Source organism: Ambystoma mexicanum, chromosome 8, assembly GCF_040938575.1.
Source record: "Ambystoma mexicanum isolate Mex_15411 chromosome 8, UKY_AmexF1_1, whole genome shotgun sequence".
NCBI classification, from domain to species: Eukaryota; Metazoa; Chordata; class Amphibia; order Caudata; family Ambystomatidae; genus Ambystoma; species Ambystoma mexicanum.
In genome coordinates, this window is record NC_090929.1 from 434100378 (window position 1) to 434244556 (window position 144179).

The following is a 144179-nucleotide window of genomic DNA, read 5'->3' on the forward strand; positions in this document are numbered from 1 at the left end:
ATCAAGCCAACTACCACAGGTGCACACAATCACCACAGGTGGACTCAATGGAGTCTGGACCAGTATAAAAGGAGTACACCCACACACCACACCCCTTCCTACACCAAAATGCTCCCACTAGCTGTTGCAATCATGGCGCTGGAGGACATGCCTATACTGCTACAACTACAGCAACAACAGCAACTAGAACTACAGCAGCAACAACAGGCAGCACAGAGGAGACGCAGGAGGAGAAGGAGGATGATACAGGCCCAGCAATTACCACCAGTGCAGCCAGTAGTACCTCGTAGGCAGCCACCAATCCCTGGCATCAGACCCAGCCCATTCAATCTAACCCCTGACCAGATCCACACCCTGTACCGGTTGGACCGGGACACCATCACCACCATAGTGAACATGATAGGCAACGACATTGCCAGCCTCATAGAAACACGCACTGCCATCCCCCACTACTAAAGGTGGTGTCTGTGCTCCACTTCCTGGCCACAGGCACCTACCAGCACACAGTGGGCCAGCTGCATGGCATTTCACAACCACTATTTTCACGCATGCTGACCCAAGTGCTGGATGCCCTCCTGAAGCACGCTAGCACCCACATATCCCTACCATGGACTGCCCAGGAGATAGCCGACACCAAAGTAGGCTTCCATGACCAAATTGTGTTGGTGCCTTCGACTGCACCCATGTTGAATTGGTAGTCCCCCATGCCATAGAGGCGGTGTACCGCAATCGAAAGCAATACCACTAAATCAATGTGCAGATGGTATGTGACTCCAGCAAGATCATCACACATTGCTGCGCCCGATTTCCCAAATCAACACATGATGCCATGGTGCTGCGTAACTCCACGCTACTCAGTCACATGGAGCGACATGCTGGACCACGTGCCTGGCTGCTTGGTGAATTGCCTGACTGGCCATGGCAGTGCATCGGGGTAGTGATGTGTTGGGATGCATACTCCACCTGGGTGGGAATGGGGAGGCGATGCATACTCCACCTGGCTGGGAATGGGGGGGGATGCATACTCCACATGGGTGGGAATGGGGGGGGTGAATACTCCACCTGGGTGGGAATGGGGGGGGAATGCATACACCACCTGGGTGGGAATGGACGGTGAGTGGAGAATGCACGCAGAGCTAATGACTCCTGACCTGAACCCCCCCCAACCCCAACATGACACATCATCGGCACACATCTGACCATGAACATATATAAATGACCACATGTAAGACGCACAACCTGGCCACCATGTGTATGTCAAGCAATGCATGACTAAACAGGATCGCAACTGTGCCAATGTAGCTAGTGTGACCATGCACAGTGTAGTATACACAGCAAAAATGGGAGGTGAAACATTGCCGTACAACCACAGTACATCCGCCTCAGCATGCATTATTTCACCCTGCATCATCTATTCAACGCCATGCAGACTACCACACCACATAGCAGTATAGAATGCATCTAGATAACATTTGTGCCTACGTACAGGGACATGTGCATGTCCACACCAAATAGCTGCGGGCAGGACTGTGAATCCTGAAGGTGGCAGCTCAGAGTGACACACACCTATTTGTATTTGCCTGCAGGTGATGGAGGATATCCCTTGAAGCCGTGGCTACTTACCCCTGTGCGGAACCTGCGGTACAGCCATGAAGAGGAGTACAATCGGGTTCACACCTGTACCCGTGTTGTGATTGAGCAGACCTTTGGCCTGTTGAAGGCACGGTTCCGCTGCCTAAGCAGGTCTGGTGGAGCACTCCTTTATAGGCCTGAGAAGGTGGCAAAGACCACCACGGCCTGTATCATGCTGCACAACATGTGCGTCCGGAGAAATGTACCACTGCCATCTGACATCGACATGAACTGGGTGAGGCTGATGAGGATGGAGACTGAGGTGAAGCAGCACCCCTGCCAGTACGTGATGCACAGGATGGCCATGCAGTACGCCAATCACTGATTCACGAATACTTCTGAACCACAGGGACTTTGATAGATATGTGTCAGTGACACAGTGGGTCCATGTGGACAGGCACACAAGGAATGTTGGGATTTGGGCACTGAACACAGTCATACATTAAATGGATAGACACGAAATGAACAATGTCCAGGCATTGAATGTTTTTTCACAGAACGGGTGTATTGAATCAAACTGCAAAAATGTGACAACCCCCCCAAAGCCCCAGTGAACTCCCAAACCCCCTCAGTGAACTCCCAAACCCCCCCCAATGAATTCACCCTAATGCTCCCATTCACCCCCAACACCATCTGAGCCAGTCCCATTGTTCTCCCACACTATTTGCGGGACTTCTTGCTGTCCGGGGCCGCATTTCAGCGTGCCCCACACTCCTTCTCGTAGGACACACAGGGCTGGGGGGTCCAGAGGAAGTGGGGACAGAGGAAGCAGGTGTGGTGGCTGGTGAGGAGTCGGTGAGGATTTCCACGCCTGCTGCAAGTCGTGGCCGCTGCATGTGCAGCAGGATGGATGTCAGGACCTGTGTGATGGCCCCCAGACAGTCTCTCATCAGCACTGCTGAGGCATTGACTGTGGCTGTGTTGGCCGTTATGGCGGCTGTGGTCCCCGCTATGGCTGTGGCTATCTCCCGCCTGGTGTCCTCGCCATCCGCGATGTATTGGCGCAGCAGGTCCAACATTGACTCCTGCCTGGCCTCCACCCTCGCCAGCCGTACCTCAAGGCTGTTGGTGGGTTCAGCGGTGGTCGAGAGCGCCGTCACTGGGCCTGCATTATCAGTGCTGTCCTCGGGGATGGGGCTCAGGTTGGAATTATGCAAACAGGGATCGGCACTGCTATAGGGGGGGCGAGGGCTGAATTTGGGGGCGGGGGGTGGGAACGGGGCTTGGGGTGTGTGGACATCCCACATGCGTGACTCCTTCCAGGTCCACATACTCCTCTACGTCATCTTCGGTGATGGCCAGTGGTTGTTGGGCCTCGCCTTCCACCGGTGTAGGTGTGGGCAGGTGGGTGTCCACAGTGTCAGGCGCACTGGGTGTAGGGGTGGGCTGCAAGGCTGCCCTGGAGGTGGTGTGTCGGTTTGTTAAAGACTCCAATCAAGCAGTCCCACTAAGTCAGTGCCTTGTCTGGGATTGCTCAAGGGAAGCCCTTATTTATATATTTTTATGTCCAGTTCGTGTACTCTGGATGACAACCCTTATATAACACCCCTCTCTTAGAATCCCCCTGACCCCACTGAGCCAAGAAGTTTGTTTTGCAAATTTAAAAGGTTTGAGAATTAAACAATATATATATATATATATCACACTTTTATAATAAATTAATAATTGATATCACACTTGTGAATATGAGCAGTAATCAGCGGTAATCCTACAATAGCACAGTTCGGGTGACTTATGACTAGGAACAGGGGAATAAGGTATCAGAGAATGCTTTATGGTTTCAAGGAGATGCAAAGATGAATAAAAGCAACACAGGAATAAACTTGATATGATTTCAGCAACACATAATATAATCACTTTTCCCCTTTTGGCAATTCACCCCCCCTCTATGCAATGTAAGGAGGTGGAAGTGACACACACAGTTCTTCAGGAATACAATCACAGTACAATCCCAATTCAGTATCCCCCTAGCAAGCTTAGATCAACAGGGATGATTTTAAACACAGGCAAAGTACTTTAATGGTGGTATGCAAAGAAGTGAAAAATATGCTAAAATGATTTTAATTCCCTCTAGAGGTTCAGGGTGGGTGACAGCTACTTTGTATTAGTTCAGGATCACTTTAGCAATGCTCTATGAATGATCGTCAGGTGGCAAGCGAATTTCAGCAAAGGTGGTGTCTGTGCTCCACTTCCTGGCCACAGGCACCTACCAGCACACAGTGGGCCAGCTGCATGGCATTTCACAACCACTATTTTCACGCATGCTGACCCAAGTGCTGGATGCCCTCCTGAAGCACGCTAGCACCCACATATCCCTACCATGGACTGCCCAGGAGATAGCCGACACCAAAGTAGGCTTCCATGACCAATTTGTGTTGGTGCCTTCGACTGCACCCATGTTGAATTGGTAGTCCCCCATGCCATAGAGGCGGTGTACCGCAATCGAAAGCAATACCACTAAATCAATGTGCAGATGGTATGTGACTCCAGCAAGATCATCACACATTGCTGCGCCCGATTTCCCAAATCAACACATGATGCCATGGTGCTGCGTAACTCCACGCTACTCAGTCACATGGAGCGACATGCTGGACCACGTGCCTGGCTGCTTGGTGAATTGCCTGACTGGCCATGGCAGTGCATCGGGGTAGTGATGTGTTGGGATGCATACTCCACCTGGGTGGGAATGGGGAGGCGATGCATACTCCACCTGGCTGGGAATGGGGGGGGATGCATACTCCACATGGGTGGGAATGGGGGGGGTGAATACTCCACCTGGGTGGGAATGGGGGGGGGAATGCATACACCACCTGGGTGGGAATGGACGGTGAGTGGAGAATGCACGCAGAGCTAATGACTCCTGACCTGAACCCCCCCCAACCCCAACATGACACATCATCGGCACACATCTGACCATGAACATATATAAATGACCACATGTAAGACGCACAACCTGGCCACCATGTGTATGTCAAGCAATGCATGACTAAACAGGATCGCAACTGTGCCAATGTAGCTAGTGTGACCATGCACAGTGTAGTATACACAGCAAAAATGGGAGGTGAAACATTGCCGTACAACCACAGTACATCCGCCTCAGCATGCATTATTTCACCCTGCATCATCTATTCAACGCCATGCAGACTACCACACCACATAGCAGTATAGAATGCATCTAGATAACATTTGTGCCTACGTACAGGGACATGTGCATGTCCACACCAAATAGCTGCGGGCAGGACTGTGAATCCTGAAGGTGGCAGCTCAGAGTGACACACACCTATTTGTATTTGCCTGCAGGTGATGGAGGATATCCCTTGAAGCCGTGGCTACTTACCCCTGTGCGGAACCTGCGGTACAGCCATGAAGAGGAGTACAATCGGGTTCACACCTGTACCCGTGTTGTGATTGAGCAGACCTTTGGCCTGTTGAAGGCACGGTTCCGCTGCCTAAGCAGGTCTGGTGGAGCACTCCTTTATAGGCCTGAGAAGGTGGCAAAGACCACCACGGCCTGTGTCATGCTGCACAACATGTGCGTCCGGAGAAATGTACCACTGCCATCTGACATCGACATGAACTGGGTGAGGCTGATGAGGATGGAGACCGAGGTGAAGCAGCACCCCTGCCAGTACGTGATGCACAGGATGGCCATGCAGTACGCCAATCACTGATTCACGAATACTTCTGAACCACAGGGACTTTGATAGATATGTGTCAGTGACACAGTGGGTCCATGTGGACAGGCACACAAGGAATGTTGGGATTTGGGCACTGAACACAGTCATACATTAAATGGATAGACACGAAATGAACAATGTCCAGGCATTGAATGTTTTTTCACAGAACGGGTGTATTGAATCAAACTGCAAAAATGTGACAACCCCCCCAAAGCCCCAGTGAACTCCCAAACCCCCTCAGTGAACTCCCAAACCCCCCCCAATGAATTCACCCTAATGCTCCCATTCACCCCCAACACCATCTGAGCCAGTCCCATTGTTCTCCCACACTATTTGCGGGACTTCTTGCTGTCCGGGGCCGCATTTCAGCGTGCCCCGCACTCCTTCTCGTAGGACACACAGGGCTGGGGGGTCCAGAGGAAGTGGGGACAGAGGAAGCAGGTGTGGTGGCTGGTGAGGAGTCGGTGAGGATTTCCACGCCTGCTGCAAGTCGTGGCCGCTGCATGTGCAGCAGGATGGATGTCAGGACCTGTGTGATGGCCCCCAGACAGTCTCTCATCAGCACTGCTGAGGCATTGACTGTGGCTGTGTTGGCCGTTATGGCGGCTGTGGTCCCCGCTATGGCTGTGGCTATCTCCCGCCTGGTGTCCTCGCCATCCGCGATGTATTGGCGCAGCAGGTCCAACATTGACTCCTGCCTGGCCTCCACCCTCGCCAGCCGTACCTCAAGGCTGTTGGTGGGTTCAGCGGTGGTCGAGAGCGCCGTCACTGGGCCTGCATTATCAGTGCTGTCCTCGGGGATGGGGCTCAGGTTGGAATCATGCAAACAGGGATCGGCACTGCTATAGGGGGGGCGAGGGCTGAATTTGGGGCCGGGGGGGTGGGAACGGGGCTTGGGGTGTGTGGACATCCCACATGCGTGACTCCTTCCAGGTCCACATACTCCTCTACGTCATCTTCGGTGATGGCCAGTGGTTGTTGGGCCTCGCCTTCCACCGGTGTAGGTGTGGGCAGGTGGGTGTCCACAGTGTCAGGCGCACTGGGTGTAGGGGTGGGCTGCAAGGCTGCCCTGGAGGTGGTGTGTCGGTTTGTTAAAGACTCCAATCAAGCAGTCCCACTAAGTCAGTGCCTTGTCTGGGATTGCTCAAGGGAAGCCCTTATTTATATATTTTTATGTCCAGTTCGTGTACTCTGGATGACAACCCTTATATAACACCCCTCTCTTAGAATCCCCCTGACCCCACTGAGCCAAGAAGTTTGTTTTGCAAATTTAAAAGGTTTGAGAATTAAACAATATATATATATATATATATATATATCACACTTTTATAATAAATTAATAATTGATATCACACTTGTGAATATGAGCAGTAATCAGCAATAGGTAATCCTACAATAGCACAGTTCGGGTGACTTATGACTAGGAACAGGGGAATAAGGTATCAGAGAATGCTTTATGGTTTCAAGGAGATGCAAAGATGAATAAAAGCAACACAGGAATAAACTTGATATGATTTCAGCAACACATAATATAATCACTTTTCCCCTTTTGGCAATTCACCCCCCCTCTATGCAATGTAAGGAGGTGGAAGTGACACACACAGTTCTTCAGGAATACAATCACAGTACAATCCCAATTCAGTATCCCCCTAGCAAGCTTAGATCAACAGGGATGATTTTAAACACAGGCAAAGTACTTTAATGGTGGTATGCAAAGAAGTGAAAAATATGCTAAAATGATTTTAATTCCCTCTAGAGGTTCAGGGTGGGTGACAGCTACTTTGTATTAGTTCAGGATCACTTTAGCAATGCTCTATGAATGATCGTCAGGTGGCAAACGAATTTCAGCAAAGGAAAGCAAGGACAAATATTTTTACACGTGGCTGAAATGAAGCAAAATGTCAAATCGCGGCAATTTAGTCGTGTGCGTTGAGCGCAATTACGGAGGCACTATAAGGGGTAGCAAGTCGGTTCTGGGTTCATTGGAAAGGCCAGAATCTTAGCTAAATTTCGTTCCTAGGACAAACGGTTCTGGAGATACAGACGGTTTCGTGAAGGTAGATTCTCAAAAGAAAAGTCAAGCTCAGAATGACAGATGACAGTTTTCAGGTTTGAGATCACAGAAGGAACACAAGATTTCTAGGTTGCAGTTCTCAATAGGTTAAAATAGTTTGAATTAGATTATTTTAAACTAAGAGATTGGGTTTTGCACAGTTCTGGCAGTACTCACACTATATTTTGGACAGGAATGTGACTTCGCCACAGATCAGGTCAGGATTGGACTGCGGTTCCCTCGCCATGGACGGTCTCTGCCTGGTTCTGCTCACTAGATAATTCTGCCTTCTGGGTCTGCCAGGCACCGGTTCTGCTCACAGCAGTCTGGTCTGGGTACAGCTCTGCTTTCTGGTCTAGTCTGTGGTTCTGGATTCAACACTGCTTTCTGGGTACTGGCACAGGGTACTAGCCAGAATCAGACAGCTCAGCCCGGCTGTCTGAATAGTTTGGTTTGGTTGCTAGGTTTTGAAGGCCTGCTGATGGGAGTTCAGCTGTTGGGTTCTAGAGTTCTTGGAGTTTTGTTCTGGAGTCAGGAATCTCTGGATGTGGAGTTGTCTGTCAAAATGCTCCGCAGAAAGTGAAAAAGAAAGTCCCTATCTGGCTTCCAGTGGCTCTTTTTATGCGTTTAGAAAGTGGGTGGGTCGGCTAATTCTGCATGCCCAACCCTCTCAAGATTTGATAGGTCAAAGGATTCTTTGGTCCCTGATTTGAGAAAGGATAGTGTGTCAGAGTGATGTCAGCCATTTACGATCTATTGAAGAAACGCCCCTTTGCTTTTACCTTAGAAATCATTTTTCATAACTACACATATTTCCCAGATACACAGTTGTTTGACATTACATGTACATATTACAGATTACTTAAGGTACATTCTGGCCCAACTCTGATCTTCATGGGGGCTTGCATTAAAAAATGACAACTTATTTTCGTTTTTAGTTGATTTACCAATATCAGACGTTTACCAAAAATGGCACACATGTACACCGCCTTTCTACCCATATTCCATTAATTTACTAGGTCTCTAGCATAAACACAGTGTCTGTAGTATTAATAATTAGCGGGGTTTTGGCTCAGAACATCACAGAGCGACCAGCCTAGTTTTGAACTGGGAGTGAATGTGTCAATTTAAAGATCCCAAAGTTGTACTGGTTACAATTAGTTATCAGTGTTTTTATAAAACATATATTTGCCTTCATTTCAACTCACAAAAAGTGTCTGGGTCCGCCCCCAGAAACTTGGGAGTCAGGAATCACATGTGTCTTCTGCCAGGCAGAGCTCTGTTTACAGTCCACGGCCAAATTAACATACCCCATTCAATGGCAAGAGTCTATTGTGTCGGCTGAGGTTAGCAGGCCAGGGGGCCACTCTGCATTTGGTTAGCATGTCCATGTGTTCTCCTGGCTTCTTGTGTGTAGTTCTGAGGTGAGAAGGTTTCCCAATCTCTTGCAATGTTAATTGAATCAGCCTGTCTTCAGGGAACAGCAGGTGTTTAAAACATTTTTAATTAACCAAAAAGGCTTTGAAGCTTCCAGCTGTCTTAGGAGGATGATTAGCTTCTAAAGTAGCAGTTCTCCTATCAGAGTTTAGACCGCTAGCGCCGGTTTGTGGACAAAGCTGGTACTGCACCCCCATGATTTTAGCAACTTTTTGACATCAAGAAAATAAATTCCCAACAGCTCTGGGTTGCTTTTGACAATCAGCCTTGCCATTCCCAATGGTTTCAGGCTACTGTGTGTGTAGCCCAATGGTGGTTTTAGGCAGTGCCCTCCTGTGCTCACAACATAGGCAAAAATGGGTGGCAGCCTATTCTTCATGTTTTCCCTGTGCATTTTCTGGGGAGTTCTAGCCATCATGATGTTTTCAATGCCAGTAATGTGCAGTTTTTGTGGTAGGGTTCGGTTGCATGGGTAAAACATCCCACAAGCCCCCCCTCTTGCGATGGCCATTCTGATCTTTCACTGATGGAACTCGCAAGATCTGGGATGTTTGCCTCATCTTCTTCCGGTAGATGGCACAGTTATGTATCTTTTCCTCCATCAGGTGGATCGATCGGTTCTCCTCGCCGGTCCTGATGGGAATATTGGGCAGTACCCCGGGCCCCTCGGATCTTTGCTCCCGGTCCCTGGGTCGTTCTCCTTGGTCAGTCTCCATGGTTTCATCTCTCCTAGGATGATAAAGCAAAAAGCGGCAATACCTATTCGTAGACATTTCTCCCCCACTATTGATCTAGTGGGGCGGCCTGTACATTTTATAAATCAAGAGACAGCATTCTTATTTTGAAAAACAAGATATAATTCAAAGACAGTTGCATACAAGACTCATAATATTTTAGAGACTATATGTGGGATATTTTAGGGTTGGAACTGAATTATTCTGGAGCGGTCCTCTCTGGTATTGCAGAGGACTCCTCCAGTTGCTGCAGAGTGTGCCTGGGATGGCAACACTTTAGCTGATTTATATGGACCCACTTGTCTTCCACTTCCGCCAGACTACCTTTGGGGATGCGGATCTTATAAGCTACTGGGGAGATCTTGTCTATAATTTCAAACGGTTCCTTCCATGTAGGCAAAAATTTTCGCTGTTTGGCCTGGTTTCTTTGGAAATTGTATAGATAAACCCGGTCTCTCACATTATATTCCTTCCTGGTGGTCTTCAGGTCATAGTGGGTCTTCATGCTATCAGCTGATCTTTCAAGATTCCGCTGAGCATAGGCAAAAGCATGTTGGAGGTGTTTCCTTAAATTCTCCACATACTCATGAGTTGTGGAGGCGTTTATCAACGTCTGCTCTTGGGTCCTGTAGAGCAAATGCTGGGGAAGCACCATCTTGCATCCAGTCATCAGCTCAAACGGTGACATTTTAGTTGCAGATGAAGGGGTAGATCTGATGGCCATTAGGACCAGAGGTAATCGGATATCCCAACTTGGCCCAGAATCTGCCACAAACTTTTTTAATATGCTCACAATGGTTCGGTTGTATCTCTCTACTGCTCCAGAAGAAGCTGGCCGGTAAGCAATATGTAGCTTCCTTTTGACCCCCAGTATCTCCCACATCTTGGTCATTACCTCGCTGGTGAAATGGCTACCTCTGTCCTACTCAATCCTTTGAGGTAGACCAAAACGGGAAAAGATGTGGTTAATCATCAGGGCAGCTGCTGTTTCTGCCTTGCAGTTTGGGGCCGGGAGACATTGCACCCACTTGGTAAACAAGCATGTAACCGTCAACATGTACTTGTTTCCTCTAGACGAGCGAATCACAGGGCCTACAAAGTCGATTTGCAAATCTGACCATGGTAGTGTCATCCCCCTCTTTTGGAGAGGCGCCCGGTGTGTGAGGGATGTTGGCTGAAATTGTGCACACACAAGACACCCCTTCAAGTATTGGTTGAGGTCCTGCCCCATGTGTGGCCAGTATGCAACCTCTCTTAAGATTTCCAGTGTTGTGTGAAACCCCCTATGACTGGCGGTGGCCGCATCATGGGCGTGACTTAACATCAGGCTTTGGAATGAGGTAAGGACCACCCACTGATCATGGCCAGCTTGGGATTTCCTTACCAACAAACCGTCTTGGATTCGGAACATCTTTGGACATTTCATCAACACTCTAAGGTGTCCTCCTTCAAAATGTAATCGGTATCCGTCAGGGGAAAGTTCTCAGGGTCCTCAATGTGTTGGTAAAACTTACCAATTATTGGATCCCCCTTTTGAGCCGTAATTAAATCAGCATCAGGGGTCTCCTTACTCCATTGTGCAGTTGAAAGATCATTGTGAGCATTTGTCTGGGACCTAGTGATAGCAATGACCTGGATTTCCCCCCCAACAGGGACTCTATTTCTATTAGATCCCCTTGGATGGCCCCGGTTTTGGCCAGCTGATCAGCTAAGTCATTTCCAGTTTTGTCTGGTCCCTCTACTTTGGAATGACCCTTGATCTTTTTCCAGTAGATGGTCATCCCATTCGATGTGACCAGATCATCAATGTTTTGGATTAACTTCCCATGTTTCAAGGGTTTGTTGTTAGCACATAGCATGCCTCTGGTTTTCCAATTGACCAGGTGCTCCACGAACCCGTTCCGTACATAATCCGAATCTGTGATTATGACCAGTTCGTGGAGTTGATGTTGGACAGCAGTGAGGATGGCTTGATGCACAGCCATCAACTCTGCTACCTGACTACTTCGGGACCAATTTTGTACCCAGCGGAGGGTTCTGGGGACTCATTCACCCATGCATTCCCTACGTCGGCCACCAGTTCTTTTTCCCCGTTGTTGTCAACATGGTAAGAGCATCCATCCACATAGACAGTGGGCATTCCCTCACACTTGTCTTCTTCAAGGACTTTGTGTGGGGAATTAAGGTATGCCTCTATGTTGTCCTTGATTTTTAGACTTTCGTCCTCGAGACAGTTTTCTCTGGCACAATCATGCAAGTCAGCCAGACCTTGCGCGAGGGGGGACTCTTCTTGTTTTGGCCATATCTGACCTCCACAGGAAAGCCTTGCATTGACAGAATCCAGGAAGTAATTCGGGAATTACTCCCATTTCCGGCCCGGATTCTGTCCCTTTGGAGATATTGTTCCCCCTGGATGAACGGGCGGTAATTCTTCAATGCCCACACCGTTGCCAGGAGTGCCTTCTCACAATCGTTGAATTTTTCCTCCACAGAGGATAAAGTTTTGCTCGCATAGGAGATTACTTTATTGACCTTGTCATGCTTTTGGTATGATACTGCCGTCAAGCACGTATTAGAGAACCCTGTCTCCAGGAAGAACTCCTTGTTTCTGACAGGGTAAGCTAGACAAGGCGCTTGTGAGAGGCTTCTTTTGAGTTGTCTTACTGCCTCGGATTGTTCTGGACCCCATTCCCACTTGACCCCCCCTTCAAAAGATGAATCAGGGGTCTGGTGATCTCTGCGTAGCCCTCAATGAACTTTCTGCTGTAATTAGTCAGTCCAAGGAGGCTCCTTAGTTCCCGCAGAGTTGTGGGGTCTTTTAGTTTCTGAAGTGCTTCCACTTTCTTTTCCTGGGGACAGAGACCCTGAGGAGTAATCTCATGCCCCAAGAAATTAACACGTGTTCTACACCACTGAGATTTCTGAAAGGAAAGTTTTGCTCCGGCGGCCCTCAACTGTGTCAGAACATAACAGATCTCCGCTATGTGTTCCTCCACAGATGAACTTTTGATGAGGACATCATCTACATAAGCCAGGTTACCCCTCGCACCCAGGTCGGGCATGGCCTTGTGTAGGAAAATGTTGAATTCATTGCTGGAGTTGAGGTATCCGAAGGGAGTCCGGGTCCATGTGTACTGCTGGCCCCCAAAAGGTAAAAGCCAGTTTGTATTGGTCCTCCCTACTGACAGGCACGGCCCAGTATCCATTGGTCAGGTCTATTGCAATGAATACCTGTGACCCCTGAATCTGGGCCAGCCCTTGGTCAATGTAGGGCAGAGGCCATCGGGAAGTATGGACCAGTTTGTTGAGCTCCCCAAGGTCAGCGCAGAGTCTCCACTGGCCGTTTGGCTTCAATATTCCCAGCACCGGATTATTGAAGGTGCTGTGTACTGGACGGATTATTCCCCGGGACTTAAGGTTCTTAATTATTTCAGTAAGGGACTCCATGGATGCGAGAGGCAAACGATATTGCTTCACAAACACTGGAGTCATGCCAGGGTCCGTGGGAATTGTTGTGTGGATGTCGGTGCGACCACAGTCATATGAGTCTACTGCAAAGAGATCTTGGAAATCCAAGAAAACTTGTTTCAACTTTTGCTTCTGTTCCAGAGTCACGCAGGCATCAGCTAGGTTGACTCTCTCTTCCACCATCTGCCTGAAGCCTGGAAAGACTTCTGGTTTTGCTATCTCAGCGGCCTCCTCCAGCTGGGTGGAGAAGTCCCTGGTCAGAGTGCTGATTTGGACTGGAGGCTTCAGGTGGGAAAGGTAGCCCTCATGGACCTGGAAAATCACCTCATGCCTTCTGAAGTCACAGGTCACGTCTTCCTTACCATAAGGGCAAGAAGTGTACACCAGGAAGTTCCCTCCATGCCGGGTAAAGATCCTGTCTGGTGTTGTATTGTCATCACTGTCACTGTCAAAACAGTCCTTGGGGATTGGTCCTAACAGTTCATTTCCTAAATCAATGGAGAAATGTCGGTCATCAACCGCCATTCCAATAATGGTGCCTGCGGCTAGAGTAATACTCTTTAAGTCGCTGTTATCCACCTCTATTGGAATGGTGTCATGTTCTATGTTGACTAATGGTGTTGGGTTTACCCCCAACCCTTGCTGCTGGAGGGAAGCATTTAGATGAATATAAGCATCAGGGTTTTTCAATTTTTGTCCCCTTTTAAACTTTCACTTCCAGGGAGAATTGTCGGGTCCTTTCTGGGATGGTGACTTCCTCTTTAACCTGAATTTCAACTGCATAAGGTAGCAATTGAGCTGACCTAAATGCTTTTTCTTGATCATCAAAGCCCATGGGATTATCCGCTAATCGGGACCAAGCTTTGAAGTTTATTAGGTCCAAACTAATGGCAAAGCGATTGAGAATGTCACTGCCTAAGTGAAAGGCGGCAGTGACGTCTCGCACGACCCAACAATTATGGACTATGCTCTTGTTGCCAATGGAGATTTTGAGCATACACCTGCTTGGCAGGAGATGTTTGGAATTGGGCGTTTCCAGATCCATTTCCCATTTGTCTATCAGTTTGAATGTGGGAATGGCTGGATCTTTTGGGAGTTGGCGGAACATGGCTTCGCTGATGAAGCTCTTACCGTTGTTCACACACACTCGAGCGAGAACAGAGTCCTTACCATCATTTAACTGAACAGGGATGAACAACTGCTCTCCAATTTGCTGAATATCAGCCAGGCTCTGAGCCGATTTCACATCTTTCTGGACTATAGGAGTGGGAGTGTCCGATTCAGGATTAGTAAAGAATTTCAGAGTATTTCCTTCCAGTGTGGAATACCACCTTAAACTGGAAGCAAGGTTGATTTTCAGAAATAGGGAGGACCCCCCATCACCAGTCTGTTGCCCTACTGCTATTACTGTCACGTCTGGAATTTGGTTGTTCTGGAAATGAAATTCTACTTGGTCAGATTTTTGTTCAACCATGTGGCAGGTGCCATTTAAACTAACATGGTTGACACTCTGTTTTAATTTTATTGGTCGGCAAGTCTGGGTCCAGAGGACCTTGTTTACGCAATCTATTAGTGGTGACAGCCTTCTCAGGAGGTCATAAGCCAGATAGGGACTTTCTTTTTCACTTTCTGCGGAGCATTTTGACAGACAACTCCACATCCAGAGACTCCTGACTCCAGAACAAAACTCCAAGAACTCTAGAACCCAACAGCTGAACTCCCATCAGCAGGCCTTCAAAACCTAGCAACCAAACCAAACTATTCAGACAGCCGGGCTGAGCTGTCTGATTCTGGCTAGTACCCTGTGTTACATGCCAGATGCATTCTATGGTACTGTGGAGCATTTCATTAATCATGCATTCATGTCTTACAGGTGTGTCACACAGGGTAGTATGAGGGTGCATTTTGGCATTTGCTGCATGGCAGGTGGCATGCTGTTGTATTGGGGTTCCTGTGATGTCTTACATGGGCAAGGTCCGTGTGTGTTGGTAATGGGATTGGCACTCAGCATGCACTTCAGTATGGCAGAGTTTGGCCCTCCATCTGGACAAGAATATGTTCAGGTGTTTGTTGGGACATGCATTGCCTTGCTTAGACTCTCTTCCACATCACTTGTGCTACGTCATGGTTTCCTCTACAGGGATCTGCAGGGTCATTCACCTCCATCTGCTGATGTTGCCGCACCCGTCTCCATCTCCCCAAATCCCTCGATGGACTCCAGATTGATGAAGGTGCTTGCCGTCTCCTCCTAGGTGGTCAGTTTGGCAGGAAAGTGGGGACCCCCGCCTGTAGCCATGGCCTCCCTCCTGTTGCTTGCAAGGATATTGCGGACTCTGAGGCGGAGGTCATCCCACCTCTTCCTGCAATCCCGCACTGTCCGTGGGGTGGTTCCAACAGCGGAGACCTTGCGGGCTACCTCCTGCCAGATGTCCTTCTTGCGCTGTTGCACCTCACGCTTAAGGTTCTGATCTTTAATCACATTGGCATGTGCGGCAAGGTTGTCCGCAAGCATGTTTAATTCTGCATCAGAAAAAAGTTTTTTCCGCCGGCAGGGGGTGGTCTTCTGGGTTGCCTTGGACATGGTGTATGTATTGGCAGTGGTCTCTCCTATAGTCAACTGTTGGTTTGGGAGGATTGCAATGGATTGTGTTTTTAAAGATGGCCGCCGTCACATTTCCAGTTCTGAGACAATGATGTTACTTCCGGGTCCGAGAAGCAGGACTCTAATTTACCCAAAAGGGTCACCCAAGAATGACTAGCAAGTTGCTGCCAAATGCTGTTTGCACCGTCTGTCAACATGCACACAGAGGTCAGTATAACATTTTAATGCATGTTCTTCTCACCATAGCTAGACTATTATGCAACATATTTCCTGTAATATCCAATCACTAAATTATATTTATAAGTCTTGAAGAATGCATGTAACACATTGAAATATTGTTATCATAATTTTAAACTGTGCTTATACATCGGTTTAGATCTGAGAGTTGGATTGATCCAATGTATGGTTACGGATGTCATGCTATCAGTTATTAATTTGTGTATTTCTCTTGTCCCTGTTCATCACAAAGACAAAGCAATGGCAGTGCATTCAAGTAATTTAGCAGAAACGACCCACCAGCAAGCCTGCATGTCTTACATAGTGACGGGTGTTTTGAAATGTCTGTCTCTTAACACATTCATTTTCAACAGAGCCAATCTTTAACTTGTACAAGTTTACGCCAAACCCCTTCGTGTTCATGTAAGCTTTTTTGAGTTTTAAATTTGTCTGCATGCCAACAGTTGATGAATGCTGTATTTCTACCCATATCTCTTAGTGTCCATGGCAAATGCTATATTTGAAGCTATTATGTTTATTTTGGCAAAAATACATCTTTAAAAAAGTGATGTGTGATTTGCTTGGTGTTTTAAAAAAAAATAATCAGCAGTACATTGAACTTATTTTTTATTAAATATACCCATAAGTAACTGTTGATGGTAGATGTTTACTGTAAAAAGATCATATGGCAGCCTGGCTCCACGCTTAGAAGATAGCTGGTCCATTTGCGTTTAGTGTGGCCTGCCTATAGTGCCTTGAATTAGCATATGAGGGTAGCTTGTCTTCACACAGACGACCGGATCATACAGCGAGATCAAAGATGAGCTCCACCTGACCTTAAGGTATGTATAAATGCACCACTTCGGTGGACATATGCCGCAGGAAAGGCTATCCATTCACACACTTCACAATGCAGCTACAACTACAACACATTCAGTCTAGCTGGACATGTAACAGCTTTGCCCTAAAACCAGAATGGCCTTAAAACCTCTACCATCAGAATACCTGAACAACCTACGAAAATGTTCGTTCTAGCTGGGCACACATCGATTCTTTTGCATTGGCGCTCTGTTGTGACCTCCCTCAGAACTCGTCCACATGCCTGACCTCTTGGGTAGCGAAGAATCCTGAGGATCCCTCACTGGAACCCTGCCTAAAGTCGCCTCACATGTGGCCTGGGGAGGGCAGATGCTTCCTGATCCGAACCATGGGGGTGGTGTACTGCGGGAGGATCACCTGGGTGGAGATCAGGCCCAGAGTAGTGAGGAGATTCTGTGCGGTGGGACATAGTATTTTTCCTCTAAAGGGGATATTCTTACCACTGTGCCAGAAGAGGTTGTGGCATATTGGCATTTTAATATCTCTCAACCTCCTGTAAAATCTAAGGTTGTAAAACCTAAGGTTATATCACCTAAACCCATTATACTCAAAGAAAAAATTGTTTTGGTCCCTAAAAGTAAAATGTTTTCCTCAATACCAAGGGTGCACTATAAGGAATAGCGAAAGTGTGGCCTTCTAGGAAAATTACTAAGGGAATTCAATCTACCCTTAAAAATACACAAGTAGAAAAATCTAACTTGAAAAAAGTAAACTACATATCCCAGAATCCCATAGGGAGTGTGACGATGAAGAGGGTTGAAGAAGCATGTAGAAGTGGAGGACAGGCAATTAGGCCTAACAGCCTTTGCAAGGGGCAAGCTATTGACATGAATGGCCTGCACCTGAAACTAATTGCCCCACCTCAGAAGCATAAAAGGCTGAAGCAGGAGAGGAAAGGAAGGAAGGAGCTGGAAGGCTGGCAGTAGTAGCAGAAGAGCACAAGGCTGGCAGTTCTTGAGAAAGTGTTATCACTCAAAGGACACCGGGAGTAGGAGACAGCAGATTTCACCTGCAAGTTCTGAGAGGGTCCTGTGTTCACAAATCCTGCTGTGCCGTGGCTGCATTGGGACAGATGTGCTGAGTGAATGTTTTTCAGGTGCAACTAGTGGCTGTAATTGCAGAGCCGTGATCACGCTGGAGCAACCTTAGGCCCGTAGCTGGAAGCAAACCGAGGGACAATGGAGTAAAAAAAAAAAAAGAATTAAAAAAAAAAATAAAAAAAATAATGACTCCCTGTTGGTGTGTCCGGACCAGAGACACCCATGCTGCAAAGGGTTGTGAGTCCCAAGTGTGCCCAAGGCCATAGTAGAAGAAGTTAGGAAGGTGAAGCAGCCCGCAACCGTAGTGTTCCTGAAGCCAGTGAGTGAAGCTTGGCATTTAGGTTCACCCCTAAAACCTTGCCGGTAGCTGTTCCCAGCTCTGAAGCAACTCTCATAAGAGAGTAAGCGAGTATTAACTGTGTGTCATTGTGAAAATTATTACCAACAATAGACATGTATCACGTACACTTCTAGTAAAATTCTAAGTGCTCGCATATATAGAAAAGCATTTCCTTTCGCATTGTTGAACTTGTTGCCGGAATGGTCGTGTGTCCCTAATTAAAGAGGGATCACTTTTTTAAAATATTCAAAAACCATAATCTTGACTTTCAGAATTGTTACATCAAAGGAAGGTCACGTGTGGCCACTTGTGATTCCCAAAAGGAGGTAGAAAGCATCTCTGTGGGAATACAAGCACTTACATTTATTTAAGGTAAAAAAAAAAAACGACTTTAAAGAGTGGTCGCGTATGCCTGAATCTGTTTTTCCTTTCAAGACTGAACCTTGTAACATCAAGAACAGGTATTTTTTAAACCTGGAAGTTGTACTAAAAAGAACACGCATTACCCGAGCAAAGAGGCAAACCCTTTCTATAGTGAAGCAAGCCCTGTTTAAATCTATCCACCTGATTTATGAAGTTGTTAAAAGTCCAGGGGCTTCGCCAAATGGCTGGAGGGCGGCCTTCATAGAATCTCAGACTTTTTAAAAGAGGGCCAGCCGCTCTCCTTTGAGGACTGCAAGGCGAAGTTCAACATCACCGAGGAGGAGCGATTCCGCTGTACACAGATCCGACACTGGATCTCGCAACGCACCGTCAGAGAGCGTGGCTCCAGGGACCCCAACACCCCTCGAACTCTCACTGGCATCATCCCCTCCGAGGGGCAAGATCGTCACCCTCTGCAAACTCTTGGAGAAATCCAGCCCAGAATTGAAAGACAGATACATGCTGAATTGGGAAAGGGACCTGGGGCGTTCCCTGGAGCCAGATGCTTGGGACAAAATTTGGACAAGACTCCACAGGAGCACTCAATGTGTATAAAGTATGCTTCAGGTACTATATTACTCCAGTCCAGCTGCACAAAGCAGGCGTGAGGCCCTCACCGAACTGTTGGAGGGGCTGCTCGCAAAAGGGATCGCTTTTCCACCTCCTATGGGACTGCCCCAAGGCGGTGCACTATTGGAAGGGGGTCCCGACGCATGTCCGAGCAATCACAGGCCTCAATATCCCGTGGGACCCTGGAATCATTCTGTTGGGAGACTTAGGGGAAGGGGACCTGCCACTATCGGGGAACGCAGCCCGCCTGTGCACACACCTACTATTAGCGGCCAAGATAGCCCTTGCCCGTCTCTGGAAGAACGACGAGGGTCCCTCTATTCCACTATGGTGGGCTAAGTGTTGGGACATTGTCATAGCAGAAAGAATCACTGCACTCTGTCTGGGCAACCTTAATCCCTTCCAAAACACCTGGGCCCCATTCATGGACTATGCAGACCGCTATCCGGCCCTCACACGAAAGCCGCCTAGCGTCCGCTGGCTGAGCTGACTTGCACATGGATGCACCCCGCTCTAGCTAGGAGATATCCCCCACCGATTTTTCAGTCAAGCATTGCTGCGAATGAGTTCCGTGCTAATTTTCTTGCTTATTTTTTCTTATTTTCTCATAACCATTTTATCACTATAATGAACTCTGCCTCATAAGCTTATGTCAATTCTGATGTCTGTGTGTTCAATTGTTATTCTTTTCTTTGTTATTGATTAATAATAAATAAAATGTCTATTTTGGAGAAGAAAAAAAAGTCCCGGGTCCCCAGGGTCCTCCGATACAAGAGCGACATTGTTACCTGAAGTTGTAAGTGTGGCAATGCAGCTTCAAGGAGCCAATTGAACCAAGGTGGTGTGAAAAAAGCAGGGGCAGGGAGTTGGGTGCTTGTAAGAAGATTGAACAAATGATCTTTAATGCTGAGACTGAAGTTGAGAGAAAGTCTTGAAGCATAGGCAGGTTATACTTGTGGCAGTAAGGCAGACAGAAGAGGCAAACAAGCTACCCTTTTCTTTGAGTATAGGAGTGTGCCTTACCTCCCTTTAGAGGTAAAAGTGTTTCATAATTAAATATGCTTAAACCTTTTGAAGTATAAACAAGTCATCCAAGAACTGTGGTAGAGTAGAATACGTTCAGTGGATGTTACATTGAAGTTGGTTTAAGTAGAGGCATACTATGGAACCAATGAGTCTGTTCTCATGGTAAACAGTAGTAGAAGTATGGTTGTCAAGAGAAAAGCAACAACCCAAGAAGAAGCATCCTGATAATTGTACCAAATACACTGCAGAGGTCAAACACTTGTGAAGTTGGAGAAGTTGTTAATCTATTCTTTGAACTGTGGCAAAACAATCATGGAAAGAGGACATCCAGGATTATCATTGGTGCTGTTTTCTTGGCTGAAAGTAAAAAGAGGGGGGGGGGGGATCTTTTCAACTGAAAGCTGAAGAACTGTTACCCGTGGATCTTTGTTTGATCAACTTTTGTTTTACTTGGAACTTACAAGAAATGGTTACAGACTTTCCTTTTGAACAATTGCGGAAGTTGACTCTGACCAATCCTGGGGAAGGGATTAACCCAGGACAGGTGAAGGTCACCCAAAATACTGGTTATTTGCGATTCACTTTTTTAGGTTGGTTGTTTCACTTTAAGGTTTTGTCGTTTAGTGTGAGGGTGTTTGGTAGGAGTTATTCTCTTAGCCTTTAGAATAGGTAGGGAATTCACGGATAGAGTAGGATTAGCGAGGATGTATTTGAAATCTTTTTCTTTAAATAAATGTTTAATTGTGAGAAACACAAGCAGTTGTCCGCCTTCGAATACTGACCTCTCACAGGTTGCTTACTGGAGCCTACCCAGCCCACCTAATTCCTAATCTTGGCCAAATGCACACACGCACTTGGTCTTTTACTGGGAATTTTCCCCATACCTGGATGTCTGGCCGCGAGGGTGCCCCTCCAACAAAGCGCGTTGAGGCCATACAAATGGGAAAAGGTGCTTTATAAATGATAACACTATACAATACTTACGAAAGTGGCCAAAATGTGTAATGCTTTAAAGTGCAATGCCACATTATCAAAGTCAACTGGAACCAGGGATGTGTTACTATCTACAAGTGAATTGTAATTAAAAAAAAAAACATCCAATAATTGATATATGATCTCCCCAGAGTTCAGTTCACCTCAATGGTGCAAGTATTTCAACCCGACTTGGGGATTGAATCCACCACCCGGAAATTGGGAGACCAATGCTCTACACCCTCAAGTGACCTGTAATAAAAATAAAATTTTCTGTAGCAGTAACATCATTTAGAACCAATAATTAGAACCAGTCTACCCAGAGTGCAGCTCAACAGCATGGTGCAAGTTTTTTGTTTGATTGGGGATTCCATCTGCAACCCGGATGTGGGGACAATGCTCTTCCAACTGAGCGACCGGGTCTCCTTGCATAACACCCAACCTTTCCCCTTAAGATATGGCTGTTTCACACCTGAAGCTCAAACTCCAAACTATCCATGCAAATGGCGACTACATTTTCCTCCGACTTGCAATAAAAATAAAAATTTGATTTCTATTAAAAAACACAAAAAGTGTAAATCATTTGAATCAGAGTGCAGCTCATCACCACAATACATTGTTTGCGGTCTGTCTTTGGGATTGACCCCACCACCCACAGTTTGGCAACCCGATGTTCGATCAACTGAGCTATCCCATTAAAAATAAAATCTTTATTTTCCTTAAGACGCGATGATCAAATGTGACCCATGTGAAGCTCCAAATACAAACTATCAAGACCAACTGGCACCAGGATTTCCTCTACTACATTTAAGTGATAGGCATTACAAATGAACAATGAAATTCCTTTGAACAGTAAAAAGCATTTAGCATTAGAACAAAACATTTTAACTTTTTGTCCCAGAGTGCAGCTCAGCTCCAAGTCGCAGGTTTAACTTCCTGGCTTGGGGATTAACTTCACAGTTCAATGTAACTCTGGAGATCTCACCAACCTCAAATCTGTGCCCACCGTAGGATTCCGATTTTGGAGGCCAAAGGCGCGTAGTATTCCAACACCAGTGCGTCAGCCTCCAACAGGAGCAAAGCCCTCTTTGGTACAATGCTTTACTACGTCAAAGAGGGCAAGCACTCTCCCTTCCCCGAGGTGCAAGCAACTCAGCAAAAATGCAGCAGCACCAACCACTATTTTATTGAAGAAAATACAAAATTCAATAGATCGTCAACTCCACAGCATTAGCCCCCCCCCTGCACTCCAGCACGCACACTGCCCAACTGGACTGGATTCTCTCCCCCAGAGACCTCCCAAAACCAATCGCCTCTCTCAAACCTACTTTCTACTCTATCATCCTGGCCGCCATCATTGAACGAATCATGGGCCCAGCGCTCCATGCGCTACTCCGCATCATTAATGCATTCCTCACAGAAGGATCATTCCCAGACACCCTCAAGAAAGGTTTCATACAACCTCTTGAATAAAAACAACCCTAAACCCAGATGACCTGGCCAACTACTGGCCCATTACAAACCTCCAGTTTATTGGTGAAAACTTGGAAAAAGTAGTTCCCATAGAACTACCCACCAGAATCAATCAACTTCACCTCGTAAACGAGTATCAGTTGGGGTTCCGTCACAAAGTGTAGCATCGAGATGGCCACCATCCAGGTGGAGGATGATGCCCTCCAAATCATGGATAAGGGTGACTTGTGCCTCCCAGTCCTCCGTGACCGCTCAGCTGCATTTGACACAGTCAACAACCGTAGCCTCCTCTCTCCCTCTCTCCTCGCCCACAGGAAGGGATTCTCTGGCACTGTCTTGAAATGAGCCTTTGTAATCTTTACAAGAAGCTTCTGCATACATTCCTCAAAACACCAATATAGCCATCCACCAATGCTCTGGTTGATACTCAGGTGTGCATGAGAATAAAAAGTGCACATGACATCAGTCGCCTCTGCAATTACCTAGCCATCATCCAGTCCTGGAGGTCGTCTCCTGCCTACCTCAAACTTAAGCCAGCCAAGACCGAATTCATCCTCATCGGTCTCACTGCTAAAGTACTTGTCCAACAATTGATCAGCGATACGTGCCTAAAAGGATTCAATCTGCAACTCTCCATGTCAGCAATATCCTTAGGCTTCACCATTGATAGCAGCCAGTCTTTCTAGAAACACATAGCTAAGAAGGCCCAAACAGCCTAGCTCCAAATCTCCACCCTTTGCAAAATCAACAAACTCAGTGCCAATTGGGCTTTGGGTTTCCGATTATCTCTCCCCAGTTCAGTTCAACTCCATGCCCACTACACATCACTCAATGTGAGAACTTCCTGCACCAAGACATGATTCTTTTTTTGTTGAAAATGTTGGCATTGGTTGTTGAAAGAGGACTTTTTTGAAGGAAATGACATTTGGAAGCAGCAAGATTAAAATTCTAAATTACATACTTGGTTTGGATCTCAAAAAGGTTTTACTAAATGCAATTTTTACATTTTAACAGCACACTGGACAAGTCTCGGTCATTAGTCAACACTAGACAGCATTTAACAGACCACTATATAGGACCGTCACCCTCCAGCTGCTCTTCCCTTGGCCCCTCAACACGCCCTCTGCCCCTCCATCTTTCCCTTTTCAATGGCCTAGATGGTACTGATGTGTGGCAAAAAAGTGCTTAATGTAGCCGCCTTAGGGGAGTGAGTGGAAGGGGTTTGTTAACCGTGGATTCCCCCAATATACATTGACCACCGGTGGGGAGACACTTGTGGCAAAGCTAGCATTTAAGACAATTCTGCGGACAGCAAAGCACTCATGACTCTGGGCTTTTTCTGGTGAGATTCTGCAAAACTCCAAGGATACATTTGCCCTCACTGATGGTTGTCTTTGGGGGATGGGGATGTCGTAAGGACAGGGGTGGGGCGGAGGGGAGGAATGGAACTCCTGGAAGCAGAAGACCTGAAATAAAGTACTTTGCTTTTCTTTGACCTCTGCTGTGTTGCCTCATTGCTTGGAGAGAAACAGAGCACAGTCGGCAGGGATGCGGCATCCCTGGTATGTGGCTAGGCAAGAGAATACTACAGGAGGAACCCGCCATGGGCTCTCCAATTTGGATTCTCAAACAGGAAACACCCCCATCCCCCAACTCAAAGTTGCAAAACCAGGCTCAGGTGCCAAACAGAGTGTGCTGCTGGTGGCAAGTGTGCAAACCCAGAAGCAGTTGACCAGCTGCACATGGCTAGTGTACAACTCTAGAGGAAACAGACCAGCTGTATTGTATGTGGCACCATGACCCAAAAGACAGGCAAATGATGTTGTGGCCCAAATCACGAATCCTGGCAGAGAAACTTGCCATTTCCCCTGGTAGAGTAGAAACAAGTACCTATTAGCACATGGTTCTAGTATCCCTTACCATGATGTGAAGGCAAACTGTCTTGAAATAATCATTTGCCTAATGAGGGTGCTTCTGAAAAAACAAAAAAAAGGTAAACTCAATAGTCTCTGGTTCCCTTTTCTACTTCGAGATGACAAACTCACAAAGACTTAATGGGTCAAAGGATGGAAGAGCAATAGAAAAGAATGCCATCCATAAGCCATACAAATCATACTAACCTACTGGCTGGCCTCTCAGCACTGTAGAGAAAACGAGTGCACACTAGTTCATAATTGCCAACAGCACAAGCTAAATGGCTAAAGCAGCATCACTTGAAGTGTTAAACGCTTGAGCTGACAATAGGAGCTGCACAAGTCAACAATCCACAAAAGAGATGGATGACCGATCATTTTTTATACAATTTTTGAATTTTTTAAAAAAATGTTTAATAAACACCAACAGGTGCAGAAAATCCACAACGTCTTGCCACAGGTTGAGGGAGAAAGAAGGAAAACAAAAAAGAGAAAGAAGAATACTGCAATGTGCAGTGTCCACGTGGACAGAGGGCAGAAGCTCGCTGCAAGACATCACACCAGCCTCCCAATACAAATGCATCATCTTTGATCTGCAAATAAATTCTTGCCCCTTGGCCTGCCCCTAGTACAACACCTGCAATCTGCAGGAAAGTGAGCTCGATGTGCCAATACTCCTTAAACTCAACAATAACAAGGCTAAAAGAACCAATACCTTGTTTAACACCAACCATGTACTCACTTTATTACAAATTATGCAATGATCTCGCAGATCACTTAAAGAATAAAATTACCAACATACATCGGATCATACAAAGTAGACCGATCAAACAGACCGTTCACCACTTCTGACAAACCCCAGGACCACAGAACAGACTGACAGTTTCGACCAAATGCCAAGAGAAAAACTCAACTTGGTGAACAAAAGCAACAAGGCAGGCTCTTCAATGGACCCCGGTCAACCAGACATCAACAAATTGATCAGGGTACACCATCAGAATGCTACCTAAACCTCTTCAATCCGTCACTTTCCACTGGGAGAGTACCATGGGCCTTCAAATCTGCCTACATCAATGTTGAAGACCTCTCAAACTACAGACCAATCTCCAACATTCCTTACTCAGCAAAACTATTAGAGACCTATGTCTACGAACAAATACTGAAGACGTCAAAAATAACCAACTATTGGACCAGGCACAAGTAGGCTTCAGACCCACTTCAGACCCATGAGAGGAACGGAGACGGCACTACTCTCTATATGGGACGACTTCAAGACTCCAACATGAATTCAGCACTGATACTTCTTGACCTCTCTGCAGGATTCAACCATAACACCCTCATCAAGCGACTGAAAAAAATAGGGATTGGCGACACGGCACTGCTTTGGATTAAATCTTTGTCTGAATGACCAAACAGTATGGATAAAACCATTCAAATCCGCACCGCAGGACACCACCTGTAGAGTTTCACAAGTCTCCTCATTATCCCTGCTACTTTTCAACATCCATACGATGCCACTAATCAACCTCATCAAAAGACACTGCTTCACCTGCTACAACTACGCAGTCGATACCCACATCATCTACAAAATCAGCGATAAACAAGAGGAGAACACAACACTAATGGACTATCAAAGAACTCTACCAATGGATGAAGACGAAGAACCTCAAAATTAACCTGGACAAAAATAAAATCATGTTTACACAACAACCAGGGAAACAAACAGTATATCTCATGGCCCACAGAACTGGGAATGCCACCCACACCATCCAAAGTAGTCAAAAACTCTGGAATCCAAATGGACAACGAGTAAACTCTACAACCTCAAGTAAATGCGATAAGAAATGCTTCTTCCATCTTCACATCATCAAAAAGATTCTACCCTTCCTCTCCACGCACAAAACACAGCCCATCATCTCCCTCATCATGTCCAGAATAGACTACATCACCACCGTATACCTAGGAATGCCAGACTCCTTACTGAGGAAGCTGCAACGAATACAGAATGCAGTTGCCAGACTTCTCCAACCCTCACAAATAGACCACATCACACCAGCACTAAGGGTGCTACATTGGCTCCAAGTCAAAAAACGAATCACTGTTAATACAATGTGCTGAACACAGAGAGCAATCCACGGCCAAGGAAAAGAAATCATCATCTGCAAGCCAACAAGAACACCTTGGCACTAACTTGGTGGATCCGCATTATCTTGCATAGCCATACAACTTAGGAACTATGGCCACAGAGAAATACAAACTATGAAGGACCATCTGAAATTCAAAAAACTTCTAAAAACTAAGCTCTTCAGCTCTGAATGGGATGAAAATGACTGAACAACATCCGCACACCCTTAAATGCGGAGCAGGACGATTTAGCCGCGACCGATTCGGCGCAGGAGACAATTGGGCGTGGGGATGTTTTGGCGCGGGGCGTGGGGGGGGGGGGGTGGGAATGGTCATTGTTTTGCATCGTTCAGTATTTTTTATTGTGAATTGCCCAAAAAAAATAATACAGCATTTGATATGATATGATAGTTTATTTATATAGCGCCATGAAACACATTGTGTATAGGCGCTATATAAATAAACTATCATATCATATCAAATGCTTTATTATTATTTTTTTTCTTAGACTGTTCAATCATGGGAGTTAAATATGTAACTTTTGCTGCCCCAGGCACAAGGCCAGTTTGGTCTTGTGGTTAAGTTCCAAGCCTCACAATCTTGCAGGCCATGGTTCGTGGCTGGGCTAAAGCTTTTAATTTTATTCTATTTGCAAAATATCACATTATTTTTTTTTCCAAATAGTATAACATTAAAAGCTTTATCCCAGCCACGAACCATGGCCTGCAAGATTGTGAGGCTTGGAACTTAACCACAAGACCGAACTGGCCTTGTGCCCGAGGCAGCAAAAGTTGCATATTTAACTCACATAATTGAACAGTCAAATAAAAAAAATAGTAATAAAGCATTTGGGAAAATCACAATAAAAAATACTACACTTCACGCCAGTCACTTGACCCCAACTTATTTTCAAATGCAACAAGTTGTCAGGCACAGTTCCTGTCAACGTGCTGCATTTGAAAATAATTATGCTTTTAAATTTGGCGTGAGGGAGTTTAGATGTGGCTGCAATGTCAGCCACGTCCAAACGTCCCTCGCGCCAAATCGGCAGCGCCAGAAAGGCTCCCGCGCCGAAATGGGCACGGCGAACTGGCCGCTGCGGCCAACTGGCCGCGCCGAACCGGCCCGCGGCGAAACGGCTGCGCCAAAAGGGGGTGTACCCCTTAAATGAACACAACAGAAAGGGAGTAGGTTGCACCGTAGTGGAGGGCAGGGGAGAAGAGACGTGTGCGACTGGGAAGGGTGGTTGGAGATCTGAAGTGTATTTCACCCCGATAGAGGACCAAAAGATGGAAACCAGAGAGGGGGATGCCTCGCAATCGGACCACTGAGGGTGTGAAACTCATCACACAAAGGAATGTGGCTGCACTCTGAAACCGTGCAGCCCACGGACTGACCGGAGGGCACAGTGAACACACTTCCGGAGGAACTGGTGGGGGTGGTAATTGCCACACACTAGAATGATCGACAGGGGAAGGGATATGGGTCGCATTCAGTCGCAACAGCAGGGGTAGGAAATATACTGCCACTAACTGTACTAAAAACGCACTCTTCTGCACACACCTTCTCAAACTCTGAACTAAACACAACCATACTTCTACAGCACCACAAACAACACGCACGTCTCACCAAAATAACAAAACAAACCACACATAATCTCGCCCAACACCAAATTGCGACTACCAATAGAAAGCCCAGTGACCGGTTTCTCCGAACTGAAGCTGCCAACACATCACAGCTCTCTGGCTCTTTTTCCAGCCCAGTCCTACTAACATACCCCACCACCCTCCTTGCATTACAGATCCGCCAGAGCACAAGAGACCACGCAGGTGGCAACAATACACTCCAAGAACCTTTAACATTACATAACCTGAGTCTACCTTAAAAATTCACCTGGATGCCCTCAACCCTTTGCATTTCTGTGGTGCACATACATCTATGGAATAAAAACCCGTAGGTAAGTTAAATATTCATGTTTATTCAGAGCATCAAACAGCAGTTTATTTTGTGGTCATTGAGATAAACTCTCCGCAATAGCAACGACAGGAGGAGAGTGTACACATACTTCTTAACAGTACACATTAAAAGCAACGGTAACATTGGCTGTGCTAATATTTTTAGACTAGTGTCTCGAGGCCATATGATCGAGATCAGAAGAGAGAAAGAAAAAAAAAAAAACACATGTAGTCGCCACTCGGCGCACACTTATTTTCGATTCAGACCTTTTTGCCATTTCCACATTGTGCGCATTGAAAAGCAAATAGACACAAACTACTTGACAGACACGTCCATTTTCTTTTCTTGGAAGAGAGTCTTGCTTTGTTGAGCACAGCATCACTCGGGACCATGCTCCGTGGCCTACAGCCTTGCCTGTGAATTACATTTTTTATGACAGCCTTGCCTTTCAGTGCAACACAATCAAACTGGCCTGGAGAGGCTGGAGTTTTAAGACATGGTAACCGTATGATGGTTTCTTTTGTACTTCAACCCGTTTACAATCTTCGCATATGTGCAAACTCATTGCTCTCGCGCGCGACAGATTGCGTGATGTGCGTGAAAGATGTTGGCAAACCTCCCCCAGCACCCCCCTAGTGAATCGTTCTCCTTGCCGACAGGTAAGGTATTTGAAAAGCACCCGGCTAACAAAGCGTAAATCCTTCCAAGAAGGGCCAATTACAGCAATGCATGCATGCCAACATTTGTGATGAACTGCTTTGGGGTGAAAGATATTTCAAGAAGACATTTATTTAAAATATCTGAAAAACAAACTGACAAAAAAAAAAAAAAAAAAAGTACCTCCTCACTAGGGAAGGTTGACTTGTGTGTGCTGTGCGTCACTGCCCTGCAAGCAGTTAGTGGACATACCTCATTCCCAGCCTGCGTGCATCGTGCCTTCCAGCGATCCTGCGACTAAAAACTGGACATTCATAATTAAGTTCTTGTGATCAAGCGAAGGGCTCACAAACTTAATTGAGCGACTTGTGGTTATTTTCTGCGAGTTGGCAACACCGTCCAGAAGCCCATTCCTAGACTAGCGTTGCCACCTCATGCACTGGCGACAACAGAGGATCCCTCATCTCTCCTCCCCCCACCCCCCCACCACAGCCCCAAGTGAAGAATCAAACACCTCAGTGCAGCACTGAGAGCACCTCACCCTTAACCATGCCAAGCACTGGACACTGCTCCACCAACCACCACGCCACGCTTAAAATGCCTCACCTCCTGCTAAGCACCGTATGCTTCCCTCCCAATCTATTAACAATTAATTTAGCATAAGGTCAGCACAGACCACCACACACCCACCCCATCATAGGCCCTAGGCTAGAGACCAAGGTAGACCACCACACCTTCCTCCATCTCCCCTGCCCCCAGGGGAGTTGCTAGGTCTGGAAAAGACCCGGGGCTAAGCTGATGTCGGAACTGTTGGGACTGGGGGCTAGCTAGTATTTTGGCTGTAGCTCCTGAGATTCTATCCGGGGCTACAGCCAAAAGATCACCACCCTCGTCTTCTCTTATGCAGAACAGTGCAACAAAAAAACAAAAAGCTAAATTAGGAACGACACAAATGCCAAGACATGTCAAAAAGTTGGTTTATTGTGTTCTCAAACTTGGATGGAAGTAGTCAAAAGTGCTAATGGGTGCGGAGCTCGGAGGGAGTGCGCCGTCTGGAGGAATGGCAGGAATTCGTGCTAGGATGCTCAGGTTAGGCGTTGTAGGAGGACGACGAGACTTTCCCGCCATGGCCGGTCCAGTTGGTGTGGATAAACTGCCCTGGTTTGGCGAGTAGTTCATACGTGTGAGCACCGAAATAATCCCGCTGAGCCTAAGAAACAACAAAAACATACATGAAGTGTGGGAGGCCGAGACCAGCACCGCTGGATTCTACTCTCTACATCACCCATCAGCGCGAAGCCTCCGGATACCGCCCCACTGTATGCGGAGGCTGCCTGACTTACTTGCTTCAGGGTCCCAGATTGTGCGGACGTTGCTACTCTCAATGCCCACAACCCCCCAGCACCCGGGTCTCTAGTCTAGATACTCCACCCCCACAGGTCTCACCTGGATCAGGTTGGCAGGGAGCATCTCGTGCCTGTAACCGTCGTAGAAGGAGAGGGCTGTGGTGAAACAGGGCATAGGGATACCGATTTGTACCCCAGTGCTGACCACACGGCGCCAGGAGTCCTGCAAATGCAAAAGATACAGAAAAAAACAGTTCCGGCTTTACTTTGGCACAAAAAGGGGACCACCAATGGCACAGCATTCATAAATGCATAAAAGACTTGGGCCTCGCAAGGTTCGGTTTTGCTTTGCTCGGCGTTTATATAGTGCCCCGAGGCAGTGTAAAAGGAGAATGGGAAAAGGGGAGCTGGGGGGCGGGAGAGGGTCAGAAAAGAAATAAGGAGGAACTAGTAAAAGGAAGCACACAATTCCAAGAGCCGAGAAGCAAAAGAAGGGAGGGAAGGAAGAAAAGAGTAGTATAGAGGGGGAAAGTATCCAGGCTGTGTTGGCGACAACAGTAGGGCAATTGTTCGTGTAAGGAGGTGCGTGCATGAAGCAGTATGGAGATGGGAATGTTACCTGGCCCACTACCAATATAAGCTCCTTGTCTTTGAACAAGTCCCGGCCCTGTAGCCTGCTATAATACTAGCACGCCGGCAGTGCCCGCCCAGCAATTTCCTGTTTTGTTAAAGCCAGAAGAGTGCACACATGGAGTCGGATACGGTGGAGAGGGCGATGCGCAGGGTCGCCTGTAGCCGGTCCGGGGGACCCACTCATGTGGATTGATATTTGAGTGAGCAGGGCATGTACCCAGGACTGCCATCTGCAACTTCTATCTTTCCATGCACGTGGTGGCGTAGCAGCGCACATAGCAACTGGAGAACACCTCTCCAGAGCCATGAGCCAAAGCAGCCCAGCACAGACATGGTCTACCATAGTCTAAATTCTATACCCTTTATGTCAAAATGCCACAACTATGTCCAATCACTGAAAGTGAAACACACATACTAAAAAAAAAGTGTGTTTTGAAATGAGAAGGTTACTAGCATTTCATCCAACCTACTAGAACGTCCATTACTTAATGATGAAATGCAACTGATACGATAAAAAAAATGCTGTCATGTATAACAAATATGACGTGTTCCCTCGAGTAGAGGCATAGCTAGATCGAGGTTTGAGGGAAGCGGAGGGGCAGTAATGGGGGCTTCAGGTATATATTATAGTCTGTTGTATAAGGAGATAAATACAGGTTGTCTTGTTATGCCACAAAAAGTCCACTAGATGGCACAACATACCACAGAATCAATTTGTGAGGCGAGGCTTTGCCGGAGCAGGACGATTTAGCGCGGGCCGATTCGCCGCGACCACTTCGGTTTGGGCACTCCCAGTTCGGCGCTGGGACGTTTCGCCACGCGATCTTTTGGTGCCAGGAATGGCAAATTATTATTTTTTGACGCCTCTCCTTGTCTGAATGTTCACCCGGACTGCATGTCAGTGTTGGTTTACTTATGTGGCCCATATATTTACAATGAGTTGGTGGTTCCTCACTAAGTGCTCTTGAATGTAGCAAAGGCCCGCCTACTGGAGGATACGTGGGGATCAGTGGCGATGGCCCCGATGGTCTTTTGTGCACTAGCGGGCGTGTACACAGCGTGTGCCATTCCAGTACTGGATCCACCTTTGCGTCACATTAACATGCCACTCGAAGCTGGTTCTTCTCACACACGTGAGCATCGACGTCCTTCGGGGAACTTCACATGCAAGCAAACCGGAAATGTCTCTGGCCTTTCGTCCGCGGGCTATTGCGTTAAAGTTCCTTCTTCCTGGATTTTCACCAAAACCTCAGGCCTGCCTCACACCTCACACAATAACAGAGTCAAGCAGACTCACAAAAAACGCATTCCCAAATCCACACAGACATATATACCAAACATTGTTAAAGCATCACAATCACACGCAAAGACAAAGCACACACACGCAAAATAAACATACATCGCACGCCCCCTATAGACACACCAACACGTGGTCACATCTACAGATTTACTCAAAGATACAAGGCACAGACTGAGACACAAAAACATACACAAACTCACAACCTGCAACAATCAGGTACTTAGACCTGTACACAAAAAGCTACCCACACACGCAAAAACATAGTAACATGGCCATACAGAAAAATGCAGGAAACCCACGCGCGCGCGCACACCCACACACCCACCCACACCCACAAAATCGCAATGCAATATTCACAATAAAGTAAAGGAACACAGAGGGGCACACAGTGGCAATGATAAACGTGCACACACAGTAGCATGTCCCTACCGACACACACGCGCGTACAAACAAAAAAAAGCTACACAGATATAAAAGAAAACACAATCAGGCACACATTTAAAACGCACACACCCGCACACGCGGGGACACGGATAGAATTACAGTCGCAACGACAGACAATACACAGTAACACTGGCACGCACACACACGGTGGGAGACAGACGCACATTGGCACAAAGACGGCGTTTATCCTCATTGGCAATAAAACTAAACTCAGTAACCTCCCTCAGACTTACAAATCGTTCAACATCGACGGCAACGCTATTACAGTTGCCAACGAAATCAAAACCTTGGGGGTGTATATAGACTCCTCTCTGACGTTAAATAGTGCGGTTGTCTCATCAGCTGCCTAAACCTCTAAATTGATAAGAGCCAGTAGACCATTCCTTTCGGCTGACAACTCTATCACCTTGGCCAGAGACTTAATACTATCTAGGATAGACTACTGCAACTCTATTCGCAGGAACGAGCTTGAGAAACAAAAAAAACTACAGGTTGTCAAAAATAACACCATTCGAGCCGCTTTAAACATCCCCAAACACGAACACATTTCCATCATCAGTAGAAAAATTCACTGGCTCCCGGTCCAGAACAGATTTAATTTCAAAATTCTGACGCTCACCCACAAATGTATTACGAATAAGGCACCCCCATACCTTAGCAATCTCATAGACCAACAGATCCCAGTACACCAATCTTCTCATCACCCCCAAATACAAAAGACAAGGCAGGAGGAGCAAGCTTGGCCAGCCTAGCTCCCAAATTGTGGAATGCCCTCCCCATTCATCTCAGAAATGACACCTCCTTCTGGTCCTTTAGAAAAACATTACTCTTCAGTACTGATCCCCCGCAATAGCTGCTTAGGTATTTGCCTAATACCTACACGACCTTCGTATACAAATGTATATAACTGCATTACTGTACTCTGTAAATATGTACTTCTGCAACCAAGCCTTGTACCCATCTACATGTAACCACCTTCTTAAGTATGTAACGGCGCCTATTCTGGGCTTTGTGCGCGATATGAATGAATGAATAAATGCTGCCTATGGAATTTAAAAGGCATGCCCCTTCCTCCTCGATAAGTCACGAGATGACCTGCATTGTACCGCAGATCTGGTGGTTTCCATTAGGATCCCCAGTGCCAGAGTGATGTGTATGGTCGCCAAAGGAGACTGGAGGAGGTGAGCGGTTCTCCAGGAAGACTTTACAGCACACCTTTGGATACCAGGGAATTGCCCAGGGGATTTGGATGGCTTGAAACCAGCTTCTGGAGGTACCTGGTCAAAGTCTGCACTGTAGTAAAAAACGTACTTCACCAGGCAGAGGACGTAACTAGATGCTCCATTCAGGCAGGCTGCCAAGCACAGAAATCATAAAGCACCAATTTCAAAATAAACTGAAGTTTTACAATCCTCAACTCAAACACATTGCAAAGATGATCCCTGCTAACAGCGGCTGCGCCATCATTATAATGTTATGGTTTAAAGCACAGACCTAGCTCAACAGCAGCAAAGCACTGTACAGAGTGTGGATAGCCAGTGTTTGGGCTGGCATCTTTTGATCGTGGCGCCGTACTGCAAGTTACCGTCTGTATTTCTATTGGGATTAGTCCTTGGTCAAGTGTTGAAAAGGTATTGCCCAATTTGATTTGATTGAATACTATTGATCAAAGTACATTTGACCGAATTCAGCCAGTACCATTCAATTGATTTGATCAAGTTGGGTAAAAAATACCAACATGGGGAGCAGGGTTTGCGGGGGTATCCTCGATCTCCAGGTTTGGTATTTTTGGCCTCTGAGGGGGTAGGTGGGGGTGTTGTGGAGGTATTCCCCGCTTCCTGAAGATTAGAGGAGGGGGGTGGAAAAAAAGAAAAGGGGACCCTGCAGTGTCAGATCCGATTCGTGTTAGAGTGACGGAACTGATGCCGCAGGGTCAAGAGAGGCAGCGGACGGAGAAAAGGTAAGTGGTGGGGAGGGGAGGATCTATTGGGGAGTGGAGGGTGGGGCATGGATTTGGTGAGTTTGGCAGCAGTAAAATTATATTTGCAGTCAATTCCATTGCAAACAATTCTGCCACGGTCAAACAACCCAGATCTGCTGAAAAAGCCACTTTGAGAGATTTCCAAAAATGGAAAATTGTGGGGGCATTCCGAGCAGATACAGGGATTGCGTACCAGAGGGTGGGTGCGTGGCAAGAGGAGGATTGCTTGCGGGTCCTCTCTCTGCAGACTTGTCTGCCACTTGTGACTTTTGTAAATGATGAATGCAGCCTTGAACAGTATCCTGGCCTGGATAGGAAGTCAATGTAGTTCACATAGGATGGGGATGATTTGGTAATATTTCTGCACACCCGCAATAAGGCGTGCTGCAGCATGGTGGACTGCTTTTAGGGGAGTCAAGAGAGCAGATGTGAGCCATCTGAGGAGGGCATACCCCCTCAGGCCCACAATCAATATGCAAGATCATAAGCGCATGCACTACTGTTGTCCGGAAGTCCTGTGACAGGTTGAAGGGTTTGATTTAGCTATGGGTGGAGATTTGGAGCCAGGCCATTTGGACTTTGTATGTGTTTCCAGAAGGAAAGGCTGCGGTCAGTGGTGAAGCCTAAGGATTTTGCTGAATCTGAGAGTTGCAGATCAAATCCTTCTAGGTGCATATCATTGAGCCAATGTTGGATACATTGTTTAGCAGGGGAACCGATGAGGACAAATTCAGTCTGGCATGGGTAAAGTTTGAGGCAGGCAGTCGACATCCAGGACTGGATGATGTCTAGGTAGTTGTGAAGACTGTCTTGTAGGCATTTTACTAATGTAAAACAGAATATCGTCCACATATTGATGGATGGCTACATCGGGATCTTTGAGGGGTATGCACAGAGGCTCCATGTAAAGGTTAAAAATAATTGGTACGGGGGACTGGAGCCTTGTGTGACTCTACAGGAGCCTGTAGTCATAATGCAATGTGTTCCTTCTGGACAGCCTGATGTCTGCCGACAGGTAGGAGCTAACCCAATTCAGGACAGTGCCAGAGAATCTCATCTTGTCGGTGAGGAGGGAAACGAAAATGTGGTGGATGACTGCGTCGAATGCAGCAGAGAGGTTAAAGGACAAGGCCGCATGAGTCTCCCTTATCCATATGCTTGGGACAGCATCATCCACCAGCTGGATAGTGGCTATCTCAATGTTACACTTTGGATGGAAAACTAGACTGATAGTTGGGTGCAGTTCGGTTTGATTCTGGCAACTAGTTGTGCAGGGACTACTTTTTGCAAGATTTTGCCAATAAACAGGAGTTCATGTCCGTCCCTGGACCGATCATTAATTGCACTTCCTTATACCTTCTAGAATTAGAGTCAAACATAGCCCATCTGTGCCCGCTGCTATGGCTAGGTAAAAAAAAAACTACTCACCAAAGACAGAATTCTCCCCTTCCTTGAAGCCTCAGCTCTAACATACCCACTCTCAAATAACCCTACAGAACTAGTAGACCTCTTTAACACCACTCTTAAAGAAGCAGTAGACGCTGCGGCCCCACTGGAGAAAAAAAAAAAAGAGCCAAGCATATCAAACATGCTAATTCATGGTTCACCCAAGAACTTCTGGACATAAGAGCCTCCAAACGGGCAGCAATGACCGAATGGCAATCATGTCCCTCCGTTTCCTCACGAGATACCTACATGACAGTTGCCAAACAATAAAAAAAGGCTATCTCTACAGCCAAAGCATCCGCATACAACCTTAGAGTTGAGAAAGCTAATTCTCAGTCCAAATAGTTGTTTGCTATCTTTAATGAACTGGTTGTTCCCCCCCCCTCACCACAACACAACACACAGTGAAAGATAAAACATGGTGTAATAACATTCAACATGCCATGCTACACATAATCAAATCACTTCAGGAAAAAATTAAGACTCAATTCAACAACCTGCCTAAGGTTGCGCGCCCCCCCCTTTCCCCCTCCCCCCATTCAAAGCCCACTGCAACTGGGGCAGCTTCAGGTGGCTCACATGGCACACACACACACACAAAAAAACCCCTTTGCCTTTAAGGAAGTAACCATACCAGAAGTCCTACGGATTATGAAGCATATCAAACCATCGCTCTGTAAGGGCGATATCTGCCCAGCCAGCTTAGTTAAAGACTATGCGGTAGAACTGGCTCCTTTGTCACAGCCTTTATTAATGCTTCAGGTATCATCCCGCCTTCCCAAGGAAGCCTGGGTTCGCCGCTGCAACAAAAACATTAAATAAATAAATGAATAAATAAATAACCTACCCTTGATCCAGACTCTCCCAACAACTACAGACCAATCATTACCGTTCCGTTCTTGTTGAAAACTCTGGAAATGGCTGCGTATTTGCAGATCCAGTCCTACCTGGAAGCGCACAATACCTTCGGGAAAAGTCAATCTGGCTTTCATCCTCGTCACGGCATAGAGTCAGCTCTGCTAGACCTTAAAAATCAGCTACTTGAAACCGTGGACAAGGGCAAGTCCTCGCTTCGCCTACTCCACGATCCGTCAGCCGTCTTCGACCTGGTCGACCACATGATCCTGTGCAAACACTTTACAGATGCTACTCACTCCCCCCCCCTCCCCCACCCCAAGAAGCCACTACCTGGATAACGTCCCTCTTGGAGGGTCAAGCCATGAGGGTCTTCTCTGACCAGGCATCAGCCACTCCATTCCCCCATTGGTTGTGGAGTCCCACCAGGGTCTTGCACATCCCCTACTCTCTATAATCTCTTCACTCTACCCCGGTTTAATGACTTAGAATAGTTTGGCATAGCATTTACCAACTATGCTAACGATGCACAAATTCTGCTCCCGCTATCTGGTGACTATGAGCTAGATCTCAACACTCTCCAGAAGACACATGCACTCATCCAGGCTTGGATGGCGGCTAATGGCCTGTGTCTCAATGGGGAAAAAAACAGAAATGCTATTGGTAGGCCCTAAAGAGACCCTGGATAAACTAGACAACAAATACAGCTCCTTTAGCATTGAGAATACTGTAATCACAGTCTCTGCTGCAGTCAAAACCCTGGGTGTGTACCTGGATTCCACCTCGTCAATGTAAAGACAAGTCAGCGCCATTTCATCATCAGCAGCTCTCACGACGAAAATTATGAATGCCGTAAAACCTAATCTGTCACCTCAAAACTGCCTCAACATTGCAAGAGCCAACATTGGCGCGAAGTTGGATTACTGCAATATCCTTCTCCTAGGTACATCATCCAATAACCTTAAATTGCAAATCACGCCAAATAATGCTCTCAGAGCGGCTCTATGTATCCCTAGGAGAAAGCATATCTCTCAGGCTAGACGAGACGCCCACTGGCTCTCGATCAAAGAGCACATACTGTTCAAGGCCCTCACCATCACACACAGATGCCTTTCTCGGTCTGCCCCTTCTTACCTAGTTGAACAAATACATCAGATGCCTTCTCACAGACCAAAACTCACACACACCAACTCTCAGTCCCTGTTTTCAATAGAGCCAAAGCCGGCAGTACTAGCTTTGCAGTGTTAGCACCAAAATCCTGGAAAGCCCTACCACTCAAACTCAGAAAGGAAAACTCTCATGGCGAAAGGCGCTAAAAACCAAGTTATTCAACTAGACTGTACCTGAATGTGTTCCCCTGTAACCATGGAACATGCATTATTGTTGTTAACCTCCTTAACGCTTTCTGATGAGTCGGTTTATAACTTGTATCCAAGTGAATATCCTGTAACAGCGCCACAATGCCCCAGGGCCGCTGTGCGCTTTAAAAATCTAAATAAATAAGTATATAAATAATGGGACAGTAGTTCGCCAGGTCAACTGGGCCTAGAATCGTTTTTTCCAAAAGAGGCGATATGACACTAGTCTTAAGGGTGTCCGGGAATTACCCTTCTGTGAGAGAGGCATTCATTATACTGAGGAGTATGTTGAACACTGCCATCAATTGTGTAATGATGGAGGCTGGAATAATATCGTCAGAGTAGGAGGTAGGTTGGAGAGGTGATTGTTTTTAGAAGAGGCGAGGATTCGGTCCAAAGGAGCAGTTTACATGCTAGGGTGCATGAGGTGCTAATGCTGTGGGAGATATGATCTGTAGGACTATGTCAATTTATTCAATTAAAAAAGTTGTTGATTTCCATCTATTTTTCTTCAGTTGCTGGCATCTCGGGTGTCGAGTGAGGGTTTGGTACAATGCTTTCAACTTCAAAGAGGGCTTCGCTCCTATTAGATGCTGCCGAGATGGTGTAAGCAGCTTTGGCCCCCAATAATCGGCATCCTACGGTTGCCACAGAGATTTGATCTTGGAATGAGCTCCAGGCTTACGGCTTTTGCACCATCGTTTCTCTAGGGCTCCAAGCGTTTGTTGGAGGCAAGCTCAGGTTGGAACCAAGGAGCGTAAGGTTTGGACTTAGCGTGCCTGGTATTTAGGGGTGCATGAGAGTGCACCAGTTTCATAGCGGCGTTGTTGAAGAATTGTAGGAGGAGAGAGGCATTCCCTGTGGTGGGGGAAGTTGTAGTTCACGGATTGGGATGATTTTGAATGAGCAGCACTTAGTGAGGGGCCATTTAGCCTGACCTTTGGGCTTTGTGGGCAGTGGTAGAGTGGGTGATAGACAGCAGGATGGTCAGACCAGTCGAGTGAGATTGGGTCTGTGCAGGTGATTGGGGAGTGGGTGATGTGAAGACTAAGTGTTGCCTTTGCTATGCATGGGGGAAAGAACAATTTGATTAAGGTCCCTGGATCCAGTCAGTGTGAAAAAGCATGCATCAAGTGCAGTTGTCAGCAACGAAAGAGTCACTCCTGAGGGCTGGTCTGTAGAGGTGGAAGGTAATGTATTCCTTTTGTGATAAAGGGAGCCAGCAAGTGAGTGATTAAAATGAGCTTGTTCTGGGAGAGGGGATGGAGCATGGCCAATCACTCCTGTGTTACTGCCACTCCACCTGCTGCCCGGTCTGCATGTTGGATGCAGTAATCTGGAGGTAGGAAGATGTCGAATACATGGGGAGATGGGAGGGTTCAGAGGGATGGTATGGTAAACTAAGTTTCAGTGATTAAGTTGGTGTCAAGGATGTTGTACGAGAGGAGGGGTCTACGGTTTGAGCGACTGCAGAGTGAGCAGTAATCAACGTAAGGGAGCGTGTGTGTGTGGTCTGTGGGTGTTGGATGGGGGCAAGGACGATAGTGATGAGTATCGCTAGGGTAACTTTACTGAGGCTGCCCAGGGCGCTTCGCCATTCGAACTCCAGCAAGGGTGGGGAATAGGCTGTGGAGGGAGGAGACACATGTTGATCTCTTTTGGCAAGCAGTCGTAGCAGCTACTTTTTAGGTGGAGTGCAAGGTAGTGAGTATGGCCCTTGTTCCCATCAAGCCCAAACAGCCTGAAACAGATGAGGTTCTCGTCTTCACCTGTCCTCTGCAGAGAACACTGGTGATGAGCAGGAATGGGGAAATTGGTGGTGGGCAGAGCAACCCCATGGTAGGACATGGCCACATAACCAGCAGCCTCCTCTATGCAGTCTGCTGGCCCAGAGTCCTAAAGTAGCTGCCTGGGAGGCTCTCTTTAGCTGGACTGAAAAGAACGTACTCTGGACTTAACGAAGCAGAACCCTGCCTCCTCGCAGGGATTACTAAAGTGAGCAGCCCAGCTCAGGAGAGTGCTACGTAGCCATGCAACAGAAGACTGACTCCCCCACTCCACCCCTACCCAGCACAGATATAGTTAGAAGGACCACAGATTTGAGAGGGGCAAAGTAGATCGATGATACAATCAAAGGTCATGTACAATGGGCAAATTATTATATTCCCTACAGGAGCAGACCAGGTAGACCGATAGTCTAGTTGCATGGGAGGGAAGTAGGTTCCGGTTTATCGGTTGTACATGATGAAATACAAGACGAAGGTGTGTTGAGGGGGGGGGGGGGGCTGGAGGGGGAGCTAAATAGGCTGAAGAAGAGGACGAGTGTTTTGTAAAGAGTTCAACTAAGAAGGAACAAAAGCTGTAATAGCCTAATCCGTGGACTGTAGCTCGTTTTTTTAGCGTTCTGAACTTTTCAGAGGTGAATATTCATTTGTTGGCCCTCCTGTAGAACAGGTGATTTGGCCATTTTAATTCTCAGTAGAGGGGTTCTCACAAGTTCGGCAAAAAATGCGGGAGTAATAGGTCACAAACAGTTGAAGGATGCTTGGGTCATACGTCATAGGAGGAGAGAAAGTGGGTCGTGGCTGTAGGGCCGAACATAAGTAGATACGGTTAGTTGGAGTCTCAGGCCTAGAGAAAGTGGGCAGGTGGTTACAAGCAAGACAAGAGAAGGGAAGACTGCAAAGGTTCCACACAAAGGGGAAAAGGAAGTAACGTTCACCTGCCACACTGCAGAAGAAATACAAGTTGTGTTAAGCGGTTACTTGTGATATTAACAAATCCCAAAACAAATACATTTTTAACGAACCAAAAATGTCTTAAAAAAAATCTTTTCTGTTGTTTTTGGAGGTTCCACCCCAGCCGCCCTTTTTTTTTAAATTAATACTTTTCCCCCACACCCCAAAACTACTATTCCCAACTGCATATGTATATATAAAAGGTTATTTATTTTTTAGAAGTTTTGGGTTCGTTAAAAATTCAGTTCGTTGTTTTGTATTGGTTAAAATTACTGCATACCGTGTTCAGCTCCTTCTGAGCAATTACCTGTATTCACTGTTAATAAATACATAATATTTTTTTTTTAAAAGTAGAGCACCCCATCGTGTCTCACCTGGCAGTTATCAATTTCCTTCTTAAAGAAGTCATCCAGCAGCAAGTTCTGGAGGTTTGGATTTCCCTCAAAGGCCTCTTTGATCTTGCCAAGGAAAACACTGAAACGAAAGAACAGTCTAGTAACCACGTGCAATGCAAACTTAACTATGCTCAACCATGCTGGGGCTTTTATTCATAAGTGCCAAGAGGCCTGTGTCTCTACCAGAGGATGGGATAGCTCCGGATGAAAGATACATACATGTGCAGCACCAATGGATTATTGTGAGGTTTTCACACATTTCAGTGTGTTCACAAACACATCCTAACATGTGAAAAAAATACTGCGTTCCCTTGTAGGGGTTCCCGGATAGTATTGATGGAGCAATGTATTAGAAAGGGTTGTCATTCGTGGAGAACTAACCAGCAAATTCTGGCTCTGGAGAAGGCTGCGATTAATCTAAGCAGGAAAGTGAACCCGACTCTCACCGCCTCCTGGCTTCAGGGCAATGGCATTGACAAAAATGACAGGATTTGGTTTGAGTTGGTAATAGTTGCGTTTTTCACGTTTTTTGCTATATAATGTTTAATAACAAACACCCTTTTGGTTTTACAGGTGCAAGTCCTTAATGTACATCCAGTACTCAGAATGAACTGGACATTAGTAGACATGTCTAATAGAATGCGATCATTCTGGGTTTCTGAACAGTGCGTTTTGTAGACATGGGGCTTAAGGGATGTGGGTAAAATGAGCGCCTTCTCCATCAATATCAGAACATGGGGGAAGAATGTAGGACAAACAGGCAGGACAGGAGCTCTACTTTCTGCCCAATAAACATGTTCTTCCCCCAACATTCTCCATCATAGAAGCTACCTTTTTGAAAAGTAGGTCAAAATAAAATTGTCCACCTCCCAAGTGTTGCCTTCAGATAGTCAACAGTGCAGATTATTTTAGCAGATTATCTTAATCAGTGGTGGTCGAAGTGTACAAAAAGAAGTAGTGGAACTATGTTGCCTGCCCCCACTTCCCACAAACCCCATTGACATGCCCCCTCCGAACCCCCAAACAAATACACATGCCGTTTAAAGAAACGTTTAGTTCAGTGTACTGAAGTGCAAGTTTCAACTTCTTCCAACACTAATTTTAAAACTAAACAATTCCGGACCGGTTTCTTTTTCAAATAAACGTAAGCAGTAAAACTAAAAAAAAAACAGATACAAAATAGAAGAGGAAAAGGAGCACTGTGCTGGCCCCCTACGACCACCGGGGTAATGCAATGAACCCAGCACACGATAGACAGTGACGGTGGCCCCCACCTCACCTATGAATTGCCCCCCCTACACCATCCATCCACCTTACCTCCTGATGATGCACCCTCCCCGCCACATCATGGCAATGCCACCATAGTTCAGAGTCCAGCCATATTCCTGGGCCGCCTGCCGAAAAAGGATGAACCCTTGTGCATACGAGATGATCTTGGAGGCGTAGAGAGCCTGGGAGGGGCGGGAGGGAGAAGACTCATTAATGGGCTTTCTATGTTAGAGCTTCACAAAACGGTTAAATTGGTCACCATGTGCATTGGCTCCTCATGGTTCAAGTTCATCAATACATCTTTTTTGGGTAAAAAGTCGAGAATTCCCCGACGACTACAAAGCTGCTAAGTGATTAAAAACTACAGCTGCTCCAGATTCCTGGCATCTTCCTCGCAAAAATACATTAAAGGCTGTACGACAGCTCCACTACAATACTACATCTAAAGGACTCTTTTGGAGACCGGCCAATAAGTTTCCACCCGGGCTGCAATACTAAAATGTCAAACCTTCTAAGTGTATGGAGCACGCGCCAGCGGGCCAGAGGTGATGCTGGTCGTCTTATCCTATTAGACCTGCCAAAAGCATTGAATACATGTAATCTCTCCTCTCCAGTGTTTCTGTAATGTGGGAAGGAAGTGGGACTCTGTGCGTCCATTAACTGCATGTACAAGGCCTGGGGTTCCAGCAGCCACTCTGGTTGTCGAATTGGGGAGGGGTGGGTGTCTCCCCAAGACTGTCCTCTTTTGGGGGTGTAAAATACTTATGCGCGTTACCCTGGTCTTGCCCATTATCAGAGTCCAAATCTGAAAACATGTTTTGCTAGTCTGCTCTGGGTTTTCCTCTGATGGGAACAAGGCATTATGGGAAATGTAATCCCTTTTGTGTTGGTTTGTTAACATAGATTGGGTCATTTGGTCCATGGGTGCGTTTTTCCATCCTTCTTCTGGGTCTTAATGGCCAGAATGGATGTTCTGTATTGTTTAGCCCTTCCCAACCCAAAATTCCACTCCCTGGATATAGTCCCAGTTTTGGTTTTGTTCAAGAGCAATTATGGGACATAACATGGATTGTTTTTCCCCAAATGGATTGTCTGTGCCTAGGAATATGTTTTCTCTACCCACAGCTGCTCTTGTGGAGCGTGGAGTTACCATACCCAAGTCGATTTGGCAAAGTCAATGTGGTCACTTGCCACACATGTCTGATAAGTGTTCGGGTGCATTTTAGGCCTGATCAGTACTATGGAAACCTCCAAACAGATCTAAAAATTAAGCGGATTCATAAAAGAAGCAGCTGTTTAATAAACCGGACTGTCACAGTACACGAGGAGCTAAAAATGGAAAAATGTGTTCATTTCTTTGTCAATCTCTGGGTTAGATGGCCATAAATGAGTGCATTATTGTTAGGGAGAAATCTCATTTATGGCTAATTTCCCTCACCTAGTGAGTCCCTCAGCAGCTTTGCTGGATTTCTGGAGTTTATTTTTTCCACCTGGTAAGTGTGTGAGCCTTTTTCCCACTCTTCCATGTGTTGTGCCATGTGTAGGTTTACTTTGTGTGATCTTGGGCCCTGGAGCCACACCACTCCATGAGCCCCACTTTTTGTGTGTGTTACACAGCACCTTCAGTGCAGCGACACAGGGTTGTCTTTGAGACTTCCCACTGACTCCATTTTTCTGGGGCTGACTACTGTCCCCCAGCAACCTGTAAAGTTGCCATTAACTTTATATAGTCACTTTAAACTACAGACCCAGTACCCCCCCCCATCTTACATGGAGTATTGGAAAGGGTTAATTCCTACCCCTTTTTGTCTGTGCCTCTTGGAGCTTTGTTTTGCTCTCTTAACATTTAGACTTGGCTGGTGGCAGTGGTATCTACCCTAACTTTTCTACCGCGATTATACTATATAACCGTTTTAGGCTATTGTATTAGCCTCAAACATAAACCCGCTTGACCAAATACTTTTTATTTTGGCTCCGGTCGGGTTTAGTCGCCATTTCTTTTTGTTAAAGTCCTTCTTGTGTTTTACTTTTCACGTCAAACCAGGTTTGCCTTTTGTTCGCCGACCTTTGGCGGGCTTCTGTCCAGAAGCTCTCCTTTGGCGTCTGGGTGTCTAGGTGGGCTGAATGTGAGTGAGGGGTTTAGTCACCCCCTGCACAGGGTCTCCTTGGAGACCCAAGTCACACTTTGTGTCGATTGGCTGAGGTGGTTGTCCGGGCCGGACAACCCCCCTGCTGAGTGATTGACAGCCAGGCTGTGTGAATGGGGGATTTTGGCATAAAAGGCAGGACTCTTGGGCTAGAAGTCAGAGTCACTACTGGAACTGCAAGAACCGAAGAGATGCGGAGAAGACGACAGCTGCTGCAACTCCTGAGTCCCGGTGAAGCCCTGCTGCAGTCCTGAACTATCTACCCTTCAACAACAGAGAAGATTCAGTCCAGAGTCTTTTTCCCTTGAGCCTGGTGGGATCAACCAGCTCACCCTCAACGGCCAGAGAATCCTCTTCTAGGTCGAAATCGCTGCACACCGCTGTAGTGGTTCGGATAGCCATCTGAAGAGCCTCTCCTGTTTTAAAGGAGCGCACCTTTTATTCACTGTTGCTTTGCTGCTGCTGGCCTCATCCCTGGGTAGTGCAGATCGTTCCAGACGTCCTTGTCCCCACGACTGAAGCTCCAGGAACCGTGAGTCTGCAGGAACTACCAGGAACAACTGCTGTGGCACTAGCTTTCTTCAACAAATAAGGTACTGTGTCCGACTTCGAGGAATTGGGGTGAACCCTTCTTCCTCACCAAAGGCTTGTCCTTTCTTCCTTCCCTCTTATAACTTTTGCTTCCCTTTGTGACAATATCCAAGTACTCCTGGCAATCTCGAATCGAGCACTGTTCCAACTGTGTGATCCTCGGCAACGGGACTCCCATTACATTTGACACTGGCACAGGCCTATTGACTTTTATCTACTTGTTAGAGGTGCCCTCTGATTCTATCTGCCTTGACAAAAGTATTGCCTATCATTTTTATCCCCAATTCTTTTGTGTTAATTCATGTGCTAAGTGTGTTTTGACTTCAGTTACATTTCTTCCCGCGGGTACGCTTATCCTTTGTAAGACCGAACTGTCATTACTGTCCAAAAGTGATTGCGTAGGTACTCCCGGTAACGTCTTGGTTTGACTTCACTGGTCTGTCAAATCCCAATGTACTTACCTTGAATTATTCTGCACAAGGGGAATTGGTTGTGTGAAGTATATTTGAAGTGTGGTTTTATTTTAATAGAAGTGAAGTGTTTCATGAACAGATGGTTTAAAAATAAACCAGAAACCTCGAGTCAGTGTTTGCTTGAGTCACAGTAATTGTAGTCCTTTGTGTAATCTCTACTACTGCTCATTTGCTCTTGAGATAAGTCTGGATGCTCAGCCATTGCTACCACTCTTTCTGTGTAGTACAGGCTTGTACCAAAAGTGAAATTGTATTACCACTTGTGTTAATTGATTCTGCCTAACAATTATGATACTCCGAATATCATTGGAAAACTTAAAGTGACCCTGGGGAGACACGGAATCCAAAGCCTTGAAAAGAGGCAGACCAGAATCAGATTCCTACCTACAGGAACCACACCACCTGCGCAGTCTTCAGGCTGTACCAAGAGGGGAAAACTGAAGCTGATCGTTTAGCTTTCACTAACATGCACTTCCTCAATCGTAACATCTCAACAATGGAACTTCATGGAAAAGTATACCACACCATTTTCTATGCTTGCCAAGCTAAATCTGGACTTGCACCGGCTACATTGGAAAACACTGCACAGGAAGATCCACCAAACCTCACAAGTGTCCTTTGTCCATAACAGGTTAATTGTACTATACTACTGGATTATCTGTGTACTTTCAAACCAACTTGCTTTTCCAATGAAAACCCACGTCTAGTCCCCTCTTCCAGGGGAATGGGCTTCTGAAATTATGTTCTCGGCTGCGAGGCTTCCTTTCCAAAGTTCAGGCTTTCAATTACAGTTAGAAAGCCTGGTCAAAATGTTGTTTTGTTATACCTTTTACCCAAAAGCAGCAGAAACTAGCAAAATACACAAAAATGTTCAGTATACCGCAAAAAGGTACAAACATGGGCCCGGTTAGATTGGGGACTATGAGGAAAGGGCCAGCCAAGCAAGAAGCTAGGACCAGGAGAAAAACAGAGGCATGTATGCAGTTTCACCTAGATCGTTGTACTACAGAAATAGATACGACGGATGGCAAAAAAAAACATTTAAATAATTAAACATTAATTTGCACATATTCATAAAATACAAATCTACAAACAAATGCACATGATTAATGAAAATAATTGAAACACGCCTGCTGATGTGGTCACCAAGTGTTTTTCAACAGGAGTTTTGCCATAGAGCACTCGGACATTTTAAGTGCACTTTAAACAATGCAGCGTTCAGACATGGACGAACCACGAGCGCTCAGAGTCGCGCGCCAATGCGGTTTTTAAGTGCTTCTTTAGACACTGGAGTGTTGTCGCAGATACGCGCTTGATGTTGTTTTCTAGTTAACTTAATACATTGGAGCTAGCCACAAAGTGGTGTACTGACATACATCGGGTTTCCCTTCTAGATGGAAGCGGCCTGCGACATTTTCCGTTGACACTTGGCTGCTGGGATGGACCTTGGTTGTTTGGCCTTTTTAGAGCAGCATAGGGTTTCATAGTATTCTCGAATTGTAAATGATGTTTGGGACGGTTTTGGCCATTGTCCGCATACAGAAGGGACAATGACCCTTTGGCCTGTGTTTCTTCACACAAACGAATGATGCATTTATCACGCCAGCGACTGCGAGAACTTAGTACCACAGCACTTCTGAAATTGGTACGCTTGTTTAGTGTATTTGCGTGTGTCCATCTATTTTTGAAATTGATTTTTAATCTTAATTGCTTGATGCTCACGCTGATTTGGAACAACATTTGTCTTGCAGGATTACCATCCACGTGGCTTTTTTGTTGTCAAGTTGATAATGCTGCCCTGAAGAAGGCTGGCCCACTGATATAGTTGATGGCCTTAGATCAGCTGAAACTCAAGCAGGCATTTGTGTTTGAAGACATATTGTGCACTGAAAAGGACGTTGCTTCATGGCCTCTTGTGTGTAAATTGATGACAAAGTTGAAGCATTGTTTGCTTAGTTCTTTATAAAGGATGAGTCATTTACATTGCACACTTAATTTTTCATGGGTGCACGAGTACAACTCAGGGTGTTCATTGAGGATTTTTGTTTGTTTTAAAGGGTTATGGGTGTTTTCTTGATTTACTTAATTTTAGGCTTTTCCTTTCTTTATCTTTCTGGTGGTAGGATCATTTATTTTTTTTGCACCGGGGAAAGTTGTGATTTTTTGCAACAAAAATATATTTTTCATGTTCATTAGTGAGTTCATGCATGTGAATGTGTTTGCAGATTTTCTGGATTATGTTCAAATTACATTTGAAATTGTTTAAGTGATTTTTTGAAGTACCGTCGTGTTGATTTCTGTAGTACAAAGATCTACATGAAATTCTTATGTTTTTCTGTTGGTCCTTCTCATGATCACATTTTGGGGTGTGTGCATCAGAATAAGTATTGGTGGCTCGCCTCTCACTTTTCTTGCCACAGCAAGCAAGAAGCTAGGTCAAAGGAACAAGGCAGGCTTGGTGAATTAAAGAAATATTGGGAAACAGAAGATCCGCCCTAGAGTGCAGGAGCAGTTTAGAGAAGGTACAACTTTGAAGAGACAGGATATGCATATCACAGGTGCTCTGCTTTACAGGAATACATGCTGGACAATGTTAGGCTTTCCCCCTGCATTTACAAGGGCGAGCTTACCTTGCGGATGTCCTCCAGGAAAGCCTTTTTGTCCCCACTGAACTTGGTCTGTTTTGGTCCCTTCAGTTGCTTGCTGGCCACAATGCGCTCTTCCTTCAAGGAAGATAGACATCGAGCGAACACAGCCTCACCTGCCGAGAATAGCAACAATCAGCATCAGCCTAAGAATGTAACATTCTGAATATTGGTGTCGCCACCATGGCTGGCCCATGAGATAACATAACCCCAGCCCGACCTGACATTTTTGGAGTAAATCAATGGAGTGAATGGACTTCCATATGGTTCCAAAGTGAATTGCATAAAGGGGGTTCCCGTTAGTAGAAAGGAAGCTGTTGGATTCAGAAAATAATGTGGTTTTTATGTTGTTGCTGAAGGCCAGGTGGTTGGGCTTTGTGAAGAATGTTACACAAAATGCGTTCAATAGCCTGGGTGCCAGGATTGTGAACAGTCAGCTTACCTTCGAACAGAAATGAGTTTGCGGGGTCCAGAGAATAATTTGGTTAGGTAAAAGCAGGGAGCATTCTGGATAGCAGTGCAGTCATTTGTGAGGGCCTTTGCATCAATACACTTGTCGGTGAGGCAGAGGGACTTCCCTGTGTAATAATAATAATTTGCAAGATACTAGCATACTTACACAGAAATAAATAAAAATATAAAGAGTGCAGGCACTCACCAACCTAGGCTTCAGGTGGGGCCAGGTCTCAGCCCCGGAAAGGCAGTGACCTGGCGCAAGAGCAATTTTTGGGCATGGAACGTAGAAGAAAAAATAAATTGCTCCCACGCCAGAGCCCCGCCAGGTCTTTCTGATCAATTTCTATTAATTTGACTCTGTGCCTACCGCTTCATTTACATAGTCCTCCCTTTGTTTCACTCTTCATATCCCACCACCTTTTGGGTCACCTTCTTGTCGCTCTCCACTTCAAACCCCTCCTCCCAGCCCCAATCATGCCCTCCTCTAAAGCCTCTGTCATCCACATTTGTGCACCCGAGAACTGTCCTACACACGGACACACGCCTCAAGGGTCTACGCAGATACAACCACATCAGCCCAGCACTCATCGACCGTCACTGGCTCCCATGAATCACCTTCAAATCTTCCTACATCATCTATAAAGGCTGTCAAGTCGCCCAGCTACATCACGGAAAAACTCTGCATCTCTGGCAGACAGCACACCACCAGAAGCCAGGACACGTGCAGACGTCAAAACTGCCGCTGCAAAAAGGAAAGGACCAGAAAACAAGCCTTCTCTACCTACGCACCAAGACTATGGAACCTCCTCCCAGTCGGCATCAGACTTGCCCCTACAATTCTGAAAAGAACTCAAGACCCACCTCTTTAAGGAGTCTCTCATCCTCAACACCTAGGCCATCACGTCACCCCTCGCGCCAACCGTCGCCGGGTGCCGCCCGCCCCACTTCGCCCTGCCGCCCACAGTACTGTTCTACCACCCGCTGTATATCGGTTACCACTGAAAAACACCCTGTTTAGCATCTGTAATGTTGTACACTGCTGTAAAGAGCTCCGTTATGCACCTGTATTGGTGTATTGAGCAGATAGGGGTATACAACTTCAAGCTTAGCCATCCTAATGAGTTGCTCAGCAGATTTTACTGAGGGCAACATAACTTGCCTGGGCTTTGATGAGAAAGGTGCATTTATTTCCATCTGCAAATTCCACCGAGAGGAACACTCACCCAACCTGTGTGTTAGTAGTGCACACAATCAAAATTGCAAGGCTAGGACTAAGAGCAAATAATGCATGGACATAGGTTGCTGTGCATTGTTTAAACTCCTTAGTGCAAGTGTAAATGCCTCCTGCCATGTACATGTAGGGTGGGGTCTGAGGCATTTACATGGATTCTTCTGGAATCAACCCAGATTTTACCAGCTGCTAAAAGCTGGTGGATTGCACAGGAGTCCATCCAAATCAAATGTTGGAGGATCTACCTTTGTTTTTGACGAGTGGACGGTGGTGGCAGGCATGTAAATTTTGTTTGGTGGTCCCACCTGAGCCCACAAAAAAACAATCATACCCAGGGAGAGAAAAATTAGGTTAACAAATACAAGCGTAAACCTTTTACGTGGTTGTTACACTCAAGTTACCACTCAGGGAGACTGGGAAATGGCAAACTAAAAATCGGCCCAGTTGTTAGAGAGGCTTTTTTCTCTCAGGACTCCCAATTATTGCAGATAAGGCACAGTGAGATGAAATTATTTGCCCAGGATCACAATATTTGGCTAAGCAATGAAGCCAGGATTTAAACCCACTGTGCAATTTAGGCACTTGACCACATACCTTTCAAGATGTAGTTGGTACACATATATACAAGTTTTAACTCTCAATAGCTGTAATTTTATAGAGTTAACTTGCAAAGTACACAAATTACATAGTGGAGCAATCTGACAACATAAATTCTTACAAAAACATGTGAAGCCAAACAGTACTATTATAGCTTAATGTTCCATGTTCTGATTAAAAGAAAAAGTCCCAGATTGCAAAATAATGCAAATCTGAAAAAAATCTCTTCATTACATTTTCAGCACTAAAGACACACAATAAAAGAAATTATGATAAAGACGACTACCAAAAGTAATTGTTGGACACCAATGTCTAGCGTGTGGGTATGCATCATACATGCCAACATTATGCATTCCATTTAGGAGGCCAAAGTCCATTCCTGATTTTAACTTTGCAATGTGGGACCTTATGTTCTGGGTTTATAATGGGGAAATCCAGGACTACAAGCCACAGAATGCAAAGTTAAAATCAACACTGAACTGGCTTCTCCCGAATGGAATTAATGTTTGCATCATGTATGATGTGTAGCAAATAAGAATATTTGCAAAAAAGCAAAGCCTTTCTTTTTTGTCTGTCAAACTAACACGTCATGCACATACAAGTTTCAAAACAGTTTTATTTTGTGCTCACTGGTATGGTCTTGAAAGAAGACACATTCCTGGTAGGTAATTGGGTCTGTGTGTTTGGGCGTTCAGTTCGCAATGCCGCAGTACATACAGTTCCTATCGCCTAAGCAGTTACACATTATAAAAGGCCCTGCTGAGAACATAAGACAAAGGTTAAAAGGTAATTGCAAGTCCCTCATGTTTATTTCTCCTTTTGTTATGCAGTGAGGGGACATGGAGGAGTGATCAATGGGCAATGAGGGTGGCGAGAGGGAGGAGGCCACATGCACACATTTCCCTACAAATGTCCTCCTCTCCACTTTATTCAGTACTGGTACTCTCCTTAGCTTTGGAGAAGTCCCGGTCCTCAATGTTGTTAAAAGAGAAGCGCGGGTAGTGAGTCCCGGTGAGAACCGGCCCATTTAAAGCACTGCTTCCAGCTATCTTTTAGTCTGAAGTATCCTGGACCAGGCAGAGGCAGGAAATGTAATGTCTTGGCAGGTCGCTGTAGAAGGTGGTGGTTTGTGTAGACGGGAGTTGAACCAACTACTACAATATAGTTTTCTGAGCGTACATTAACAGGCTTTCCATAATCAAACAAATGCTAACTACTTACGTCTTTAGTCAGCTGCCCTTCTCCTCCATAAATCCACATGCCCCTCTTTTTTTAAGCTAATTATTTTGCACAGTACATCACTACCAAAAACCGAACTTTAGCATCTGCCTTCTGGCTGCTCCATCTACAACTCTTCCCTGGCCTTTCCTTTGAAACGTCCATCTCTCTCCTTATTCTCAATTACCAGCTTTCCACTTTCTTGAATACAACATTTCTTATGTACTATAAAATAGCTGTGTCCTTAATTGCCTAAGAAATAAATGAAGGATTTAAAAAAAAAAAAATTAAAACTTTTTTTTCTTTTTTTAAACAAGGCAATGATGGTGAATTGGTTGTGCCCAGAGATCCTACCTGAGCCTTAATTTCAGAATCAAGGGTGAATCCTAGGCTTTTTAAACTAATGCAGATAACGACGATGGATTGGATGAAAGGTGTTGGGTGGTTTGAAGGCTGCAAGTGCGTTTGGCATTGAAGATTAATTGCGTTATGCTTTCAGTGTGTTCCAGGAAGTTCTTTGCCACCCATGATAGGTGGAGCAGGCATGTTTCAACGGCATGTAATTTGCTTGAATGGTTGGCGATTTGTAGATCAAGTTTTGAGTCATCATTGTAGATGTAATAGATGGAGTTGCAAGTGCCAATCTTCATGAGGCGTCAGAGATAGCGAGTGTGGAAAGACAATTCCTGGAGGGCTCTACAAGAGTAGCACAAGATGGCCCCCATCTTGGGGGGGGGGGGGGGTTCAGATTCAGCCCCAAGACAAAAGTGAACTGTCCCAGACCAGTTGGACCTAAAAGTGCAGTGCAATGGACACTGGACTGGCAGAGAAGAGGCTGGCAATTTATTTTCAAACTGCAAAACAGGAAAATGCAGTTTCATTGAATAAAACAGACACCATCGAAATGTGGGCCTTCTGCAGATTGAAAACCAGAAACATGGAATATGAGACTACGCTGCAGAAGGGAATTCATCAGCACACTTTTGGCTGACAGACAAAAAGGGCAGTAGTTCACTGGAAAATGCTGTGTTCAGAGCAAGAGAAATACACAACACTAAAGGGGCCTTGCATTTCAGCGACTAGGCCAAAGGCCTGAAACTACTTTCCATTACATGTGACTGCTGCCTAATGTGCAGCCTTGCTGACACAGAGCAAAGAATAAAGCCTAACTTTACAAAAACAGAGATAGTTGACATGGAAAGGTGTGCATTTTGCAGCTTAGAACAACGAAAATGAATTGCCATTGCCAAAGTCTTAGTGAATATATATCGGGATGTAAAGATGAACATTGAAGGCATGATGCAAGATATTAAAAGCCCTCATCTGTAAAATAAATTGTAAGATTTAAAAGTGAGAGTTTTCGGTCCATGAAGAAAGGCTGTGTTAAGGCCAAAAGGTCATTGTCCCAGGAGATTCACAGGCCCAGGACTGCACCCACCGCCCCCCAATCTATCCAAAACATTTTTTGAAGTCACAGGTCACAGCAGTGATCAGGAATGAAGTTATGGTAGGTTGGGGCCAGTAACTCAGTAAATAAGGCCGCCCTTAATGGTTTCACCTTTCTAAAATACTTGGATTTAAAACTAAAATTGTGGTCTCTCTCACTGCGCTAATGACATTACACCAGAAGGTGCTTTACAAGTCAGGAGTGGAGTGTCTTCATCTCATTAGAAAATAAGCAGACCCAGGGTCCAGCCATTGAATTTGCAAGAATATTAATGAATTTACACCAGGCCAAATCCAACAAAGGAAGCAGATGACCAGATCACATGTTCAGTTTGAAGAAGAGAAATGTAATGTGTAATTGAAGGAAAAATGTGCATCATTATTTTGCTGTAGGGTTACATAACAAATAATACTTCGTTCAGGAACCATAAAGGCACACAGACATCTTTCAAATATCAATGTAAATCTTATAATGAGGCCTATATGTTGATTCAGCTCTCATAATATGACCATCTGAACAGGAGTTGCAACCTAAAAAGTGATGATCGCTCCCCAGAAAACAGATTGTGGCTTATTAAATAGATACCTGTATAGAACATTTCGGGTTCATAATGGTTATTTTTATTATCATTCACAATAAATTAGCGTTCGAACCTGCAACCTCGTGCAGTCGCATGACTCATTTCATTAAGCCTGGAATGATGAAAAGAACTAAAAAAATATATGTATTGTTAGGTCTATTTAGACATTAGAGAAAGTTGTCACATTGTTGTTTGTAAAAGGCATAGCAGAGGAAAAAAAAATCAATTTCCCCAAGGGTGGAGTTATGAGTCCATAGGGATGACACCCATTAACTTAAGGAAGCAATCACTGCAAGGGGAGGACAGCAGATGGACAAACCAGATCAAGAGCAAATAAACTAGCACCCCCGACCCCTATCCCCTCTCCCCCATTTCTCAGACCCAGTCTTAAAGCAGAGGGGTGCTGAATGTAAACTGAAAATCTGGGTTTTTGTGCTGGGGCAGAAAGTATTTTGCCAAAATTAAATAAAGTAAAGTCTTGGATTGAAAAGCAGAGTGGGAAAGTGACTCCTGGTAAAATATTCGTCCTTGCATTCTGGTGAAGGAAGAAGAATACATACATACAAGTATATAATAACAGGGCTTGTTTTTGAAAGTCTGTTGTGCTCCAACACTGCTAGCATTTCCAAGTGCAGATATTAAATACAGAGCACTGGATGTGTGAAACTGCTTTTGCCAATCGGAAAGTACTGCAAGTTATTTAAATTAAGCTTCATGTGAAGTGTATTGCTAAGTGCATGATCTGGTCATGTTTCAAGGTGCTACCTGTTAAAAGTGAACCCCATACAAGTGTTTTGACTGTACATGTTGTGGGGTTAAAGAGTCTGATCTGTGTTATCCTGAACCAACTAGTGTTTTCAATGTGTGTAAAAAGAGATGGATAGGAAAGAAAAGCATTTGGGCCACTGAGTAAGGTGGTGCGATATGCTATTATGTACAAATCCTATTCATATATATTATTTGTATACACTGGTATGGCTCTTGGCTTACCTATTGCTGAAGGTTGAGGGATCTACGTGGTACTACATGAAACAGACAGGACTAGATTGAATCAAAAAGGAATATTGGTGTGACGCTTTTTATTGGGGAGGAAATAATTCCCGGCATCAATGGTTGCCGCATAAATATCTCCAACAATTTGGAGTCCTAGCGAGAGGCTCGACTAGGACATGAACTATGAAAGGAAATAGTCTGAGACATCCATTACTTCCAAAGGGCAACACAGTAGGATTGTGTAGTCTACTCCAAATTGGCAGACTAACCTAGTAATATTAGCCATCTGTTTATTTTGGATTAGATCCATAAAACAATACTTAAAGCACACACAGATTCAAAAAGATGACATTAAAATCTCAGCAAATAAAAACATTATTGAAAATTCAATAACAGAAAACGAAAGCCATCACCTGCAAACAATTAATGGAAAAAAACAAAAGAAGTCTATCCGTCTAACAATGTGTATAGAACAAGACAAAAGTAGTCCCAGCACACTATAGAGCCCAAGGTGAGCAAGACCCTAATGTTTTGTTACTTATGCTACACAAATGGTTACTGGTTATTACTTAAACTGAATCCCTTAGTATTGCACCCTCCCACTTTACACAATTCACTGCACCATCAATAACTTATTGGGGTTCGGCTGATTTGTAAGCACGGCGGGGTGCAGGGGGGGGGAATCTTTCAAAAACCTGATACCAGGAGTCCATTTAAAACTAAAACAAAAATAAAACCGAAAGAAACCCACAAAAACATTGCGTTTTACCCTGATCTACAGAGGGCAGAAAAATATTAAGTGAAGGATGTTCTGCCTGAATAGAGGACAGTGTGAACACTTACCTTCCGTGCCTGGTGAGTGTATCTGAGCCCCATTATTAGTAAATTTGCCTGAAATTCATGTCCAGCGTCCTTGTAACCCGCTCCCCTCGCCACCTTTGCCGCTCTCCTCGCCATCTTTGCCGCTTCCTGGTTTCTCCCTCCAGCCCTCCCCTGTGCCCGCCCACTGCCCTGATTGGTCTCCTGCTCGCTCGTCCCTGAAGCTAACAAGCCGCCGGCATCCCCAGCCCTCTCATTGCCTTCCGTGCCTGGTGAGTGCATCTGAGCCCCATTATTAGTAAATTTGCCTGAAATTCGTGTCCAGCGTCCTTGTAACCCGCTCCCCTCGCCACCTTTGCCGCCCAGCAGCCTGTGCAACTCCCCGTGTCTTTCCCCAGAAGCAACTGAGGTGAGTGCATCCAGCGTTTAGAGCCCTCCAAGGCTAGTCATCCACCAAACTTGCCGAAATCGGAGCCCCCAGGCCCCTCTGCCTGCCCACAGCTCTCGATCCCTCTTCCTGGTCGTCTCCCCCTCCCCGCCTCCCATCCCGCCCACCCTGCCCTGATTGGTCCAGCTATCCTCTACTCAGCTCATCTCCGACCCCCCCAGGGCAGCCCTCTGCCTGGCAGCCCCACCGGCTAAGGACCGTGAGGCAAAGGACTGCTCCACTAAGACGGCTCCAGGTCGTATCTGCAGGTATCCGCAGGAGAAGCAAGAAGCCAACAACAAGTAAGTGTGGCAAGGACAGGGCCAGAAGCAACTACTTCAGGCCATACTACCCTACCACTCCTCTAACATAGAATCAACAACGTAATTCCATTACATTTTCACTCAGACTCTTTCCTTTGCATTTAAAAGTTGCGCCCAATAGCCTCCCTGTGAAAGTTGATTTTAGAATTGTGGTACCAAACGGCATTTTAGAAGTGTACCCAATTGCACCTGAAAGTTGCACCCAATAGCCTCTCTGTGAAAGTTGATTCTAGAATTGTTCCCACTCTCATTCTAGAAGTGTACCCATTTGCATTTTAGAAGTGTTCCCAATTGCTTATAGAAGTGTTCCCAATTGCTTATAGAAGTGTTCCCAACTGCATTTAGAAGTGTTCCCAACTGCATTTAGAAGTGTTCCCAATTGCATGTAAAAGTTGCGCCCAATAGCCTCTCTGAGAAAGTTGAATTAGAATTGTTCCCACTCTCATTCTAGAAGTGTACCCAACAGCATTTTAGAAGTGTACCCAGTTGCATGTAAAAGTTGCGCCCAATAGCCTCTCTGAGAAAGTTGAATTAGAATTGTTCCCACTCTCATTCTAGAAGTGTACCCAACAGCATTTTAGAAGTGTACCAAGTTGCACCTGAAAGTTGCACCCAATAGCCTCTCTGTGAAAGTTGATTCTAGAATTGTTCCCACTCTCATTCTAGAAGTGTACCCAACAGCATTTTAGAAGTGTACCCAGTTGCACCTGAAAATTGCACCCAATAGCCTCCCTGTGAAAGTTGAATTTAGAATTGTTCCCACCTGCATTTAGAAGTGAACCCACCTGCATTTAGAAGTGCTCCCAATCGCATATAAAAACTACACCCAATAGCCTATCTGTGAAAAGTTGAATTTTAGAATTGCTCCCACCTGCATTCAGAAGTGTACCCAACGGCATTTTTAGAAGTGTACCCAACTGCACCTGAAAGTTGCACCCAATAGCCTCTCTGTGAAAGTTGATTTTAAAACGGTTCCCACCGTCATTCTAGAAGCGTACCCAACAGCATTCTAGAAGTGTACCCAGTTGCACCTGAAAGTTGCACCCAATAGCCTCTCTGTGAAAGTTGATTTTAGAATTGTTCCCACTCTCATTCTAGAAGTGTACCCAACAGCATTTTAGAAGTGTACCCAGTTGCACCTGAAAATTGCACCCAATAGCCTCCCTGTGAAAGTTGAATTTAGAATTGTTCCCACCTGCATTTAGAAGTGAACCCACCTGCATTTAGAAGTGCTCCCAATCGCATATAAAAACTACACCCAATAGCCTATCTGTGAAAAGTTGAATTTTAGAATTGCTCCCACCTGCATTCAGAAGTGTACCCAACGGCATTTTTAGAAGTGTACCCAACTGCACCTGAAAGTTGCACCCAATAGCCTCTCTGTGAAAGTTGATTTTAAAACGGTTCCCACCATCATTCTAGAAGCGTACCCAACAGCATTCTAGAAGTGTACCCAGTTGCACCTGAAAGTTGCACCCAATAGCCTCTCTGTGAAAGTTGATTTTAGAATTGTTCCCACTCTCATTCTAGAAGTGTACCCAACAGCATTTTAGAAGTGTACCCAGTTGCACCTGAAAATTGCACCCAATAGCCTCTCTGTGAAAGGTGAATTTAGAATTGTTCCCACCTGCATTTAGAAGTGTACCCAATTACATTTAGTTGTTGCGCCAAATAGCCGCTCTGTGAAAGTTCACTTTATAATTGTTCCCACCCGCATTCAGAAGTGTACCCAACGGCATTTTAGAAGTGTACCCAATTGCACCCAAAAGTTGCTCCCAATAGCCTCTCTGTGAAAGTTGAATTTAGAACTGTTCCAACCTGCATTTAGAAGTGTACCCAATTACATTTAGTTGTTGCGCCAAATAGCCTCTCTGTGAAAGTTGAATTTAGAATTGTTCCCACCAACATTTAGAAGTGTACCCATTTACATTTAGTAGTTGCGCCAATAGCCTCTCTGTGAAAACTGAGTTTAGATTTGATCCCACCCACATCTGGAAGTGTACCCATTTGCATTGTAGAAGTGTTCCCAATTGCTTATAGAAGTGTTCCCAATTGCATTTAGAAGCGTTCCCAACTGCATTTAGAAGCGTTCCCAACTGCATTTAGAAGCGTTCCCAATTGCATGTAAAAGTTGCGCCCAATAGCCTCTCTGAGAAAGTTGAATTAGAATTGCTCCCACTCACATTCCCGAAGTGTACCCAACAACCTCTCTGAGAAAGTTGAATTTAGAACTGTTCCCTCCTCCATTAGAATTGCCCCCACCTACATTTAGAAGTGTTCCCAATCGCATAAAAACTGCACCCAATAGCCTATCTGTGAAAAGGTGAATTTTAGAATTGTTCCCACCTGCATTTAGAAGTGTACCCAATGGCATTTTAGAAGTGTACCCAGTTGCACCTGAAAGTTGCAACCAATAGCCTCTCTGTGAAAGTTGATTTTAGAATTGTTCCCACTCTCATTCTAGAAGTGTACCCAACAACCTCTGCAAGAAAGTTGAGTTTAGAACTGCTCCCTCCTTCACTAGAATTGCTCCCTCCTACATTTAGTAGTGTTCCCAATTGCATTTAGAAGCTGCGCCCAATAGCTTATCTGAGAAAGCCGAGTTTAAATTTGTTCCCACCCGCATCTAGAAGTGTACCCAATTGCATTTAGTAGTTGCGCCGGATAGCCTCTCTGAGAAAGTTGGAGAATGGTTCCCACTCACATTTGAAGTGTACCAAGCAACCTCTCTGTGAAAGTTGAATTTAGAACTGTGCCCACTCGCATCTAGATCTGTACCCTATACCCTGTCTTAGAAAGTTGAATTTAGAATTGTTCCCACCTACAGTGAGAAGTGTACCCAATCGCATTTAGAAGTTACGCCCAAGAGCCTCTCTGTGAAAGTTGAATTTAGAATCGTCTCCCACCTGCATTTAGAAGTAAACCCAATTGCACACCAATCTTGAGCGCACCAACTCCACCAATGCCCGCCAGAAACGACTCCCATGAACCTCCTCCACTCTCCGATCTGCCCAACCAGGCCCCCCCCGCTCCCAAGACAACCCACCCTCCACCGCAATCCCTGCCAGCACCCTCTCCAAACACCAAGCCAGGGGGGCACGATGGCATGCCACCCACCCCAAGGCCAGTCATCTCCTGAACCCCACCGCCGACCCGCCAGCACTTGCCATGCCCACTCTCCTCACTACCACACCCCACCCTGCAATCATCCAACCCCCGCCTTGCCATCATACACCTGCCTGCTTCCCCATCCGACTGCACCCTTTCCCCTCCCTAAAAACTGCACGCCTAGCCCTAGCGAGAACCGAAGCTGCCTCTGTCTCCCCCTCCGACACCCCTACCCTCTCTCTCACACCAATCGCAGCAAAGAAACTAAAGAGGAAGCGTTCCTGGTCCCCCTCTACCTCTCTGCTCTCCTCGCCTCCCTTGTCTCGACCCACCACCTCTCTCCCACAATCTCCCCTCTCCCCCGTGGCCTCGCCCTCCCTAAAACCCCTCGCCCTCGATTTCTCCTCAACCACAACCGAAACTCCCAACCGCCCTCCCCCAATCCTCAAATTCCCCCACCCCAATCCCGATCATCCCATCACACACAGCCACCCAACCCGTCAGAACACGTCACGGAACTGAAACCACCATAACCTCGATCTGGGACGACCTTAAAATGACAGCAGACTCCGCGGGATGTGACGCTCTAATCCTTCTTGACCTATCCGCTGCCTTTGACACGATCAATCACTCAATCCTCCTAGACCGCCTCCACTCCCTAGTAATCCGTGGAACCGCTCTTAAATGGATAGCCTCATTCCTCAAAGACAGGCACCAAATAACGACACTCTCCAGCTTTACCTCCCAAGCCCGACCAGTCGACACGGGAGTTCCTCAAGGGGCATGTCTATCTGCCCTCCTGTTCAACCTCTACCTGATCACCCTCCCATCAATAATTCGTTCACACAACATCCTTTGTTACAACTACGCCGACGACACTCAACTAATTCTAAAATTCCTGAACTCGAAACCCAACCCCCAACCTGACCTGGCATCCTGCCTCATAAACATAGAGCGCTGGATGACCCAAAGCCACCTCTTGTTAAACCCCTCCAAAACAGAAATCATGGTTTGCGGCAACTCCGACCTTCTTCCGCACCCACTACCCTGGCCACCCGCCATGGGCAACTCACCTACACCCTCCAAAACAGTAAAAAATCTTGGATGCACCCTAGACTCCGACCTAACACTCTCGCGCCAAGTCAACAATGTCTCAAAGTCCTGCCACTACCACCTTAAAAACCTTAGGCACGTCTTTCCATACCTCTCATTTCCCAACAGAGTCTCCGCTGTCCAATCAATCGTTATATCCAGACTGGACTACGGAAACCCCCTATACCTCGGAATCCATGCCTACCAACTGAATAAACTCCAAAGAGCACAAAACGCAGCGGCCAAGTTACTACTTGCGCTCAGTCCAAGAGACCACATATCCCCAGCCCTTAAAACACTGCACTGGCTTCCTGTAGCCCGTAGGGTGGCTTTCAAAACCTTATGCCTCTCGCATCGAGCACTGCATAAAACTGGACCGCAATATCTTCAAGACAAACTATTTCCTTATCATCCCACTCGCACCCTAAGATCAAGCTCAGCCGGCCTCCTAGTAATTCCCAAGACAAACTCAGTCAGACTAGGCGGATCATCATTCTCTGCCCTGGCTCCAACCTTGTGGAACTCACTCCCACCCCACATCCGCCTAACTGAAGACTTAACGTCCTTCCGCAAACTACTGAAAACCTGGCTCTTCCCATAAAACCAATCCAGCATCATCACAATAATACCGACTCATTAAACTACCTGAAGCGAGAATGACAGCTAAATAACCTCAAATGTAAACTAGTAAGACAAGCGGGCTTAAACGAGTAGAGGAGATCAAAACAGTGAAACAGAAAATACGAATAAATCATTGAGAAACGTTGGAGATCTGAACCGATCAAAAGGACTTAATGAATTGAGAAGGGAATACAGTGAATGACATAAATGAAATAGTTAGAATGAATGAAGCGTACAGAACTGACGATTACACTAAACGGAAGCGTGTCGATATAACTGGAGAGCAGATAAGTTGTGGAAAGCGAAAGCGGCTGAGTGTGGAAAGCGGCTGAGTGTGGAAAGCGGAGGTGTGCGGAGAGCGGAGGTGTGCGGAGAGCGGAGGTGTGCGGAGGTGTGCGGAGAGCGGATGAGAGCGGATTAGAGTGAATGAGTGTGGAGAGCGGATGAGCGCGGAGAGCGTATGAGCGTGAAGCGCGGATGAGCGTGGAATACGAATGAGCATGGAGTGCGGATGGGTGTGGATGAGAGCGGATGAGCGTGGATAAGAGCGGATGAGAGCGGAAAGCGGATGAGAGCAGAGAGCGGATGAGAGCGAGGGTGTAGTGCAGATGAGAGTGAGCGTGGGGTGCGAATGAGTATGAAGAAGCGGATGAGTGTGGAGAGCGGATGAGTGTGGAGAGCGGATGAGTGTGGAGAGCGGATGAGTGTGGGGAGCGGATGAGTGTGGGGAGCGGATGAGTGTGGGGAGCGGATGAGTGTGGGGAGCGGATGAGTGTGGAGAGCGGATGAGTGTGGAGAGCGGATGAGTGTGGAGAGCGGATGAGTGTGGAGAGCGGATGAGTGTGGGGAGCGGATGAGTGTGGGGAGCGGATGAGTGTGGGGAGCGGATGAGTGTGGAGAGCGGATGAGTGTGGAGAGCGGATGAGTGTGGAGAGCGGATGAGTGTGGAGAGCGGATGAGTGTGGAGAGCGGATGAGTGTGGAGAGCGGATGAGTGTGGAGAGCGGATGAGTGTGGAGAGCGGATGAGTGTGGAGAGCGGATGAGTGTGGAGAGCGGATGTATGGGGGGGAACGCGGAGAGCGGATGAGTGCGGAGAGCGGATGAGTGTGGGGAGCGGATGAGTGTGGGGAGCGGATGAGTTGTGGGGAGCGGATGAGCGCAGATGAGCGCGGGGTAAAAATGAGTGCCGAGTACGGCTGAGGATGTAGAGCGGTTTACTATGAGGAACCGAAGAGAGCGGAAGAGTGTAGAGAGCGGAAGAGTGCGGAGAGCGGGTGAGTGCGGAGAGCGGGTGAGTGCGGAGAGCGGGTGAGTGCGGAGAGCGGGTGAGTGCGGAGAGCGGGTGAGTGCGGAGAGCGGGTGAGTGCGGAGAGCGGGTGAGTGCGGAGAGCGGGTGAGTGCGGAGAGCGGGTGAGTGCGGAGAGCGGGTGAGTGCGGAGAGCGGGTGAGAGCGGAGAGTGCATGAGTGTAGGGAGCGGATGAAAGTGGTGAGCGGATGAGAGTGGAGAGCGTAGGAGTGTGGGGAGCGGATGAGTGTGGGGGGCGCATGAGTGGGGGGGCGGATGAGTGGGGGGGCGGATGAGTGTGGGGGGGCGGATGAGTGTGGGGGGAGCAGACGAGTGTGGGGGGAGCAGACGAGTGTGGGGGGAGCAGACGAGTGTGGGGGGAGCAGACGAGTGTGGGGGGAGCAGACGAGTGTGGGGGGAGCAGACGGGTGTGGGGGGAGCAGACGAGTGTGGGGGGAGCAGACGAGTGTGGGGGGAGCAGACGAGTGTGGGGGGAGCAGACGAGTGTGGGGGGAGCAGACGAGTGTGGGGGAGCAGACGAGTGTGGGGGGGCAGACGAGTGTGGGGGGGCAGACGAGTGTGGGGGGGCAGACGAGTGTGGGGGGGCAGACGAGTGTGGGGGGCAGACGAGTGTGGGGGGCAGACGAGTGCGTGGAGGGGCAGACGAGTGCGTGGAGGGGCAGACGAGTGCGTGGAGGGGCAGACGAGTGCGTGGAGGGGCAGACGAGGGCGTGGAGGGGCGGACGAGGGCGTGAGGGGCGGACGAGGGCGTTTGAGTGTGGAGAGCGGTTGTGTGCGGAGAGCAGTTGTGTGTGTAGAGCGATTGAGTATAAAGAACCAAAGAGAGCAGAGGAGCGCGGAGACCGGAGGAATGTGGAGAACGGATGAGTGTGGAGAACAGATTAGTGGGGAACCGATGAATAAGGAGAGCCGACGAATGAGGAGAGCGAAACAGTGAATTTGTAATGTGGATGAGCGTATGGAGTAGATGTGTATATGAACCGAATGAGTCTCTGGTGCAGATGAATATATGGAGCGGACGAGTAGGTGTAGCGGATAAATGTGTGGTGCGCACAAGTGTGTGTAAAAGACGAATGCATGGGTCAGACAAATACATAGAGCAGATGAGTCTGTTGAATAGATACACATAGAACAGACGAGTAGTTTGATGCGCCGTTGAGTGGATGGACCGAATGACCATTATGGACTGAACGAGTGTCCTAGCTCTATCTAAACCAGTATGTAGACTGGACGAGTGGATAAACTACACAAGCATGTAGTCTGGACAAGTGCAAGTGTCTAGACCTGACGAGTGTGCGGACAGGACGAGTGCGCGGTCTGGGCGAGGGTACGAACCAAACGTTGGCTGCTGACTGGACGAATGGTGCAGCGGTCAAGTATGAGGAACGGACGATTATGTGCAACGGACGATTCTTAACATGCCTTGGAATGAAGGAAACGCGTGAAAACATACATCATACCACACCCCACTCTTACTCTCTCCCTTACACCACCACTCATCTAGAACACAGAGATACTATGACACCATTCGGTATAACTGTTCTCATATCTACATCTCCCGCTTACTCCACATCACTCTAAGTAAACACTTGCTGGTTTCTCACCCCCCAGCCAGGCGTTCTTCTCAGGCCTAACGCAGCCACAATCGTTCCGGATAAAGCCGACCAGAGCGAACACATACTCCTGATCTCTCAACCACCACACCTACATCTAAGAAGCAGCTACCACTTGATTTCGCACCAGCTGCACACATACCTGGTGCGCACATGCACTTTTGGACTCCCTCTACTCTCTCTACTGACCTGAACTTCGGTTCCCAAGGGCGTTCAACCTACCAGCGCCTTCAGACCATACCAATGGTATATAAGGCGCTATATAAATGCAAAATAACATAACATAACTTACAACCAGAAGTTGAAGCAGCTACAGGTAAACCTGCAAATTGCAATTTTACATTTATTGGCTTAACAATCAAAGGAACAATATCATGAAGGTAGTCTTCTGCACTAGGGCCATCCTTAAACACAAGAAACCCATGTGCTAGACTACCAGGCCAACAGCTCGCCGCACATGTTCTAGTGACATACTCTGCAAAAGCATCTTTAACTAAACTTTTAGGGTAGTCCCCAATCAAGGCAGAGTTTCCCCAAATGTATCTCAGGCTAAGACTAGCAGACATTTGTATGTGTGTCAACCACTGTAATGGGGGTGCACCAAATTACTTCAAGACATCATTTAGAGCTCATTCCTACATAAAATATTGAGTACAAATGTGGTACTCTAGTTAAGTGTCTAAATTTGGCTACATAGGCAACACCAATATTACCCAGGTTTTAAATCAGACGGGTACATTAGGGATGATTTTCGGGGTGGCAGGGAGATATTTAAACCATGAATTCTCTCTGGTTTCTAAACTGTACATTACAACCAACTCAGATTTCCGCTTTAGAAAGGGATGCTGAAAATGCTGCTCCTCTACGGACATACATGCAGGGCCGTTTAGTGAGCACAGAGTTGCCCAACCTCATCTAGATACACCATTTTCCTTTGAAATCTGGGGACACTATGAACCATCCTTGTTAAGGTGAACCCCTAAGTAATCACCCTATTGACTTGTTCAACACATTTGTTCTTTTATGGCAAGAAGAGTTTCAGCAATCTAGGGGAACGGCAGGCCTTATACTTAGTTTTACTGACTTCTCAAGTCAAGAAGTGCCTTAAATGGAAATCCCTTTCCCAGGGAAAGGTGATGGCATTTGTGGGCTAAGGGGTGTGGGGTGTGTGAGCCAGAGAAGGGGGGGGGAAATTGGACAGTCTAGTCCCAATCCACATCTCTGGTGCCTGGATGTCTCATTTGGCAGATGTGTTGACTAGTGGCTGTCCATGATTGAACAGTGCAGATCCTTACCATTAGTGGGCTAGGGCTTGCTCCTAGCCCGAATCTTGGATAAAAGCAGGGCTCCTGCAACGGAAGAAGAGTAGTCAGCGGAGGACTCTGGAGGCTGACCAGCATAGACTTCATTCGCCATGCCCTCCTCCAGTCGCGATCTCAAGAAGGTCTTTGTTGGTGCTGCGACATGTGGGAACAACCAGTCTCAATGCATGCTCGAGGATCCATGCCTTCAGCAATGTCCTTGGACGAACCAATGGACTGGCCAGCTCTCTCCTGGGATACCTTGTTGCTGCGGTCGCTACAGAGCCTTGGAACTCTGCTGTGTGTCAGCTTGTGCCACAAGGAGCCTGATCCTGCATTTTTAGCCATCTCACACCAAGGGAAACAGTGCCAGAGCCCGCTTCTGTTTTTGATGCCACAAGATCACCCATCACCTCCCGACAGTGGGGACTCCCATTGCAACACTTGTGCAATCCGGTAGATGCCCTGAATTGGTCGGCACAGCAGAAGTCTTTATCCTTCCTCATTTGGAAGTTGTCTGAAACAGATTCCTGTGTACCGCGACCAACTGAAACTAGATTCTGACACCGAAAGTGGCATCTGCACCCGCAACCTGTGGGCCTTTCTCGACCAGCCCAAGTGCAGAAGATTGTGCCCCCAACAAATTCAGGAAACACCTGCAGTAGTCTCTGGAAAAATCAGAGTCCGGGGGGCAAGTTAACATACTTGTTTGTCCTCCCCCTACGGTCTCCCATAGAGTTACATGCAAGTAAAGCCCTGGCACTAACTCATGCTTACCTGATCTTTCGTGGTGGAACCTGGGTTAAGGATCCTTCCCTATTGTGTTGGATTTAGTGGAGTTAATATTTGAACTTCAGACTGTTATCCAACTCTGGAAAGCTTTAATCCTAACCACTGGCACTACTATTTTTAAAGAACATACCTGAAGTATATGCTTTTGAACTGGTGACTTTTAGACACAAGGCCCCACACCATTTTAGGATTGGACTTAATTAGGGAAGTTGTTTTGTATTGATTCTAAAAAGTTTGGTTTAATTTCTTTGCATCTAACTACTCGCCTGTATTGCACTGGGTTTTTATTCATACGCAATTCTATTTCGCCCAAGGGTGGATGTGTATGGGATACATTACTCACCGTAATCGTATTTCTGGTGCTTTTATCTGCTTAGATTCAACTGCTCTGCATAGTCCGACATCTAGTGGAAGTCGCAGAGTATTGCAAGATTTGTTTTCGAAAACTGGCATCGACAGGGCGTGTTTAGTAATACTATCCCTAGTGTGACGTGTACTGTATCCATGGTCCTTCACACACCGGGGTGCCTCAGATTGTTTCTGACATGAGGTTGCATGAAGTGTAGCGTGAGAACAGATGTGATAAAGCAGAAATAGTGATGACCCAGAAACATCTATCCGCCTTCTACTTCAGTAGGGGCCGAAGGGTGGGCTCATGTGAATCTAAGCAGATACAAGCACCAGAAATATGATACAGCGAGTAATGTATCCCTTCTGGAGCTTGTGCATCTGCTTTGATCACATGCTCTGTATAGATTACTGAGCAGCATCTAAAGAAGGAGGTGGGAAGTTAGAAGGTACAGCGGCAAAGATGTTTTAGGACTGCTAGTCCCACCTGTGAAACTGATTTACAGTGTGTGTCAATGCAATAATGCTGTGTGAACGTATGGACGGAGCTCCATGTAGCAGAGGGACGTTTGCAATGAAAGCCAAGGTAGCTCCTAAACCACTACTATAGTGTGCTCTAGTTGTGAAAGGTAGAACCTTCTTGCATAGGGAATAGCAGAGTTCTATGCATCGGACTATCCACCTGGAGATGGCGCTTTTACGTGATCGCCTTCTCTACCAGGCGCTATGGAAACAAAGAGGCGGTCTGTTTTTCTTGGGGGTTTTGTTCACATAGTACAAGACCGCCCTCCTGACATTCAAGTGCATGAAGGCTTCTTTCTGCTGAGTTTCAAGGATTTTGAAAGAAGGTGGGAAGTTCTATGGATTGGTTTACATGGAACTTTGAAATGAACTTAGGTGAGAACCTAGGATGTGTTTGGAGGACAACCTTGTCCTTGTGTATAATGAAAGAGGGGTCTTGTACAGATAAGGCCTGTAGCTCATTGACTCGTCTTATGGAGGTGACAGCTAGCAGGAATGCAGTTTTATAGGCAAGATGCTTTAGGCTGGCCTTGTGCATAGGCTCAAAGGGTGGCCCCATAAGTTTGGAGAGCACAACATTGAGATCCCAACCCAGGGGAGGGTTGGAAATTGGTGGTGGGGTGGGGTGGGGGTATAGCCTCTTTACCCCTTCCATGAATGCACTAATGATAGGGACTTTCCACCAGGACACCTTGTTCTGTGAAGTGGTGCAAGCAGATAGGGCCACCAGATACACCTTTAGGGAATTAAATACTAGGCTGGAGTCTAGTAAGTAACGAATGTAGTGTACAATGTTAGCTGGAGAACATTCTAAAGGGCTCAGTGAGTGATGTGCACCAGATCACAAATCTTTTGAGTGTCTGGTGTTGGGTTTTCGTGCCTCCTTGAGGATATCCATAAACCTTTGTGGAAGGTTCAAGTGGCCAAACTATGACTTCATGAGCCAAGCTGCCAAGTTCTTTTATTGTGGGCGTGGGTGGAGGGATGCGCCTTTGGGTTGAGTCAACATGCTGTATGGGTACGGGAGCTTGATTGGGTCGCACATCGCCAGCTTGACCAGATGTGGAAACCAAGGCTGTCTCTCCCACATAGGAGCAACAAGGATTAGGGTTATTTGTTCCTGGTGAATTCTGTGCACTATCCTGCTCAGGTGTCAATTTACCTGACCAGTTCATCCATTGGGCGCTCCCGTTGGACCCTGGCTGAGTAAACCTGTACGCGAAGTCTGGGCATTGTGCGTTTAGCTTTGTGGCCAACAAGTCTAAGGGAGAATGGGGGCGGGGGGAGGGAGGCGACCCCATAGTGAAAATATTTTGTCTAGGAACTCTGTCGAGTTGCCACTCGTGTTCTTCTGGTAGAGGGTGGCTGCTTAGAGAGTCTGGCAAGGAATTAAGTTCCCCTGGAATACGTTGAGATGTTAGGAACATGTTCTGCTTGAGGGCCCACTTCCATATTCTTTGGGATAGATTGGACAGACTTGGAGAGTGTATGCCTCCCTGCTTGTTCAAATAGAACATGGCCGTGGTGCAGTCTGTGAGGACCTGCACGGTTTGACCCTTGAGATGGGTGGCAGACTTCTAGTCCCCAAGGATATTTTCCACAAAATCCTTGTCGACCTGTGTCTCCCGAGAGTCAATATTGAAATGTTGCGCCCCCTTTAATAGCAGTTCGTTCTACTGGAGTTGGTTGTCAACCGGCAAATCTGGTCTTGATGGTCTGGTGACTAATATGTAAAGGTAGTCATCATCGTTGTCGTAAAACTGGTCTTGGTGCTGGACATAGAGTTTCCCCTGAGACTTCCTGGTCGTCATAATAGGAGTCTCGAGAGGGGTCTTGGTATTGATAGGTGTCTTGGGATGCCGAGGACAGAGTGCCCAGAGCAGAGGTGCTTGGCTGTGGCTCAGGGGGAGACCTCTTGGCAGGGGGTGGTTCTGCTGATGTCCCTGGTTGTGAGGCATCTCTTAGAGCTGTCAGTTTGTTGGGTGGGTCTATCCATAAAGTCCACAAAACAGGACATTCTGCCTAAAATGTTATTAAATTGTTCTTGAGTAAATTGGCATGAGGGTGGGAAGCCCGAAATGACAGGGGCCTGGGAGGGAGCGATATCCTTAAAAGGCATGGGCTGGGAGGGAGTGGTGTCTTTATGGCGGGTAGTAAACTATGTCTGGGTGTCCTTTGGGGTTTAACGTGTCAAAACATTTTATTTTTTTTGGCGACCTCGCCTTAAGTGTTAAAGCACTGACGTGTTTCTTAATTATTGCTGGTATATTTGGCACTTTCTTAGGAGACGCCGAAATGCCTTTTGCGCCTGTTCATCTGCGCGCGAAAGGAGGGCCTTTTTATATGCGCTGTCTGAACCGACTTTCGCTTTTTGGGAACTGCCACGAAGCAAAAGTGTGCGCGATGGCCCAGAGGACAGTGAGGAACCTGAGGCTTTATCATCAGTCACTGCATGGGCCTCGACGCTGTTGCAGAGTGTCGGCCGTGGGGTATGTCCTTAGTGTGATTGCGTGTTGGGGGCCTGCACATGGGGATCTGACGGAACCCGTTCGCCCTCAGTGTCACTCATGAACCCGATACTGCCCTCGCTGGAGTCTTCCGTCACGTCTATGGAGGCCTCAGCCTGCATAGCATGAGTGGCCCAGCATTTTGTCCCCTGATCCTTTAGTGTTTTTGGCTGGAAAACCTGACAGGATCTACAATGCTTTTCAGCGTGATCCCTCAGGAGACAGTGATTACACACTCAGTGCGTGTCCTTCCACTGGAATTTACATTGGCAGGAGGGGCAAAATTTTAATGGGGTTTTGTCCATTCTTTTTTAAAAAGGCAGATGGGCGAGAATAGAAAAAAGGGGATATGGCATTTAGAACGTGCCTATACACAAGCGTTTTAAGGTGCGACATGGCAATGGAGGGGGAACAGAGACCACCATCTTACTAGGCCAGGTGTCATTGAGATTGCGCAAGTGCAGGGGAAGGTTAAAAGTGCAGGGGAGGGGAGTGTTGAGGGGACAGTGCAGTACATGGGATCGACAGTAAAAAAATAAATAGAATAAATAAAAGCAATAAGTAAAAAGTGCAGCCAGCTGGTGGCAAGTGCAAGGGTAACTGCAGACATCAGGTGTCAGGTGCCGGTAGGGGACTGTAGGGATACAGAAAACTGTCCCCAAGTGCGGGGGTAGCCAGGGAGGCAGTGCAAGTGTGCAACTTGCAGGGGAGGGGGCCTGGGCCCGAGATCAGAGGGTGGCCAGGTAACCAGTGCAGTTTCAGCCAGGAGTGAAGCAGGGGAGAGGAGGAGAGAAAGCAGAAGCAAAGAGGAAGGTTTTGAGGTGCTTCCGGAACTGGAGATAATTCTCACATTTCAGGGAGGCTGTGCCAGATGGAGGCTCCAGCCGAAGAAAGATCTACCATCAATTTATTGCTTGGAGAAGCGGCTGACCCTGGGGGAGTTGGAGGAGGATGATCAAAGAGCTTGAAAAGGAAGATATTTAGGAAGAGAGAGTTGAAGGTACCCAGGCCCCACAAGGCCTTGTGGACAATGCAGAGGGTTTTGAACTTAATCCTCACAGCCACTGGTATCCAGTGCAGAGATTTCAGTCCTGGAGAGATACGAGCCCTGTGCTTGAGGCCAAGGAAACGTCTTGCAGTCCTGGTCTGGATGAGTTGGAGGGCTGAGAGTAGAAGCATGCAGAATTAGAAAGAGGCTGTTGCAGTAGTCCAACCTAGAGAGAACCAGAGCTCTGGAGACAGTGAGCTTCTGGGGGGAAGGAGAGGAAAGGAATACTACCTCTGAGGAGATGCAGCTGGTAGTGCGACTTCTTAGAGACGTCAGAGATGTGAGGAGAGAAGGAGGGTGGAGTTGATGATGAGCCTCGCAGGTGGGAGCAAGAAGAGGGCCAAGAGAGGCCGGCCAGAGTGACAGGAAAGGAGGGAGCGGGTGTGCCCATGAGGAGAAACTCAGTCTTACTGGCATTAAGGCAGATTATTGGCAGTACAACACTCCTGGATAGCAGACAGTCAGAGATGAGAGAAGGAAAGGAGGTGGCTGAAGGTAGCCTGAAAATGAGCTGAGTCAGCCACATAGCACTGAAAGTTGGGGCAGAGAGCAGCAATGCGGTGGGCAAGAAGTGTAAGGTATCGGTTGAACAGCCAGGGAGAGAGGTTAGCACATTGGTGAAAACCACAGGTAGAGATAGAAAGAAGTCAGCCAAGCCAGGGCCTGATCGGTGATACCCAGGTTATCACGGAGACGGTTGAGCAGGATGGCATTCTGGATGGAATAAACATTCTCTAAAGGAGGTCAGTATAAAGAACCTCCCCACTCTCTCCCTACTATAATGGGTCGAAGCCCGAAGAGGCCTGTGAAGACCACGTCTGGTCGATCGAACAGTCGTCGACGATGCTGGTGAGCCGTCGAGTGGTTAAGCAGTTGTGCGGCAAGGCTAACAACAAAGAAAAGGAGGAGTCTACAAGTACAATTTTAGTTAATCAAAAAGGCATCAGCCTAGAAAACAACTCTGCATTATGCGACTGACTTCGATGGCGGAAAAAAACAATCTGAGGGACCTCGACGCGGGAAGGACCATGGCTACAGTACACGTCACACTAGAGACAGTATTACTAAACATGCCCTGTCAACGTCCGTTGTTTCAAAAACAAATCTTGTAATACTCTGCGACTTCCACTAGATGTCGGACTACGCAGAGCATGTGATCTAAGCAGATCCACAAGCTCCAGAAAGATGTTTTATAACATTTTGTATGACAAGGTTTACCTTGGATTTTTATCTGTTTAGTGTGTAAACTAAAGGCCTAAAACAAAAATGTATTTTTATATTCTTACTATCTATGTGAATTACTGGTTTCACTGTATGTGGACTCATTGTAGCCCTAGGCAACTCTCAGTCTTGGGACTACACCTTGGCTGCTCAGCTACCTCACCTTGCACGGGTTCTGGCTAATCTCTTAGTGTCTCCCTATTCACAATAGGGTGGCCTCCCCAAACTCCTGCCACCAAGGCTGATTTTGGAACTCCGAACATGTGTCAAGGATGAACACCTGATTGAAGTAGATCAAAACAAAAGACCAAAAGTGTGGAGGTGGGACACCAAATGTTAACCATGATCCTGGGTGTTGGTGAAAGGCCAGGGAATGGTATGTCATGATTTGCGATTTGGGGAGGACTATGTGACAATCTTTTGCACAATTTAAGGGCGAAGGTTTCGAATTAATCCTAACCTCTGGTATTGCTCTGCACATCCTCCAGACCATTATTTTTCAGCCTGCCATGCCGTTAAAGAGGGGGAAAGATTATGTGTAAATACGTTCAGACTGAAGGTAGAGGAAGAAAGGGGGAGCAGAAGCAAGGAGGAAGCGAAAGAAAGGTGACAGAAGTGCGTAAAAAAAAAGAAGGGTAGGGAGACAAAAGGGAAAAAAAGAAAGGGGGAAAAAAATTAAAGAAAAAAAAAACAGTTACCCTCACGTTCAAGGATGCTGAACACCCGTTTATACTCATTTGTAAACCACGATAGTGCCACCCGACCAGATATGGCAGCCAGGTCTTCCATACCCTCAGACCTTCCATACCCTAACCGAAGGGGGACTACCCAAGCTGACAGACACTGCAGAGAAGGCTGGTGGGGTTGGCGGGGGAACGAGGTTGGGTGAGGCGGTCAAGCCAGTCCAGTTCTGAAAGCAGTGCCAGGATGCGACCGGGCAGGACAACGGGATCCACAATGATGGGGCACACCTCGTTTACACAACCCAAAATAAGAACCTTTATGCAGATCTCTAGCACCTCGGGCAGCAGGCACTGCTCAACTATGAGGAGCAGCTGTAGTACGGAGAGTGAGGACGTCGCTCAACAAAGTCAACACTTTGGGTGAGCAGAGCACACATCAGCTGGAGTGCAGGTGCAGCTTTTACGGTAGTCCGAGCAAGCCTGCCTGCCTGCCGGTTCAAAGGAAAGACTCGCCTCCAAGACCAGAAAAGAAATCTAAAGAAAGAAAGAGAAACAAGAGAAGGAGAGAAAGAAAGACCCAGATGGAGGGAGAGACACATAGATTTGCCTTTATGACAACAGGATGTCCACAGCTCAGCTTCTGGCAGATTTATCAGCCAGCATCCCTCTTGGTTCGCAGCTCTACCTCAGATCAGGTCCAGTTCTACGACTGAAGACTGGTTCAGTATCCCCAGCAGATCTAAGCATCGCACAAGAAAGTAGACTATGCGGTCTTGCAGAGCCGTGCCCAGCTCGCACTGTATCCCCAAGCATAGTCTCTTTTTTTTATTTATTTTTTATTTGTTTTAGTTGAAATAAATCAACCTTTCAAATACAACATACAAATACATGAAAAATAATTTTGGAATTTAAAACAAACAAAACTTTTTTCAATGACTCAGCCGTTACCAATCAAAGATAAAATATTCTCATACAAAACTACACCATAATGTAAAGAGAACATAAAAGGAAGATTTAGAAGAAATAACCAGAATTGTAGATCACAGATTTTGACAATAGAAGAATTCAAAGTGATGAGTAATGTCACTTAATCTCTAAATTACAGTAGCAATCTGTAGTGGTAAGTATCCGGAGCCTAATATTAAAGCCCAGGTCACGTCTTGAGGGGCAAGACATAGGTAATTACAATGTCTAGCATAATGAAGTTCTTGCCTAGACCGGAGGGCTTTGCATTCTGTAATGAGGTGCACCAAGGTTTCACGAGTGTCCATCAACATGCAATAGCAGCAAAGGTTCATGGAGGTACTCAGCAGCCTCCTTTGCAGTCTCTGTGCGCAGATGGGAAATGGCTTGGTCCCCCTGGCTTAAAAACAAGGTAGCCATTTTGGGTCATTCACCAACAAAGAATCTAAAAGCAGAAAAAAAAGGGAACTCTTCCCTGACACTATTGACGCACCAGAGAAACAGATAACTAACCTCTGACCAACAGCCTGTGAGAGAAACGACTATTAAAATCGAACATGGCAGCCTGAGCTTTTACAACCTCCTTTCCCTGGACCATAGGACAAGAGGTCCGACTGAGAATGCGGGGTAACGAGGAGGGAGCCCAAATCCAGAAGGCCAACGGGACCAATGAAAGCAGGTCCTGGGACTCGCCACCAATGTGGTGAAGTGATGCGAGGTGTGAGAAGGGGAAGAGAGTGAGGGGACAAAATCCATGGAAACTAGCAAGAGACAACACAAAGGTGGTAGCTGAGGAAGCCTGGAGGACATAGCACCCCCCCTACTCCCCGAAACTACTGCGAGCATGAGGCCCTTTGGACTGATCCTTGGGTCCAGTCCAAACAAGTCAAAGAACCCAGGTTGTTGCAGCATTGCCTGCAGCCGGATGGAAGCAGTTAGAATCCAGGAGAGGGGGTGTCCCAGTGATTAAAGGATGCTGGAAACGGCAGCAGGACAGTTGGGTCAGCCCCAGTTGTATGCTAGCCTGATGGCAGGCCCGCTGGAGCAAGCTGCACTTCCTCACGCTACCAGAGGAGCGAGAACATTAGGACTCAAAGACCCCCAGTATGAGATAGTCCTCAAGTCTCCTCCCACTCCATGCCCAGCTGCTGGAAACCCCTTAAGATAGGAACCTGTCCTGAATTGGCTCATTCTTTTGTTTTAATGCCTTAATTAATGAATAACCAGAATGAGGCTGTGTTCCTACCGGCACCTTTGTCATTTGGAATAGCGTGTGAAGTCCAACTGCCATTGCCACCTATAGAGTACGTCCCTAGGTGGCTCTCGAGACACTGCCCAGAGAGTCTGGCAAGGTCAGTTGGTAAATTAGCTCAGCGAATTAAGCACTCACCTCGGACACCAGCGTGCAACCTGCAGTCACTGGTTTGCACACTGACCCGATGACTCAGCCCATCAGCCTTCCAAGGAGGATACAATTTACACTAATAAAATGGGTAATGAAACCCATTAAACCATCACTTGAAAGCGGGACAGATCTGGCATGAAGCACTACACACAGAAAAGCGATTATTATCAGGTTGCCATGAAGTCACTTTCTCGCACTATCCCCGGCTATGGAACCCTCAATTCTCCCCCACGCTGTCATCCATCTGGCCACGCAGGCACTGGTCTCCGCCCCCTCCCACCCACACCCCTCCCCAAGTCCTGTAGCTCTTGCTATGCTGCCCACATCACAGTAGCCCCGTAGTATCCACATGTGGTTTAGGACGGATGATTCAGGTGTATTAGGACTGCAAGTCATGCTGACTTTGTGCATTACTGGAAGGAAGAAGGTGTGGCATGTTTGCACAAGACTGTAGAGTTTTACACTTCCTGAAAGCGGCACAAGCCTCCTCCCTCTGCTCTATATCGACACACACAACCCACACCTAGTCGAAGGAGTTTGGCAGGTTAAGAGTCCCCACTCTGCTGCCGTTGTGCTCTGCAGAAACCCAAGATGACAGCATGAATTAAGAGACACAGTACTACAGTATGCCAGCGCCCCAGGGAGGCAGGAGAGATGCCACAAAGGATACCAGGTTGCACCCACGAGGTGTGACTCAGATGCAGGCTGAGACAGGCAGGCAGGGTGGACGCACAGCAAACGCTGCCAGAGGATACACGTACAATGCCTGTGACTATGCTGCTCGGAGCCCGGAGTTAGAGCAGGCCATGGGATTCTGGGCCTGAACCTAAAGCATGTGCAGGTGCATTCAAGGAGAGGCTTTGCAATATGAGTGCTGAACACACACACACACACACACACACACACACACACACGTCACGAGAGCGAGTTTACAAGAACTGGCTGGGAGAGCTCTGCTCACAAGAGGGCCCTGGGTCCGAGAAGGCCTCTAGCGAAACTCGCAACACGAGGAAATGTTCTGCTCAGGACGGGGGTTGGCAATGGTTTTGGACTGAACCCACACAGATGTGCTGAAGTTCTACTCAACAAATGCCAACAGACCAAGGCCAGTTTAGTGCAACATAAGAAACTTTTCCAAACGAAGGGCCACAGCGGTAGGGCCTCAGACTTACCTATCAGTGTAACGGGAATGCCGAATTCCAGGGCAGAGATGGCGGTCCACTTGCCAGTGCCTTTTTGTCCGGCTGTGTCGCGGATTTTTGGCAGCAAGTGTTTGCTGTCAGTATCCCTGAACTTCAAGATGTCGGCTGTAATCTCGATGAGGAATGAATCGAGCTCAGTCTTATTCCAGTCTTCAAAGGCCTGGTGAAAAACAAAGATCATGATGGCACTGGCCTCAGGAAGGAAGGGAGGAGTGAGGCCGGTCAGTTGCACCGCCAGGTTAGCTGTTCAGCTGCACCCGGACCACCAAAATCATGCAAAAACCCGAAAGTACTGGCTTGTCAACCCCCTTGCAACTGTGGGGAGGCCACCAGGAAGATGGTTCCAAGGTAGGCCACTCAGCAAAGGGGTGGTGGGGGGGGGGGGGCCAGGGAGCTGGCCATCCAGGAGTCAGAGAAGGATGCTGCTCGGGAGTCCCATGGAGGAGAACCCCACCCCTCCAATTCCCTTCCCCATTGCAGAGAACCCCTCCACCCCCAAACACGAGAGCACCAGTGTGGCAGCCTCCTGGGGAGAACACTGCCACCATGCCCTCTTGCTGCAGCAGTTCACTTAATGGCCTGCCTCCAACCTGCACAACCCCAAGTCAGTGGAAATCTACACCACATTCTAAACGCCAGCCTGAAAGTGGGGTGGGTGTCGCGCCTTACTAACCTTTGCCATCTCGTCCTGTTCCATGCACAACACATCCTTCATCAGGTGGTAGGCCTCGCAGATAAGCTGCATGTCTCCATACTCAATCCCATTGTGGACCATCTTCACGAAGTGGCCCGCGCCTTCCTCACCGACCTGTCAACAAAACGGGGGCAAAGCAAACAGGGTTATCAGCATCCTAAGCATCCATCTGCAAGGCCACAAATGCTGAAACAGCCCCCCTGACAAAGACTGCAGTTATAAAGGTTGGGGGGGGGGGGATCATGGACTCTTAAGTGAGATAACAGCATGATGCCAACATACTCAAGGAGAATATGCTTGAGCAGTGCAGTTTATAGGGAAGTTACTGTGCATGCACACTGGATCGGAGTTGAAAGCCCGAGGTAGAAATGTTGGAGGGAGAAAAGACAGAAGATAATTTTTCCGAAATAACCTTTCGTCTTTTCTCCTCTGAACATTTCCAACATGGCCACACCCCTGCCCACAACCCCACCCCCTACTTACCTTGCTGCCGACTTGTGATCGGGAAATGGCGCCACAGGGTAATTAAAAAAAATAAAATAATGTATTTTATTTTTATCGGGACACCCCCGCAGCCCCCAGTACCGAATGCGTGATTTGGTCGAACTTTTCGGCCGTTCGGAATATTGACGCATTCAGGCTTTTTAACGCTATTCTGGTCGATTTCTGCACACTTGGGGCAGATGATTCCAGATTCCCAACAGGAGTCAGCCTCCACACATGTGCAGGTGGAATCTGCTCAGTGGGTGGCGGCTGTGGGGTAGGGCATACATTTTGTTTCCTGCAACCAATTTGGTGGGTAGTTACCACAATTGCTTGCATTAATGTAAGAAATTACTTCAAAAGGTGGTACGTGGCCAGAGATAGATGCAATACACCCAGTTAGGAAAGATGTTCCCCTTTTTGCAGCCTTACCTCTATAGACATCAATGGGACCTGCAATCTTTAATATTGCATAGAGCCTTTCCTGACCTTTGGGGGGTGAGGCCTTTTTGCTAAACTTGCCATGCTAAGCTCTTTTGTTTTGGGGTACTGATCAATCCGAATGGCTATCAGTGCAAGAGAACTCTGTTCTACATAGTGAAGGGCTGTTTATTTTTCCCTGCACACATCACCTTGCATGAAGAGTGATAAGGACACTTTACATCCCTTTAAATGTGTGTTTTGTAACTTTGTGGTTACTTGCAGGATGGGCTGGTGGCAGCAGGTGTGTGACATCTGTGCCAGAATGGGTCAGTTGCTGGGCAGCTGCAATGGCCAGAAGCCCCTGCCAGTTTAAATGGTGCAGATCCTCGCCATCCCGGATAAGCTGGGATTCCTGCAGTCATTGTTGGAGCCAAGACCCCTTAGGAAGGACAACAGCCTTCTGAAGAGCCAAAAGATCGGCAGCAGCCCTTTCTTCACTTGTACAGGAAAGCCCCATCTCGCTGCAGACCTCGGTGCTGCGACTCTTTGGTGTAGCGGAAACCCTTATCTGGGGCAGGTTTACAAAAAAACATTAATGTCATGTTGGGCTTAGCAGATAATCCACGTTATATGGAATTTACGCACGAGTAAAGATCAAGTGACCCAATCAAAGAGCTACATTAGTTAAAACATTTTCGTAACTGGTTATCAGCAGTTATAACATCATTCAGGTTTTGTGGGATTTTTCCCCCTTGCAAACCCTCCATTCATTCATTCATTCTGGTCTTGAGCTGCACAGCTTCTGGAAACCCCAGGCTGGGATACCACAATAATAAATCCATGTCACATGCATGTTCCCACAGGAGTAGGTCAGTAAATTGGGGTAGCATGTAGACTCATTCCCTTTACTACATGCATGAACTGCTGCCTGCAACTGATCCAATGCAGAGCTCACCGTCAGCGAGTAGGACACCAGGGCCAGTGTGCATGGATGTGCGCACACAGAAGACTGGATGGGTGCATCTCCTACTCGCAGGCACGCTGAACACCCCACCTCCCCGCCGCCCCGGTAAGATCAAATACTACTCACCCAGTCACAGCATGGTTCACCCTCTACCTGGGCAGCAATGCTTTGGAAGATGGGTTTGATATGTGGCCTTTAGAGGGAACACAGATTACAATCAATAAGCACAGCTATACAGGAACGCAGAGCAAAAAGAAATTAGCGGTCAGAAATGAGCAGGTCTGACAAAGGTCACGATTTAAGTACTTTTTCACAGCTCAACCATCGCAGGGAATTTTGCTTCATGAAACAGATGGTAGAATACATCAACGCAACTACCATTTACTTGCAAACGTCAGCCCACACCTTAAATAAATACCACTGCACATACAGCCACCCCCATGCACCTAAAATCTCCTCCTGGTCACTGCAGACGTTCCCTACTCCGAGCAGCATCTCTTCCTGTGCCCAAACACGATCAGCTTCCTCACTCGGACTGTGCTCAGCTGGCCCTGCTTTACTCACAACCCGCATGCTTAACTAAAGCCCATAGAGCTGATTACACACCTCACATAGCAAGTCCCACTCCTGGTACAGCTGCACCGGATACAATTGCCAAAAAAACAATCGTCTTGACCCGGCCCAATCTGGCTTTCGGCCTGGCAGGGGCACTGAGAACGTCCCGGTCTCTGTCCAGGACGATATGGCCAGGCTGGTGGAGGCGGGGAGAGTCGGAGCCCTAATTTTATTAGACCCATCAGCAGCCTTCGACGCGGTGGACCATCCTACCCTGCTCTCCCGCCTGGCCCAGATCGGTATATCTGGTCAAAAACTAGCCTGGTTTTCTTCCTTGGTGGCTGATAGATCTCAATCTCTTTTGCTTTCTCCTTTATCTTCTAATCCCTGTCACCTTAGTTGTGGTGTACCTCAGGGCTCTGCTCTGTCCCCTATTCTCTTCAACATTTATATCTGGGCTCTAGTGTGCCTCATCTGTTCCTTCGGCATCAGGTGCTATTCCTATGCCGACAACACACAGATCCTGATCCGTTTAGATATAGATCCGGCCGAGGTGTCGTGCCTTCATCAGTGCCTGACGGCCGTAGGGGAGTGAATGAGCCTAAACTGGCTGAAGTTGAATGGGGACAAAACGGAGGTGCTGGTGGTGGGTTCCCCTCCTGATCCCCCCACTTTGGATTGCTTCTTTCTGGCCTTCCTCTTTGGGTCATCTTCCTGTCCCCATGGCTAGGGTGAAAAGTTTAGGGGTTATTAGGACAGCCACCTTATCTATGGATGCCCAGGTATTGGCCGTACACCAGACTGGGTTTTTCCATGATACCGCCATCCCTGCGCCCGCCGGTCGTTGCTGCGATGGTGTTAAATTGATTGAACTATTGCAATTCTCTATATGGCACAGCCTAAGGGCTTGGTCCACCGACTTCAACAACTTACAGCACAGGTGGCTATGGGCTCTCCCTATGGGGCTCTATCTCCCCAGTGCTACGCCTTCTGCACTGGCTCCCAGTTGCCCAGCGCATTGAATTCAAGGCGCTGTGCATTGTTCACCGGGCTCTGCATGACCAGGGGGGGGCAGAGTACCTTCGTGCCAAATTTGGGCGAGAGCACCTGAAGCATTCTCTGCGATCAGCCTCGGCTGGCTTGCTGTGTGTAGCCCCCTGCCGTTGCTCTCAGATAATCGGGGGAGGTGGGGGCACGCTTTCCCCTTTGCTGCCGTTTAGCTGTGGAATTGGCGATGAAAATGCCCAACCTTCTGGCTTTTAAGAAAGCCCTAAAAACATATCTATTCTGAGTTATCTGCTGCTGGCCTATGGTTTTCTAGCCCTGGTTTCTGTCTTTCTCTCCAGCGCCATGATGCCTTTGGGCGACCGTGCGCTATCTAAGAATTCATAACATAACACAATTCCATTGCTCAACCAATAAACGTCTTACCCACTGTGTAACTTCCCTCGATTACCACCTCCACTCCAGCTAAAGCCACTCCATCATGTGAACAGTCATCACCAAAGTGGCAATTGTGTCACTGAGCAAGCATTCCCATTCGTGCAGGGAGAGGCACTCCTGCCCCCTGACCTTGCGCAGCCACCCCTACAAGTGCCAGCCCCAATCCCATACGTTGGCACCGATCATCCTCACCAGTACCCACCATGCCGCCGGGTCTCCTCCAGGCATGAGGGAAGGACCATAGCGGGCACCGTCCTCACCGCCGCTCACTCCACTTCCTACAAACAGGATTCCTCTGGCCTTCAGATCTTTGCAGCGCCTCTGGTGGAAGAGAGTTTAGTCAGCAGTGTTTCGCAAGTCCTTCCTGCATCGTCCTACCATAACTCAAAGAGCGGACACTCAGAACAATCTTGGAAAGGTACAACAAAGACTTCCATTGCTGTGGGAATGTGGGAACGGCTGTCAATCAGTAGTGCTGTGGTGGTCCCTCCAGGCAAGCATTGAGATTTCTCAGAAGCTTTCACAGGAGGGAGCAGCTACCAGGTCGCATACGTTAACTGTGGCGAAGTTAAATGCATTTTCAAATGTACACAAAAAAAAGAAACAAAAGTGACTTCTATGATAACATTTATTCTTTAATTAGACCCATTAGCGAACCCACCATGCAGCTCCGGGCGCGCCCTCTCTCCGTGTCCTGCCGCATTCTAATAGTTTCTCTCGTTCCAGCCCGTCTCGCACAGGGCCCAGTGCGGGGGATGGGGCTTTACAGAGGATGCTACATTATACCATTTTCTAAGGATCTTCAACCCATAACAGACATTGTGGATTTGGAAGTCCCTTTACTGTCAGCAGTCACAACCCACGTTCGTGACTGTTTCACTTGGGAGATGCTGTTGCCTCCTCTCCACTGCCAGCCTGTTCTGTTGCTCACTGGCATTCTTCCGTTCATTGGGTTTTTGGTTCTTTGTCATGGTGTTCTCACATCAATGCCTCACCTGTGCTTTCTACGTTGCCTGGGTTTCTTCTTCTTCGGGTTCTTTTTCTTGGCCTTCACGTGGCTGTCTCTGGTACAGTGTTATTCATTCCATTACTTTCCGTCTGTCCTAGGTTTCTCAGACTTTGGCAACGTTTACTGGTGGTGTGTGCATGCGCCCGTCTTTGTGTGGTTGCTTTATTCTTAACCAGCCCCCTACTTTCAGGATGGGAGCAACTCTGGATCTTCATACACTGACATTCCCTGCATCCCTCAGTTCCTTGAATCTCTTATTTACTGTTGCATTTGCTCTGGTTGAAATCAAACAGAGTTTGCTTGGGTTGTCCACCTTGGCAAGAGTGATGCTTTACAGATCTTCTACACACTAGGATGAATGATGGAATGAAAGTATTTGTTGGCTTTGTGGACATCTGTATAATAGATTCCCCCTCCTACTGCCGTATTAAGAACACTTCTATATATCAGCTGGCATTTTCGACTTTCCCCTGTCCTTGGAGCCAATCAGTTGTGTTTGAGCCCGGCTTGTTGAAAGTATGTTTGCATTTCCGGTGATGTAAAATTATAGTCAGTTGTCTGCGATGATGATGGTGGTGGTGGTGGTGGTGGTGGGATTGCCTGCTCTCCTAAACGCTTCTTTGAAGAAGCTGATCCTTTTGGAGGAGTAGGCCATCATTATTCTGGCATAGGTTTCTCCAGGCAGCATATCTTCCATGGGACCGGTGATGTAGATGCCCACTTCGCCAAGCCTACGGATCCCACTCTACCAACTCCTTTGGCGCTGCTCAGCCTTTTGTGCCATCTGTACATATGTGGAATCTTGCTAGTAGTCATCAGTGTCAAACTGTGGCCACCAGTAGCTTTCTCCTATGCAGCTTTTGTCAGGATCATCCCGTTTTGGCCTTCATGGTAGAGTCGGTCAGCTCCAGGCAGGGGGTGGAAGGTTAGATTTCTCATCCTTAGTGAGCCTTAGACATATTTCGGCAAGCCTTACCTGTAGCATTGCAGGTCTGGTCTTAAGCGCCTTCCTTCTGGCAAGCATTTGCGTGTGGAAGTTCACATCCTGTCCAGAGTCACCTTGTTGGGCTTTTTCTTCTTATTTGTTGTATGAAATGCACCCTATCCATTAGTCTTTGAGGAATGGTCATTCACTGGTCTGCATGAGGACTCCAACCCCCCCCCCCCCCAGCTCCCCCCAGGGTGTGTTCGATGGTATAGCTGAATAGGTGTATTTTTGATGCCAAGTGAGCTGGTTGTGTCGCTATGCTTCTTGTGCCTAGGGGGTTTAACTAGGGGGTTGTGGACCATCCAAAATGTTCCTGCCCCATGGGTATGGCTGTGCATACCAACAACTCATGACCAATGTGCTTTTCTTCTTTGGGAAGAAGATTGGCCATGAGCCCTACTGGGTTCAATGTGCCCGTTTATTTTGTGTGCAGAAGTGTGAGCTGAGGCTGTCTGTGCACGCGCTTTCGTCTACAGCCATGACAGTTTCTCAGTCTACGTCAAATGGGCAGGCGCAGAGAGCATTTGTAGGCCGATGTGGAATGCATGTTTCCACTGCCCCATCCAGGTGCAGTGTTCCCTCCTCTGTACAGTGCACAGGCCTAGTACCCCAACATATCCATGAAGGATTTCAGTTGATTCTTGTTGGGGTCTGGGACCTCTTGGGATACCTTCAAGTTTTCTGTGGGCTCCAATCCTGCACTGAGAGGAGCTGGTGCAGCTGATAAAATATAATTTGTGCTCTACGAACACAAACTTCCCTTTTTTTCGAACTGAATCTGCACCTTTGTATTCCTGAAAGTGCTCTGTTGTGTTCTTCCCGATAGGTGCTGCAGACTAGTAGGTTGTGCTGGAAATATTTGACTTTGTCCATGACTTTCAGCGTGTCCATCATGAGGCAGCTGAACACTGGGCCCACTAAGCAGAGTCAATACGGCTTCCAAGTATATTGATAAATGCCATACGGAATTACAAACACACGTCAGTGTTTGGAAACCAGATAACATTACCCGATGGTACACAGTTGTGAGGTCTAGCTTTGTCAATACGGTAGCCCATGTAAGGAAAATAACAGTTAATTTGTTTTTGGTAAGGTGATATTATTGCAAATTACCTCCCGGTTGAGGCTGCCTAGCCCAGTCAAAGTCTGCAACACATGCATGTCCTGGCAATGACCAAGGGAGTAACTTTAGGTGCCTTCTACTGCTTCTCCGATACTGTCCCTGCAGAGTCCAGTACCGGTTCTTGCTTGGCTCTTTCTGGTATGGCCACGTGTGCATGTGGCCCGCCACGATTCCTTTCATTGTGTTTAACACGTGCTTGTTGAGTAGGTCTCCTAGAGAGTTATCTTTTTTTATGGCCATCGCCTATTCTAGGCTCAAGCCTGGTCCCAAGCATACTTTATGGCCTGGAATTGCACAAGGAAAGAGGTGTTCTGGCTTAAGATATTCGAAGGAACTACCTGGAGACAGGGTCTTGGCCTCCTCTAAGGCACCCCTGTAGAGGCCATTCGATTAGAATTAGGGATGGCCTCATTAAATACGTCACTCAATATCTGAAGAAGCGTGACAACATACTAAATATGGGGGGGGGGTAACGGGGTGGGGGGACACAGTATACCTGGTATACTAACACATCAAGAGTCCAGCTGACTATATGCGACCAAGTGAAAGAATGGGACGCATCAGTAGATCCCTTTCAAAAGAAAATAGGCTTTATAGAGGACTAAACAGAAAACAGGTTAACTAAGAGAGCGCAACAGTGGGACCGTATTTCCAACATCAACATTTATTGGAAAAATCTACCTTCAAAGACTATGGGGGTCATTACGGTTTGCCAGTAATCCGCCTGCAATACCGGCAAACTTGACATACCGTTACTAGTGGCAGATATCCCAGTGTTACCAGGATATTATGGGTGCTGGCAACAGCAGTAAACTCCCATTGGTTTACCACAATCACTGACACCGGTAGCAATTCTTTGCCGGTAGGGGCCTGAACTCCCGGCAGGTTAGGCCTGCCACTAGTTCACTGCCCCTACCGACAAACTCTGAGTGGGCCAGTCCGAGAAAAATTCTGGATGCAGTATTTTTAATCAGACCAGCACACTCATAATGAAGCCCTAAGGTGCATACAAGTTTTTTCTCGACCATTCTGTGGGATGACCCATGAGCCAGACTGCTTGCACTTAAGCTTAGATCCAACCTATTACCATCTCTGGTATGCTCATATTTATTTATAAAGAGCCTGTACACAAGGCAAGTGTTTCAAAGCGCTCAAGGAGGTAGGCAACACAGGGAGAAACAGTCGTTCAGAGCCCTTGACATTATTCTGTCCGATAATAGTCTGCACAGGCAGAGTAAGTGCATATAGTACATTTAACAGTGGGGATAATAGCAAATAGGTCTGGCGACGATTCTGCAGTTTTCCCAAGTGCAAATGAGGGCGTAACCATGCAGGGAGTGAAGACGGGGGAGGGGTGTGGCGTGACGGACAGACAGGCGTTCCTTACATGGTGCAACCAGAACATGCAAGTGCAAAGACGTTTATGGTTTGGGGGTGGGGGGGGGGTGTCCCAGTGCATCCAGTCGGAGAATTGGTTAAGTGCAGAGAGATTCCGCTCTCAAGGGTCATTAGGAGGGCAGTGATAATGAGGCGAGTGCAAGGCCCGGAGGCAAGTGCAAGAGCACTCCTGCAGGTGCCCGCGACCTGCGAGACTGAGGTACACCAGTCAACAAGCTGTAAGGAAAAACAGATCCTTTTGACCAGTGATCCTCTCATGGGGATAGGCCCTAGAATAAATCTGCTCGTGTACAAAAGCAACACCATTTCACAGGTTACGCTGAAATGGGGAGGATAGGAGCACAACGTGAAGATAGAACACTATGGCCCCATGACATCTTATTCTCTAAATAGGGCAGCCTACAGCGTGCGGAAGCATGCGATGGACAGAATAGAATCACAGTCCCTAGTTGAAGTCCGACTCTGGAGTAGATTTCATCTAACATTTGACACTACAAGGCTTCGGTCCGATTAGTCTTATTCGTTTTTAATTCTATATAAATGACTTTTAGAGAATCTTAAAAAGATATTGCTTTTATTAAATACATCGATAGTGCATGTTATTATTCGAAAAGTTTTATATGTAAAATGTTTTATGGATATTCTGATTGTATGTATAAAGATGGTGCAAAGAAGTGTTATGTAAATTGACATGCACACAACAAAGAATTCCTTGGTATTGGGGTCCAGTTCTAGGGTTTCCTTAAAGCAGTTACCTGAAGACGTACCCCGCCCGGTGATTATGCCCACCTTTTCCGTCATGTTCATTGCTTGAATTTTTGTGAAGTTTTTCCAAGTGCCCCAGGAATTGTAATGGGCCACCGGCATACGTGCTAGGCTTGGTGTAGATTTGTGCGAGTGGTTCTGGGATCCCCATATCGCTTTGGAGAAACTGCCCTGTACTTTGGTGAGGTTGGATCCAGAGTCTGCCATTACCTCGAGTTCCATACCCCCGCTATTTCAATTCAGGACAAGGGTGTCCATTAGGCACATCTGCATTTTGTTTTCATGTCCTTTATTCCCAATACTTAGCCGGGTGGTGATGGTAGCCTTCATCGGTTTTGGCGCTGCAGCTGCTCCTCCTTGCTTCTACCTTCTTCAAGGCTCTGCTCCTGCACATTGGTGAAGTGCCCTATTTTCCGAAAGCTTGAACAAGTTTGGCAAGTTTTGTCTCCGCTGGCCACGCTCTACTGCCAGTGACTGCGTGAAGTTCCCTCCGCATTAGCAACCCTTCAAGCTCCCCCACCCCCACTGCTGTGTTCGGTTCTTTCGGAGTTTAGCTGGGAGTGAGCGCAAGGATGGGCCTTAAATGAGGACCTCCCCCACACCCCTCCCCCCCCACCACCTGGTAATCCGCCAGATACAAAGCTGTGACAATTCTTTTAAAAACAGCCCAGCTATTAGGTGTAGTCGAGTCCAAAATAGGTTAAAGCAAAGAGCAAAATAGGTGTGCTTTAGATGCAAAGCGGGACAGAGGTGGCTGCTGGCAGGCGGAGGGTTTTCATGTATATGGTTTCTCACTGGTTCAGCTAGAGCGGGGCCCTTCCCAACAGAGCCCTTGGTTTGTTTTAGGCACAAAAACAAGAAAGGTGTGTTTGCTCAGCCTTGAGAAAGGGAGATTATCTGAAGACCGAGACGGGAGGAGATAGGACGAGTCAACATGAGTCGAGATGTTGCTGCCAGCGAATGGGATTGGCAACTTTAAACTGTGTGCCAATCAGCGTTGTCCTTTTTTAGGAAAGTCAATTTGAGAGGCAGGCTGTTACAAGTTGTTCACCACTTGCTAGTTGCAGTATGGGCACAGATGCAGTCCAACAATGCAGTGAAGGTGTGGAGGCAGTTTTCCAGGGTATGGAATCTAAAATTACAAGGAAAACACCATCTTCATAGAGGATACTATAATGGTATTGAAACTGAGAGGCATATGTCCACTAAGGAGGCGTGTATAAAGAATTCCTTTCTCAACAATAAACGGCCGCAGAGTACTCGAATAGAGAAGCTGCAGCAGTGTGCGGGAGGCAACGTTCCTGGGCCCGATTGGCTGGTGTTGTGAGGAATTCCTAGCATTTCAACCTGGCACTGGTAAGGTGGACTTCCTTTAAATTAACCTGACCCTCACAGTGGAAACTAGACATAGCAGTCAAAGCGTTACCCTTAGGATAGGAATGGGTTGGCAATAAGACAGTCGGGGTGAAAGAGGGAACCAACCCAATCAATTCCAAGTGAGAAATGTAATACATTAGGTCTGTAAACATGGCATTTAGTGCCCACATCACACTTGCACTATTGTAAATGAAAAGCCAAACGTTCAGGATAGGCCCCCGAATACTGGGTGCGACCACATAGATGCACTATTGCAAACATATTTATCATATTCAATGTGAATACAAGTACACAGCACTCGCAAATGACTAGATCACAATCGGTCATAAAAACCCATCTTTATTCTGAATACTTGTGAAGGAAGAGGTTTGTGGGCAATGCTTTTCGGAAGCTTTTAAGGCCCTCATCAGGGCAATGTTCGTAAATAACATGAAGCGTACGAAAGGGGGTCCCCCATTATATAAACCTGGAATAAGATTAAAAGATGCATTAAAGAAACGAAAGTGGGTGAGGCCAGGCCTTCTCTGATGAACACAGAGGAGCCCTGTACAAAGCTTAGAAGTGGTTTTCTGCCACTTCTGAGCTTTGTAATAATTGGGGTTTGGGTTACCAAATGTATTTCCCTCTGAACGGCATTACATCATAGAAGATTTCCAAAATAAAACCGGCTGCAAACGTGTATTTTATGCAACTAAAGGAATACGAAGAATGCGTTCGGTTGCTTATCAAATCTGTGCATTCTTTAGTCATAAAGGTCATGTGTAAAATATAAATGCATATCATTAGCCCTTTACTATGTATCAAAACAGTACAAACAGACTGACAAAGCTTATGCAAAGACTCAAGAAATCAACAAAATGTGCCACCAGTCAATAAGACCCATTTAAATTGCAAAGGTTAGTAGAGGATGGAGCGGAAACAGCCTTGCTGGACTTTCGGGGTGTAAACAGGGATACGCAAATTACCTGGTACACAGCATGCCTCAGAATAACTTGGTGTAATTGGAGCATACCTTCCTTTAGAGCAGCTTGCTTGCAACGTTTGAATTCATTGAGTCGACCACATTGTACGCTATGTCACCAAAACACCCTGCCTGCCAGCCCAGAAAATTCCAGGCCCACCCACAAAATGCCAGAAAATTCCAGGCCCACCCACAAAATGCCAGTCTTCGGTAAGACCACATCTTCCTAACAAATGGTGTATTGTGAATGCAATACCCTACTAGTGACAATCAATCTGCCTTCTTCCCACCGAAAAAAAAATGTTTTTTTAAACTAAAATGAAAGCTATTCCCCACGTAAAAGAAAGCACATAGCCCCCTAGCAGTCTGAGCAGAATTTGACATCCTCAACAAGAGACCCCACACTACTATTGGCTTTAAATGGCAGTGCACACAATGGATCCCAAACTTCCTGCCAGACTGTTCATATGTCAAACTGGGCAATTTCTTTTCAGCCGCTACCCTTGTGCCGTGCAGCATCCAACAGGATCCACTCTCCCCCTGGCTAAACCAACGCCCAGATCTACAAAAAGGATTTCCAGATCTTACTAATCTCTGCTGGAACCTTGGGATCCCCTCCCCTAGTTCTCTCTATAGACAATAACTTCTGACTCAACCTTACCCAAACTGAAATCAACTGATTTGGTCCAACCCAGCCCGCTTTACTTTCAATTTGCCCAATTCTGTAGGCTCTTCTCCCAAACCCTGTAGACAGAAATCTAGGACTTCAGTTTGACAGCAACCCTTTCTTCTTCAAACCAACCAGAAAGTACAAAAAAAACGAATTTCCAGCATTCACATCATGAAGAGAAAGTTCCCTTACCTGAGAACACCACAGCACAATCATACTCTCGGATTTGGACTAATGCAACACTGCCTACTTGTGATTAACAAAAAGAATCCATCCAACAGCTACATCTTCCCCAGAAAAAGGCTGCCAGACACACTTTCACCCTTAATTCCCAGCCCCTCTCTTCACCAGCCTAGAAATATCTGAAATGGTTACTTTCGGAACACAGCGTTATCTAAAAAATCTCTACACCATCCACAAGAGCCTTGCCAACAAAGACTGCTTTGCAACCAGTATCAAGCGCCACATCCCGGCCAGCAACTTAGGAGTGTATGGCATGTTCTGGGACAGCAAACCCAAGTTCCGTAGAAAGTGACACAGGAAGCAAGAGGGAGTCGCACTTTGGCAGGCCTTAGCGCAAAACAATGGCACAATCTGAGCAGGAAAAATAAATGCCTTTTTTCCCATTAATTCTGCCATAACCCCAAGCCCACCTGCACAAATGTGCCTTCAAATAACCCGGTTTCCACTTGTACCGCCTCCTTTCCATTCCACTACATCTGTAAACACATGTATTGCTGCAATATAGCTCGATATTACTGAACCCCCCCCCCCATGTCTCTTCCAATAATGTGACTTAGCCCTGCGACCCAAACTCAACTGTGCGCTTACCCAGCACTTTCACTGCAATCTGGCGCTTTACAAAGCTTCACATTAAATACAACGTTAGACATGCTACCCATGCTCCGAGTGACCGAGGGCAGAACAGGGGGCTCCCTGATGGCCCGAGCAGGGTCTCAGAGTAGAAAGGTATAGAAAAATTATCCCATGGGTATTAAGGGGAAATTAAGAACCCAAACAAAATATGTAAAATTGAGCAACACGTCGACTATGCAATGAACCTCTGGAGAATGACGTTAGTCCTGGAAAGTCGAAGAAAAGGTCGGAAAGGTCAGTGGGAAAGAGTGCTATGGTCACAGTACTCTCCCCGCTGGAACTTCCAGACAAGCCATGCTTGATACGTTACAACTGAGGCGTGAAACAGTGCTCCATTACTTTTGGGTCGAAATGTCCAGAATCTACATTCGGTGTCTAACTGGCGAAAAATTAAACCTCGACCCCAGGGGTCTTAAGATAATAGTCTACAGGTAGTAGCCATTAGATATCAGAATGGACTCTGCGGGGGGCGGGGGGAGGGGGTGAAAGGGCAATACAGAATGTAGCAGCACCAATGGGCAAATGAACTAGAAGCCCAAAACACGCGGTTAGATAAATCACACACTGCTATGCTCAGAGGCCAAAATGGCCATCTCAAATAGAGTACACCGACTAAGCAACAAGACAGCACAAAACATGATATGCAAACATACTGCCAAAGTAAGCTCCATCGAACTCAATGCCACCCTGGCACCCCTTCACACACTTACTGTACTGTCGCGATACTCCGAATTCCCTCCATCAATGATGATGTCTCCAGGCTCCAGCAACGGGATCTGTCAGAAGACACAGAACACGTGGTTAATGCTAGGTTTGCGTAACAGTGGCAACATCTCCATCCATCCCGGCCTCCATCTGCTCCCCATTCACAGAACAAGGTTCGACGTTTAAAGAAACAGCGCTGGAATGTATATTTTGGCATTTCATATAGACCCAGAATGCTGCCCTCAGGTAGGTGCAAGGGCCTTTCTGAAACTGCCGAGGTGCACAAAGACGAGGAATTCTGAAAATACAGACATGTCCCTGACAATCGGAGTGAAAAGTGTGAGCATGGCAGCAAGCCAAGGGCATGTGTCCAGGATGTAAGCAAGCAGTAAGCACAGGGCATGCACTAAAGGAAGCAAGCTCGAGAATGCATCAAGTGTGGTAGCAGGACAGCAAGGGGAGGGTGTGCAAAAGGCATCGTGGGTTTTTGGAGGACAACTAGACGAGGGCATGAACCACAGGGGTGCGTCAACCATGCAAGCCTAGTGAGCCAATGGCATGACAAATCCAGGAAACGGAGATAGGCCTGTGGCAAAAAAGAAGAGTGACCATTGTGCAGCAAAGGTGCAAGCAAAGCAGTAAGTCGATGTCCTGCATATGCATCAATGGTGTAAGCAGGGCGGCGAGCTGAGGCTATGCAAAGCACAGCAAGTGTAAGCAGAGAGAGTGTATCATGCATCAAAGGCCACTAGGGGAATGCAGCAATGATGCAAGCAGGCAGACATTGGGAGGCATGTCCCATGAATGGTTTAAGCAGAGCAGCAAGTCAACAGAAGGCATCGTGCATCAAGAATGTAAGGCGACAGGACACAGAGGGTGTACCTCGAAATTCAAGGATGCAAGAGGGCTGAGAACTGAGGGCAGACTCCAAGTACATATGCTTTGACCTGCGGATGTGTAGCAAAGATGTCATGATAACTTGTTATTTATGTAGCGTTTTGGCCAAAGAGCTTTACATAGAACATTTACATACAATTATCACCCAACTGAAGTCACCAGTAGTCATTTATCGATGTCGGGAAGATAAAAGGCCCAGTTGGCCGTGCCGGGATTCGAGCCTGCAGATCACACACACACACCCACCCACTGAGCTATGTTACCACTGAGCTATCTTATTGGTGGATGTAAGTAGGTGGCATGCTCTGGGCTTGCATCATACATCAAATGTGTAAACTGGGCAGCAAGCCTGGGACATGCTTCAAGGGTATAAGTAGGGTGGCCAATTGAAGACGTGCACCAAGAGTGTAAGTAATTGACGAGCCAAGACCTTACAAGAGTTGAAGGCATGCATCAAAAAGTAATCGGGCCAGCGAGCTCAGTCTGTTCATCTGGGGGTCAAGGCAGGTAATAGGAATCCAGCAGAAAGCGATTAGATAGGATTATGACGCAAGGGCATGTATATGATAGAAAGCAGGTGGTGGACTGGTGACATGCTCCAGGGTATAAGCAAGGTGGAGTATGCACAGTGCTTAGGCAGTATGCAATCTGAGGGCACGCATTGGTATCCTGGATCAAGGGGTTAAGCAAGCAGTGTGTTGAGAGTGCATCAAGGCGGTGATTAGGGACTGGGGGCGGTTCCTCAGGTACACTCCAAATTAACAAGGTTATACCTGGAATAGTGCCAGGCATGCATGGCCTTCAATTGGACCCCTCCCTATAGTTTACCTGGCAACCACTGCAACCCCCAATGTACAGAAGAGCCATATAGCATCAATTGGCAACATGGTCATTTTGCGCTCATCACTCACCAGAAATATCCGTAAGGAACAGATTGTCATTTATTGCTGTGCACAGCATCTATGGCCTTCAAGAGCACCAGAGGGTGCAACTATGCCCCCAAATGTTGCAGCTTGCATTTCCTAGGACTGCCTTTTACACTTACTTAACCAGTTCCTGGTTTTAAAAATGCTCACAGGCTGTGTGTAGTTCTTCTCGCGATGCCAGTGTCTGTGCCATCAAGTCTCCGGGGCTTCATCGGATCAATTCCGCTACCCCAAAGACCGACATTTTGGCAGTGCCCCCAGGTTCATCACTTCAGAATCTTTATGTAATATTTGGTTTAAGCCTGTTTGACTTACACCTACAAATCATACCCACCTTCATCAGTTCAAGCACAATGACAGGAAAGGGCGAACTAAAAATTATATATATATATATATATCTATTTTAATCACAAGACCTCCGTATGCAGCAACATAGGCCAGAATATCTCTCTCTCTCACACCAAAAAAAGAGTGTTAAAGCATGTCTCCCCACAGCAAAGGGGCTCTGCAAATAGTTGATAAGTCGATTATCCTCTGGTAACAAGTCTTTGTCCTGCAGAACCAAAATATCCCTTGGTGGGGGCCAAACCTTATGGTTGAGCTCAAACAGCCCCCTCACTGCCCACCCTGGAGGAAGGCAGATGGCGGAAGTCTTGACTGCCATCTGATAATTGTCTGATCTTATAAGCCGATTCGTTCTTGTGCAGCAATTCTCCATAGAGCCATTTGCTAGAAATACAGGAGGTGGCCTTGAAGGATAAGAGGTCACCCATCACCTGTCTCCTAATAGAAGGGTAGGATTTGATAAAAATAAGTGTAGAAATATTTTGTCATTTGAATAGGACGATATGCTATATGCATAGTTTTAAAATATTGTGTTTAAAGGGGCAGCCATCATGTGGTGGTCTCAGCTGACAGGACAATTGCTGAATTAGTACATAGTTTAAACCTGTGCTTGTGCCCACCATTTACAGTGTCCCCTGCTATGGTACAGAGGACACTGAATTTGAGGCAGTATTGTATATGACCAGCAGCCTCACCAATGCTACCAAATTAGGAGGGGCCGGAGGAGCACTGCTAACTTTTGTAACTTCTGGCTATAGGGGCTCCTGCCATGTTTAGGGATGGATTTTGCTAATTGGAGGCCACCTTACTGATCCATAGAGGAAGGTCTCAATTTGAGCTTAAAAAGGTCATTCCTTGGCAGTCAGCTTTCATGGAGGCATCACAGACCGCTCTACGAATGGATCTGAGCAATGCATCCAGGGGCCAACACACCCTTGCTCCACTTAATAGCACTGTGAACAACGCCAATACGCCACACAAAGGCAAAGTAAGTGCAGATTTCTAGCAAAAACAAAAGGAGTTTACTTTAGCAAAAAGGGGTGGTGGGGGATGACTACAATCGTGTGCATTCCCACATCAAAATTCCCTGATCCTCAATGCTACATTGTAGGAGAAAACCGTCTGTTCTTCATGACCCCATTGTTTTGCTACTATTTCTGTGAATTTGTGTACCTCGTCAGAGTCAATGGTCTGACAATCTGGTCCCTAGCCATGACTGTTCACTGGTCTTAAAAAAATAAAATATATAATAATAATTAGCAGTGACCACTGAACCCGTTGAGCCATCCTACTGGCTATAGTATACCGGTTAATGCCACATGCACCATTTCATGGTGAGGGTTCATTTGCAGGACACCCCATGTAAATGACACGTTTCAGCAGCCGGGCATGGTCCTTTTCTTTCAAAGCAGTCTCTTTAACCACGGAGCAGGAAGACACCAACAGATTCCCCGCCACCACACAACGGTAGAATTGCCCATTTTTGTTTAACCCGAAAGTTGCACCCAGCATTTGTGACACGGCAGCACACGACCACCATGATGTTTTGCAAGTGTGTGATTTTATACTGCAAACTGTTCTCACTTGAGAAGGGCCCGACTGAGGAAAGGGAGGGTTCATTCAAAAACTACATGCACTGAACCAGTAGGAACACTTGGTCCAGTGCGATCAAACGAATAGCTCCTACGGCCTAGGTCTTGTCAATTGGCACATGAAAATTGGGCAGAAAGAAAATATTTGTATAGGTCTGATTTTGTCCATTTAGGTTTTCATGAGCGGCTTCAATCCACCAGGCACCTACTAATTTACACAGAGCTCCCCCACCAGAGGATCAAACATCCTCTGAAGATGTACCCAGATATACTCCAGACGAGATCACCTGCAAAACGCTTAATCCTGTAATCAAGCGTTTGGCAGCACGCTTTCCTCTGCCACCACAATACGACAGCCAGCATAATACCAGCAGAATCGTGCATGGGTACCCAGAGCTCCCACTATCGTCCTATAACACAACTCTTACAGGCTGCACTAACAGCACCAAGACAGAACCGGCCCATGACTCAAGATCTCAAAACCCTCACTGTGTTCCCAGTTTATTCCTCCACTAGTGAACACCAAGCCACACCAGGCCCCTGAAGAAGGTCCGAGCAACAAACGTGAAGGATTGAAACATGTCAGGGACTTTTGTTCAACAAATGAGCATGATCGTTCTCAAAGGATTTTGTAATGATTTACTTGGATGTGACACCATCTCATACAAGATTAGCATCAGATTTTGTGAATGCAATGTATACATTTCTTTGTGTCGTTATCCCGCATTCTGAAAAGGGGCACGCTCCACATTACATCAGTGGGTGAAGAATTTAGTGCAGGCATACAATGATATTGTCCAAAAACGGGAGGGAGATCCTCCTACTTTACTTGTTAGTGCAGCGCCACAAAGTAATTTCAAATGGTAGTTGTAGTTGTGTTTTAGTGAATTTCAATATTTATTGGTTTAAGAAGTGGGCTGCCCTTTGTGAGACACGTGTTTCGGCAAATTAAAGCCTTTTTCAATCAGGGCCAGTTGCAAATAGAATTGTCTTGGTTTTGGTAGAGTTATGCACGCACAAATATACGGGTTTAAATCCCACCAGGCAAAGAACCGCTATCTGTCTCCTCGCGTCGGACTGATGATATTGTACAACACCATATTGTGCTTTGTGAAGAGGTAAAAAAATAAAAAAAACATAAAATGACAAGATCAGCCAAACAAATAATAAAATTAGGTTGTCTCCGTTTTTGAAGTGTCATGATTGACAAGAGACAAGCCGTAGGAGCTACTAGTACACAGGACCAGATAAGGTGTCCCCAATTGGCTCCGTGTATACGCAAGGCTGGCCCCTTTTTAAGGGATGACATGGTATTTTAACTGGACTTGGAGCCAACATTCGACCAATCAGACAGCAAGCACACTACACCATTCCCACCAGTCTTAAAGACACTATTAGAGGAGTTGCGAGAAGTCTGGAGGTGGCTGATGGGAACTAAGAAGGAATTCTCATTCTATTCCAGTGTGCATTGAGTTTACATACATATTGATTATTTCACAGGGACAGATTGGAGAGTTTGTGGGAGCCTTGTATGAGGCTAGGACACTTTCTGATCACTCTCCTTTGACAAGAAGTAACCAACCTGCCCCGATACCCACATGGAGCCTGCCAGTAGAGACCTTGCAGGATGGGCCTTTCCGGGATAACATGGCACAACAAATAGAGTATTTCAATATCAACGAGGGGAGTGTCCGTTGTAGAGGGAATTTATGGGACCCTTTTAAAAAGGTAGTGATACGGGGGGCTGCTCTTCCAAAGGCTGGGAGGGGGAATGGAATCCAGCGGGAGCTAGAGCGGAAGCTAGCGGAATCAGAAATGAAACAAGTGGAGAGTACCTGCCCAAAGAGGATAATGTGGAGGGGACACTTATTAGATTTAGACAAGAATGCCAGGATTATTGGGAATGATTAGGTAGATTGAGCTATGAAAAATACACAGAAACTACATGGAAAAGGGGATAAACTAGGGTAAGGGGCAGATAGCTAGGATGGAAAATAGAGGACGGGGAATTACAGAGGTCACAGAAAGAAATTAATGAAGTTTTACAGAGATTTTACCATGACTTGTAAAGGGAGGTGGGGGGCAGGGCAGGGCACAAGAGATTGAGGAAACACTGTTGGAGATAAGTTCACCCATCCCGAGTAGAGAGCAGACGGAAGCACTAAGCACCCCAACAGTAGAGGAGCTGAGGTCAGGAATCTGCGCATCGCCTATGGGCAAGACGTGGGGTGGGGAGGATGGCCTTTCGGGCCAAGCTTTATAAGGAATTTGTGGATGAAGTGGCCCCGAGACTGCTAATGACCTTGGAGGAGGCAAATGAGGCGGGAAGAATCTGTGACCATCCCAATACTCAAGCCAGGGAAAAGCAGGGGGGTATTGCGAATCGTGTCACCAGATATCTTTGATTAATCAAGATAGCAAGATTGTCACAATGGCCTTTGCAGAGAGACTAAAGAGGGTACTCGGGGCACTGATCAGACCAGGCGGGATATGTCCTGGGAAGAGCAACGTGCGAGAACCTGAGGAGCTACGTGCAGTAATAGACAGGATGCAGAAGTGGTCAGAGGTGTGCGCAGTGGTGGCAATGGACACAGTTAAAACACTCCGACTGTATATGGGAGTGGTTGTACACCTTCGTAAGAAGCTTTGGGGTAGGAGAAGGGTTTATGAGGTGGGCCTGGATGCTTTATTCCACGTCGGTAGCTAGGGTGCCCGACATATGTATCAGGACGGTTCTCTATACGACGAAACCGGAATGCCCACTGTCCCCTATGCTTTATGATTTGGCCCTGTTTTTGAGGAAGGAGTTCTGGGACACAGGGCTCCTGGTGGATGGAGTACATCACGTGGTTTCTTTGCATGCAGACAACATGCTATTATATATGCACAGAACAGAAGACAAACTATAGGTGCAAGAAAACTTTGTGGCACTGTCTGGAATAATGATCAATAGGACAAAGTCCTGCACATTTCTATTAGCAGGATGGGTTGAGGAATCAAGACTTCTAAACTTGGGGCTGCAGTGGACAGTACAGACATTTAGATACCTAGGTGATAAACATATCACAACATATATATGGCTCATCAGGAAAATACACTTCGGGCTAAAACCGGGTTAGAGCGTTCAATAAAGTTCTTGGAGAAGCTACCACTCTCGGTGATGGGTAGAATTGCGCTACTGAAAATGATTGCTCTCTCCCATTTGTTATACCATTTCCCGAATATTCTGTATCTCATGCCGAAATTCTTCAGGCGATTACAGACAGTAATAGGGGGCTTCATATGGGGATCTGGCAGGTGCAGGGTGGCTCTGGACATTATGAAGACGGAGGGGTACGGCTCCCACACTTCGAATTATATTATTTAGCAGGGCAACTGCAGCGCGTGGCGGAGGGGCTGGTGGATATGGAGACATTGGAGCACACCCTCCTGAGGGCGGGGACGGCTCCCCATTTACTGAAGGAGGTGCTGTGGTTGGGAAAGGACAGAATCCGGGACCCCAACCCCACCAGTTAGGCAGGAAGATCTGGACCAGAACTAAAGCGCTATTAAAATTAGGAGAGCCCTACTCTTCCGAGATACCCCTAGCAGCAATTTATGGAGGAGACACAGAACCTAGCGCTGATCAGGTCACAATGGGAAGACAAAGGGCTAGCGCTAGTGACAGTTGGAGATCTGCTTCCCCTGGGAGTTTCAAGAGATTGAAGAGATGTTTGAGGTGCAGAGGGGACAGTTTCTGACATGCTGCAGAATAGTACATGAGCACAGAGTAGGCGGCAGGGCTTCCCGATCCTTCGGGAGGAAGATAGCGTATTTGGGTTGCTCTATGACATTATAGAGGGGGGACATGGTGTGTATAGATTGTGCTAGGGCTGTAAAGTGAAGCGCAAAGTAGTTGGATATAGATAAGGAGCTCAAAGAACCAGAGTGGTCTGGGGTGCTGTTATACACAAAAAAGGTCTCAATGAATGTTGGGCTGAAGCTGATCCAGCTCCATGTGCCTCATAGGGGCCTATATGACCCCACTTCTTATCTCACAATTCCTGGGTTCAACGATGGAGTGCCCCAGCTGTGGCAAGGGCAGGGCAGACATGATGCATGATGGTAAGATATGCGGCGTTGGTCTATAGCCGAAGTTGCAGTGTGGTATGAGGCTATGCAGATTGGAAAGTTCGGAGAATATGGCAACCTGGAACACCTTGGTGCACTGGTTAGCTCGCCGGTTGATAAACCCCCTTAACTCTTGGATAGGAGTGGCATGATGGAGGAGGGGGTGGGATATGGGGGAGATGGCTGGCAGGAATGGAAGGCGGGACGTGCAGGGCCTGAGAGAGAGGAGGATGGGAGGTGCCCCTGGTGGAACTGCTGTGGACTACAAGCCGTAGGTTGCTAGTTTGTTTTGGATAATTTTGGGGATGGGGTATATAAACATGTGTTGATACGGCATATTGACTGTAACAATGTAATTTGATGGCATATTGACTGTAACATTGTAGTGTGATGGAACAAATGTAAAACGAATAAAAAGATTTTAAAATAAATAAAAAAAGAGCTGGCCTGAGTCATGCAGCCTGTATATGTAGAATGTGCAAACCTCCCAATATGGTGGAATACGCTGGAACATTTATTGCTTCAAATGCTATAGATTACATAAAGGGAGATTTGCTTTTTTGAAAAAATGTGTACAGAACTGAATTCATTGCTTCATCAAATCAAATTTCTGGCATGGCTTGTGACGAGTGAACAGGTTTCATTGATTTTAGCTACTTTGAGATTTATTCATGCTCCATTTCCTTTCTAACATCAATTGTTTTACTTGTTTGGGATTGCTGTATATATTATGTAATTTATTGTGGAAATTGGGCAATTGTGGTTGATATCACACAAACACACTTGAGATTTTGTTTTCGTTGTTACATGGTTAATAAATAATCTTTAACAAATACAATTAATAATCAAGGCAATTATGATAGAACAAAAGAATAAACAGTCGAAGACTTTCAGCAGGAAGCAGACTCCCTGTACAATCTCTACAGGGAAGGGCCTACGGTCACAGAATCTTGTGAAGTGACTCCTAAATGAATATCCTTTCCCTGCACTGTCCAGTACAATAAGAAACTAGAAGTACTACTGGGTTTAGAAGATTTAAGATCTCAATAGACCATTTATACCTGTCCTGATGAAGGCCCGGCATGAATAAAGAGAAGACCAAGGTTGGATGCGGTCTATCTCTACCATATGGGCCGAAATGCACCGCGTCGACCCTATCTTTGCAATTCCATCCATTGCTAATCAAGCCCTCAGGAGGCAATAGGTAGCAAGCACCACCTTACAAATCTACAAAAGAACTATTTGTCCTCTTTTTTTCGAGAATTTGTTGGAAATCAAATGAGTCTGTACCCTTTGATATACTGTAACTGGTTGTTTTGTTTTTTTTAACTAAGATCTAATGTATGTATATGAAATTATGTCCAATGCGAGTATCATTTGTGACATATGTTTTTCATGTGCTTTGATATAAAAGGACACATTTGGTTTTGTGAAAAACAGGTACTCAAGATGAGTAAAGAATAAAATATGGTTTCCTGTTCAACATTTTTATAAAAAATTGTGGTCTGGTCAATAAGAAATGTATATGGTTTATAACTTCAGGGTGTGCACTTGGTTCTGATAATTGATAATCAACTAAAAGGCAAGAGTATGAGGAAGTCTGTGGTTCTCATTGTTGGATACTTCAATGCAGTCAAGAACTTTGGGGTCCATTTTCCCCTCATAGAACTTTTAAAGGGGGATGAGAGAAAACCTACCATATTTAGCATCAATTCAGTGCATTTGAATAATCATGGGGGTTAACCCTACTCCTCATCCATTCTTTTGAGACTTTGTTTTATCTACTTAGGCATTCCGATCATCTCCATCTACTCTCGCTAAAGGTTCAGACTTGAGATGCCATTGATAATTAGTTTCTTTTTACCAGTGCATTGGAGAACTTTGGTTTTTCCTGGACTGATGGTTAGGAAATGCGACTCTCAGAGAAAGGGGCAAATGCATTAACAAGATTATGCAATCCTTAGGCATGCAGTCAAAAAGCAGAAAGTCACTGATATAGGGCAAGTCAGACAACTTTAAGGTGGTTTAACTTGAGGGACGCAAAGGCTGCCCGGGACAAGAAATCTCCAACATCAGAGACGTACAGGTTGAATAGACGGGGAGCCAATATGCATCCCGGCCAAACTCCTGAAAAAGTTTAAATCTTGCTAGACAGCACTCCAGCTTGATCAAGCCTCACTTGTACATTCACGATATCGTGCAGGCAAATGATCAGGCGAAGACCAGCCGGTATTCCCCACCACTTCAGTCTAGCTCATAAGAGGCCTCCATAACAATGTAGAATGCTGCAGATAAATCTATTGGGGCAATATAGACCAAGTCGTATGTCTTATGCCATGCCAGCTTTTGTGCACACTAAGATATAACCATTTAGGCAAGTACTTAAAGGCTACTTGCCATTGTTGTAATCTGCCCACATCCTGCGCCCAGTTTTCCAGGTGCGACAGCAAGAGCGAGGCAAACATCTTGCTATCGGCATCCAGAATTGGGGCCTGTAGTTGTTGGGGGCCCGCCCTAGAATCCTTCTTAAAAATGTGAATATAGACAGTTATACAGGAATGAGGAAACAAACCCGGCTCAATCACCTGTTTTCGAAGTGTCGACAAATAGTAGACCCAATTATCGGATCATTCTTGAACAGGATGTTTGATAGTCGGGCCGGGAGATAATTTATTTATAATACCTCTAATATCAATTTAATCAACCATTATTTCCCAATTGGTATCCCATGCAGGCAATGAAACAAAAAAAACTAAAAAAAAAGAAATTAACACAACAGAGTCCCACACTGAATACATCTTCCCCAAGTGCACAACAGTCTTTTTCAGACACTGGATTTAACTGAAATTCTGGCTGGGAATTGACATTATTATTAATCATTTTCAGCAGTGGTCAGCTGCAACCCTAGAATAATTGGATAGACAATACCTTGCCTGCTCTATGCAGACAACCTAGTGCTATTTAACCACATGTTTGAAACTTTGGTTGCATGCGCCACCGAAAATGCTCTTACAATTAACATTGAGAAAACAAAGGTCATGCTGATAACAACCAAGAGGGTGAAGTGCCTGAGCTTTAACAGGACTAATGTCGTAACCAGACTAATGTCTGGCATAGAGACTCCCAGCACCCCCCCTTGTTATTTGCATATTTTAAGTAACTTTAGGTCTCACCCCAAGTTACCTGGGGAATCCAGACATGGACCTCTTGCTCACTATTCTTAGAGAGGCACAGCTCCACCCAGACCGAAACACGTGTCTGGGGTTGCTGTTGGTACTCTTGTTCAGAGGAGAATTGTCTAGCATTTCAGGCCTGGACTGTCCGAGAGCAGGACAAAGTGATAAGTTTCAGATATTTCTCCTCTGTGAAAGATTGTGAGCTTAAGACTCTGGGTAAGGCTCTCGTATTCAGGACTAATGTCTGGCAGAGAGACTCCCAGGACCCCCCTTGTTATTTGAGCGTTAACACTAGCCTGGGGGTCCTGGAATATATGGTGAGAAACACATATTTGAGCCTTGAAATTAGTGCTAGATGAAATTACTTTTACATAAAAGAGGCAAAAACAGCCAAGGCGGATGCCTGACCCACTTGGTTGAGGTATTTGCGAGAAGAAAAAAAAAAAAAAAAACATCAGGTTACTCAAATTGAGGGGATAACAACCTTCATTGGCCAAAGCTTCTGCACCATGGTTTTGTATGGATTGGATGCACTCATAATGAGTTACTTAAAATGGTTGGACAAACAGGAGAGGTATTTTTGGGGAAGGATATTAAAGCTCACCTCCTGGACATGGGTCGAATACCTCTGGCTGGGGTTGGTCCTAGTTTCCCTCAGGGATCAAATGCTGGCAAGACAGGGAGCACTATCCCAAATGCAAATTACTTACCATGGCAGGAGGAGTTTGTGATTCAAAACAAGAACACGGGGAGTCGAATTTCAACGGTTGAATACGGACCTGTACAAATATATAAACTGGCACCCTAATTTCGAACAAGGTACTAGGTTTGTCACTTTGAAAAACATTAAAAAAAATCTATTTAAGAGCAAACTTAAGCAATGGGATTGGGCAAATAACTATGCGTACCTATAAACTCTGCATACTTCTGAATGTGTCTCAAATGTCACACAGTTATTTTACAAACACAGAGGTACCTGAGACAGTGTCCCAGTCTGGCAGTACGGAACCTCATACTTTGATTACGTATAAATCAGCTACCTCTTTTAGCCCTCAACGGTACATACCTTAAAATACCCTTAATGCAGAGAGTTTTCCGCATTTGTAAACGGCTAAGCACCTATTTACTGACTATAAATTGCTGGGACAAGTTCATATGACAATCTTTGGCAAGTACATGCATAACCTAGACTCGATAAAGCTCAAGACATGCTGGGATTATTGCCTTAATTCTGAGTCCAACAGCGTCCACATAGCCCTGTGCTGGATATGCCGTGCCATCGTGAAACTATTGCCCCCCAGACAATAAGAACCATTAGTAGTCAAATATCTTTAAATGTGTTGATACTGCAAATTAATATATTAAATGCTTACACAAATGCTTAAATATGCTAACATCTGTAAATTTTACCCAACTTCCAAATTTTCTATTAATTCAATTGCGAAATTTCAATTAGATATGACAGTCTTATAGGGGATTTGTATGTCATTTTTACCAAACCACCTTTTAAACTGTAACAAGTGCGATAAATTATTGTAATATCCTTGAATTGCACCACATGGAACTCGTCGTTACAGCCACAAAGTCATTGTGAGCTGTCTGTTTTTTAAAGTTGGATTTTAGAATGTGTAGTAAACACGAGTGTAATGTATACTGAATGATTTTACATAATTGTTGTTGGAATGGAAAAGGTTCTTATAGAATCAAATGCAAATAAACACCTTCCAGAAAGTGGCCAAGTTCTTGTTGCGAAGGGCCTGTAGAATCAACTCCACATCCCTTTGTAATCTTGGCGCATGATTGCCCCATAGCCAATTTTTGTAAGATTGCTTGGCCTACAGTGAGATTTTATTGATATGCTATCCAGGCCAGTTGGGACGTATAGATTAGGTCTGAAGAATGTATACTAAAATGGTGCCTTTGGAATGAGGCCATGGTCCCGATCCCATTACAGTCATCATTCCAGGTATTGTGACCCTATAGAAGGGAAGGGAGGGTGTCCAAAGTATTACGCTGGCGAAGATCAGGATTGTAGGAGCTACGTCAAGTGGGGAGTCTTTGAAACAGGGAGGACAAGGTGGATAGATCTTCTAAAGGGTGGATCTCAGTCACGTTATGGTTGCATGGGGTATTGCCCAGAGTTTGAAACTCCTTAGGAAACAGGTGCATGCCCATTTTGCAGTAAAGAATGTGTATCCTGGGCCAGAAAACAGACTGTGTTGGATAGTTAAAGAGACTAGAAAGTGCACCAATCACATGGCTTGCATCCTTTATTAAATTAGCCAACATCAACACAGTGTCATCTCTAGAGAAGATTATTTGCAGAATCAATAGCTGTTCCCTTGTTGCAAGTGGACAAGTTATGCAAGATAACCAACCGCCTGCTCAATCCAAGTGGATGAATTTTCCTTTTGTTCAATGTCAGATACAGCTTAGCTGAGGAGAGTCAAGTGCCTCAAAGTCCACTGAAAGAGCTCTGATAATGGATCCCCAACTGCAAGGACAAATCTCTGGGGAACATGATAGCAGAAAGTGTCTTGTTCCAGGGAGAGAATAGCCAGTCACTAGCACAGGTGCATCTTCATTGGTGCAATCTTTCTGGTGCTTGTAATCACTGTTGGCCTGTGCATCTGGCAACAGCTTGCAGGGTGGAATCCTTAAGATTAGAAGCCCCAATTGCAGTGGGTCTTGAAGAGAAAGGTGCAGCCCTTCCAGCCCCTGGTGAAATTTGCCATCGCCAAAACCACACCAGCAACCCCCTGAGCAACCTTGACTGCAAGCTGCAAAAGCCACCCTCGTTCCTAGAAACCCTGCCTCTTAACCTATTATGACAGGGAGGAGGCTGAAAGAAGAAAGCCTGGTTGGAAGTTGGTAGCGAACACCCTGAACAGTGTAAAGATGGAGTTTGTGAATGCCCACACTGGAGACCCAGAGTAGCTACTGAGGAAATAAGCACAACTCATGAACAAGGCTTCAAAAGCAAAACAAAAACCTTCCAAGCCCATACCAGAAAGCCATGTTCCATGCTTTGTCCTCTGGATTTCCTCAGTACTGCATCAGACCCCTTGCCCCCAAAGGTGACGGGTCCACAACAGTGGCACCTGTGACTCACTTTAGTCCTGCACAAGCAGCCTGCTGGCACCTGCATGGCAGGAGAATCCCTACCCTGACTATGCTAGACCTGTGCTATGGCCTTTGGTCCCATTCTTCTTCGAGAGGGAAATTCACTGAGACTCTATTGTGGGAACTATTAGTAACACTTAATTTAAAGATAAGACTATTGTCACCCATTGCTACCTTTCCCCGCTTGCAATTCATAGTGATTAACCAAATACACTCAATCATTACAACTAAACCTCTGCTGGAAATTGGCTTTTTAGCTCAGCTAACCCCATCGTCCGGTAAAAGGCTACTTCAAGGATAATATCGGACAAACTTAGTCTACACGATAAGACTGGAGGAGTTAAATAAATTCTCAAGGCACATTTCAGGCTCTTGCTCTTCTGGGCCTGTTTATCACATACGTAGATGGTCTTCCTGTTCATTCAGAATTGCTCTGGTGATCAACAGTGAGAGAATACATTCAGAAATATGTGGCAGGCAGAAATGCGACAACTAGCTGTGCTAAAATACAAATGCAAGGGAATGGAAAGAATTGCAGGGCCTTACGAACAAATTTAAGGCAAGACAATCACACCCCAAATAAGACTCATGTATTGGCTCAAATGTATGTAGACAAGCATCCAAGGGTCAACATTTGAAGCTGCAAGCTAATATAGCCATTATATAGGCACAAAAATTGTATTTTAGTTGCAGCGATTATATGAATTGAACTGGATGCCAAGAATCTTTTTTTTTTTATTCTACTAATTAGATACAAAAAAGGTTCATTAAATGTTGTCCTGTGTATAGCCATCATAGATTCTTGTTGTAGCACTAGTAATAGATTTAGCTCATAAACTTGTTTGAATTCCAACTACAGTTGGTCATGAGACACCACATTTTGTGCTTCTATAGTTGTTCTCCCCTAGTGTGTGCGATTCAAGAGGGGATTTGCTCATCTACAGTTCTTGGAGTCAATATAGCCAGGCATGAAGTCACTTGCCTCTCAACTCTCACGTACACACAGAAAGCCATGAATTGCTTTCCAACCATGAATTATCCCTAGCCAAAGGTGACTGCACATTTGGAGCCTGCAGCAAGCATAGAAAAACTTATCAGTGTTCTTAAGCACACCTTGAATTAGTTGAACGATACTGGTATGAGGCTATGGTTCAATGTAGCATTAGTAAAAGATGCTGAGGTTTACAGGAATGCGCGCCAAACCCTGAGGCATCAGGCCACTGGTTACCAGACAGATGCAGGGAGGTAGTGGTATAGGGAGACAGGTAGGGGAAGCAGATATATAGCAGTGCTGCAGGTCAAGAGAGAAAACACACACACACACACACACACACACACACCCCCCACCCCCGGCCCACCCCCCCCACCCCCCCTCCCGTGGCGGTACATGGATGGTAGTATTGCAGGAAGTGCGGGAAAGGGTGGTGGGGCAGGGGCCAATGTCGGTGTGGTGTGGTGTTATGGTCGTCATAGGTTAGGTGTCCTAGGAAAACAGGAAGGTTTTGAGTTGCTTGCGGAAGACCCCATGTGAGGGTTCTGTTCCAGTGTTTGGACCTCAACTTCAGTCAATCCTTTGCCAAACCTGGGACAGACTAATTTGTGAAATTAGCCTTTTTCCCCCACAGGGAATTAGGCCAGTTGTCCAAAAACAAATAAAATGAGCTGTATCTATTTGGTGCAATATCTTCTCAGCAATTCAACTTGTTTTTATTTTCAAAAAGAACATGCAACAATTTATCAAGCTACATAATTATCCTGCATCTTAGACAGGGTTATCATTTTACTGAGCCTATGATACATTGTACCGGTACTCTGTTTGAGAATAGCAAAAGCAGATGTGAACAAGCATGTATACTTGATATGCAAGTAATTTAATATTTTATACCAGCACTCCGCGGTTTCCGAGGTGCAATCTCCACTGATAAAAAGCATTCACTGGTTACGACACGCAAGGGGTTGTATATCTTTAATTGGTGAAGATATTTTATTCTATAGATGGGGTAGGATTCCCAATAGAGATATGGACTTCATCCAAATAACTGAAAGATCAACATTTAGTAGATGGACTTCTATCAACAGAGCTATGATCCGATGCCCCTTCTTGTCCAGCAGTCTCTACCAGCCCCAGAGCACCACAGACAAACCGCACAGCATTGGGGTCTCTTAGCAAGATCTGTGAACCATCAGTTGTGGCCAAAATGAGTGAAGAGTGGCTGGATGGGGTTGATTGACTAGATGGGATATCAGCTTGCCCCCCCAAGTTCCACGAAAATGAACAATTTAGGTGGAGAGAGTAAAGGCGCCCATAAAAGTGGCTTCTTGGAATGTGGTTGGGTTAACAGATTACGGTCAGATGTTGAATGGGTTCGATTTTTGCACCATTACGATTTAGTTTGTTTGCAGGAAACATGGGCTTTGAACCCATTTGAGTTACTGGGCTTTACCAGTTTTTGCTGAACGCAACAAAAAGGGCCCAGAGGTAGACCAAAGGGAGGCATGGCAATACTAGTTCACTCAGCGCTGGATGTTTCTGTTAAATTGATACCGACAGGATCTATAGACCTTATGTGCTTTGAAGCAGATAGTGGCGACGGGAACCGTTGACATTCAACATCTACGACAAAGTCAGTGGTCCCACTAGTTTTGAAAAAATAAATAAATAAAAACACATGGGCCCTGAGACAGTTAAAAAAGATAAAGGCTCTTAGGCAAAAATAAAAGAACTGCCATAAAGCTCACAAGTTCATAATCTTGCAAATAGAAGGTGAATGCATGCTATCTGAGATCATTGATCAATCAGCTTACTATCTAGCAGGGGACTCTTCAATGTAATTCTGTGTCTGTAAAATTGTGGGCCTCGCACTTTCAGAATCTGTAAAGGTCCCCAGATCGTATCTGGCCTGATGATGATCTAGGTACGGCACATTAGGAACATGTCTGGTTCTAGCACTGCTCGCCCTAGCGGATTGTCCAATCACATGTCTAAGAGTGAGGTTACATTATGGGCTAATGTTCCATTTCTGCTATTCACCGACATCTTCACAACAAGGTGCACCCCCGCCTCATGGAAACTCGATCATTATTCCAATTTACAACAAGGGCCTTCTTTGCCTGTAAACTATAGGGCAATAGCCTTTCTTGCTGCAGATAGTAAGATCTTCGCTTCAGTTTGGAAGACTGGGTTGCGTCGTTAGGTCGACTGAGCCCCTACCTGACAGGCTTCCGAAGAGGGATGGGGACGCTATGTAACGGGTTAGTTATATGCGGCCTTCAGGAAAATGCCTGGCGTAAGGATACCCCTCCCCTGTATACAGCCTCAATAGATTTCAGCTAGGCATTTGATACAGTGAACAGTCTTATGTGGTATAAACTGAATAAATGGCGAAACCTGTCATCTCTCTATCAATCATCAGGTTCCCATATGAAAACACAGGCCTTCAGGTGAGGTTGAATAGACAGTGCCCTTTGAGGAGTTCAGTACCTTTATGGGACTGCACCATGGCCCTGTGACTATTCAACCTCTATCTTTCGGACCTGGGTGAACATCTGGCCTCTGCAGCCTTTGTCTGCCCTAGGATCGGAAGCCTGAAGGCAACATGGTTAGCGTATGCCGACAATGTGGTCTTCTGCGCCTTATAGATTCAGTGGTTGCATATGCAACTAATGAGTTGGTGATCAGTGAAACAAAATCCAATGTGATAGATTCAATAGAAATAAGTCATTCAGATACACATGGTCCATAGGGAAGACTAAATTAATCCCACTAAACAATGGGGCATATCTAGGATTCGAACTTGATGCATAATTAGGCTCTTTCAGGTTGCATTGACTAAAACCAGGACCGCTCAAATTCCCAGTCAAATGAACATCACGTTTTTTATCCTTCCATTGCTCGAGTTCTATAAACTGAAGGTAGTGTCTACCATTCTACAAAGCTTGGAAATAACCTCCTTGACTAGATCTTTTGAATGGAATTTAATATAAGGGTGGATCTGGAAGAAGGTTCTGAACCTCCCACCCTTGCCTCCTATTGCAGTCATTAGATGCAAGCTGGGTCTTGTGTCACTTAGAGGGTGGTTCTATTGGAAGGCGTTTTCTTTCCATCGCATGTTGTTACACCCTCCAGCAGCATCACTTGAGGCCATGAGCTGTGGCAAGTCGTATGCGGTTACGGAATTTAGATCCTTTGCTGATGGTATCCTAGCCAATAGTAATCAGGCTAGTGCTGTATTGTCCGCTATTGTTTTTAAAACTAAAACGTCTTATCCAAACTGATCGAGTTGCTACCATAGAGGGGTTGCAAGGCTATTCTTTACATCTGAGTTTTTCATAAATGGATAAAATGTTAAGCTTTATGCCATTGTATCTCTATAAATTTCCAAACGCATATTGGCAGTCTATGTTCTTCCGGTTCAGGCTTAATATTTTAGCAACAGCAGAAATACAATCCGTGCGCTCACCTACCAAGGACATTTCAAACGTATGTCCCCAGTGGGAACCAGAGGGTGCGATTCAGTGTGTAGCTGTACAGAATGTTAAGACTCCTATACTTGGGTTAGTTTGTGTCGAATCCTTAGTGGTTACTAACAGAGGATTTTTGGAACCGTCATTTTAGTGGGCATGAGCCTTCTTTGTCTATTGTAGTCTTAACATTTTTATCTAAATTGGATTTCATCACTTTAAAATGATATGAGAAGACACATGGTAATTGTATTCTTATTGACGTGCTTTCGCTTTTTCTGTTGGTCTTTAAGATTGTTAACTAACTTTTTATGACATTGTACTGTATGTGAAAACATTTTTGCAGAAACATTTCATATTTAAGAAAAAATATTAAAATAAAGTAGTAGTACCCAATAAACTAGGTAAATGAGGGAATTAAGGGCATTCAGTTACCGCAGCAAAAAAAATAAAAACCAAATATAAAACATGGCACCAAGCATGGCAAACATGTACTGGAGTCATGCAAGTCCCCTAACCAAGCCCACACCATTCATCCTCACCAGCTGGTTTATGAAGTCGTCGACTGCCTGGCCTGCCTTCACCAGCATCATGACTCGCCGGGGTTTCTTCAGCTTGGACACCATCTCCTGCAAGGAGTGGGCACCGACCACCTGAGTGCCCTTTGCCTCGTTGGCCAGGAAACTGTCCACTTTGGAGACAGTCCGGTTAAAGGCACAAACCTGAAAGGAAGAGAAGGAGGTCAAGGAGACTAATGCGAGACACGCACAATCTAGGGTTAGAGTGCGCAGTCAGGTAGCAAACGTGGACAGATTCTGGCAGCACCTTTAACAAAAGGACAACAAGTGAACGGAGAACACACTGCTCACAACCTTTTTGAAGAACCACCATGCTGTGCTTGGCATAGGACAAAACCATCAAAGGAGTGGGGTAAGACTCACATTTGGGTGTGCCAATTAAGGCACTGATTGAGCGAGCAGTATCTGGCTTGGCATGTGACCTCCCCAATCCTAAACTCTACCAGTCTGAAGACTAGGAGAAACGCGAAAGGTACTCCTGCATAAGCCAGCGCCACAAGCACACAGATACAGACTGCGCTACGAGGATACTATACAGAGATGACCAAGTAGCAAAGCAATTTCAGAGCGACAGAGGAAGCAGTAAGGTCGGTGGGAGGTATCGTGGAGCAAGTCAGTGAAATGCCTTACGAGCTCAGAGGGATAATGAAGAATTATTATTATTTTTTTTAAATGGTTTAAGGCTCAAAAACATGCTTGTGTGCCTAAAGAACCTGGGAGGGAGTTTTGGCAAGAACATTGGATTCTTTGCACAGAAAAACGCAGAGGGTTTCAAAGGTGGCACATGCCCAGGGCACCCAGTGTAGGACAGGCTGGCCTCTGCATATGTATTTCAAGATCAGCTCAGAAATGGCCGAGATCAAACACAGCAACTGCTTGAAGCGATGCAGCCAAAAAGCCAACCTCAAGCTCAGGGAAGGCCAACAAAAGGTTCTTAAAGGATTGTAGATGCTGGCCTAGGCAAGTGGACCAAAGACACGAGGAAGATGGGTGGGGCTCGACAGATTCTATGAAACCTTATTCTTTGGGTCGATCTGAAAAGAGGTTCTCAGCCAACCATACATTCAGGATACAGAAACATCAGTCTGAGTGTGATGGCAGGGCCAGTAGTACGTCACCAAGAGAGGGATGCTACGAAATATTGTGCTGCACGTCTGACTAGCAAGGGAAAGATCAATATTAAGCAAGCCCCTTGATTGTGTTGTGGGGGGATTATTGTTCTACTTAAAATCAAACCCAAAATACCTGGTTGGTACAGGATCAGTGGTTATGACCCCCCAAAGCAACAAAATCCATGGTGAATGAGGGTAACGTGGATGCAAACAAGCTACTGTGAAGCACTGAAGCCAAAAAACCCAAAAGGATGGGTGTCCCATTACCCTGTCATCCAATGCCAGCCTCTTCACCTACCCCCATCACAGCAACAAACCTCACATCCAGTCTTCTGCTCCTCCACCCTCCCACATAACCTGCCCCATCATCACCCACTAAATCCTTCACCTCAAGACTCATGTCTCCTACCCCATTCAGTTCCCCAATTGTGCCACACCCGCCACTCCCAAAAATGTTTACTCACCACAAAACCATGATCGTTCATATTCAGCACCAGGTTCTGACCCATGACGGCCAGTCCAATGAGGGCGATGTCTGCTCTGTAGGGGATAAGAACGGGTGGAGATGTCAGGGGAAGCATGTGTGGTAAATCATAGGAGTTTATTCCAAACAGAGAGAAGACCCAAATCAAAAACACACAATCAAAAGAGGAGGGCTATGCCATCAGGAGCCTGGGGGTTCTTTTGAAGGGGGTTGGGGGGGGGGGGGTACTTAAATAGGCAAATGCAATGGTGGGCATCAGCAATGCAGACATATTAGAGCTGAGTGCTGCAGCAAGAGTACTCAACCTTATAATGTCAGCTGAACACCCCGCGAACACATAGCATGGAAAATCTCCCCAATGTATACAGACTGGGATGCCCTGGATCCAAACATGATGGGGTGTACTGAGGGCTTCACAACCAGTAGCAACAGCAAACCTCTCTGCAGTCTGATAAGCCAAGGAACACATTTCCTCTACAAATAACAAGGTTCGTGCAAGAGACAAAAACCGTTCAGTTATTAAACTCAAATCAAAATGTTCACCTTAAAGATACTGATCTATATATATATATATATATATATATATATATACACACATACATACACACAAAAAAAAATAACTGCATCGTTTACATTTTTCTCAATTCATAGAATGAAAACTTTCGGTTACCTATATGGTAGCAGGCTAAACCTTTACTCAGTCGAAATGGGATCCCTTATCTCCTGCAGGTTCAAACGGGCCCATAGGGCAAGGGTTTTAGAGCAGACCCAAATGGCCAGTGTTCTGGGTCAAAGTGGGCCACTTTCATGACTTAGTTCATGGTGCAGGTACCCGCGTTAAAAAAAAAAAATTACCAGCTCAGTGAGCTATGCAATATTCTGCGTACCACAAATTTTGCCCAAAAACTTGCTGCAGATACCCTTAAGGGTTTTGGTCGTGAAGCGTCACAAATTGTAATTGGCTGCTGGAAACTATTTTTAAGTTCTGTTTGACTATGACTTGTGCCCTCTGTTAAGGGGCTATGCCACTCCAACCAAATGGAGTTCTGCTGATCACGCTTGGTCATAAGATTCTGGCCATCAGACAGTAACCACAGCTAAACAACCCACGATCCAACTGCCATCTTTCCAACTTCACCTGGCAGCCAAGCACCCGCCAAACGATGTGGAATGCTCAACAACAGGGAAATAAAAGCGCATACTGATGCAGTAGCAACCACCAGGCAAAGGCTAAGCTCTGGCTGAAGAACCTGAAATAAAAACAATGCATGGCTCTCGCGATATATATATATATGAGGTCGAAAACTAGCAGTTTACACAGAAGGGAACCTTACCACCCCAAGCCCTGCAACACCAGTTATGAAAACTGGCAGTCCATGGGCACATCAGCAACTGAAATCATCGGCGAAGAACAGGAGTTACACCCATCAATTCCCCAGAGGTGCACATAATTCCAAAAGCCACAAACACCCAGCCTTATCAGGCATTATCCAGTGGTCTTCAAATTGTGGCGGTGGGAAGGCTCTTATGAAAGTGATTACGGAGACTGGTTTTACACGAAAATATAAGCAGTACTTGTGCAGTGGAGGGCAGAAACATTATTTGTACTGGAGTGGGGTCTCGATATGAATGCACTACTGGAATAAATACCGCTTTCAACCCCGGACTTCCTAGAAGTCTCCCTCGCCATACTGGCCTGCACCATCAGCAACACCTGCTAGCGTTCACTACGGGGCACAACGTAAAGGAGGAAGCTTCTCCCAAGTGCATTACACGCCATACTGAAGTCCTAACTGAGGCAACGCAACACATTGCAGTTCTACAGAAAACTTGCACAAGTCCTCAACGTTGCAGAATTACCACTGTGGTCAGGGCACCACAAACCACAGGCAAACGGTCAGAAAATACACCCCGTGTGACCACGAGCAACAAGTAGACACTGCCCGGTGCAGTTCAGCCACAGACATCCAGAATCTAGCAGCCTAGGGAGAGAATGTACAGACGTGCGTTTTTGTATCACTTTTAGAAGATTTGACATTACATGTCGTGGTAATAAAGTATCAAAGCGGGGAGGGCAAACAATCAAAATGACATAGGCAGGGTACCTACCACCAGGAGGAGGGTGAAAGCACGGAAGAGGGAATCCTTCAATAATAAGGACCATGGAAGCGACTAGGGGGAGACAACCGGGGCGATAGGAGACCCAGTCATAGCCAAAGGGGAGGTAGGGTGGGGGCACTGTTAGGCCAGAGAGATACTCTTAGTGGAAGGGTGAGAGCATCGACCGGCGGGCACATGATACAACTGAAAAGAGGGGATCATCTGGAGCAAGGTGCAAGGAGAGGAAAGGTTCCCAGGTCGCGCGAGAGTAGATCATACAGTTATTTTGACTTAGCATTCGGCGAAACTCGTGATCTTGTATTTGTAACGTGGCAAGGAAAACTGCAAATGGCACAATGCTAAAAATCAAAGTCTGAATGGGGAGGAGGTGGGGGGGGTATTATTGGGTAACTTGTGGTTGCCATCAGATGAGTGAAGCCGGGGAGGGGAAGAAAGCCAAAGGTGGGGCTGGCCAGTTGGGTGATATGCAGGACTCACTGAGCCATGGTGTTAATGATGCCTGTGCTGCCGCTGGTCCCGCTCAGTGCCCCGGTTCGCAGCTCGCGTATCCTCCGGCTCCGTGGTCTGCACTGAGACAGCGCACTTCCCCACTCAGTGTGTCTAGCCTCTGACGTCTAAGCCCTGCCCCGCAGCCGCTCCTCCATTGGTCTGTGCGAGCCTCCTGTCAGTATGCAGAGCCATGATTTGGCATGGGGAGGAGGGGGAGGCTGCGTGACTTCCCTGACGCTGCAGCAGGCCCGGGCTCCCGTCACTCAGCAGGTCGCGCGGTGGCAGTCTGAAAGGCAAAGACCTCGGAGCTGGGCTGTGCCCATGGCGAAATCCTCTCAGCGTAGCTGGGTGTCACGCTGTGTGGATCATCAGGAGATCCAGAGATCAAAGGAAGGGCCTGGCCTGCTCGGCGTTCAATTGCTCTAGCCTCACGTTCACGCCGAGTCACCATGATGCACCCTTGGCATAAAGCGCTGTATAGCACTCCGGAAAATGTTAATTGCACCGAATTTTCAAGCTGTCCCTTCTTAGCTGTAATTTGGTCACCCAAGTCGTCGGTTTTTGTCCCATCTCTGGACATGTATTTTTATTTTCTTGGCGATTTGAAGTGCTAACATGTTGACTCAGTATTTGAAGTTCAAAGGAAAGACTGGGGGGAAAAGGGGAAGCCGGAAGGGAGGGAGAATACTTGCTACATTTTAATTATGCTAGGGAGAAGTGCTCAACAAGAAACTACATAAGAATGTAAGGCTGATTTGGCAATCCAAAGATTGTGTGCCTTGTACGGCGGTTTTGGCACACCACAGTGATTTCAGAAGAACATATTTAAGCAATAAACCCAGGGGTGGGCGTGCATATCTTTCAACTCACGCTTTCGCCGGGTGTCACCCGCCTTGTAAAGGGCTGACTCACCCGCCAAGCCTCCTGCATGCCCATTCATTCCAATGGACATCTCACCTGCAAAAACAAAATCGGGTGTTTTCACCCGCCTTTGTAACACAAATAGTTGAGAGCTATGTGCATTGCTAGTCAGCTGATGACCACGGGCCCAGCCCCCTAGCCTTAAAATGGGCCCTGGGCAATTACCTGGCAGGTAATGCTCGCCCATGGAGTTTATTGCTATTAGCACCCTGGCACAGGCGCACCGACCTCAGGTTTTCCTGGGGGATGCCATTTAAAGTATAAGCACTTTTATCCAGATGGCCTTATCCGGGAAGCCAATTGTGTTTTTTTTAAGTTGGGAAAAGGCACAGTTGCTGTTTCTCAACTTTAAAAAAACTACAAACCAAAATGGCCACAGTGGACTTGGGTAGAAGAGAACTACATGCGGTCCCTTCTCCCAGTGGACTTGGGTAGAAGAGTACATGCGGTCCCTTCTCCCTTTCCATGGTGGCTATTGCCGCGGAGAGGCCGGTGAAAACATTGGGCCTCATTACAAGTTCTCCGGTCCGGACTTAACGCTGCCGGTATAACCATACCAGCACCGTTTCCGCGATCGCCAAATTATGACCTATGAACCTGGAAATACCACCACTATAAACCGCCACCGTGGAGTCAAGGCACCCGTAAACTTTGCCTGCACGGAAACCCCCCCGTTACCGGCAATACGAAACACCGCAAGCATTACGAGTACCATGGACATGGAAACACGGCCACAAAAATAGCACAAAAACCGTGAACACAGTGGCGGTATTGCCGGCACCACGAACATGACGTTAAAAAGTGCCTGGTGAGCTGAATCAGGCCACAGGTGCACCAAATGAGCCCAGCTGGACCCAGCAGGCCCCTTGGAGCCTACAAAAGGGCCACACCCAGGCCAACTCCAAACAGAACTATGCAGGCAGCAGCTCTAGTAGCATTGGGACTGGGGCTATTGAACCAACAGGCAGCACTGCACATGATGGCAGTAATGGTGCAGAGGAGGAGGAGGCAGAGCCAGAGGAGGCGCATGTGGCACTTAGCAAACCCTGTACCCATGTCAAACCCTATTGTTCAGCCGGCACGACCCCGCAGGCAGCCTGCAATACCACGCATCAGGGCCTCACCCTGGAACCTGACCCCAGGACAGATCCACACATTATACCAGCTGGACCGTCCAACAATCATGTACATCATCATCATGATAGAGGACGACATCAGCAGCCACATTGACATCACCACCGCCACCCCCCCTCCTGAAGGTGGTGTCGGTACTGCATTTCCTTGGCACCGGAGCTTATCAGCACACAGTTGGTGAGCTGCACGGGCTATCACAACCCTGTTTCTCCAAAATATTGGTACAGGTACTGGATGCCCTGTTGCGCCATGTGTCGGAACACATCGCCCTACCCCGTACCTTTGCCCAGGTCATTGCCACCAAGTTAGCCTTCTATGCCATTGCAGGCATGCCAAATTGCATAGGTGCAGTAGACTGCACCCACATAAAGCTGACAGTTCCACATGCTATCGAGATGGTGTACCGCAATAGGAAACTGTACCACTCACTGAATGTACAGATGGTATGTGATGCCGGACAAGTGATAACACATTAATGCGCATGTTTCCCGGGCTCAACACATGACTCAATGGTTCTGCGGAATTCGACATTGCCACGGTACATGGAACGCTACGCTGGACAAAGCACATGGCTATTGGGTGAGTACAACTGCCAATGCACAGGCCCTGTGGAAGGAGGGTGTGTGTCCAGGGCAATGACCTATGTGAGTGGGCTGCTACGACTGCACATGCATCACCCCCCCGCCCATTTAGTGAACACTCAGCACAACCCACACATAACAATGCTGCACATGACAGGTTGCCACAGTGTGCCCATACAAACCCTGCCACATGAGACACACAACCGATACTACCACTGGCCCCTACAACTGGAGCCACTCAATACATCCACCCACACTATGCACCACTGCCCCCCCAATGCACATGATGCCTGCACATGAGACATCCTGCATCGACAACATCATCACAGTAAATTGATTGACTCTGCCATGTGTGTCGATCACTGCACAATGCCATACTTACCAACCACTATTGCCCACAGGGGCAACTACATATGCACATCATATTGTTGGTCAATGTCCAGATGCCAACGTCGACGACAATGACCCAGGAATGGTAATCACCCACCGGTCCAACCACTGCTTGGCACATATGGATGAATGATCAATGACACAAGATAGCACTGTATCTGATGAAGACATGATACAACAAACACTGACCTGTCCCCCACATTTACATCCCATGTAGGTGATGCTGGATATGCACTCACGCCATGGCTGATGACGCCTGTACGGAGGGCAAGGAACAGGCATGAGGAGGCGTACAACAGGGCACACGTCCGCACACGTGGCATGATTGAGAGGACATTTGGACTACTGAAGGCCCAGTTCCGCTGCTTGAGCAGATCTGGCGGATCACTGCTCTACCGCCCAGTGAAGACGGGTAAATTTACGCTCGTTTGTGCCATGCTGCACAATCTGTGCTTGCGCAGGAACATTCCGCTGCCCCCAGACGCAGAGAATAATGGTGGTGATGAAGATGTGGATGGGGATGGGATGGCTCCACCTCCTCCTGGGGGTGCACAAGATGGACAACGAGCACAGGATACACTAATTTGAATCTACTTTTGAGAGACTGCACATTGACAGCATTGCATGGATATGACGATGCCAGTTAATAAATTGATGGACTGCAAATGAAATGATGGATGTCCACTCATGAATGATTTTCACAATGATAATATATTTTTTACATAACAGGGAAGAAGGTGCATTGGGTAGGGAAGCTGTACACCCATGCCCACCCACCACCCAAACGTCCCCACCTCCAACCAGGCCCCAATTTACAACCCCCAATGGACCTCCCCACCACCCAAACGTACCCACCCCCTTACACCCTTCTTGTCAACGTATGTGTCCTGCACTGCCAAACACACATGGCATCATTTGCGTGTGCGCTTCTGCGCACGGGCATCCTTGCCTGAGGGACTTGTTAGGCGACTTGAGCGCCTCTGTGGGCTGGCAGAGGTGGAGCTGGATGGGGTGGTGCTTGTGGATGGCACTATTGCTGGCATAGTTGGCAAACGTCCCAGATATGCCTGCTGGGCAAGCAAAATGGACTCTGCAATGCTGGACGTGTTGATGTTGCCCTCCCGGACATGGCGTGCCAGGGTCACTATGGTGGTGGCAAAGCGTCCAATTGACCCGGAGAGCCGAAGCTCAGATGCACTGTAACTCTCCCTCTGCAGCCTGGACTCCTCCAGTTGCCTTTCTACTAGCTGGGTAAGGGTGGCCTGCTGGTCCTCCATCCGCTGCATGCGGGCATTCAGCTCAGCCCTCATTGGACTATGTAGTGATGGTAGGCTGAACTGGAGGTCTTGGAGGGATGACAGATCATCCAGGTTGGGCACCTCCCCCTGTGGCCCTACAACAGACTGCAGTGCTGGGGCACTGTTGTCACTGCCTGCAGCCTCATCCACAGTGCAAATGTTTTCAGGGGTGGTTTCTGTGGGCATGATGGGTGGGCGTGGCACCTGTGTGGCAGCAGGCAGCGTGGAGATGGTGGTGTTAGCTGGTACATCCGTACCAGTTGCAGCTGGTGGCAGAGTTGCTGAGCAGCTTGCGTCTTCCTCCTGGGCAGGGGTGCTGGGTCGCCCACGTGCAGGTGCACATTGCCTCGCCTGTTGGGCGTTGTCACTGTCACTTGAAATGTCTGTGGGGACACAGAGGGCATGCAATTAGTTGTGTGGTGGTACCTGATGGGTGCATCACATGCATCAGAGAGGTTGATCAGTGACCATTTGCATTTACACGCATATGACTGTTGACGGCCATGTATTGTAGGGGTGTTGCTTATCGTCTGGGTCATGAATGGGTCCTTTGGGGCACTCCTGCACTGACTGGGGGGGGTTGGTAAAGGGTCCTTTGGGGCACTCCTGCACTGACTGAGGGGAGATTTAGCCTGTGCTGACTCTGGATGGCAGTGGATTGTGGTTTATATAATGGCCGCCTCTCTCTTTCCGGTTTTCGCGGTCATGGTATTTCCGCTTCCGTGTCCATGAGGACGGCGGCGGACACGGTTTTTACACTGCTTGTGGGGTCGGTATGTCCATTTCCGTGGGTGTTTACGTGGCCACGGTGACACCGTTTCCGCGTCCATGTGGTGCGCGCGACCGATAGGCCGAAAATCGGCCGCTCTTTCCGCAACCTTGCGGACGCGGAAACTGTATCACCGTCGTCACGGAATCACCACATTCCGGACCGGAGAACTTGTAATGAGGCCCATTGAGCGTTTCTTCTGTCGGCAAGAGATGAGTCAGCTAAGAAGTGTCTTAACAACCTTACATTATCACCACAGTATGTCTCACAGATTTTCTCGTCTATTGCTTGTGGTCTTGTGCAGAAGGGATGTGAACAAGCAGTTTGGGCTGGACTACCCCTTTTGGGGAAGGACCAAGTCTGATTTGCATATGGTCTTTCCCCTTTTTGTAATGGCTTGGCAGGCAAAGAACAGTGGTCTGGAGGGTTGCCCAGAGCAATGTCAGAGGTTAAGATTAATTCTAAATCTTCGAGCCATCACCTCTTTTGTTTTGCTGTAGTCAACCCGAGTGGGACAGGTATGTCCAGACATGGGTTCTTTGCCTGCTGGGTCTAGAGACCTAAGCTACTCCTCACTGATGAGGCCCAACAAGGCGACGATGTGTTTGGGGATGCTTGTGGTCTTGTGCAGAAGGGATGTGACCAATCAGTTTAGGCTGGACTGCACCTTTTGGGGAAGGACCAAGCCTGATTTGCATATGGTCTTTCCCCTTTTGTAATGGCTTGGCAGGTGAAGAACAGTGGTCTGGAGGGTTGCCCAGAGTAATGCCAGAGGTTAGGCTTAATTCCAAACCTTCCAGCCATCACCCCTTTTGTTTTGAATGAGACAACTATGATCATGAAGGATAATAAACCATGACATGGGAGGAGCCTGGGAATAGTGTTGGATACATGTAGTGCAATTTCATATTACATATGTGCCAGAGAGCTTATTTTTCATTTTATCGTAACTGACACTGGGTAGGGAAATCACCATTCATTGACTTTAGGCAAAGCTTGCCCCCAGCACTGCTTAAAATGGACATGCACTCTAGGACTGCTGAGGCAGCTTTTTCAAAGGCTCTCGGGTGCACTGGGTAAAGACCACCTGAGCCACCATCTTGGATTGTGTCGGCCAAAACAGGCCAGGAAAATAGGACCTAATTCTCGGCTGGGTGTGCGTCAGGGGGCATTAGCCCCAAACCCCTTACTTGTGGAGGGCAAAGGCAGATATCCTGAGAGTAGAGTGACTGACCTGGAAGTGGAGAATCACGTGATACCGGGAGATGGGATTGAAACTGAAGACAGACTGCAGATGTACACAATGAACATTATTGTTATGTCTTGGGTGCGGGGAGGTGAAACAGATATGATGAATATTGCAAGACCATGAGGCAATTTAAGGGGAAGGCGACTTGGAGGTGGATGGGGTTAGTTTGGGCGGTGGGCTGATAAGGTATTATATGTTTATATGGTTTGCAAGCCAGCAAACAATGATGTTTTGCTTATGTCCATTTCCAATATGACTCCTGAGTCTTTTTGTTTGATTTCACGTTCATAGGGAGGACGTGTGCAAATGTTAGGAGATGGGATCTCTGGTCCCGTGGAGGACACGGTCCAGTTTATGAAGGTCAAAGAGTTTTGTGAAAATTAAGGACTTGTGGCTTTTTCTGAAATGTCAGTGATCGTTTTCTACTCAGAGAGAGGTTGGCAAGTGATTCCACAAGCTAGCCCCCGCAACCTAGTACTGATCCTTCTTTTCTGAGACAGACAGGCTGTCACAGATCTGGAAAAGGCCAGTCTTAAGGGAGACAGTGCCTGGATATTTTCTTGCAGAGCTGTCCAGGGCTCCTACCCCAGTAAGCCTAGTGAAGGATGCAGAGAGATTTGAAAGTAACATGGGCCTCCACTGGAATCGAATGGTGAAAATTCAAGGCTGGCATAATATAAGGCTTTAGTACAAGGATTAGCCTTGCAGTCATCCTTTGAATGACCGGCAACTAGTGTAAAACAGCCTTATGGAGGTGAGGGTAAAAAGTCTTGCAGTTGCCCATCTTGTCAAGGACCCACACCCTAATTACTTCTACCATGACATGGTAGAAAAGGAAGGATTCCCTTGAGAACATGAAGTTAGTAGTATGATGATTTTCTGGAGAGTTGAAAGTTCTGCAGGCCTAATTAAAGAGTGCCATTGAAAATAGCCAAACAGTTTCTTGGCCTCTGGGATGAAGGAGGGAGTTTGGCCAATAGAGGGGGATACGGAAAAGGCAAAGAAGGCGGGATCACAGTTTTGTGTCAATGATTTCATTTTAGCTGCTTTAAGAACAGGGTTTGTTTGCAGACATCCAAATGGTGAGCTCCTTCAGCTTACTGTGGGAACCTGTTGTATTAACACCATAACAATGCTAGCCTCTGTTGCAGATGCTCAGGCTTGCATGAGTTTTTGGCCAGTTCTAGGATCTAGCCTAGTGTCATTTATGCTCCACTCAGGGTGGACCATCATAGCCTTGTCGACTGTCACCTGCGCCAAAGTCAAAGGTTTTAGGCGGGGGCCAGATGTCACCACCCGCTATTTGTTATAGGACCTGAAGAAAGAAAAGGGTGGGAACCCCAGGTTCCTCAGACCATCAGCAGCTTGGGATATTTGGATGGAGTGGTCACAAAATCTTGGTACCACCACCCACAGTGTGATGATGTGCCCAGGTGCAGTGTAAGGGGATCCCCTGGACCACCCCACCTTGCCCTCAGCTCTCTGGCAGTGTCAGGATTAGCCCAGCACACCACCAACGCTCTCTGTCGTCTATACCATCTGGCAAAACCTCCCCAAGCTTTTCACAACGTTCAGTACCCTGTTTCACCCGCAGCCGCCTCAGAACTCACACAGCATTGTTACCATGGTGATTGTGGTGTCCTCACCACAAGCACAACGCTATCGGGTTCCGCAGGGGAGGAGTCAAGCAAGGTCGCGGTCACCCGTTATAATGCTTCCGGGTTGCCGCACTCGCGTCTTCTGATTTCGAATCAAGGCTAGTGTTTGCCCGAATCTTTCTCTTGTTCTTGACCCACCTTCCCCTTCATTTGCCTGTGTTAGCTTCCCTTGTGAATGACCTCAGCCTGCCTTTCTGACCTGTTTCTGGTTTTTGGTTTGCCTTACCTTCATTGCTCGCACGCTGCTGACTCCGGACCGTCTAACGACCTGCTTCTGCCTTTTTTCGGATTGCATTACCTTCATTGCTCACACGCTGCTGACTCCGGACCATCTAATGACCTGCTTCTGCCTTTCGGATTGCATTACCTTCATTGCTTGCACGCTGCTGACTCCGGACCGTCTACCGACCTGCCTTCTTTTCAGGTTACGAAACCTTACTGCTCACACGCTGCAGCCTTTTACACACTACGGGTCTGCAATTAGGAGACTCACCTGGGAACTGCTGAAAGATACCAACGTTCTTCTGATCACCTTGGGTCTGGCTTCCCTTCCCTTACTGCCTAGAGTGAACCTGCACCACCCAAACTCCAAAGCGCCTGGACTAGAGACTGTGATTATTTGCGCATAGGCCGACAGGCGTCCGCGTTTCGTCCACTTAGGCGTCCTCATGCCGGCGGGGTTTAGGGCTAGGTTGGGTGGTGTATGAGTTCCTCTGTAGTGTTTTTCCTAAAGACCCACATTGGTAAGTCATATCCATCTCACCTCATTGCTCTCTTCTTGATTTGGTATTTATGTAAATCTCTCGCATTCTTTGTGGTGCCTCTTTCTTGTTCTGGTTCTTGGAAGATTATTTTGTTCTGATATCAGGTCTTTTCTCTTCTACAGTCAATGGTATTTGAATACTCCAACTCTTCTACAGTCAACGGTGTCTGAACACTCCAACAACAGATGCAGTGATCCCATCTTTCGGCTAAATGATTCCTTTGTAGTTTGATTAGAAATACAAAGAGATACATTGGTAGGAAGAACTCTACAGCTACGCTGCTAGTTCTTCTACCGGATTATCACCTCAGGACGAGCAGCCTGATATAATCAGAAGCCTACACATACGAAAGATGGATGTTAATGACACCCTGGTCAATCTCATGCAACTCATGGTGGAGTTGCGGACCGACATGACGGCCGCACATGCAAGCGAGAATTGATGAGTTACAGGCCCGGGCATCAATCACTGCACCAGTACCTCCTGCGGTGGCCGCTGGTTCAGCCGCTCCCGTTCCCCAAGGGGCCGCTCAATCATCAGTGGTTATGGCCACACATTTCCCGTTGGCTCCCCGCGAGAGGTTTCATGGTGACCTGTCTTGATATGGGCAAAATCTTCCTCGGGGCCAGCCCTTTGAGAGCAAAAATACCCAATTCAGCCCAAAATACAGGTTCTATTGTGCTGAGCAGTGATCTCATGCTAGTGACAAATGACACTTTCAAAGTTTTAGCATATTTATTCTAAGGGAAGTAGGGATGTATTAACCCCATCTGCAAGCTCTAAAAGGCATGCACTCATAGCTTAGTGTTTATAGCGCTTAAGACTGGCTATCTAAGCGCTATATAGGTGCCATGATGTTCCAAACACTCCAAAAATACCTATTAGCTACATAGCTAGGGTCCCTCTCCCTGCCTGTCTATCAACAATGCATAATGTGACCTATTTCATACTAGGCCTGCATATCCCTTGTAGCTCACTACTGCATAATGGAAGTGCTACAACAGACTACTGTCAGCATTTTTAGCACATACTTTGAATACACTATTGGCTTTCAGCGGCTAATGCTGTCATCTAAAGCCCTGATTGGCAAGGTTGCAATTTCGTGTATCACTACATTCCACCCCTATTCAACGTGTGTGCGACAAAATGCTGACTAATACCTATCAATATAGTATTTAGTGCAGTGATAAAGACCTTGGGGCTTTGCAAGAGGTTTAAGCAAACTATCTTCTAGCGGTTAGTTAGCGTGGCATGCAAGGTAAAACACTACCTAAACAAAAATGTACACAAAGTGAACGGTGACATATACCCTTGCCAAAACCTGGCCTACACAAAAATACCTAAATCAATTTTGTATAACTGATTGTCAGTTAAAAAGCAGCATGCAGTTAAAATGTCAAGGCAATCCAGTGTAGTCTAATCTACAATGCACTATTGCATTTATGTATGGTTACCAATTCTAAAACCTGGCAGCCTTTCACTCTAAGGGCCTACCTCCCCCTGATCCCAGGGCATTCAAGCGTGACTATGGGCTGTGTGACTAGACACTTCCCCCAGGTAGGTGGAACCCAACCAGAAACCATCTAATTTCGTGAACAAGGTGAACCCATGGGCACCAGGTTGTCTAAATAAAAACAATTCTACTAATTTACATCAAAGCAATGGCATGTGTTATTCATGCAATCAAAAAACAAGCAATTCAATCCATATGTATGCTGGTAACTGTAGCTCTGCGTGCCAGTGAGTGGAGGATGGTCGCCCCCACCCAGTAAAAAGCCAACACCTGCTGATTAAACAATGTTTGCCATACAATGCATCGTGTGTATTTAGCAGTCTTGTTGACCTGCCCTATGGCAGACAAAAATGTCTTCATGTCTAAAATTCTGTCATCTTCAGTTGGCTGTCAATACTTATAGCAGTGCTGGGCATATCAATGGGCCCCACTTAGGCCAGAAGTTCTATGGCAGAGCTGGCATCAGAACCCATAGTGGCTAGCTTATTGTGCACAGTTTCTATGTCACAAGCATATAAAGCTCCTGCAATTAATGAATCTAGCTCCCTAGCTACGCGCACTCTAGTGATGGGCCATAGAAATGGACTCCATTTGTAGCAGCTTGGTAGTACTAAGGAAACATTGCCTCATGATAAATCTATGTCTAAGTGTATCACTGTAATTATGGAGGGGTGCATTACCAGTCTACCTATTGTGACTTGGAGAATACTCTTCTTCAAGTGGGATATCTACCATATACAATATTAACTTTAGCCACAAACACCATACTACTATCCGGCAGTGGCTGTTTCATCACATTAAACAAATTCATTTAGTCAAGTTATAGTCCATAAAATCTTGGCGAGAACACTCGCTGCAGTTCTTGGTCAGAAAAACATCACATTAGACAAATTAAACAAATGGTATCCATTCAGTGACAAAAGATGCCTGACAATGTGCCAGGCCAGTACGCTAGCAATTCCATGTGGATACTCATTTGTAGCGCTTTTCCAAAGAATTATTCCAAATGTCTACAATCAAAAGGTGACTCTTTGCATTAGTGTGCTGGAGACAGCTGTCCCCACAAAACATGAAACTGGTTGGTTTAACAAAAACCGTGTCACACTCTGTGTCATAAAATCAAACATCAAGTCAGTCATGGTTTCATTTACCTGCCTTAAGCTGGCTGTAAAAGTATCCAGTGTTTCAAAGATTACCATTTCAAATTATAGCTCATACACTTGGCAGCATTACTTCAATTAAGAATCTTAACCTACGCACAGGTGACTTTGATGTGCGCACTCATCTTATCTCAAAACAAATTACGCTCCTGCTTGCATAATTCTGCTGCCCCAACAGTTCATAAATCATTCTCCTGCCTACGTGCAATGTAGAATATTTTTTTTTCTTCAAAAAACAAAACATCTCTGGTTAAAGCAATTCAGTTGGAAGAGTAAAACCATTTCGTTTTTTTTCAGATTCATCTCAACAGTGCATTTAAAAACCATTTTTCAATGTGTTAGCATTCAATTGCTGTGTCACACAGCTGTATGTGGTGCCTGATGTTACAGTCCACCACTCATTGTCCATAGTCCATTAAACAAGAAAGGGCAAAACATGTCAATTAAGTTATTTCCAGCAACTGAGTCATTTGAATGTGTAGCATCAAATACTTGATAATTAGCCAAGTCTGCATCGTGCCAGTTCAGCAAGAGTTATTACTCTGTTGGACACTTCTCACAGGTTGCAGCAGCATTGAGTGCGGTGCAGGGCACGTTTAAAGTTGAAATAGCATGTCGCAGTGGCTCGCTTTCTCTGAGAATGCGTCTGACCCTTCTTTGATCAGTGTCACCCGGCATTTGCACACGTCTACCCCCCAATCTATTTCTTGGTTATTTGCCTAGGCAAAATACAAACAGAAATGTTAGGATTTCATCAAAAGTTCAATATCATTATTCTTCATGTTAGGATGTCATCAAAACTTCAATATCAGCGTTATCCACCCCTTCCCATAATACCACCCCCATCTTCAAAAAGTCTCATCAGGTAACTACACACTTTATCATTGCTACTGCAATTATTTATCACCCTGCTGCATGTTTCTGGGGGCTTATTTACACTCAACCATACGGGGTGTAACTGCCTAATCACAAACTCATTTGTGCAATGCAATCATAGTTGGTCAATGGTACCTCAGACTGATCTGTGCTTTTACAAAGCCATATAGTAAGTACCCAGATCGCACAATGCTTTTCTTTTTCACCAAAGCGATCACAAATGCCAGGCGCCAACTTGCTTCCAGTGTCTCATGATCTTGATTTAGTTTGCCCTGCTGGCATCACTCCATTTTTCAAAGGTAAAGTCTTTCAGTCCAATACCGCCTACAGTTGTACAAGCAGCAGCTTTGTTTATTCTTCATACAGGCAGTGTCTTTCAGGCCTCTGGTTTTTTTCACTTGTCATTTTTTCAAAGGGTGTTTGCTGTTTCTTGAACCACCCCTTTGAGTGCGATAGTCTAAGTCAGTTTCTTTTGTTGCTTCAACAAATCATTCATTCTTGCACTAAGCCGTGTGGCTTCTGGATCATGGCTAATGTGCAGTGTTCATGTTATACTCCAAAGCCCCGCTCTGCATGTTGTCTCTTGCAAAACGGCTAAGCACTTTTGTCAGTTTTGCTTCCATCTGGAATGCCATAATGTCTTTGTCAGTTACTCCATCCCCTGGCAATGTAGCTTGCAGTTTGCCAGATGTGTATTTTCTCTTCTCAAAGCGCCTAGAGGTCTCTTCTCCAGTGCACAGCGCTTTACTTCAGTTCACATCACATGGAGCATTGGAATGCAGCTTGCACAGCAATAGCGTTTCACTTCACTTCACATCACATCACATGGGAATGCGGTTTGCACAGTAATGTCTGTTGGAATGGGCAGCTGTCTTTTCTTGGCCCATTCACAGATGCATAGGTAAATGTTCAGATGTGATGTGCCCGTCTGCCATCCTGCATGAAGCCTTTGCTCCGTACCACAGTTTACTGGGCAAATTCTTTACTTCTGAACAGCTCTCTCTTTGCTCCCCCTTCCTCAGGAATGCAGGCATTGTTTATCTTTCGTGTGCACCTGGCAGCGCCATGAGCACGCAGCTTATCTCTTTTGCCTATAACTCTTATACTGTGGCGGCTTCAATGGGAAGCACTCGTTTCAGACAGTTCATCCAGATTAACTCTTTCTTGTACTGTTTCTGCTTTTGTTTGCCTTCACGCACCTCGCCCAAGACAGCTTCAAGGCACAAGCTCTGCACACACAGCAAGACTCTTGTTTTCAAAAGCGGCACTTTTCTTGTCATCAGATTCTACTCCATGTAATTTTGCAAAATGTCAAAGCGTCTTTTTTTTGCCTGTTTTAACCTGATTAATGTTCCATTTAAAACCATACGTTTTTTTCTTGTAATGTGCGATCTTTCAAGAGAACTCACAACCCATTAAATCTTTGTGCTATCTTATCACACACAGATGTCAATTCTGTTGTACCATTGCCAAACTATAACCACTCAGTTCAGTGCATTTAAAAAATAAAAATGCCATATTTAGTGCAGCTCCCTGCACGTTTTCCTGCAAGAGCAACCCACACTCTATTACTTGTGGGCTGTTTAATGTGTCAACAACATTTTTTCACCATGTATCACAGTCAACAGGTTACTATTTCCAAATCATACATCACTTATAAGGCAACAGCACAAATCCATGGCATAGCATGGGATCAAAAATACTCCAGGGGCAATTTAGAAAAATATAAATAGTTTTTTCCCCCAAACCACTGCAAACTGATTCTGCAAATTCAAATCAATACACAAGAATCGAAAATCCAAATAACATTCACTCACTTTCCTTTTTAAGTGAGTCTCTCACCCATTAAAAGCATGGCACAGCTTAAAATGCAATATAACCATTTTAGTGTGTTTCCTTTAAAACAGAATTCGCCACCACCAGCACATGGAATTTTACAGTTGCCAAAAGAAAAACAAACCCTTTAGGCTCTCAGCACAGATGTTACTCATTCTCCTAAGCATGGCTCCTCATTATTCAGGAATGCCAACATTCAAAAGCATACATCAAAAAAGCGAACCTTCGCCTCCGAACATTACAGCCCCCACTCGCTGGCACACTGGGGCTGAGTCAATGGTTAAATCACTATTCATAATTTGCATGTCAAATCCCTGCAATTATTTTTTCCCTGCCCTCATGACAGAATAGAGATGAGAACTCCGTCTCACTATGCATTCCAAATTACAACTTTAAACTGGGGAAACCGCATGATAAAATTCTTTTCTAATTGAGCATACATCTTTCTTAACCATTCATCGGAGTGCTTTAAACAAAGCCATTTCCCGCTCGTTTATCGCCTTGTACTCCCTGGCACCAATCCCATGCAATAAGTCAGTCACGACTGATTTACTGAAGGGAGTCTTAACCACACAAGCTATCGGCCATGGCAAGCCGACACAACATTGCTGCCTTTTTGAAGTCTCAGAGCTGCAGTGAGACCACCAAGGAAATGCGACAGCCTGCTCCCCACTCTACACTGTGTTCTCTCACACCATTTGTCATGTCAGCATGGCACTGCTCTTCACAAATCCCACAAAGCTGCCACCAAATGTCTTGATATGGGCAAAATCTTCCTCGGGGCCAGCCCTTTGAGAGCAAAAATACCCAATTCAGCCCAAAATACAGGTTCTATTGTGCTGAGCAGTGATCTCATGCTAGTGACAAATGACACTTTCAAAGTTTTAGCATATTTATTCTAAGGGAAGCAGGGATGTATTAACCCCATCTGCAAGCTCTAAAAGGCATGCACTCATAGCTTAGTGTTTATAGCGCTTAAGACTGGCTATCTAAGCGCTATATAGGTGCCATGATGTTCCAAACACTCCAAAAATACCTATTAGCTACATAGCTAGTGTCCCTCTCCCTGCCTGTCTATCAACAATGCATAATGTGACCTATTTCATACTAGGCCTGCATATCCCTTGTAGCTCACTACTGCATAATGGAAGTGCTACAACAGACTACTGTCAGCATTTTTAGCACATACTTTGAATACACTATTGGCTTTCAGCGGCTAATGCTGTCATCTAAAGCCCTGATTGGCAAGGTTGCAATTTCGTGTATCACTACATGACCTCAAACTATATCGCACCTTTTTGAATCAGTGCCGCATACACTTTTTGTGTCGTCCCACGGCCTTTCCTGATACGGCCACGAAAGCGGCTTTTGTTCTATCCCATCTAGCCAGTACCACAGCTACTTGGGCTAACCCGTTATTGGAGGCTGGTAGTCCTCTACTATTTGATTGTGATGCCTTGCTGGAGGCGATGGGTCGGGAATTCGATACTCGTTACAGAACCCAAGCAACTGAATTGGAATTACTGGCTATACAACAAGGCGATTTGCCCCTTCTGACCTATGTAGCCAAGTTCAATCAGCTGATTGCAGAAACGGGCTGGCCTCAGGATAAAAAGGCCTCACTGTTCTATAAGGGTCTATCTGACTCTCTTAAAGACACATTAGCTACCGTTCCGGTGCTACCAACGGCTTTCCACGAACTATTGGATCTCGTTCTACAGATTGATGCCCGGTGAGCAGAAAGGAAGAGAGAAAAAAGGGGTATGATGCCTGTTCTAGTTACTCCTTCTTTTGCCTCCTCAAATGCTCCTGAACCCATGCAAATAGGTGCAGTAAAGGGGCCTTTAGTGAAAGGGAGAGGAGACGTCTGAACAATCTCTGCTTCTATTGCGGATCTGCTGAACATTTCCTAAAAGCGTGTCCAAAGAAACCCAAGAAGTTGGGAAACGCCATGACTCGGTAGTAGATGGGGTTCTTCTACTGAGTCACACACCTCAGGACCCCGTATCGGTTAACCCAATCACGCTTAAAGCTTCTTTTCAGCCCATGTCAGGTACCTCTTGGATTGGGGAACCGATTCTACATTCAGGCGCCACCAGGAACTACATCGATCTCTCTTACACTCAGGAAAACGGTGTTACCTTCAATGCCAAAAGCCACCCGGAGGTTGTTAATGCTGTTGATGGAACATCACTCTTGTCAGGTTTGGTTACTGAACAAACAGTACCTTTGTCCATGACTACGTATTCCGGTCATACGGAAATCATTACCTTTGATATTATCACTGCACCTCAGTTTCGACTCATTTTGGGTTTACCTTGGCTTAAACGGCATAACCCGACTATTGAGTGGGACAAGGGGAGGGTTGTTTTTGATTCTACATTCTGTAGAAAACAGTGTCAAAAACATGAACACTCTGTTGAAAACCCCTGTCGTGCTCTCATAAACATCGCATCTTCAGTGGGTGTTTTGGTTGCTATGTCCTTGCCTCCAGAATACAATGTTTATCAATATGTCTTTGATGCTAAAGGAGCCGATGTTTTGCCACCCCATCGACCCTATGACTGCCCTATTGATTTGGTCCCTGGGGCTAAAATACCGAATGTAAGGGTGTACTCCTTAACAGCCAAAGAAGACGCCATCTTGAAGAAATACATCGACAAGGCACTCAGTACAGGTTTTATCCGCCCATCTCGGTCTCCTGCGGCCTCCCCCATGTTCTTTGTACCAAAGAAGGAAGGGGATCTTCGTCCGTGTATCGGTTATCGTGAATTAAATGCCATCACTGTTCAGAACCAATATCCTATTCTCCTGATCTCGGTTCTGTTAGATCAGCTAGGCAATTCCAAAATATTCACGAAACTCGACTTGAGGGGCGCCTACAATCTTGTTAGAATGAGCTCAGGGGATGAGTGGAAGACCGCATTTAAAACCAAATACTGTCTCTACGAGTACTGCGTCATGCCTTTTGGGCTGTGTAATGCCCCTGCTACTTTTCAGCATTTAATCAATGATGCGTTTCGGGGTCTCTTGGATACTTACGTGGTGGTATATCTAGATGACATCCTCACTTATTCTCCATCTTATTCAACCCACATTGAACACGTTTCTACGGTTCTCCAAAGACTTTGTGATAATCAGTTATATGTTAAACTAGAGAAATGCGTGTTACAGGTCACTTCTGTTGAATTTTTGGGATATGACATCACAGATAAGGGCATCCAAATGAGTGACGCCAAGGTCGAAGCAGTCTTAGATTGGCCGATACGTTCTAATCTTAAACAATTGCAATCATTCCTTGGCTTTGCCAACTATTACCGGCGTTTCATTAAGTCCTTTTCAAGCATCGTTGACCGTCTCACATCTTTGACCAGTTTGAAACATTGTTTTGCTGGAATTCTGCTGCTCAGAAAGCTTTCGAAAGTCTCAAGTCTTCTTTTACTACTGCTCCCGTCTTGATGCATCCTAACCCTGGCCTAGCTTTTGTGGTAGAGGCGTACGCAGTTGGCGCTATCCTTTCACAGCAGTGTAAGGACAACGGGAAACTATATCCAGTGGCCTTTCATTCTAGGAAACTCACTACCTATGAGTCCCACTACACTATTACAGAAAAGGAGCTATTGGCCATTCGGGACGCTTTCCTTGTCTGGGGCCACCACCTCCTAGGGACTGCTTTGTCAGTTCAGGTGTATACAGATCGCCGTAATCTTTTGGCATTACAGTTGGTGAAATGTACCACAGCCAGACATGCTCGTTGGCATGAGTTTTTCTCAATGTTCAATTTCCAAGTAACGCACTCCAAGGCTGATGCTCTTTCCAGGTTGCATAATGTCTCTCTGCCTCCCGTGGATGAACGTAACGTTGTTCTTCCTGCTCAGGTGGTATGTGCCTGTGGAATATACACTTTACGTTCTGCCTTACTCAAATGGGCTAAGACCAATCCAAAAACCAATCGTGAAATGAATTTAACATTGCTGCATGGCCTTCCATACCATAATGGAATGATTTATCTCCCTGACACAGAAACTCGCTCTACAGCTATGCATTGGTGTCATGATACAAAATTTTCGGCTCATCCTGGAGGTCGGAAAACTCTGGAGTTACTGCGCCATTGGTCGTGGTGGCCTCAGATGTCCAAAGACTTCTTGGAATACGTAGCTTCATGTGCTAGTTGCGCTCAGTGCAAGGTAGTCCCAATGAAACCCATTGGTTTGTTACAACCATTGCCGGTTCCCAAGGAACCCTGGATCATGATCTCAATTAATTTCATAGTTGAGCTACCTTGTGACCATGGTCATGATACTATTTGGGTCTTTGCCGACTATTTTACCAAGTTGGCCCTATTTGTTCCTTGCAAAGGGCTGCCTATGGCACCTGCTTTGGCCAAACTCTTCTTGCATCATGTTTTTAGGCCTTTCGGTCTTCCCCACATTATTGTTTTGGATCGTGGATCCCAATTCACGTCTCGTTTTTGGCATGCCCTGACAACATCCTAGGTCATCGAGGATTGTTTTTCCCCCGCTTACCACCCACAGACGGATGGTCAAACAGAAAGGTTAAATGCCACACTCGAACAATACTTAAGGTGCCTCACTGTGCAACATCAAGACTCATGGTTGTCCTTACTAGATATGGCTGAGTTCGCATACAGTAACTCAGTCCATACTTCTACGGGAACCTCACCTTTTTTCGCTATGTACGGACGGCATCCACGCACACTTCCCATACATCCGACCCTGTCTGCCTCCAGCCCTGCTGCCAGTGCGTGTTTGCGCAATCTAAACACGACTCGGGATAGAGTGTTCTCTCAGCTACAAAAAGCCAAGTTGCAGCAAAAAATACAGGCGGACTCCCATAGGGCTCCTGCATCCGCTTACAAGATGGGTTCCTGGGTTTGGTTGGCGACTCATCGGGTTACGTCTGTTATAATCCTGTAGTGGTACGTTTGAAGCTACCGGACAATTGGCACATCCATCCGGTATTTCATGTTTCTCTACTGAAACCTTGCCTTCCTTCTATGAGATTGCCCTTGCGTCCCTCCCCGCTCAACGTGCAAGGGTCTGATGAGTACGAAGTGAGCGGCATTCTGGATACTAAGGTTTGGAGAGGGGTTCGGCTGTATCTAGTGGATTGGAAGGGTTACGGGCCTGAGGATAGAACATGGGAACCTGCGAATAATGTCCACGCTCCTCTCTTAGTTTCTGACTTTTGGTCCCAGAGAGGGAGGTCTTCTTTGAGGTGGGGAAATCTCAAGATTAGCCCAGCACACCACCAACGCTCTCTGTTGGCCATACCATCAGGCAAAACCTCTCCAAGCTTTTCACAACGTTCAGTACCCCGTTTCACCCACAGCCGCCTCATAACTCACACAGCATTGTTAGCATGGTGATTGTGGCATCCTATCCACGAATGCAGCGCTATTGTGTTCCGCAGGGGAGGAGTCAAGTGAGGTCGCGGTCACACGTTATAACGCTTCCGGGTTGCGCACTCGCTGCTTCTGATTTCGAATCAAGGCTAGTGTTTGCCCGAATCTTGCTCTTGTTCTTGACCCACCTTGCCCTTCATTTTCCTGTGTTAGCCTCCCTTGTGAACGACCTCGGCCTGCCTTTCTGACCTGTTTCTGCTTTTCAGATTGCCTTACCTTCATTTCTCGCACACTGCTGACTCCGGACCATCTAACAACCTGCTTCTGCTTTTCGGATTGCATTACCTTCATTGTTCGCACGCTGCTGACTCCGGACCGTCTAACGACCTGCTTCTGCCTTTTCGGATTGCATTACCTTCATTGCTCACACGCTGCTGACTCCAGACCGTCTACCGACCTGCCTTCTTTTCAGTTTACGAAACCTTACTGCTCGCACGCTGCAGCCTTTTACACACTAATGGTCTGCAATTAGGAGACTCACCTGGGAACTGCTGAAAGATACCAAAGTTCTCCTGATCAGCTTGGGTCTGGCTTCCCTTCCCTTACTGCCTAGAGCGAACCTGCACCACCCAAACTCCAAAGCGCCTGGACTAGAGACTGTGATTATTGGCGCAAAGGCCAACAGGTGTCCTCGTTTCGTCGGGGTAGCACCTTGGACTAGAGACTTGATGTTTCCACTTAGGCATCCTCATGCCGGCGGGGTTTAGGGCTAGGTTGGGTGGTGTATGATTTCCTCGGTAGTGTTTTTCCTAAAGACCCACAATCATATCCTTCTCACCTCATTGCACTCTTCTTGTTTTGGTATTTATGTAAATCTCTCGCATTCTTTCTGGTGCCTCTTTTTTGTTCTGGTTCTTGGAAGATTATTTTGTTCTGATATCACGTCTTTCCTCTTCTACAGTCAATGGTGTTTGAATACTCCAACTCTTCTACAGTCAACGGTGTCTGAACACTCCAACAACGGATGCAGTGATCCCATCTTTCGGCTAATTGATTCCTTTGTAGTTTGATTAGAAATACAAAGGGATACATTGGTAGGAAGAACTCTACAGCTACACTTCTAGTTCTTCTACCGGATTATCACCTCAGGACCAGCAGCCTGATAGGCAGTGGACTGTCATGGCGAACCTGCCTGTGCCATGCTAGTCATTTAAGGCATGCCCCAAGAGATAATTTGTGTCACGCTCTTTAAGTCTGCAGTGCTAATATGATTGAGGAGCAACTGTATCTAAGAAACTCCTCATGCTTGGTTTGTCGGCATGTAGTATAGGCCAACACCCCACCATCAGCACATTGGAATGCTGCATGAAAGAGGTCTGCTCTGCAGCACACCAACTGTACATGTCGGTTCCAAGATGGTGGACAAGCTCTTTGAGGTCTTGGTCCGTATCCCAAAGCAGTACTGCATGGCTGCATTTCCATCAGGAGCGCAAGGAAGTCAAATAAACCAATCACAGACTCAAAACTATTATTTCTCTCAGGGACACTCGCTCATGGTTAGCTAGTCCCAGAAGGAGGGTTTAGGGCTCCATGAAAGCAGCAAACCTGTGGCATTCATGTGGGTGTTAGGAGTTGGCGAGTGAGGCACAGAGTCTTTAGGAGAGAGGAGGCTATTGCAGTGACAAGACAAGACCTGGCAGACCTCTGGAGCAAGAGGGGTGGTGGGAGACTGGGAGAAGAGAATGCCAGGAGGAAAGCTGAAGGGAACATCAAGGGAAATTTGGAAGGCAATGTTAGGAGGAGGTTGGGAGATTTTATCAGGAAGGTGGTGGAAAGACCATTGGAGAAGAGATGGACAGGATTTGTGAGGAGTAGATTTGGAGAATATATATGGCGTATGGTGGAGAGAACTTTGGAGAGGTGATGGATGAAAGTGTAGGGAGAAACATTGAAGAAGTTAGCAGGAGTATGATGAAGAGAACTTCAGAGAAGAGATTAACCAGAATTGTCAAGAAGTTGGAAAGAGTTATGAGGTGGAAGGAGGAGAGGCCACCAAGGAAAGAGTCAGATGGAATATTACAAGGAAGATGGAAAGGAGTACAGTTGTGGAGGTTGCAGAACAGCTTAACTCTAAATCTAGAGAGAACCTCAAGAAAATGGTTAGGAGGACTGTTGCCCTTGAGGCTGGTGATAGATGCAAGGAGGTAGAAAAGGAGAGACAGAAGACCGGAATGGCAGAGAGAGGAAGAGAAAAAAGGCTCCTTAGGAACACAATTATTGTGAATCATTTAGGGGGAAGACAAGGGTGGGGATTTGGGAAACAGGGCTGTAATTTGGAGACAAGGAGGAAGTGAACAAAAGATAGTAGAGACTCCCTTCCTTGGAGGTAGAGTCAAGAAGGTGCAGAAGGAGAGACATGAGAGTGGAGGAGGAGAGCAAGGAAGAGGAAGAGATCCCCAGATAGGATTTTGTGTTTTATGGCTCATCAAGGAGTTAGAAGAGGCTGGAGTTTATGGAACCAATACAAGTACCCTGAGAAGAAGAGATGGTGAACAAGAAAAAAGCAGGGAGGCTATATGGGTTAGTCGCTGATGGACTTTCTAGGGATTTTTCAGCCTCCCCAAGCCCCAGCTCTACACCATTGATGGCTTTGCACATGGGCCTGGAAGACCTTTTGTATTTTGTGTTCATTCGAAGAACAGGTATGTCAAGTTTGAGCTGAAATGACTTACAATAACACATTTACAGTTGGCAGCTGCAATCCCGCAAGGGATGCCTGTACAATAGCACAAAGATGAGAACAAGTGGTGAGCTAGTTTATGTAAAAAAAAGAAAGCGGCACATATTGCAGGGACACAACAAACAGAAAAATATATATATGATAAAACAGGTGACTTGCAAAGATAACATTAACCTTAGAAGGCAAGTGCTTCAAACTCGAGTACTATTTAAATCTACAAAATTACATTGCTAAGCATCACTAGAGGCAGTGGTAGGGTCAGGTAAGGATGGTGGGGGTAAGGGGTGTGGCTGCTTCGTCTATAGCATGTAATTGAAGTTGAAGCCGAGCATTGAAGAGATCCACATTTGGGCTTGCTTTGATTGTGATGGGCAGTGGGTTCCAGTGGAGAATGGCAGGTATGGAGAAAGAGCAGAAGCGAGATGGGGCACGGGGAGGAATGGGATAGTGAGGTTGAGTGCAAAGGAGGATCGGAGGGAACAATATAGTGAGTAAACTGAGATACAAGCAGACAGGAACTGAGAAGCAAGACCATTGATAGCTTTGCAGAGTAGGAGAAGGAACTTGAAACCTTGCGAAACCTCTGTGTACCATCCCCAAACCGATGGCTTGGTAGAAAGATTCAATAAAACCTTAAAACTGATTCTACGAAAATTGGTAGACAATGATGGGAAAGACTGGGACCGAATGATCCCATTGGCACTATTTGCAGTGAGAAACCCCCCACCCCCATCTTCCACAGGTTTCTCTCCCTTTGAACTGCTCTATGGAAGAGAGCCAAGAGATGTCCTGAACCTGGTCCAGGAAACCTGAGAAGAACAAGAGGAGGCCCCTATTCCCAGCTCGCAAACCGCTACCCGAATACGAGAACATATGAAGTTGGTCCAAGACTTTGTTTGTACTCATATGGAAAAAGCTCAGAGCCAACAAAAAGCCACTTATGACAAGAAAGTGAATTTAAAATCATTCTCCATAGGACAGAAAGTACTGGTCCTCTTACCAACCTCAGAGAACAAGCTTGTCTCCAAATGGCACGGACCTAATGAGATAGTAGAACGAACAGGAACCTGTACTTATAGAGTAGCCCAACTGTATAGAAAGCAGAGAATACAATTATATCACATAAATCTCTTGAAAGAATGGAAAGAGAACCCGTCAGCCATCCATGCCAAAGTACTAGCCAGCTGTCATGCGGCGCATTCCTACCTGGCGTCTGTGGCCCGATTCCGATTACACACATCCTAATTCCTGTCACGTTTTCCGCGCTACGTCCACTTAGCGGTCCAGTCTTTTTCCGCTCAAGTGAACGTAGCGTTACTTAGCCACGCCCTATCCTCTGTTCTGTGCGTTGCAACCCTTCACGGTCAGCTGTGTTTTTCCTTTGCTGCCACGGTTTGCTATATGCTGTTATTCTGCTCCGCGGAGCTTTTTCTCTCTCTTTCTTCTTTCCCCTCCTCATTCCACTTGGGTCCCGTTTCCCGGGACCCCCCTTCTCTCTCTCTCTCTCTCTACTACTTTTTTTTTCTTTTGGTTCACCGTCCTGTTTGCCTGCAGTTATCCGCTTACCTGGAGTAGGAGCTCTTGTATTTTCCCTGCTCTTCCTGTTTTTCTGTTATACCTTCTCCGCATCCCATTGCTGATATCTGCTATTCCAACCTCAATCAGGATACCCACCTGCCTTTGTGATTCACTGTTTTTTTTTTTGCCTATACTTGGCTTTTTTCCCCTTTCCGGTCCCTCCTGGGAGGGGGTCACGGTCAGGGCGTTTCTATCGCTCTCACTGTGGCTTCTTCTTGTGGGAGACATACACAACAAAGAAAAAAAGAAAAGGACTACAGAGCACATCGAACTCTCAGCCCTATCGAAGAAGACTCTTCAACAGGTGAGGAGGTGGAGGAGGGAAGCGGAGCTTTTGACGCCCTAACAGTGGAGTCTGCTGACACCTGCCTGGTTCCCGAAGACATAGATAACTTTGATTTAATTCCTTCCGAAGCTATCTACTCAACACCAAAAAGATCTAAAAGATGTAGTAATTTCATTTCCCAATGTAGTCTCAGAAATACCAGGAAGAGTAAAAGGTACATACCACTATATTAGAACACCTAAAGGTAAAGTGGTAGACTTAAAACCATATCGACTCCCAGAAGCCGTAAACAGATGGGGATCGAGGAAGTCAACAAAATGTTGAAAGACAACATTATAGAGCCCTCGACAAATCCATGGCCTTCTCCTATCATGTTGGTCACTAAACCTGACCATTCCTGGAGATTCTGTATTGACTTCTGTCAAGTTAATGCCATATCAGAGTTCGATGCCTATCCCATGCCACGCATCGATGACCTAATTGATAAACTCGGAGCAGCCACCTTTCTATCTACCCTAGATTTAACCAAAGGGTACTGGCAAGCTGCCGTATATGGAAAATACTGTATTTTCAACGCTGCTAGGATTATTCCAATTTAAAGTCCTCCCTCTCGGTCTACACAGTGAACCAGGCACTTTCCAATGCCTCATGGATCAAATCCTAGAACCCTATTCTGATTTCTGTGGTGCATATATTGACGATATCGTCATTTATAGTAAGACTTGGGAGGACCATCTCTTCCATCTTTATACCATCATGAAAGTCCTCAGAAACGCTGGCCTAACAGCTAATCTAGCAAAGTGCAGATTGGCACAATCAGCCGTAAAATAGCTTGGCTTTTCCGTAGGGAACGGGAATGTACAACCTCGGCATGAGAAGGTAAAAGCTGTCTTAGATTCATCAACTCCTAAGGCGAAAAGAGATCTTGGGGCTTTTCTCGGGTTAATAGGATACTACCGAAGTTTTATCCCTAACTTTTCAGACCAAACAGCCGGGCTGACAGATAAACGTAAGAATGCCGAACCCAAGAAACTTCATTGGAATGATAAGGATGATATATGGTATAACACCTTGAAGCAGACGCTGTGTCAGAACCCAATCCTAAAGGTAGTCAACTTCTCTAAGGAGTTTGTCTTAAAGACAGATGCCTCCCTTACAGGGTTAGGAGCCGTCCTGTCCCAGGTTTGCGATGGATTGGAACATCCCATATTATTCACCAGCCGCAATCTGTTCCCACTTGAACAAAATGACTCTGTGTTGGAACTGGAGGACCTGGCCATCAAGTGGGCCATTATCCATCTTAGGTACTACCTAGTGGGACAAAAAAAAGCTCACACTCGTTACAGGCCACTCACCCCTAGTTTGTATTAGCCGATGCAAAGACTCTTACCCTCAGGTCATGCAATGGCTTCTAGAACTACAACCCTATTGTTTCACTGTGCAACACCTAAAAGGAAAAGACCTGTGAAATGTAGATTTTCTTTCCCGGTTCCGCTGTGAAACAAATGTGGCTACATCTCATGGAGGAAGAGTATGTGAGAAACCTGAAGGTGTCTCCCTAGCTAGTTCCCAGGGATCTGTCATTCAGATGGCCAGGACACGGCCATCGGTGTTGGATCCCGTTCCTAGGGGTGGACCAGTGAGGGAGAATCACCTGGATGGGGGCTCCCTGAGGAGTGAGAGTGGGACACTGACGGGTGAGACGTGGTATCCCCCTTCTTTCAACACTTTTTCCCTATCCTACCACGTAGGATATTCCAAAACACTGCCACCCCTTTTCCGACAGGAGCACTTTCGTACAACACGAAAGACAACAGACTAACACCAGAGCCGTTTACCTGACATGTCCCATTACAAGGGTCCGGCAAAGTCAGGCAACTGACCAGAATCACACACAAATGACGGCCCTTTCCCTTCCCATAGGGATAAAAGGTGGAACACAAGAGCACAGGGCAAGCAAGACAGACCGCACAACGTGAGTGCTAACTCAGCACAGCAGTTCAAGAGCAGAAAGACAGCGCATACTGAGATGGTGCCAAGGAGAGAGCGACCTTGCCCTTTGCGACCAAGGCGTGTGAAACCTCTGCATATGGAATCATAAGATCATGAACAATAGCCAGCAGATGTCAACGGTACACAAGACCCTCCTGCGCTGATTATCTTGCTGAGGAGAGACGCTTGTCCCTGTGATACCAACCTTGACTCCAAAGAGGAAGAAGTAAAGCGGTTCATCAAGACCGGTGAGTCGAGGCGAGAGTCGATGAGAAACCGAACTGTGTTGAACGAAAAGTAGAAAACAGCTAAATTTGGACTGTGAAAGGGGAAAAACAGCAACAGAGGAGTACAGCACCACGTGGGTGCTCACGCATGAAACTCTGGGCGATTACTAGATGGTAGAAAGTAGTTTAACCAGACAGCTTTGGAAAAAGGCGAAAAGAGGTCAAAGTGGTCCTACCGGGGTCTTGTAAAATCCTCTGTACCGTCGAAAGTCTTTGACCGACAGATGATTGTGAAGCTAAGGGAAATTAATCTTGCTTGGTGAAATTAGCACATGAACAGTATGAAGCAAAGTTTGGAAAGCGAGAACCCAGAATAAGGATGCTAATAAGAAGGGGCGAAGTCTAAAGTCTCAGTCTCATATAGTGTGTTGGCAGGAGTGAACCCAACCGAGGGATGTGCACAGTGAATTGTTTGAAAAGACATTAAGATTCTTAAATGCAAGAATCATGAATGTAAGACATGGGTAAGTGGATTGTCCCCCTTGGCATTTGGATCTGAGTCCGACCGAGGGAGATCCAGGGGTGAAAAGTTATCACCCAAAGCCCATTTGGAAAGGAACTTTTTGTTTGTCTGTTTAGTTGAATACATAGGCCCTTGAAGGAAAGAGACTTTTTTATTGAAAAGAGACTTAAACATCAAAGAACCTGATAGCTGGAACGGAACTGCTCGTGCTGGGAAAGATTGAGCATGTACAGTGCTCAGGAGATCCACGTGTGTCCCGTGCTCAAAACATGAGGAAGGGAGACCCCTGGCAATCACATCCTGACTTATTATTTGTGAACACTTCTTTCTTTATTGAAAACCCTATCCCACACTCTTTCTGTAATTAGTTGTAAGGATTTGGCAATAGCTTTCTTTTAGTATAGGCCTTTTTTCTTTGACAACACACCACAAGGACTGACTTATTTTTCATTTGATGGTCAAAGCTTGCTCCCATCTTAGATTTAGGTTAGGCGTTTTTCCACCCTGCATTTACAGTTTAATAAACACCCTCGAACTGTGATCACTTGTGTCTGTCTTAACTGTTGCCACCATGAGTTCCGTACAGTAGTGAATCTTGAGTTATTTGGGAGGTTTCTCTGAAGTTTTCCTCTATGTTTTTATCTTTGTACTATTCATTGTTTTCGTTGAGATATTGAAGAGCCTGTCTAACTTTGTTTAAGTCGACTAGTTTTTGCCAAATCATTTTGTCCTTTGTTGGTACACCATTAACTAGATCAATCAAAGATTGGTATTTTGGCCGTTGTACTCGATTTTCTACATTTTCTTTAAGATCTAATGGCAAATGTACTACTTTGCCACAAATGCCTTTTAGTACCTCAGATGGAGGCAATGTGGCTGTTTTTGGTTGGAGGCGTATTATAGCTTGAAATGGGTGTACTGTTTGGATTATAATGGTCTCTTACAAGTTACGTTGTTGGAGAGCCTTTGGAAGTGGGAATATTAGTGATAGCACATGATGGCATTTGGTTATTGCCAAGCTTTGTATTGCAGTATGTGCAAATTATTGAGGGGTCAGTTATTTTGTAATTAATTTTCTGTTGTTAGATACCCTGCCTTCTCTTCCTTCCTCCTCTGCCCATCCTCGGTCACCTCCAACACTTCCACAGGGTGTACCTCTGGCCTGTACCCCTCCCAGAAGTCCTTCAAATGTGGCAACCTGCTCCACATCGCTACTCTCAACTCTCGTTCAGCTGTCAAACACTCCTCTGACATCTGCTGTCTCCTGGAAGAGCTTGATTTGGATGTACTCGGTCTCACCGAGACTTGGTTCACAGCCAGCTCTTTCACGAGTTTCAACACTCTCCTTCCCGATGGCTACAAGATCCTCTCTGAACCCAGAACCAACCGTCCCAGTGGGGGTGTAGCCTTGAATTTCCCAGAGTGGATCCCTGCTTCTATCATTCCAATGCAGCACTACTCCTTTGAATGCTTGGTCTGCAGGCTCTCTATCTCTCCTGTCCTTTCTCTCACTCTGGCCACTATCTAAGGGCCACCTGGTCAGGTCACCCTCTTCCTCTGACTTTTCTTCCTCGCTCCTTGCCACTACCTCTCAACTTCTCCTCCTCAGAGACTTAAACATCCACCTGGAGGCTACCAGCCCTTCTTCAGCACTCTTTCGCTTTCTCTGCGATTCTCTCTCTCTATATATTCTTCCCTCTGACCCAACACATTCTGCAGGGCACACCCTGGATGTTCTGATCTCCTCACACCTTCCCTTCTCTAACCCTCTCACCACTCCTCTATCTTGGAGTGATTGTTTCCCCTTTCTTCCCACCTCTCTCTCTCTTCCCGCAGGTCAAGCCGACTCCAGCACTGCCACCTACCTTCCTGGTCATTCAACCCATGAAGCGTGTCATTTGAGGCTTTCACTGCTACTTTCTCTCCTACTCCTGCACCTTTGGCTGACTCACACCCTGACACCCCCCACTAACCTTCATTCTCTACCTCTAACACTTTGGATGTCCTGGCCCCTGTCATGCGCATCTGCTTGAAGCCCAAATCCAAGTGCAACTCTTCATACGATTCCAATCTCGCCACCCTTAAACGCAAGTGTAGGGTGGCGGAGAGGAAATGGAGGGCATCGGGTGCACCCCCTGGCAAACTGGCCTGCTTCAAAGGCAGTACAGACACTATGTCCTCTCTAAGAAGAGAGCCTGCATCCAGGCCTGCATCTCTGCGGCATCTAACAACTCGGTCAAAATCTGCAAGGAGCTGACTAATCCTGCTGCAGTCTCTACCTCTCCTGTTCCCTCCCAGGCTCTCTGCACAGCCTTGGCCTCTCACTTCACTACAAAAACTCAGGACATCCTGTCCACCCTCTCTTAGTCTAGCTCCTCTTCCTCCTCCTCTACCAGTCCTTGCCCATCTGAGGCTGTCTCTCCTCCTCCCTTCTCCTCCTTTCCCCTGTTCACCCCTGACAATGTTTCTAGACAAGTCTGATCTACGCACCCACTTCTAAAGAAGCCCCCGGACGATCTTTCCTCTCCAGCTAACTATCGACCGATCGCCATCACTCCTTTCCTAGGCAAACTCTTGGACATGCTGGCCGGCCATCTCCCAGCTTAATCTACATACTGAATCTTTTGGTTGCCTCCATGACCGAAAGTCTGGCTTCAGAGCTGCCAGAAGCACGGAAACTGCTCTGCTGAATACCCATGAAGACTTGCTCTCCAATCTTGACTCTAATCTCCCTTCTGTCCCCATTCTCCTCGATCTATCCTCTGCTTTTGACATAGTCAACCATGTCACCCTTCTCAATCGACTCAGCCGACAACCTTTGCAAGTTAAACAA

At 46.4% G+C, this 144179-nt stretch overlaps 1 protein-coding gene across 1 annotated transcript; it reads right to left on the bottom strand.

The window, feature by feature from the left end:
* Nucleotides 1-30155: 30155 nt before the first annotated feature.
* PGD (phosphogluconate dehydrogenase) lies at nt 30156-114904 on the bottom strand. Its single transcript, XM_069609969.1, has 13 exons — nt 114475-114904; nt 111857-111932; nt 110245-110424; nt 91078-91143; nt 81403-81521; nt 79329-79395; nt 77312-77446; nt 76609-76798; nt 48799-48929; nt 43006-43139; nt 41668-41767; nt 30639-30761; nt 30156-30402 (listed from the first exon to the last, which is right to left on the bottom strand). Exons 1-13 carry the CDS (start codon nt 114480-114482, stop codon nt 30283-30285), a joined length of 1449 nt encoding a protein of 482 aa, XP_069466070.1. The 5' UTR covers nt 114483-114904; the 3' UTR covers nt 30156-30282.
* Between the last annotated feature and the right edge of the window lie 29275 nt (nt 114905-144179).

Excerpts from the sequence above, each read along its gene's own strand:
- PGD (XM_069609969.1), bottom strand. Across the intron at positions 110,425-111,856 it reads TGAACGATCATGGTTTTGTG|GTTTGTGCCTTTAACCGGAC; the intron begins GTGAGTAAACAT and ends TCTTCCTTTCAG. Across the intron at positions 30,762-41,667 it reads AGGAAATTGATAACTGCCAG|GACTCCTGGCGCCGTGTGGT; the intron begins GTGAGACACGAT and ends TTGCATTTGCAG.